The sequence below is a fragment of the Anolis sagrei genome, chromosome 1, assembly GCF_037176765.1.
Source record: "Anolis sagrei isolate rAnoSag1 chromosome 1, rAnoSag1.mat, whole genome shotgun sequence".
NCBI lineage: Eukaryota > Metazoa > Chordata > Lepidosauria > Squamata > Dactyloidae > Anolis > Anolis sagrei.
Genome location: NC_090021.1, coordinates 323861296 through 323990796, shown reverse-complemented (window position 1 = coordinate 323990796; position 129501 = coordinate 323861296). Strand labels below are relative to the sequence as shown.

At 40.1% G+C, this 129501-nt stretch overlaps 4 protein-coding genes and 1 non-coding gene across 10 annotated transcripts; 2 read left to right on the top strand and 3 right to left on the bottom strand.

Moving 5' to 3' along the window:
- Positions 1 to 23403: 23403 nt before the first annotated feature.
- Positions 23404 to 90003, bottom strand: TECPR2 (tectonin beta-propeller repeat containing 2). Of its 2 annotated transcripts, none has more exons than XM_060755154.2 (20): positions 89901 to 90003; positions 81001 to 81248; positions 80529 to 80657; positions 80059 to 80190; positions 76868 to 77025; positions 75731 to 76043; positions 73576 to 73708; positions 71114 to 71587; positions 65640 to 66604; positions 62684 to 62867; positions 59820 to 59993; positions 59235 to 59415; positions 57532 to 57673; positions 55008 to 55248; positions 50693 to 50782; positions 48357 to 48590; positions 40498 to 40646; positions 29112 to 29253; positions 26995 to 27144; positions 23404 to 25610 (listed from the first exon to the last, which is right to left on the bottom strand). In XM_060755154.2, the coding sequence occupies exons 2-20, from the start codon at positions 81232 to 81234 to the stop codon at positions 25453 to 25455; spliced, it is 4383 nt and encodes a 1460-aa protein (XP_060611137.2). In that variant the 5' UTR covers positions 81235 to 81248; positions 89901 to 90003; the 3' UTR covers positions 23404 to 25452. The 2 variants fall into 2 exon arrangements, with proteins under 2 accessions (XP_060611137.2, XP_060611141.2); XM_060755158.2 differs by lacking the exon at positions 89901 to 90003 and adding an exon at positions 85228 to 85294.
- Positions 90004 to 95769, top strand: CINP (cyclin dependent kinase 2 interacting protein). The gene is made up of 5 exons (XM_060755159.2): positions 90004 to 90070; positions 93964 to 94123; positions 94325 to 94451; positions 94874 to 94997; positions 95406 to 95769. Exons 1-5 carry the CDS (start codon positions 90064 to 90066, stop codon positions 95606 to 95608), a joined length of 621 nt encoding a protein of 206 aa, XP_060611142.2. The 5' UTR covers positions 90004 to 90063; the 3' UTR covers positions 95609 to 95769.
- A 531-nt stretch (positions 95770 to 96300) lies between these two features.
- On the bottom strand, positions 96301 to 105462 carry ZNF839 (zinc finger protein 839). Of its 2 annotated transcripts, none has more exons than XM_067462999.1 (7): positions 105164 to 105462; positions 102453 to 103310; positions 99425 to 99517; positions 98632 to 98775; positions 97813 to 97947; positions 97242 to 97353; positions 96301 to 97146 (listed from the first exon to the last, which is right to left on the bottom strand). In XM_067462999.1, the coding sequence occupies exons 1-7, from the start codon at positions 105374 to 105376 to the stop codon at positions 96854 to 96856; spliced, it is 1848 nt and encodes a 615-aa protein (XP_067319100.1). In that variant the 5' UTR covers positions 105377 to 105462; the 3' UTR covers positions 96301 to 96853. The 2 variants fall into 2 exon arrangements, with proteins under 2 accessions (XP_067319100.1, XP_067319099.1); XM_067462998.1 differs by having other exon boundaries at positions 102453 to 103313; positions 105164 to 105461.
- A 922-nt stretch (positions 105463 to 106384) lies between these two features.
- Positions 106385 to 106458, bottom strand: TRNAI-AAU (transfer RNA isoleucine (anticodon AAU)). The gene has a single exon. It is a non-coding gene; the product is annotated as a tRNA-Ile (tRNA).
- A 2784-nt stretch (positions 106459 to 109242) lies between these two features.
- On the top strand, positions 109243 to 126490 carry MOK (MOK protein kinase). 4 transcript variants are annotated; one of them, XM_060755161.2, is made up of 12 exons: positions 109243 to 109342; positions 114945 to 115059; positions 115731 to 115820; positions 116655 to 116725; positions 117534 to 117612; positions 117974 to 118022; positions 119563 to 119738; positions 120701 to 120802; positions 122310 to 122483; positions 122750 to 122855; positions 125818 to 126018; positions 126100 to 126490. In XM_060755161.2, exons 1-12 carry the CDS (start codon positions 109294 to 109296, stop codon positions 126178 to 126180), a joined length of 1293 nt encoding a protein of 430 aa, XP_060611144.1. In that variant the 5' UTR covers positions 109243 to 109293; the 3' UTR covers positions 126181 to 126490. The 4 variants fall into 4 exon arrangements, with proteins under 4 accessions (XP_060611144.1, XP_060611143.1, XP_060611146.1 ...); XM_060755160.2 differs by having other exon boundaries at positions 119560 to 119738; XM_060755162.2 differs by lacking the exon at positions 109243 to 109342 and adding an exon at positions 109375 to 109567 and having other exon boundaries at positions 119560 to 119738.
- The last annotated feature ends 3011 nt before the right edge of the window (positions 126491 to 129501 follow it).

Below are 129501 nucleotides of genomic sequence, written 5' to 3'. Positions count from 1 at the left end.
GGGTCACCAAAGACATCAGAAGACACATATTTATGATGGTGTTAGGAACCCCTTTGTCAGAGAAGGCTGAAGATCTCTCCGCCTGTCCTTCTCTTCCTTTTTTGGAAACAGATGGCGAATCCTCCCACCAAAAGCTCTTATCTGCTGTAATTGGCTGGACTTTCAGCCAAAGGGAGGGCTGTTTCTGAGACTACAAACCAGGAGGAGAGAGCGGGTGTGCTCAACTCATGGCAGCATGGTATGCACATATGGACAAGGGAGAGCATGTGAGGCTGGAGGGAGGCTCACACCGCTTTGAGTCGCCTGAGGGCTGAGAAAAGCGGTATATAAATAAAGTAAATAAATAAATAAATAAATGCCAGTGAGTCCCTTCAAGGCATTGGGGGGGGGGGGGTCTGTGTGGGAAGTTTGGCCCAATTCTATCGCTGATGGGTTCAGAATGCTCTTCGATTGTAAGTGAATTATAAATCCCAGCAACTACAACTCCCAAATGTCAAGGTCTATTTTCCCCAAACTCCACCAGTGTTGAAATTTGGGCATATTGACTAATTGTGCCAAGTTTGTCCCGATCCATCATTGTTTGAGTCCACAGTGCTCTACCTGGATGTAGGTGAACTACAACTCCCAAACCCAAAGTCAATGCCCACCAAACCCTTCCAGTATGTTCTGTTAGTCATGGGAGTTCTGTGTGCCAAGTTTGGTTCAATTCCATCATTGGTGGAGTTCAGAATGCTCTTTGATTGTAGGTGAACTATAAATCCCAGCAGCAACCCCCCACAACAAAATCAATTCCCTCCCCCCTCCCCCACTCCACCAGTATTCAAATCTGGGCATATTGGGTATTTGTGCAAAATTTGGTCCAGTGAATGACAATACATCCTGCATATCAGATATTTACATTACGATTCATAACAGGAACAAAATTGCAGTTATGAAGTAGCAACTAAAATACTTTTATGGTTGGGGGTCACCACAACATGAGGAACTATATTACAGAGTCGCAGCATTAGGAAGGTTGAGAAACACTGGTGCATATGAAACATAAATGAATTTCGTGTTTAGACTTGTGTCCTATCACCAAGATATCTCATTAGCTATATGCAATCAAATACAGGTATTCCGATCTGTAATAAACATGTACGATAGATGTGCGGTCCTGCAATGCCTGGAATTCATGTTTCCAGCCAATGACAATCAAACATGACCTTTTCAATGTGGCAGCTCTCAAACTGAAGTATTACTGATATGCTGCAGATCACAACACTGGGAAATTATATCTGCTATGCTCTCACAGTTTTGGGGCCCCCTGGAGAACAAGCGGTTATGACAGGGCCCCAAGGATTCCCTCCAGCTACCTGTTTTTGACCTTTCCTGTGGAGTTGTGGAAAACATTTCTAACACTCCAATCTAAGCATCTCAACTGTCCTTTCATTGGGGCACTGCCAAGCTGAAATTGTAGGTTTCTTCAGAGGTTGCATAATTAGATGATGGCACTTCATCATCACAGTTATGTTTGATGTTGCAATTTTAATACTATACAGTGCAGTTGGTTTTAAAGGTGACTTGGCCCACATAGTGCCTTTGGGAGGACCAATTCAGTCTCAGGATGGAGGAGATTATTTATATACTGCTTTTTTCCTCCTGAGGGAACTCAAAGCAGTTTCCAACATTATAAAAGCAAAATTCAATGCCGTACATACATGTGGAAACCAAAACATAATAGCTAGACAATAACATATAACTATACATTAACCTAACCAAATTAAAACATAAACATAAAATAACATTTAGACATAAAGCATAAAAATTAAACATCGATAATACAATAACATATTAAAACCCACCTTAAGCGACACAATTTAAAAACAGTTATTAACATCACATTATCCAAAATTACATCTGTAGTTGTTCCATTGGTGCGTTTACTATTCCTTATTCTCTTATTGCACTAAGTATTTTACTATTCAAAAGCTTGGTCACATAACCATGTTTTTACTTTCTTCCTGGATGTCAGGAGGGAGGAGGGTGCTCACATTTCACTAGGAAGGGAGTTCCATAGCCGAGGGGCCACCACTGAGAAGGCCCAAGCAGAGATTCTAACGCTGGTCTCGAATCATAGTCCAATGCTCAAACCATTACATTATGGTGATTCCTAGGTACTATTGGGGGAACAGGGCTCTTATATCTGCTTGATGCCAACTCAACTTCACAGTTAGTGGCAAATGCTGAAATGTCACTTCTCATCACAACTGTCACCATAACTGCCCCCAAGGAAGAACATAACATGCAGCCAACTGTTTTATTCCATATTATCAAGTTTGGACAAGGCAGAACCTTTGTTGATGTTTATTCATTCAGTCACTTCCGACTCTTTGTGACCTCATGGAACAGCCCATGGCAGAGCTCCCTGTTGGCTGTCACCACTCCCAGCTCCTTCAGAGTCAAACCAGTCACTTCAAGGATACCATCCACCCATCTTGCCCTTGGTCGGCCCCTCTTCCTTTTTCCTTCCATTTCCCCCACCATCATTGTCTTATCTAAGCTTTCCTTTCTTCTCATGATGTGGCCAAAGTATTTCATCTTTACCTCTAATATCCTTCCCTCCAATGAGCAATCGGGCTTTATTTCCTGAAGTATGGACTGGTTGGATCTTCTTGCGGTCCAAGGCACTCTCAGGACTTTCCTCCAGCACCAGAGTTCAATTGGTCATTGCTCTCCTCCCAAGAAGTAAACGTTTTCTGATTTCCTGGCTGCAGTCTGCGTCTGTAGTCATCTTTGCACCTTGAAATACACCCTTTGGTTGTATCAATATAAATACTTTTGTGGATGAAGTGTCTTTGCCTTGACTCCAAAAGTGGAACAACTCTATGCCTGGTGCTGGTCTTCATATTCAGTTTGGACTAGAATACCTAAAACTGCAATAAGCATAGCTAAACTAGAATATTGCAGAAAAAGTAGTTTTTCCAAGTTGTGATCTTTTCTGCCAAGAGCAAGTGTTTTACAAAGATTAAGAGCCTCCATTGCCATTGAAGAGTAAACAGCGTGCACACAGACACGTCATTGCTTTGCATTATAAGAAGCCTAGTTTGCAACATCCACGCCTCCAATTTTATCCCCAGCATCGATGAAGACTGCAACTAATCTCTGAGCAAACAAGAATGTTTGGGATGGTAGAAATGCATGATGTCACAATCTTTTCTAACTAGAATGGCTCAGCATCTCAACCCGGTGAACTTGGACTCTGTTACAACATCATGTCAAGAGCTCTAAAGCAGAAGCTCATTTGTAAAGCAGAATACTTGGGGAGTTACATACGGAGAAGGACAGTCCTTAAAATAGGATGTAAATAAAACCACAGTCTAAAGAAAGCTAAGGGGACTTGAGGCCAACTGAAATTAAACACTCTGATCTAGATAAACATGTAAATGTTAGGTAAGCTCTAGTAGTAACTAGACGTTCTATGTTGTTGTGTAACTTCAAGTCATTTTTTACTTATGGTAACCCCAACATAGGGTTTTCTTGGCAAGGTTTAATCAGAAGGGGTTGCCATTGCCTTCCTCTGGGGTTAAGAGAGAATGGTTTGCCCAAGGTCACTCAGGGCCTTTCCACACAGCCATATAACCCAGAATATTAAGGCAGAATAACCCACAATATCTGCTTTGAATTGGGTTATCTGTGTCCACACTGCCATATATCCCAGTTCAAAGTGGATATTGTATTTTACTCAGCTGTGTGGAAGGGGCCTCTGTTGGTTTCATGGCTGAGTAGGGATTCAAACCCTGGATATGATCTACAGATGGTTCCTCATCTGCTTGCACTCATCTTCCACTGTTATCCTCAACCAGTCATGGTTTTTGTAAATTGTTATGGCATTGAACTGAGCTGTGCTTTGCAACTTGGAGAACTGTTGCATTGTGCCTCAATACTAAATACCCTAGAATCAAGCTGTGGGTTGTGTGTGTTTGCGGTGGGGAATCTGAATTTGGTACAGTTTTACATATGGCCACACTTCTCCCTTGGCCATGCCTTGTGCTTTTAGCCCCACCAACTACTGATTCTTCCCAAATGGGAATAAAAGAAGAAATTAGATTACCAGACTGAAAGAAAGAGATAACAGTCTCCTCATTTCTTTGTTTATCTCAGAGGCAGGTTGTTTCCCAGGTAGCCCTGTTGGTTATTCTTACTCCCATATCTGTTCAAATTTCCTGGCTTCCCAAGGACAAGATAATTCTCTCACGTATGTCAACAAATCCTGGTGTGCCCCCAGTACCTGTAATAAAAACTTTAAAATGGGAGCTGGCATGTTCCTGGCTGGAAGATAAACCAAAACATTAGCTAATGTTAGCACAGGCCCCTTCTACATTGTCATATGATTGAGTTTCTGAATCCAGATTATTATATGGCAGTGTAGATTCATATATTGTCGAAGGCTTTCATGGCCGGAATCACTGGGTTGTTGTAGGTTTTTTCGGGCTATATGGCCATGTTCTAGAGGCATTCTCTTCTGAGTTTCGCCTGCATCTATGGCAAGCATCCTCAGAGGTAGTGAGGTCTATTGGAACTCGGAAAGTGGGTTTATATATCTGTGGAATGACCAGGGTGGGGCAAAGAACTCTTGTCTGTTGGCGCTAGGTGTGAACGTTTCAACTGACCACCTTGATTAGCATTTGATGGCCTGGCTGTGCCTGGGGCAATCTTTTGTTGAGAGGTGATTAGATACTGGTAGCCAGATTTTGTTCATTTTCATGGTTTCCTCCTTTTCAACAGAAAGGACGAAACCATGAAAATTAACAAAATCTGGCTACCAGTATTTAAAAAATTCTAAAATTACAACAGCAAAACAACAGAGGGGAAACAATCAGGCACATCTAATCACCTCTCAACAAAAGATTGCCCCAGGCACTGCCAGGCCATCAAATGCTAATCAAGGTGGTCAGTTGAAACGTTCACACCTAGCTCCAACAGACAAGAGTTCTTTGCCCCACCCTGGTCATTCCACAGATATATAAACCCACTTTCCGAAAAAATGCCTCTAGAACATGGCTATATAGCCCGAAAAAACCTACAACAACATAGATTCATATAATCCAGTTCTAAGGAGATAATCTGGATTCGGAAACTCAATCATATGGCAATGTAGATCCAGCCCCATCTAGCTCCTAGAAATTTATGAGTTTGCCTTGTGCTCTCCAAATTTTCACTGAAAAATCCAAAACAAATATAGTCAAGCAACATCTGAGTGTGGTCAAACAATTAATGAGGAAGAGAACACAGGCCAAGAGAGGCTGCAGCAGTTCGCTTTTTATGAATCCAGCCTCCTCTTCTCTCGCATTTCCACCAAATTATTGTAATGCAAACAACTTTTGCACTCCCAAAGGCAAGTCGCTTGTGAGCTTTCCAGCTTTAGGAACTTCTATAATCAAGTCAGGGTTGTTTATTTTCTTACATTATCAATAGATTTTTTTAAATGCCCTTCCTTCTTTCATCCTTTCATCCATCCATTCCCCCTCCCTCCCTTCTTTCATCCTTTGCTTGCTTGCTTGCTTGCTTGCTTGCTTGCTTGCTTGCTTGCTTGCTTGCTTGCTTGCTTGCTTGCTTGCTTCCTTCCTTCCTTCCTTCCTTCCTTCCTTTCTTTCTTTCTTTCTTTCTTCAAGGGCCCCTTCTACATAGCTGTATAAAATCCAAATTATCTGTTTTGAACAGGGTTATCTGTCAGTGTAGACCTAGATAATCCAGTTCAAAGCAGAAAATGTGGATTATGTGTCTTGATATTCTGGATTATATGACAGTGTAGAGGGGCCCAAGAGCATCCAGAGTAGTTACACTTATTTTACAGCACTAGTCCATCCTGTTAGGATATATACCAAATATATATTACAATATCTTAGAGGCATTTGGTGACTGTATTATTTGAAGGTTATTTGGAAAGAATGTTTGCCTTGTGCAGAATTCTTTTTATTAAGGCCAAAGCAAGCTGCTGACTTCATCATAAGGAAACACCAGAGAATACTTCATGGAGCAGATGTTTGAGAGAGAAAATACTCATTCCAGGTCAAGATTGCAAAAATCCCTTCCAAGACAAGAAACAAACTCATTGAACAGAGCGATGCTGCAGAGCTGTTGGCCTTCCAAATTTCCTGGATGTTGAGTTCCCAGAAGTTCAAGCCTATGTGGCCAAGGTTGAGGGATTATGGGAAATTGCAATCCAACCACATCTAAAGAGCTGAAGAGGAAATAAAGAAGCCCTGAAATAAAAAGGACAAGTACACGAGATCGTTCTTGTTACAAAGATTCCTGTTTGGTTTCAAGTCAATTGGGATTTATGGTGACCATAACACAAACCTAGAGCAGGGTTTGTTTGGCAAGATTTGTGCAGAAAGGATTGCTATTGCCTTCCACTGAGAGAGTGTGACTTAACTAAAGTTACTCCAGGAGTTTTGTATGACTCATCAGGGATTTGAACCCTGGCTACACAAAACCTTAGGGTGCGTCTACACTAGGCATGGGCAAACTGCAGGTGGTTTGGACTTCAACTCCCACAATTCCTAACAGCCTGCCGGCTGTTAGGAATGGTGGGAGCTGAAGTCCAAAACAGCTGGTCTACACTGTAGAATTATTGCAATTTGCCAAACTTGGACAGCGGATCCATACTTCACACTTCTTCCACTTTAACAACCATGACCCCATCCTAGTTTTGTGAGAGGCCCAAAATACTCTAAATTTCCTTGAACTACATCATTAGAGCTCTGTGGTAATGAATGAACAAAACTTGGATGGTTCCAGGAAGATTGAAGTTGTATGAAAATAGTATATTATTGGGTATTGTGGACAGAGCCTTACTTTGGAAGTGGCCCGAAGCGGAGTTGAATTAACACAACTGAACTAACAGTATGCCATTTTCTAATTTCCCTTTCCAATTCCTATTTAAATAACCTAGGTTCACCATTCGTTGTATGAAAGACTAGATTGTCCAATGCCTGGAACAAGAAGCCTACTGTTCAGGCATTTGGTGTAACTTCACAAGCAACAACATTGTTTCCTAACTCTTGACACTCTGCCCATAAAGGACTTTGCAAAGTGGTGGGTGCTTTAACCATCGTTCTCATGGGAGACTTTCTGCAGGGATTGCTGACTAAAATAAATGCCAATTAGTACCCATTACGAAGGTGCTGTCAAGCTCAATAAAGCCATCTGGGGTTCCTGTGTCAATCAAACTAATACATAGCAAAAGCTGGGTTCCACGGGGAGGAAAAACAGCAGAAACAAAGGAGAAGGAAAAGATTCCACCCTATAAAAGGACTAAGTTCAGATGCAGTTTTCTATTAATTTGGCCTGGGACATGGCAAACATATACAGAGAATTACTATGGCCATGTGCAGAATGGCTTTCTTTCCTTGCGACCACACATGGAGAATTAGGGCAGATATTATAATTACTTGTACTGCACTTTTTTCCTCAGGACTGAGTCTCAAAACAGCTCACAACTTTATAAACCAGGGGTCCTCAAACAAAGGCCCAAGGGCCTGATGTGGCCCTCCAAGGTTATTTATCCGACCCCCGCTCAGGGTCAACCTAAGTCTGAAACTACTTAGAAGCACACAACAACAACAATCCTATCTCATCAGCCAAAAGCAGGCCCACACTTCCCATTAAAATATTATTAAGTTTATATTTGTTAAAATTGTTCTTCATTTAAATTTTTGTATTGTTTTTAAATGTTATTTGCACTACAAATAAGATATGTGCAGTGTGCATAGGAATTCATTCATGTTTTTTTCAAATTATAATCCGGCCCTCCAACAGTTTGAGAGACTTTGACCTGGCCCTCTGTTTAAAAAGTCTGAGGACCCCTGTTATAAACTATGCAATTAAACACATACAAAAAAAAGAAATATTAAAATAGAATGAGACTTAACTGTTAGCACATAATTTAAATAAATAAAAATAGGTATTTATAGGAAACAGTGGCACTTGACATCAAAAACAATTCACCCAGAAATAGTAAAGGTAAAGGTTTTCCCCTGACATTAAATTCAAGCCTGAGAAGCCCCCCCCCCCCCATAATGGGTCAATAGGACATGGATCTTTCGACACCCCAGGGTGAAAACAGATATCCCCCCCCCCCCCCATTTCAGCAAGCTTCCCATCATTTTAGGCATTTAAGTTGTTTCGGCCAAACTTACCTGTCCGAATATATCTCTCCTCCCTCCCTAGGGATATTAGATTGGCCACCTCCCTTCTGACTTTCCAAAAAACGTAAAAACCTTTCTCTTTGAACAAGCTTTTGGAAATGCAGTGTAATAGATAAACATGGAACTATGAAAGCGTGAACATGGAATGGCTAGATGATGCTATTGGAAATGAGTTTAACAGGAAGACACTGGTGATGATTATATGTTTTTGATGTTTTTTTGTATGGATTTTTATAATGTTGTGTTGAATGTTTTAAATTGTATTTTATGACTGTTGTGGCATCAAATTGCTGCCAATCTGTAAGCTGCCTTGAGTCGCTTTCGGGCTGAGGAAAGTGAGATAGAAATACTGTAAATGGAAGAGGAGAGTAGTTTTCAGGGAATTTCAGGGAATAGGGTTTTCTTTTTGTTTGCTGGGGAATTCATAAAAAAAGTGATGCTGAAAAGCAGAGGAAGAACCAAGATCGGCTCCTGCTTGCTTTCGTGTCGGGCAGCTTTTTGTACCGGGAGAGGCCTTACCATTACGATCTCCTGAAGTACTGAAGGTACCAAAGAAAGAGAAGAAATGAATTCTGCACACAAGTCTAGTTGCTAGTATGGCCAATGTTCAGACCTTTAGATCAGACCTCGTAATCCACACTGGTTTGGGATTGGTTTATCTATTCTATGCCCTGGGATGTTCATTGATTCCCAGCCTTGGCTGTATTTATTTGTTTACACAGGAAGCAATAATTAGCATTGATTAGCTTAAAGAAAGATAGCTGCTTCCTGAAAGAAGCTACCTTGAATTCTTAGCTAGACAAAGGTTGAGTTGAGCAGAATGGCCTGCCCGGACTTTGTCTTCAACAGAATTAACTCTCCTAAAAACAGGATGTGACGTCTTTGCACTTCAGAGAGTATTAACAGTGTAGCAGACCTGTGTCCCAGCAAGAAAATTCCTGTTCAACCAGCCTTTAGGTTTATGGCAGGGATTGGCAGCTAGGCAGAGCCAAATTTCCTCTTGAGACATTCCTATGAGCTGCATGTTCCTAGCAGTAGTACGAAATACCTATGTAATGGCAAACCCATCAACATGCCGGAGTTGGCAGATCAGGCTTGATTGATCCTCTGATGTTCTGCTTTTTCAGCTACTTTAAAAATGTCCCAGGACATATCTACAGTGAACCTTAAACTGGGCTTGGTCTGGACAGCTGGACGCTGAATCAAGACACCCTAGATGATTCCCCCCCCCCCCCCAATTTAATGGCACCTACCTTTCCCCTTTTGTTTGCCCTGACATCAGCCCTAGAGGAGAGGAAAGAAGAGGAAACCCCTTCCTCTCCTATCTTTCCCTGTCACTCTGGCTGTTACTTACTTAGGCGATCCCTTGTAGTCCGAGGATGATGGTCCTCCAAGTGTAGTATCCTGGGGTGGGTCCATAGGTGACTGTGGAACCCTATTCTTGATCTGCATCTTATTCCACAGTGAGGGCATTGGTTTCCAGGTGGAAGGTGGTCCCAGTCGGGGTTGGCTTGACGTGCCTTCCTCTTGGCACGTTTCTCTCTTTCACCCTCCATTCATGCCTCTTCAAATTCTGCAGCACTGCTGGTCACAGCTGACCACCAACTGGAGCGCTCAAGGGCTGACCACAGCTGACCGCCAACTGGAGCGCATAGACACCAGTTCTCAGTGTCTATGCCAGAGATTTGAAGGTTGGCTTTGAGCCCATATTTAAATTTCTTTTCCTGCCCACCAACATTTTCCATTCTTGAGTTCGGAATAGAGCAACTGCTTTGGGAGACGGTGGTCGGGCATCCGGACAACATAGCCAGTCCAGCGGAGTTGATGGTGGAAGACCATCGCTTCAATGCTGGTGGTCTTTGCTTCTTCCAGCACGCTGACATTTGTCCACTTGTCTACGTGTTATCAGAGCAAGCAATTGTGGAAAGCTTGGTGGCTCAGACTTCATGCTTTTCCCCTAGCTTCCAATAATGTGGGGCAAGGCCAAATTAAGGTGGCTTTTCTTGGAGATGAGATTTGTGCAGAGTGTAGCTGCCATGGGGCTGATCCAAATCTACGCTGACCTAAGTGGTCAGTGTAGATGGGACCCTAGTTTCTTTCTCTTCCTCCTCCTCTTATTTTTCTCTCTCTTTGTCCTCAGTTTATGTCAATCCATGCAAAATGTGTTCAAAGTTCAAAAGCAGTTTCTATTTCAGTTAACTTCTCAGGATGGAGAGGAGAGGAAAGGTGAAATGTTGCCCTTCCCAGAAGAATCAGGAAAAACTAAATTGCTGCAGTTTCTGCAGCTTGTGTGCTCCTCCTCATTAATAACATTTTAAAAGTATTCTACTTACAGTATTTATATTCAGCCCTTCTAACTCTGAAGAGGACTCAGGGCAGATCACAGAACATACATGTGCGGCAAACATTACATGCTGTTTTTATGCACAATAAATAAATAAATAAAGGTATATATTGGCTTTTCCCATCTTCGGCATCTTGGTGTCTTTGTGCTTGGTTCTGGCAATTTGGGGGTGGGGGTGGGTTGCTGTCGATCCATCCCCCTGCCAAAGAGCTTTGTTTGTAATCTTCCTGCTTTGATTGTTTATGGGTGCCTTAGAATACCTCTCTGCTTTAAAGTGATACCTATTTATCTACTCACATTTGTTTTCGAACCACTAGGTAGGCAGAAACTGGGCTAAAGAAAGGCCAGCAACACATCCTGACCCGGGGTTCGAACTGGCAACTTTTTGACTGATAAGATTTACTGCAGCTGGTGGTTTAACCTGCTGTGCTAAAGCCTGGCCTATCTTGATAACTCTGATGTTGCTTGGCCACAAGCTGGGACAGTTGGAGGGTATGCCACTGATGTAATAAGCCATCTCTGTGTTTGTTTGTAGATTTGTGGCCTTCTATTTCTGGGTAGCCCCCGGTGGTGTAGTGGGTTGAGAAGGGCAGGGTAGAAATAGTGTAAATAAATAAATAAATGCGCTGAGCTGCTGAACTTGCTGACCGAAAGGTTTCATGTTTGAATCCGGGGAGCTATCTGATCTTGAATTTAGTATCCAAAGAGCAAAATTATATTTTAAAGCAGAACACTTGGACACACACAGAGAGATAAAGGTTAGTAGGGAGAGAAGGAAATAGGGATGAAGTGTTGACTATTCGGCTGCAGGATCTGAAGATGCAGGCAAAAGATCAGGAGAAAATGCTGCTTGAACACAGCCACATAGCCCAGAAACCACACAACACTCCAGTTATTCCAGCTGTGAAAGCTTTTGACAATACACATAAATAGAGATCACTGACATCATTTTGTTTCACCGCATTTGGTTAAACCGCTGAGCTGCTGAACTTGCTGAACAAAAAGTTGACGGTTAGAATCCAACGAGTGGGGTAAGCTCCCACTGTTAGCCCCAGCTTCTGCCAATCTAGCAGTTCGAAAACATATAAATGTGAGTAGATCAATAGGTACCTCTCCGGTGAGAAGGTAACGGTGCTTCATGCAGTCATGCCGGCCACATGACTTTGGAGGTGTGATGGGACTGATATACAATGGAACCAAGGCTCACTGAGACACTGGCTAGAAAGCACCAATGAACATCTGTAGAGCTCAGTGCACATTAGGACACTCTTATCAGTGCCACAGTACACATCTGCACAATTTGCTAATAGGATTTCTTAGCCCATCTCCTATGTAGTTAAGTATACACAAATTTGCACAATATAGACCATGACAGAGAATTCTGGCCCAATGTATTTTTGCTTTGGAATAATTGGTTTCATTGGAAATGTGAGTAGATCAATAAGTACCACTTCTGTGGGAAGGTAACAGCAATCCATGCAGTCATGCTGACCGCATGACTTTGGAGGCGTCTACAGAAAATGCTGGCTCTTTGTCTTAGAAATGGAGATGAGGACCAACCCCTAGAGTCAGACACAACTAGACTCAATGTCAAGGGGAAACCTTTACTTATAACTGGAAACCTATGGACATATTGAAAACCATGGCATTAGACCTAGATGTGTACTTTGCAGGCTGCACTCTTTCTCTGTGCAGTGTAAATATTTCCAAAATAGAAGAAATCATTACCCAACTATGCCCACTCTTGGGCAGTAGATCTCTTTAAGATTCTTCACAAACTGAAATTCAGCCAAAAAGGGTTCCTTAGCAATCTCCGCCCCCAACAGCACACAGTTATGGCACTTTTGATACCATTGCTCTGCCAATATAATTTGATAAAGCACTAGACCTCCTTGGCAGACAATTCTAAATAAGGAACCTCCAACAAACCACAAATCCCAGGACTTCATAGGATGGGATCTTTGTAGTTAAAGGAGATAGCTGTATTGTGTGAAAGAGGCTGTAGACCTCTTTGTGGTTAAAGGAAAAAAAATGGAAAGAGACAACCTTTGAGGATGCCTGCCATAGATGTGGATGAATCATAGAATCATAGAATCAAAGAGTTGGAAGAGACCTCATGGGCCATCCAGTCCATCCCCCTGCCAAGAAGCAGAAATATTGCATTCAAATCACCCTGACAGATGGCCACCCAGCCTCTGTTTAAAAGCTTCCAAAGAAGGAGCCTCCACCACACTCTGGGGCAGAGAGTTCCACTGCTGAACGGCTCTCACAGTCAGGAAGTTTCTCCTCATGTTTAGATGGAATCTCCTTTCTTGTAGTTTGAAGCCATTGTTCCGCGTGCTAGTCTCCAGGGAAGCAGAAAACAAGCTTGCTCCCTCCTCCCTGTGACTTCTTCTCACATATTTATACATGGCCATCTTATCTCTTCTCAGCCTTCTCTTCTTCAGGCTAAACATGCCCAGCTCCTTAAGCCGCTACTCATAGGACTTGTTCTCCAGACCCTTGATCATTTTAGTCGCCCTCCTCTGGACACATTCCAGCTTGTCAATATCTCTCTTGAATTGTGGTGCCCAGAATTGGACACAATATTCCAGGTGTGGTCTAACCAAAGCAGAATAGAGGGCTAGCATTACTTCCCTAGATCTAGACACTATGCTCCTATTGATGCAGGCCAAAATCCCATTGGCTTTTTTTTGCCGCCACATCACATTGTTGGATCATGTTTAACTTGTTGTCCACGAGGACTCCAAGATCTTTTTCACACGTACTGCTCTCGAGCCAGGCGTCCCCCATTCTGTATCCGAAATGTCAGGAGAGAATGCTTCTGGAACATAGTCATACAGCTCAGAAAACTCATAGCAACCTAGTGATTCCGGCCATGAAAGCCTTCAACAACACAGAGTACAGATAAGTGAATATTACTGATGCAAGACAGACCCTGCTGTGCTGTTCGGTTAACCATATTTGGATTTGGCAACTTGACTCCCATCTTTATAAAATCAGCGTTCTCCATGTGGCTGAAAGACTTCGTCCCTTCTTTGAGAGTCCTCTCAGAGAGCAGACGGAAGATAAGCCTCGGAGTCATCACCCTTCCGCTTCAGTTACTCTCTGGCAGCCCTTCATCTGACAACTTGCAGCTCCTTGGAGAGAGAGAGAGAAAGGGAAAACAAGCTTCAAGGAGGTCTCAAGCTGGAGGAGGTCTCGCGTTTTTCCCTTTCTTTCTCTCTGTGAAAATGCTGTACATGATTTAGTCTGTATCTGGGTAACTGTTTCCAACACATCAGTGCCAAAGTGGAAGGCAGGGAAGGAGTGTTTTTGACTCCGGAATAAAAAAAACATGGATTATGTTGAGTCAAGATTTCTCACAGCTGTTGTACTAACTCTGACTAACTGGCAGTAGCAATTTGTTTGTTTGTTTGTTTGTTTACACAACCAAGACAAAGTTTGCTTCTCCCTTAGAATACTGGGCAAGGCAAGATCCCAAGCCAGCATGGTACAGTGGTTTGAACATTGGACGATGGGTCTGGAGACCAGAGTTTGAATCCCCGCTTGTCCATGAAACCTGCTGGTTGACCTTGAGCATGTCACACACTCTCAGCCTCAGAGAAAGGCAATGGCAAACCTCTTCTGGACAAATCTTGCCAATAAAACCCAGTGATAGGATTGCCTTGGAGTAGTTATAGATTGGAAATTACTTGAAGGCATATAACAACAACAATATCGAACATTTAGGTTCATTACCGATGGTTATCTAACATTTACATTTAGGTAAGTTAAGGTATTCTCCTGACATTAAGTCCAGTCGTGTCCAACTCTGAGGGTAGGTGCTCATCTCCATTTCTAAGCCAAAGAGCCGGCATTGTCCACAGACACCTCAAAGGTCATGTGGCTGGCATGACCGCATGGAGCGCTATTACCTTCCTGTCAGATCTACTCACATTTGCATGTTTTCGAACACCTAGGTTAGCAGAAGCTGAGGCTAACAGCAGAAGCTCAAGCCGATCCATGGATTCAAACCTGTGACTTTTCGGTCAACAAGTTCAGCAGCTCAGCGGTTTAACCCACTGTGCCACTGGGGGCTCCAACATTTACATGGCGCATTTTATTTAAAGAAATTCGCAGATTCTCACGTCTCTCTCCATCCTCATGACTTTTTCATTTGCTACTTGTGTTGTGTGTGAGATAGAAGGTTAGAGAGAGTCTTAGGATGTAAGGAACCAGATATTTGGGAGGAAATACATTATAGCACAATACAGGAGTGATCCAGGGAATCTGCCAGTCACTTACTTTGTGAACAAACAAGCTGGAGCACAGTAATCGCTGCTTTGACATGATCAAGGGTCTGTAGAACAAGCCCTATGAGGAGCAGCTTAAAGAGCTGGGCATGTTTAGCCTGTAGAAGGGAAGGCAGAGAGGAGACATGTTAACCATATATAAATATGTGAGTGGAAGTCATAGGGAGGAGGGAGCAAGCTTGTTTTCTGCTGCCCTGGAGACTAGGACACAGAGCAATGGCTTTAAATTGTGGAAAGGAGACTCCACCTGAACATTAGGAAGAACTTCCTAACTGTGAGCGCTGTTCAGCTGTGGAACTCTCTGCCCCAGAGTGTGGTGGAGGCTCCTTCTTTTAAACAGAGTCTGGGTGGCCATCTATCGAGGGTGCTTTGAATGTGATTTTCCTGCTTCTTGGCAGGGGGTTGGACTAGATGGCCCACAAGGTTTCTTCAACTCTATGATTCTATGATTCTATGAATCAGGCAGTGGATGGCAAAAAATTGGATTTTGGAACATTTTGGATTTTCATACAAGGGATGCTCAACCTGTAAATAGTGTTTTTGGATCCAATGAAAAGCGAGAAGATAACTTTAAAAGATGAGATGTTACTAGTGGTACATAAAGTTTGCCAAATAGTTAACTATTGGATGGCAAAGTAGCCATCCAATAGTCAACTGTCAACAAATCAGGTCAGTTGAAGGGTATGGAATTAAAGTGGGATCAGAATTATATTGAAATGTCCTGCGTGAACTTGATTCTGTTAGTGCAGAAAGCAATATCCGCTTCATCACATTACATCCTTTTCACACTGCGTTCTGGAGCAGGATCGGATTTAGGGTCAAGTGGCTCAAGTAACTATGAGAAAGTTTCTGCCACGTGCAGTCTCCCCATCAGGTGAAAAATAATATACAAACTCCTAAGTCTTGTTATTAGTTCTAACTAGAGTAAACTTACGGAATCAACAGGATTTTCATAAGTATTGATTGGTCAATTTCGGCATGCCCTTTACTTGTCTCTCTCTTCCTGCCATGATCTTATCTCTTGGTGTTTTGTGAAGCCAGGAAATTAGACCCTAACTTAGACCTGGCCTTTGTATAGTTGAAACAAGGGAGAGGCTAACGATGATGGACAGGTGACTTACCCTATGACTGCAACCAAAGGAAGCCAGCTATCTGCAGAATTCCTGGAACCTTTGACTGCAAGCAAACATTTAATACAAAGCAAGTACCAGAACAGGGAGCTCACGCCGCTTTCCGGATTCGAACCTGCGACCTTTCAGTCAGCGAGTTCAGCAGTTCAGCGCTTTAACCCACTGGGGGTCCAGTCGTCTTTATAAATTACTTTTATGATCTTGACCACATAATTATGTTGTCTAGCGACATGTGTCTCAGTTTTCATTAGTGAAATGTTAGGGAGTGTGATTTAGTTGGGATTGAACAATAAGATCCAGGCCAAATTGTTCCTCTTTGCTTGTTGTGCTGGCAACAGATTTCCTCATGAACATGTTAACTTAAAAACAAAAACATTCCAGGCCAATGCCATCAGTGCACATTCAATGAATGACGAGCGAGTGAATGTGTCAGTCCCTTGTATGCAAACTGATTATTTTCTATGATTAAAATCGCTTAGGCATGCAAATTGGGAATTGCACTTGTATAGCATGCCACATTGTCATCCAAGGAGGAAAAAATAAAACAAGACTCATAGTGCAGCTTAAACATTTGTATTTGTTACAGCGCATGCTCTTCTACAGCCCACACCAATGGCTATGTTTTAATGATTTTGTTGTTTTCCCTATTAAGGGCAAATTTAGCGACTTCTCTGGAATGGAAACAAAAATAAAGGAAGCATCAAATAAGTGAACATGTTAAAGAAGAGGTAGTGAAGATATTAGTTGCCAGAGGAGCTATTTGTTTGCTCTTCTGAAGTCATTTCCTCTCTCTTCTAAGTAAGCATCTCTGTTGTGTGGACTCCAGACCGAGCCTAGCACTGAGAATTTAGCAAACACCATATTCTAAAACAGGATTGGGAATCCTCCAACTTCCCTTGGACTGCAACTCCTACTTTGTTGGACTGACCACATTGTCCAAATGCCCAACTGCCTGCTGGGCTGTGGAGTTTCAACATCTGGAGGGTTGCATGATTTCCACCTTGGCACTATACTTTGCTTCAACCAACATGGTTCTTTTAAAGTGAAAACTGAACTTTTCTTGCAGAATGCAGGGACCTGAGAGCTTTCCTGGCAAGCAATAGGATACTAACATCATTTAATCAGATAGAGCAGCAGTTCTCAACCTTCCTAATTCTGCAACCCCATAATACAGTTCCTCATGTTGTGATGACACCCAACCATACAAATATTTTCATTGCGATTTCATAACTGAATTTTTGCTACTGTTATGAATCGTAATGTAAAAATCTCGTATGCAGGATGTATTTTCATTCACTGGTACAAATTTGGCACAAATACTCGATATGCCCAAATGTGAATACTGGTGGAGTTGGGGGGAGGGTTAATTTTTTTTCATTTGGGAGTTGTAGTTGCTGGGATTTATAGTTTACCTACAATCAAAGAGCATTCAGAACTCCACAAATGATGGAATTGAACCAAACTTGGCACACAGAACTCCCATGACCGACAGAAAATACTGGAAGGCTTTGGTGGGCATTGACCTTGAGTTTTGGAGTTGTAGTTCACCTACATCCAGAGAGCATTGTGGAATCACACATTGATGGATCACCACCAAACTTGGCATGAATCCTTAATATGCCCAAATGTGACATTACCGAGTTGTAGTTGCTGGGATGTATGGTTCACCTACAATCAAAAGCATTCTGAACCCCACCAATGATAGAATTGGGCCAAACTTCCCACACAGAACCCCCATGGCCAACAGAAAATACTGTATTTCCTGAAGGTCTTTGGTGACCCCTCTGACACTCCCTTGTGAGTCCCCCAGGTTGAGAAATTGCGAGACAGACAGAAAGACAAACAAACAAATGTGGTCATGCATTCCCATTGGAATTTCATTTCAGGATTATTTCTGGCTCTGAGGTTTCTGGGCCCAAACTTGAGCTGTAGGAACAGCTCCTTAAGATTTCATCCCTTGGCATTTCTCCCATCACACTTGTCCAAGGCCTGGCTGTTGTTTGGTCTCTTGCTTAGTTGTGTCAAGTCCTACAGCTCTTTTTTTCCTCCAAGGGCAGGAAGGGAGTGCACAAACCCAAAATAACCACTAACCACTTCATGTCCTATTTGCATCTATTTCAGGGAAGCTTTAGGGGCTTGGTGGGGAATGAATGACACATCAATCATTCCCTAATAAATCTCAGTTAACAAATCTCTATTCAGTTCTCATTTATATATGTAAGGACTCTCTGCCTTAGAGAATCCAGCTGGGTGTGCAAAAAAGGAAAAAGCTGCATTTTAAAATTCCAGCTGCAAACCATTGAGCTGGAAACAATGACCTTCAATTTCATCCAACGTTTGGCAAAAAGCAATTTTTCCAAAGACTGGAGAAGCTGATATGAAAAAGCAGCTGTTATGTCTTCAGGCATTAGCTCTAGCTAATATGAAGGAGTTCTTTTCTCGGGCAGAAGTCTACCGGTATATCATATAGCCATCCAAAGTAATCTCAGAAATCACAAATCAGTAATATATGAGACAAAGGAGAAGAAATCTGGTTTTGAGCTTCACCAAGATGAGCAGCCAGGGAGAATTACTGATAAGACAGGATGCTATAAATCTAATATTAGTACACACACAAAATGAAAGGCCTAATCCCAAGTGCCATTTGGACTTAACACAAGCAGAACCTTGCATAACATGACCATGAATGAAGGAATAACTAAACTAATCTATTTTTGCCATTAAACGAGATTGCTAGCATAGTATTTGGTGATCTTTCTGTGTATACATAGGAAGAACCTTCACAGAAGCATATGAAAGACTTGGTCTTTCACTGAACATTGGGAAAACCAAATGCTCTACCAGCAGGCACCAATCAATCCCACTGCAATGCCAGCAATAAAGCGTGGTTATGGAGACAGGCATTTGATGAGTGAGCCGATACCCTGAGATATGGATGGAGGATGATGAACATCAAATTTAGTGGGACGACTGACCATTGTATTTATTGAATGTAATTGCTGTTTTGCTGTTTTAATGTTATATTGCAATATGAAGTATGATGTTTTATTGACTGTATGTGATATTATGGTTGGAAACCGGTCTGAGTCCCTCAAGAGAGGTGAGAAGGTCGGTATATAAAACTTTTAAATAAATAAATAATAAATAATGGTGCAATGCTAGAAAATGTTGACCATTTCCGCTACCTTGGCAGCCACAATGTCAACTCTCTACTAAAGTTGTCATTGACACCAAAATACCATATCGTCTGAGTCCTGTGAGTACAACATTGTTTTTGAATGAAGCAGAGAGCATTTGAGGATCGAGACATTCGTAGCAATACCAAGATGCTTGTTTATAAAGCTATTGTCCTCCCAAACTTGTTCTACACCTGCCAAATGTGGACTATCTGCAAACATCACTCTTAACTTCTGGAAGGATCCCATCAGTGTTGCCTTCAAAAAAAAACAAAAAAAAACAACCCTGCAAATCTCCTGGAAAGACAGGCAAACAAATGTCAGTGTTCTGAAAGAAGCAAAGACCACCAACACTGAAGTGATTATGATTTGCTATCAACTTTGTTGGACTGACCACATTGTCCAAATGCCTGATCACTGTCTCCCAAAGCAGTTACTTTATTCTCAACTTAAGAACAGAAAACAGAATGTTGATGGACAACAAAAGAGATTTAAAGATTGGCTTAAAGATAACCCTAAAATGTAGTGTAAACATCAAGAACTGGGAAGCCCTGGCACCTGAACGTTCGAATTGGAGATTTATTTATTTATTTATTTCCCATACTTGCATCCCACCCTTTTCACCCCGAAGGGGATTCAGGTTGGCTTCACATCCAGCAACAATTCGATGCCCAGCAAACAGAACTGCAATCCAGCTTTTGTACTTTTGTACAATCATACTTGGCCACAAATGATAGCCTATGATATGATATGGTAAACATTATAGACCTTCCAACTGGCAGATTTTGTCAGGAACAGTTCTGATGAATCCTCTGTCTTGCTTGTTCTGCTACTTTTAAAATGTCCTATTGTTTCTCAACTTTCCCCTTTCCCCCTTTCCCACTGTTTCTTCAGTTGTTGAACACTTGTACTTAAATTTAAATCAATTGAGACAACGGGGGAAAGTGGAAGAAGGAAAAAGAAATGGGAACTTTGAAAAACAGCTGAAAAATTGGAATGACAGAGGGTTAATTGGGATAATCCCTGCCCAGTTTGAAGGTATAGTTCTCTGTTTTGGCCATCATAGCAGTGCAAAAATGTAGTTGTTCTGTTTTGTTCTTTTATTTCTTATGCTTATCTCCTACCATGGTCAATGCTCAAGATAGTTCATCAGCAGCATTAAAAACAGATTAAAATCAAATTACAGACAGATAAGACAGCAAAACCATTAAAACCATCTAATTAATCAAGCAATTAACATCCCCACAGTAATCAGTAAAGCAACAGAAAAGGTCACTTTGAAGAGAGGTGTCTTGCCACCATTGCTAAAGGAAGCAAAATTAACCCAGAGCTTTCCAAACTGTGCCATGACACATAAATGTGTCATCTGCAGTGTGTAGGTGTGTCATATGAATGTAACAAGAAACCTCTGAGTCCTTTAAAAATATAAATGAAAGATTTTCATGAGATAGGTTGTGTCCCCATAGGTAAAGGTAAAGGTTTTCCCCTGACATGTAGTCCAGACGTGTCCAACTCTGGGGTGTGGTGCTCATCTCCATTTCTAAGCCGAAGAGCTGGCGTTGACCGTAGACACCTCCAAGGTCATGTGGCCAGCATGACTGCATGGAGCGCCGTGTCCCCATACATTTCACTATTACAATTTATGTATGTATCTCTATCTTTTATAAGGGGTTGGTTTAACCTCCAGTTTAACAGTAAAACTGAATTAATGTGTTGTGAAATTATTTATTTATTTATTTGATACCCCAAAGGGGAGTCAGAGTGGCTTTATAGAACACACACAGGGCAAACATTCAATGCCGATTATAAAGTTAACAAGGGCAGACAACACAAACAGAGGTAAAGGCAGTTTTTCTCATCTTATTTCCAGCATCTTGGAGGCTGTACTCAACTCCAACCACAGGGTGTGCTGTCGCTTCCATGTTGAGGAGTTTTCCTCCAATTGATGTCCTTAAGGGCATCTTTATTACCTCCCTACTAAAAGTGGTACCTATTTTATCTATTCGCATTTCTGCTTTCGACCTGCTAGGTGGGCAGGTTAGCTGGGCTAACAGTGGGTGCTCACTCCGATCCGGCCTCGAACTGTTGAACTTTTGATCGGCAAGATTTCCCTGCATACCCATCAAGAAGACCTGTGCAGGCCACAGGACCCTTGAGAAGACCTTTTCTGAAGATCTTAAATTTCCAGGAAGTTCCATACCAATGCCAGCAGACCCTTGGATAGCCAGGTCTCCAGCCATTTGTGGCTTTAAAAATTAACCAATGTCTTGCATTGAGTCTGGCAAGCAATTGGTAACCATTGCAAGTCTTTTAGTATTGTGAGTAGCATGATAGCACTCCCATACACCTAGCAGTTTAATGACTCCATTATTAATCATCTGACATTCTTCAAGGCTAACCTGTAGAACAAACTACAGGTTCTCAAATCAAGACTAAGGAAATTGTTGCCACTCATATGACTTAGAATCATAGAGATCACAAGGGCCATCCTGTCCTACCCGCTGCCATGTATGTGTATACAATCAAAGCACTCCCAACTAATGGCCATACAGCCTTTGTCTAAAAACCTTCCAGGAATGAGGATCCCCCACACTCCGAGTGGGGGTATTCCACTATTGGAACATTACCTTGAGGAAGTCTTCCTAATCTTTAGGTGGAATCTTTTCTTTTCCTGTAGTTTGAAGCCGTTGCTCCATATCTTAGTCTCTAGAGCAGCAGAAAAAAAGCTTGCTTCCTCCTCAATGTGACATCCTTTCAAATATTTAAGCATGACTGTCATGTCCCCTCTGTCTTTTTTTTTTCTCCAAGCTAAACATACCCAGCTTCCTAAACCGTTCCTTGTAGTCCTTGGTTTCCAAACCATTGAACACTGATCAAGTAGAATACCTTTTCTGGAGGTATTCTATTTGTTAATATCCTTCTTGATTCATGTGCTCAGAACAGGACTCAGTATCCAAGATGACGTCTGACCAAACACAAAATGGAAGGGAAAATAGTATTTTAAGGATCCCAGGAATTCATGTTTGTGTAGCCAAGCATCCTCTTTTGTATCCAAGATATAGGAAACAGTGAAAGCTAATCTAGCATTAGATTTCAGTTGAAATCTTGGGACAGCCTATTCTTCTTTTATACTGGAAATCACGACAAGAAATAAACAATAGAACGTAATGGATATGAAAATAATGGGGAATAATGTGGTCCTCTTTACCTGCTTCCTCAATTCATATTTTTTTCCACTGCCATGTCTGCAGTAGTGCTGCAATATAGTTAATTCTGCAGTTTTTCTCAACCTGGGGGTCGGACCCCTGGGGGTCGCAAGGGGGTGTCAGAGAGGTTGCCAAAGACTATCAGAAAACACAGTATTTTCTGTATTGTTGAAGGCTTCCATGGCTGGAATCACTGGGTTGTTGTAGGTTCTAGAACATGGCCATATAGCCCTACAACAACACAGTATTTTCTGTTGGTCATGGGGGTTTTGTGTGGGAATTTTGGTCCAATTCTATCGTTGGTGGGATTCAGAATGCTCTTTGACTGTAGGTGAACTATAAATACCAGCAACTACAACTCCGTAATGTCAAGTGTATTTTCCCCCAACCTCCACCAGTGTTCACATTTGGGCATACCGAGTATTTGTGCCAAGTTTGGTCCACATCCATCATTGTTTGAGTCCACAGTGCTCTCTGAATATAGGTGAGCTACAACTCCAAAACTGAAGGTCAATGCCCACCAAACCTTTCCAGTATTTTCTTTTGGTCATGGGAGTTCTGTGTGCCAAATTTGGTTCAATTCCATCATTCGTGGAGTTCAGAATGCTCTCTCATTGTAGATGAAATATAAATCACAGCGTATACAAATGACAAAATCAATCCCGCCCCAAGCCCACCAGTATTCAAACGTGGGTGTATCGGGTATTTGTGCCAAATTTGGTCCAGTGAATGAAAATACATCCTGCGTATCAGATATTTACATTACAAGTCATAACAGTAGCAAAATTACAGTTATGAAGTTGCTATGAAAATAATTTTATGGTTGGGGGTCACCACAACATGAGAAACTGTATTAAGGGGTTGCACCATTAGGAAGATTGAGAACCACTGTGCTAGTACACGTTTTTGTACTTCAGTATTATAATATAGGTTAGAAACCTCTGTTTGAGCAGATGATTCACTGAGGCTGAAAATCTTCTCTTAAACTCCAAGTAAAATCTCTCATGCTGTTGCCCTCAACACCCATCTAGTATTGCTATATTAAAAACAAACATAAGAGTTATTTTCGTAAGAAAAAGGCTAGTTTATTGCACTTATCGGAAAGCACAAGGGAAAGGAAACACAAGGGTACAGAAATGAAACTAAGGATGGTAAACATTTCAGGTTGTTAGGTAGGACAATAAGGAAAAAAACACACCCCTCATTGGCTTAGAAGGGTTGTTAACACCAATTCATATTCAGGAACAAAGCAAGGTGCACTAATATTATTTGGAATACAAATGGCTAGCAAGCTAAGCCATTACCACAAACCCTTTAGAAAGTGTTAAGTATATATAAAACTGTATCTTTAATTCCCCACCCACCCACCAAATATTGTAATGTGAATATCTGGCCAGTAAGAGTGGAAAATCAAGCTGCTTCCCATTGCTCTGAAGTTCTTGACTTCGACGTAGGTGTGTTTTGGGTTCCTTTTTACAACTCTGAAGTCCCACTTGCCAAGGAGCTGCTCAAAGTAGTCCACTGAGTGAATTAGGTAAACTTCAGTAGCTGCGTAGTTAGTGACGATCCAGTGACAGACTAAAAAAAGAAACTCTTGAGGCCGGCTCCATATATAGACGAAGAAGAGGTGAAGCAAAACAGATCAGCTCTCAGAGGGAAACAAACATGACCTCCTAGTCGCCCTAAATTGAAAGAGCAAAGCAACAACCGAGGGAGCAAAGCAACAACCGAGGACTAAAATTATGCAAGGACTTTTGCAAAGCAGGTGTGAATGGTGACTCTTCAGTGTCAGAGAGGAACCATGTTTCCTGGTTTATATTGGTTCACTCCACAAATCCATCAGAGATCGTCTTAAGGGGAAAGCATGTTGCTTTATCTCAGTCTCAAATTCATATATTTCTCCTCATTGCTATCACAATTGGGCTCATCCGCAGATTCATTAGCAGCTGTTTAAAACATTCCCTATTAAACATTAACAAAAATTTTAAGTCTAAGTCACTGGAATAACATTTATTTTTACAGCTTTCTCAAAGAAAAGTAGCCTTCACGAAACATATGCTGCAGTGATTAGTAAATTATAAAGTTCTGCACCCCCACTGTAAACATCTCATATAGAAGACATTGCCAAAATGTAGCTAATGTAGCTAAAGAATTGACCATTAAGGAGAAAAATCCTGACGACTATCACAAACTCGCGTACGGGATACATTTCTTTGTTATCATAACATCTTTGTTGTCATTTTAAATTATGGTACAAAAAGGAAAATCGGAATCTACTCTGGTTACAGGCACAGTTTAATCCATCTCAGAGTGGTGCTAAAGCCCACCCAGAGAGCCACGTTGATTTTACAAGTCTAGCTTTACAATGTTTCTTTTAGCCTTGGAACAAAAGCCATTAATAGGCTGGTAGATGCATAAAGGGACCTAATATTTGGAGACGGGTGAATCCAAACTCATCTGTGGTGTGTGACATAAGTGGGTTTTTAACCCAATTCACCCAAAACAAAAGTTTAGTGGTGTTCTGGAACTTTGTGAAAATTTGTGAAAATTCCACAAAAAAATATTTTCAGTTGCACTACGCATAATTAATTTGACTTTCTACCAGGAAATGTTATCATACATTGTTCCTTTCTGTAACAGCAAATTGAAACAGGATCTGCATCCACATCATAACCATGCTCTTCTGCTCAAGTGTCTTCAAGTATTATCAAAAACTTGGGGGGGAAAACACTGCACTTAGCTGGAAGTCAATGTAACAGGCAGCCTTTCCACTGTAGTCACAGATACAGTACTTATTTGCATGCTAGAGCAAATAAATCTTGCTGCTAATATCGTTAAATTGCTAAGCTATATTTCCAAACTGAAGTAAAGACAAGTTCACAATTTCTGCCCATCTCATCTGAGAGATAAAGAAAAAGCTGAAGCAAGAAGACACCTTACTACACAATTCAGGGGGCTTATTAGACAAGTCAGGTCTTTTAAAAAATATATATTCCAAAGTGCGAATACTGCCAAATGTCTGGGGCTTTACAAGTCTGACATTTGGCATAAAACAGGATTCCCAACCGTGTTTTCTCACTATTTTATGGTTTTTATAGCCTTGAGGACCTCATATGACTTCCCATTCATCTTCAAAATCATCAGAGTGAAACGACATAGAAGCGCTGCCATGTTTCTGTAAAGGGCGAGAATGGTGGAAGGTCTTGGTGAGGCGCTGAAGGAGGTTCCCTGAAGGACCAATTGCCCAGAGTTCATCTTGGGGTGTAACTGTGGAATAAAAAGTTACCACACCCAGTTAGTATGACAGCAGAGCACTAAGACAAAGAGCAGAATAAGACAAGGCTGGGAAATCTGTAGTCATCTAGATCACAGCTTCTTAAACTTTTCCCACTTGTGACCCCTTTCCATCCAACAAAATTTTACTTGACCCTTTTAATTGCTCTAAACAGGCAGGATTACTTTGAATATATATGTGTTATTGTGATAATTTTATGCTTACGTTGTTTTGTTAATTTTATGTTTATGTTGTTTGTATGCCTTGGTGATGTTACTTGGAAACTGCTTTGAGTCCTCTCGGGGAGATAGAGCAGTATATAAATAAAGTTATTTATTTATTTATTTATTTATTATATATTACCCTTGGAATATAGGTATATACTGCAAAATAGGTATAAAAATCAAACATTCACAGTACTGATAATAAATCAGCATTGACAAGGCTTGCTAAACAGGTTGATTTTCCTTTTTGTGAAGTAAAGCTGAAGCATTTTCTGCAGAGTCCACTGCAAATACTGTATGTTGTTGCTAACAGAGTTGTCTAAATGGGTAGCAGCCAGAAACCTTTCATTGTTACCAACACTGAGCTAAGGGGGCCCCATCTGGGACTGGGACCCACCGTTTACCAAACAGTGGTCTAGATTTTGTTGGGAGTTCAATTCCCATCTAAACCAGCCAGCCTGGTCAATAGTAATTCATAATGGGAATAGGTAAAGGTAAAGGTTTCCCCTGACGTTAAGTCTAGTCATGTCTGACTCTGGGGTGTGGTGCTCATCTCTATTTCTAAGCTGAAGAGCCAGCGTTGTCCATAGACACCTCCAAGGTCATGTGGCCAGCATGACTGCATAGAGCACCGTTACCTTCCTGGAGAAGCGGTACCTATTGATCTACTCACATTTGCATGTTTTTGAACTGCTATGTTGGCAGAAGCTGGGACTAACAGCAGGAGCTCACTCTGCTGCCCCGTTTCGAACTGCCAACAAGTTCAGCAAGTTCAGCAACTCAGTGGTTTAACCCGTTGCGCCACCAGGAGGTGAGAATACAAGCTTATTAACATTTGGGGGGCCACAGAGTCACCACCCCAATCCACTGAGTGAAACACATCCCCTTATACTCCTGTGGCAATAATACTTGGTTTTTTGAGGAACCGGAGAATGAAACCATGCACTCATTTAATATCCTAAGAACCTTTAGAAGAGAAATCTGCAAAGTTTAACATCTGGACACCATGTTTATCTTTCAATCTGAAATCTTGTGAACATAAAAGCCAGGTGGGTTGAAATAGGCAGCATATGTCAATCATTCAAATTATGAGTTAACAAAAATCTGTTACAACCTTTGTAAGGCTACGTAGTGCTTCAAAGAACACACTTACCTGTCAAACAAGTGACATTCCCTGGAATCTTCTTCCAATAGTCTCCCGCCGGGTTCTTATCTGTAATGCCGTACCGCCGTGCAATGTCACCATTTGGGCAGCGTGCCCAAACGGTCCGTATACTTATGGCCAGCTCACAGGCCTGAAGCCCTAAAGCCAGAAACACGAGAAGAACATGGAACATTTTAACCCCGTTGGAGAGTACCACACTTTGTTTACTCTTGCCATAAATATAAGTTTCATATGACATAAGCTTTCGTGTACTTTATCATAAATTGGGTTGCAGACCATGAAAATTCATGTCAAACCAAACTTGTTGCTTTTTTAGGTTCTACATAGAATCACAGAGTTGGAAAAGACCTCCTGGGCCATCCAGTTCAACCACCGGGCAAGAAGCAGGAAAATCGAATTCGAAGCACAAAATTCTTTGCTGTTAATAATCTGTACATATTTTCACCTACTTTTACAAAGAAAAAAGAAACACTGTCCCTAAAGAACAGAATATCTGAATAAATGTTTATATTAACTCACCATCATTGGCCGTGCGGCCAACAAAAGTTTTAATATAACCAGAATGTGGATAATTTTTGACTCATCCTCGTATTACATAAGTCACACTTATGTAAGAATTTTTGAGTGAAAGGTTAGGCCAGTGGTTCCAAACCTTTGGGCCTCCAGGTGTTTTGGATTTCAGCTCCCACAATTCCTAGCAACTGGTAAGATGGCTGGGATCTCTGGGAGTTGAAGTCCAAAACACCTGGAGGACCAAAGGTTGGGAACCACTGGGTTAGACTGTAAATCAGCCTTCCCCAATATGGATCTGTGCTGGACTCCAACAATCCCCATCATCCACTGGGCAAAATTAAGTTTGCAGACCACACAGCCAGAGGACTCCAAGATGGGGAAATTTTGTTCTTTCTCAACATAGTAACTATTAATAATCTCTTCTGGAAGCTATTCACAGAAAGGTAAAACGTTCAGTATTATATTGAACTGAAATGGGAGCATAACTCTGAAGTCAGGAAAAACACACATTTAGGTTGTGAGATCATGGACAGGAAGAGTCCCAATAAATATCCTAATAGCAATCTTTCAATAGCTAGCTATGGCTGGTATTCTGGGCCTGATTGTTCTTGACATGTCCACAATGACTAGTAAAACCTGCCACTGATAGATGTTGCTAGATTTCAGCATTTAATCATTACTTGTGTTGGCTACGGCTGATGGGAGTTGAAAACCAGTAACAATCAGAGGAGCACAAGTATGCCGTGTCATTGGATTTACTCTGACTTGGTCTAGGTTTTAATTTGGCATGTTTAATTTATTGTTTAATGAATTTGTAAAAATGTGTTTTAATGATTTTCACAGTTTTAACTGTAATCTTTGTTTGTTTATATGCTGATAGCATCACAAGATGCTTGTGTGAGGCCGCACTGAGTCCCCCTTTGGGGGGAGAAGGGCGGGGTAGGTTTATCAGCTATGGATCTAGGGGGCCCCGGTGGTGCAATGGGTGAAACCCTTGTGCCAGCAGGACTGAAGACCGACAAATTGGAGCTTTGAATCCAGGGAGTGGGGGATGAGCTCCCTTTGTCAGCTCCAGCTCCCCATGTAGGGACATGAGAGAAGCCTCACACAAGGATGGTAAAACATCAAAACATCCAGGTGTCCCCTGGGCAATGTCCTTGCAGATAGTCAATTCTCTCACACCAGAAGTGACTTGCAGTTTCTCAAGTTGCTTCTGACACAAAAATAAGCTATGGATATGCCTAATTGCTTTTCACAGTCATCTCATCTAGTGGCTGTCCTCACCATACCTTATGGAGGTGAATTCCACAAATTATCGCCCTTTGAGAAGATTATCCCTGCATGAGGGGTAGTGTGCAGAAAAGAAAGCTATTTTCAAAAGTATGGGGTAAGGCAGTATAGTACAACATTGACAGAAATTAAGCTAATCATAGTAAAATCAGATTGAGGCCGCAGACTGTTGACATTCCAACAGCATCAGAATATGGACACCAACAATATAAATGAAAGGGCAAAATTATATATGTTTTTTTGGAAAATTGAAAGTTAGTGTTTCATGTGTTTATTAATTCTTATTTTAAAATAGTATCTACCTGGAATCTGTTCCCAGTCTGTGCCTACAGGCATCTCTTCAGTAATCCCAATGCGGACATGGATGTTCCATTTGCTGTCTATCGCCCACAGGCTCTGATCGTTAGAACTTGAGTATACACTGATCAGATTGACTCCAACTGGCTGGAAAAGTCAAAACATTATATTTAATGTTAGAAACGTAAGAGCAGTCATGCTGGACCAGATCAAAAGCTTATCTTGTCCAACATTTCGTTCACATAGCAGTCAACCAGATGCCTATCGGAAGTCTGCCAGGGAGATCTGAATGGAACGATGCTCTCCCTCTGGTGTTATCAAACACCCTTTGATAAAGAAGGCCTGTTATGAATCACTGCCGACAGAAAAGGGAGCGGAGAGTGATAAACAAGACCATTAGAGTGAAGAGAACGCTCTGAATGTCAAGAGGACTTTGTAAATCTTTTGGGAATCTAACGTTCTATCTGTTCAGCACTGAAATGGCAGAGAAACACCTCTTAAGGATTTGGGTTCAACAACATCTCCTCCAATATTTTTATAGATCCTGTACTTTCATTTTAAATCTGTACATGGTATCCTTGAGATATGCACATGCAAATCTGTTTAAAATAATTATGATATGAAAATAAAATGTTCAGAAACGTCAGAAAATGTCTTCCTTCTTTGGAAGTTTTAAAGCAGAGATTGGATAGCCATGTAGCCCATGTTCTGGTTACATCCCGAATAGATTACTACAATGCACTCTACATGGGATTGCCTCTGAAGGCTGCTTGGAAACTCCAGCTAGTCCCTCTTCGGAGGTGAGAAGGACGGGACAGAAATGGTCCAAATAAATAAATAAATAAATGTGTCAGAGATGCTGTGATTTGTGTACTATTTATTTATTTATATCCCACTTTTCGCCCATGGGTGGGACTCAAAGCGACAAACTAATGGTTAAAACAACAGAAATTACATGATACAAAAGCATAACATCATCACCCCAAATAAACCAATAAACAAAAACAGATTACATAAACCATATACAAACAAGCATAATAAATAACAACATTTACCATCAAAAGTCCCTGGGCCTGAGGCCACTGACGTTGTCCTTGAAATATTATACTAAGCATCCTCGAAGCTCAGCAACTTTGGCCATGTAAACATTGCTCTTCCGAGATAGTCTTCAAATAATGTGTCTTAGCAATACTAATAGCTGCCTAGTCATTGTTTATTATGGCTTGTCGGGAAAGACCAGCTTCATAGAAAGGTTTTAATTTGAGAGTGAAAGACCAGTAAAGACGGGGTCGAATGCACCACTTGGGAAGGGAGTTCGAGAGCTGTGGGGCCACCACTGAGAAAGGCCTCTTTCTCATTCTCACCCACTATACTTGCGATGATAGTGGGACCAAGAGGAGGACATCTCCTGATGATCTCAGGGCTCATGTGAGTTCGTAAGAGGAGATGTGCTCCCTTAAGTAGGCTGGGCCCAAACCATATTCCTGCATGGCAGGCTTAGGGCTAAATTGGACTTATGGTCTCTTCCAACTCTATGATTCTATAATTCAACTGGTGTTAGACATGCCACATTGGTGGCAGTTAAAGTGGTGGTCAGAAGACCCTTCCTCTAGGACCCTTTCACACTACGTAGATATTGCACTATGATCACACTGTAACTACCATGAGTCTAACCTATGCATTCCTGGAACCCATCATATAACGATTTTAGAACTTCCAACTCAAGAGCTCTACAAATCCCATGATACCACAGAAGCCAGGCATAAAGTAGAATTGTCATGCAAGATCTGTGAAACGTGAAAGAGGTACAAGTGATCCCAGGACAGCTTTTTCTGGGCCATTTCTTGCCTCCAATATGTATCAAACTAGATCTTGTAAGGATCTTCAGCCAGCATACCTGTAAACTTTACCAGCTAAGGATGATGGAATTTATAGCTCAATATATCTCTGTGGCTCAAGGGTAAGATTAGGAATTACTCGTTTAAAATATTCCCTTTTAATGTGTCATGTAATTCACCAACCTGTGCCACAAGTTTAACTGATTAGGTCAACACCAAATTATATTTGAATTTTACAGTCTCTGTCCCTCTTTCTATCAAAGCCAGGTTGTAAACACAGGCATCCAACCCACCTGAATCGTGCCTTTCCCCAAACCAGTGGGACACTGGGAGGATCATCAGATCACTGTCTAAACTGCACAGGCAATTTCTGATATTCTCTCCCCCTGACATGTTATGCTTAGGAGATGATATTTCTATCTGAAGCATTTTTGGGGCTTCAGGATATGTTGACTGGGGGCTCAACAGGCTTTCCTGCATCTATGCTATGGTCTGGATAGTGGGAGCAAATGAAATAGGCAAGAAATACATTTCCTGCTGAAAAGCAAATGTTTCAAAATGAAGTTCCTGCTGGACAATAAGAGGCATAATTTTCCATCAGAAAGACAGCTATGGTAAAATCTGCCTGTGCCACTCCCTTGAAAGACAAATTATAGACAGAGAAGTGCAGGTCCTTTTTCTACAACTCTGCAGGAACAAACCGTTCTGTCCTGTTCACTCACTTCTTCTGCAGATGCGTAATGCCTTATCATACCCAAAGCAGACTTTGTGAGCTGGACTGATAGACAGAGCACAGCTATCTCTCTGTACATAGTTACTTCACATCACATACTGTCACATCACGAGTCACTCCGTGCTTGATGTGAATTTCAAAGCTCCCAATAAGCAAAACCACCAAGAAGGGATTGTCTCTTCAAAACATAGAGAACAAAACAGAGCTGAACTAGAGCCCCAGTGCCATTTCAGGCACTCTTCTCAATCTCTAAGCATCAAAATGGCCCACATTGTTTCTACAAACAATTGCTTATTACTTATGTATTCCAAAATGGGAGCGAGAGGCGAGTATTGAGAGGCTTGGGCAGGTACAAACTCTGTCAAAGTTTGCTCCCAAGTAGGGCTCCACAAACTCCTATTCCACCACTCTATCTTGCCTGCAAATCATTTGGGAAAACAAACTGTACTTCTAACTATAGTTCATACATAAATATAATTCAAAGCGCTGGTTTTAGCCTATAAAGCCCTAAACGGTTCTGGCCCAGCTTACCTGTCCGAACGTATCTCTCCTTATGAACCATCTAGAACTCTAAGATCTTATGGGAAGGCCCTGCTCTCGGTCCCGCCTTCTTCGCAGATTCGGCTGGCGGGAACGAGAGACAGGGCCATCTCAGCGGTGGCCCCTTGGCTGTGGAACGCCCTCCCTAGGGACATCAGATTGGCTCCTATCCTCTTAACATTTCACAAAAAAGTTAAAACCTGTCTTTTTGAGCAAGCTTTCCCAAATGCAGTGTAGCTCACAAATTCTTATCTTTGGAACGACTAGACAATGCGATTCGACAATGATTTTAGTAATGAGACGCTGAGGGTCTATATTTTATCATTTTTATCATGTTATTTAATGTTATTTATGCTAAATGTTTTAATTATTTTTATGTTATTGCGGGCATCGAATCGTGCCATTTGTAAATGGCCTTGAGTCTCCCCCAGGCTGAGAATGGCAGTATATAAATATAGTAAATAAATTATACACACACACACACACACACATATATACAAGGCTGGATTTATGAGACCTAAGAGTAAACAACAGGATTTCTAAGTCCTTGGGGTTTATTTCAGACCTCTAGCCAGTCAAGCACAACTCTTTGCCAAAGGCACAAAGTAACAAAGTGAGCTTTAACTCACTTAAAACTACAATAACATAGTTAATTGGCATAAAACTGTGTTATTCTGTATGCTGGTGGGGATATTCTGGGAGATGTAGTTCATACAGACATACACACACATATTAAATGTTAACTGGGGCTTGTTACAGGGTACATATTGTTCCCTTGTTGTAACAGATTCACTCTCTGCCAGCATATTTCTGGGCATAATTCAACATGCTTGTTATGACTTACAAAGTCCTGAGCAGGCTATCAGACTGACTTTATTATCCTATGCAGAACTGCCGGAGCCCTGGGATGTCCTTCTTTCAGTTCCACAACTTTCACAGGTTTTTAAAAAATTGTGTCAGAAGTGAATTGCAAATATACTGCAAGCCACTTCTAGTGTGAGAGAATTGGTAGTCTGCAAGGACGTTGCCCAGGGGACGCCTGGATGTATTACCATACTGTAGGAGGCGTCTCTCATATCCATGCATGGGAAGTTGGGGCTCTCTTCCCAAGTCTTGAATAGACCCCTCTTTGATGTCCTCCTGCCATCCGGAAAGGAGGATTTGTTATGCAATAGGCTTTTGGAATTGAAGCTTTTTTAAGGGAAGAGTGCTGCATTGTTTTAAATTGTGCTGTTTTAAAACTGGTTTTAATCCCTTTATACCTTAAATTATTTAATATTGTTAATAGTTGAATACTATTTATATTGGTTTTGTCTTAATTTTAACTCTCCTGCAAACGTTTTTATTTTAAGCCCCTCACCCATAAATTTGGGGCAAAGACAGGGTGTAACAACAACAACAACAACAACAACGAAGCAACAAAGCAGAGGTAATTATGACTCAGAGTGTTGCCAGCCATTCACTTTTAGCCATACAGCCAGAGATAAAGAATGCTGGAAACTGCACCCCAACAGGTTCTGCCGGCCACACACTGTCCATTCTGATTAGAGAAACTAATTAAACAATTTTTTATTATGGCAAGGTGCTTCATATGCACTTAGAGAACTGGCAGGAATATCTTTCCCTAGACCTCAGCTCCTAGTTATAAAGGCACTGTGGATCCTTGCAAAGGTATTGCAGTCAAAATTAGTTATTTATTCATTCACTACATTTAAACTGCTTTTCTCCCCCTGAGGGAACTCAAAGTGGTTTCCAACATTATAAAGGCAAAATCCAAGGTCGTACATACATGTGAAAACCAAAACGAAATAGCTAGACAATAACATATAACTATATATTAAAAACCTAACCAAATTAAAACATAAAACATAACATTTAGACATAAAGCATCAAAATTAAACATCGATAATACAATAACATTTATATTAAAAACAACCCATAAACAACACATTTAAAAACAGTTATTAAAATCATGCCATCCAAAATCAAATCCGTAGTTGTTCCATTGGTCCATTCACCATTCCTTTTTCTCTTATTGCACTAAGAACTTTGCACTAAGAAAGCTTGGTCACATAACCACATTTTTACTTTCTTCCTGAATTTCACTAGGGAGGGAGTTCCATAGCTGAGGGGCCACCACTGAGAAGGCCCTGTCTCTCATCGCCACCAGTCACGCTTGTGAAGGTGGTGGAATCGAGAGCAGGGCCTCCCCAGAAGATCTTAATCTCTGAGGAAATGTTTCATTGCTTCCACCTTTGCACTGTTAACTCCTGTCCTTCTCTTCCTCAGTACTTTCAAATATTTCAAATAAGCTTCTTAGTTCGTACACTTCTAGCCTATCTCATGTTTTGCTTGCTTTCCACTGATCGACTGCTTTCCGACTCCTTTGGATTGGCCCACAACCTCTCCTTGACTTTAAAAATAGTTTTATACTTATTCATTTTATGTCATTTTAATTACTTGTTTTAATAAAAGTAATATTAAATTCTATTTTAATATTTATATTGTGTAGGTTTTTAAACTATATAGTTTTTTAAGGTTGTGAGCTGTTTTGGGTATCTGAGAGAATTGGGGGGCGGGACAACAACAACAACCACAACTGCTACTACTACTACTACTACTAATAATAATAATAATAATAATATAACAACAACAAAATAAAATCCCAGAAGATTTTACTAGAAACTCATCTCAGTCCATATCCCATCTGGACACAAAGCTTGAAAGCAGAAAGAAAAATGCTCCCTCTACTTCTCATCTGCACCTGACATTCAGTGGTTTGTGGGTTTGATAAACATTGCTTCTATAAATTTGTCTAAATTGTTATCTTATTTCTTTTTATTCTTAAGGAAACAGAATCATTGTAACAGAGTAAATTCTGAAGTGAGCTAATGACAGAAATATCAATTCCTGAAAGCATCCTAAAAGGAAAATGCATTTCAAGAGGGATGGAGTTGAACTTCAATATAACTGGACACATTTTGCAAATGTATGGAGCAGGATGGCTTTAAGAAGAAAGCCCAGAGATATTTACAACATCTGACATCATCATGTCAACAACTTGGAGACAGGTTTATCCTCACAGCTGTGTTGTGAAAACAGGATTGCGAGAAAAACCAGCGAGGGAAAAGGAGTCAAATATGGATGGCATAAGCAATGCAAAAAAGGTTGTTTGTGATTCCATTGCAGCTACAAAATGCACAGCAGCCAAGCAAGGGCTATAACAAATCATTGAAAATGGTGGATGTAAACGAGGACCCAGTACATCCTGCAATCTCATTTTACAGGCTTCATTCCCAAAATACAACAGGGCACCCCGAGGAAAATTTTATTGGGCAACTTTGAACATGTGCTTAGACAGACACGTGCATGTCCTCTTAAAACCTCTGAACACACTTACAGACTACCTTGTGCTTATCTGTGATATTTCAGCTAAGAAAATACTGCAAGCTGTGAAATGTAGCTAAAGAACAACTTCATGGCGGATGTCCCCAAATGTGGAATAGGCACTCCCTCCATGAGAGATTTATTTATGGACAAATCGTCCGGCTTGTACCTAATTTAGCCATTTGTGCAAGGAACTGGACACTTCAGATTCATTTCTGTGCATTTCTGATTATGCTATTATTTTTAAGGTTCCAGTCCTACCTCTCAACCTCTCTCCAAGAGCACATCCCCACACCACCTCCTTCTTAATTTTTAAAACAATCTTATGAACCAGGAAATGGTAAAACACTGGATCAGTAATCTTAATGGAAATCTGAATTGGACTACACCTCTCCTCAGCACTCTTGCTCCATTTGGGAACATGAAGGCATTTATCAATAATTACCTGTCAACTTATGGCAACCCCATGAAGTTCATAGCATTTTTTAAAGGCAAGGAATATTTGCCAGCAATCAATGGCACAGACTCATATCCATATTCCAATTCAATAGTAGAGGTAAAGATTAGTTCCTCTGAAAAGCCGTTCAAAATCCAAGCAAGGCAAATTTATTTTAGGCTGCAATTTATTATTATTGCACTCCGCCACCATCTCCCCAAAGGGGACTCAGGGCGGCTAACATGAGACCAAGCCCAAAATTATAGTACAGCAAAATAAAATACAAGAAGTAAAAATACCAGCCCCCCCCCCCCCTCCTGACTTTTTGGAAGAGAGTAAAAACCTGGCTCTTCGAGCAAGCATTCGGAACCCCGGAATACATAGTCAAGCTTGAGATGGAGAATGACCCAGGAATGGCCAAGACGATGAAACGGATGAGGATTGAAATGAGAGGATATAGCTCTTTTAAAATTGTTATTGCACTGTCTTTTTTGTCTAATTGCACTTAATTGTTTTTGCTTTTTGAATGTATGTATTGATGGCATCGAATTGTGCCAATATGTAGACCGCCCTGAGTCGCCTGCAGGCTGATATGGGCGAGATATAAATAATGCAAATAAATAAATAATACCATCAAAATAAATACATCAAATAACAAAATAAAATAGTTTCAAAATATTGTCGAAGGCTTTCATGGCCGGAATCTCTGGGTTGTTGTAGGTTTTTTTGGGCTATATGGCCATGTTCTAGAGGCATTCCCTCCTGACGTTTCACCTGCGTCTATGGCAAGCATCCTCAGAGGTAGTGAGGTCTGTTGGAACTAGGAAAAAGGGTTTATATATCTGTGGAATGACCAGGGTGGTACAAAGGACTTTTGTCTGCTGGCTTCTCTGTGTAGTCTGACATGGTGGTTGTTAGAGAGGTCCAGCATTTCTGTGGTCTCAAATAATATTCTGTGTCCAGGTTGATTCATCAGGTGCTCTGCTATGGCTGACTTCTCTGCTTGAGTCAGTCTGCAGTGCTTTCATGTTCCTTGATTTGTGTTTGGGTGCTGTGTTTGGTGGTCCCTAAGTAGACTTGTGTATGGTGGTCCCTATGAAGACTTGTCCACAGCTGCATGGTATATGGTGGACTCCTGCAGAGGTGAGAGGATCCCTCTCGTCCTTTGCTGAACATAGCATTTGTTGGATTTTCTTAGTGGGTCTGTAGATAGTTTGTAAGTTGAGTTTCCTCATCAGCTTCCCTATGTGGTCAGTGGTTCCCTTGATGTATAGTAAGAACACTTTCCTCTGGGTGTTCTTCATTTTCTATCTTACTTCATTTTGCAGTCAGATAGAAAGAGGCGACCAGCATTCTCCCTTTACTCTTCTGTTCTCCCTCTGCTCACCTAGCCTACTGGTGCCAGCTGTCTGTCATGAGATAAGCAGAGCTCAGTAAATGATGAGTAAAAAAACCAAGTTATTGCAACTGGGCTCTGAATATACACTGGTATCTTGTTACAGAGAGAGTGCAAAGGACTCCATGGGAGAAAGAGGAGGGGGGCCATCAGTACCACTCTTGGTGGTACAGGGGAGACCTGCCAAGAAAGCAAAGCTATTGAAATCCTGGCAGTAAGTTAAAACTCAGGCACTAGGATAGCATTCATTTTTTTTCTTACTACTTTAGTGTTCTTTGAACACTGACATTTGTATCATGTTGGCTTATGCATTATTCAGATTTTATTCTGTCTCCAGGGTTGTGGCTAGACTGGGTTTCTCTCTATAGTCCTTCTATCCTTTCATCCCAGGCAGCTATTTAATAACCGACTGCTATTAAGAAAAAGACTTTTAATTAGTGAAGTTTATAATTTTTAGACATGAATACATTTTTAAATTACTTTGTAATTTAAGACTGTTTTCATATTACAATTTGTTTAACTCTAAATATAATTTGTGGCCATATCAGGAGTTTTGTTCAAAGTGGCTTTTAAGTCCCAGTTCTTGGACAGAGAAAGGATATAAAGTAAGTAAACAAGTCAATATATTCCATGGCTTTAGGATAATTATGTGAATTTCCTCTATTACTTTAGTGTTTGAAGTAATGACATTTATATAAGATTGCCTCAGGTCCAGTCACAGTTTTATTTTATGCATTAAAAAAAAAGAATAGAGAAAATACTTGAAAAGTTTATAGAGGCAAACTAGTCAAGGATAAACTTCCGGAGATTTCACTACCGCAAATACCACATTGCGATCTGTGTTGCATTTGCACTACTGCTTTGTTTTAAAAACACATGCTGGAACAAAAATGTTTGTACTCAAACTGCCACATATTGCCCTGAACAAAGATACAAACACGAACATTCATCCCAATATCTCATTCTTCAAGGAAGCCATCATATGCTGTAGTCTTTTTACACATCCTTTTAGACCAGTGTTTCTCAACCTGGAGGACAGGACCCCTGGGGGGGCGGTCATGAGGGGGTGTCAGAGAGATTGCCAAAGACCATCAGAAAACACAGTATTTTCTGTTGGTCATGGTGGTTCTTTGTGGGAAGTTCGGCCCAATTCTATCATTGGTGGGGTTCAGAATGCTCTTTGATTGTAGGCGAACTATAAATCTCAGCAACTACAACTCCCTAATGTCAAGGTCTGTTTCCCCCAAACTCCACCAGTGTTCACATTTGGGCAGATTGAGTATTTGTGCCAACTTTGGTCCAGATCCATCATTGTTTGTGTCCACAGTGCTCTCTGGATGTAGGTGAACTACCACTCCCAAACTCAAGGTCAATGCCACCAGGTCTTCCCAGTATTTTCTGTTGGTCACGGGAGTTCTGTGTGCCAAGTTCGGTTCAATTCCATCGTTAGTGGAGTTCAAAATGCTCTTTGATTGTAGGTGAACTTTAAACCCCAGCAACTACAACTCCTAAATGACATAATCAACCCCCCCCCCCAACCCCACCAGTATTCAAATTTGGGTGTATTGGGTATTTGTGCCAAATTTGGTCCAGTGAATGAAAATACATCCTGCATATCACATATTTGAATTACAATTCTTAACAGTAGCAAAATGATAGTCATGAAGTAGCAACGAAAATAATATTATGGTTGGGGGTCATCACAACATGAGGAACTGTATTAAGAGGTCACGGCATCAGGAAGGTGGAGAGATACTGTTTTAGACAATCTTAGATTAATCACTTTCTTAAGTACCATATTTAGTGAAGCTCCAAGATTAAATAGCAACAAAAATGAACACACTGACAGTAAGCTGAATGGTTGAGTTACATCACCACATTTGTTTAGCAAGTAAATAAAGCAGGGCTGGCCCAAGACATTTTGCTGCTTAAGATGATGGACAACATTCCAAATACAAAAGCCAACTTCAGTAACTTAGTAAGTAAAACAGATAAACATGGGCTGCCTGTGATCACTGGCACGTTCTGACTAATGACAGGGATAGTTCTGCAAAAAGGACGTGAGGAAAACTTTCCAAATAAGTTTAGAGCAACCTTCAATGACTTGGTGTCTTGTAGATGGTTATTATTTATTATTATTTACCATTTGTATACTGCCTTTCTCAGCCCGAAGGCAACTCAAGGCGGTTCACAGTCGGCAACAATTCGATGCCTCAACAATTATAAAACAATCACAACAATAATACTATTTAAACATTTGACATAATATATAAAAACCGTATAAAGCCATAAAAAAATTGTCATGAGCATCTCCTTGCCAAAATCATTATCCAAGTCGTTCAATGATTTCATATAATTATGCTGCATTCGCGAAAGCTTGCTCAAAATGCCAGGTTTTAACGTTTTTTCGGAATGACAGAAAGGAGGGGAATGATCTTACATCCCTAGGCAGGGCGTTCCACAGCTAAGAGGCCACCACTGAGAAGGCCCTATCTCTTGTCCCCGCCAAGTGCATCTGTGTTTGGACAGTGAACTCTAATTCCCTCAGCTACCAAAGCTATGTTGACTAATGAGGAACACAAAAGGGAGGTTTAGTTTAGGGTAAATGCAACTCTCTTGTTCAAGACGTCTGGGTAATTGTGAGACTCTACTATAGTAGCATTCACAATTTTTGTTATGATGTGAGAGGGAGATTAAGGAATAGGAGAATGGCTAGAATACAGGAACCCTGTATCCTAGCCATAAAAATTGTAAACAGTTTTTAATGCTATCTTTTAGATGGCTAAGGTTCGTATTGTATTGTTTTGTTATTGTATTGTTTTGTTATCTGTATGAAGAAATTAATAAAAATAAAAAAGGAATGGGAGAATAGCCAGAAACAATTTCAATTCCATAAATTGTGATTACTTTCCCCTCTTCTAATTTAGCGAATGAATTTAGCAGAGTTGTATAGACTTTGCTAAACATTTACATGTCCATGTCATTGTGAAATCAATAATCTACGTTCATTCCAGAGGAAAGGAGAGAAAGTGATAGAACGAAAGAAAGATGACTGTTTTACCTGGATGGGTGGCTCAATCATTATCCATGCAGGTAACATCAAGCTTGGGTTCAGAGGCTGAGTTCCAACCCGGAAGTAGATACCACCAGAACTATCACAGGCCCAGATGTGCTGATTCCCACATGCTAAACTCCTAAGTTTCACAGCGCCTAATTAAGAGGAAAAATGGTTTTCAGGAAGATAGGTATGTTATTCTGTCCTAGTTTTTTAAAAAAAGAGGATAAATGAATCTCATGACAATTTTAACATTAAGCAACTTATTTCAGCATCAGCTTTTTTACATATGGTCAAAAAAAGTAAACTTCAACTCTGATTCAACTGCCAGTGTTTTCATGGAGAGTTCAAAGAGTTCGTTATGACTTATTAAAAACCAAATTAGTGAACTTGGACAAATTACACTTTTTCAGCATGAGAAAAAGAAAATGGTGAACACATCTTGCCAAGAATACCATTGGTAAGGTAAAGGTTTCCCCTGACATTAAGTCTAGTCGTGTCCGACTCTCGGGGGTGGTGCTCATCTCCATTTCTAAGTCAAAGAGCCAGTGTTGTCCATAGACACCTCCAAGGTCACATGGCCAGCATGACTGCATGGAGCGTCGTTACCTTCCCACAGAAGTGGTACCTATTGATCTACTCATATTTGCATGTTTTCAAACTGCTAGGTTGGTAGAAGCTGGGGCTAACAGCTGGAGCTCAACCCACTCCAAGGATTTGAACCACCAACCTTTCAGTCAGCAAGTTCAGCAGCTCAGTGGTTTAAACCACTGTGCCACCAGGAGGCCCACCCTTGGGTATGTCATCATAAAAAAGACAACAACAATCTAAAATTTCTATAGGATATTTCCATATAGAATGAAAAAAAAAGGCCTGAACTGCAAGCTCAACACCCTGCTTACAGTGGAGGCATCATTGGCTTCTTATTTCACCCGAGTCACTAGTGAGGAACAGGGTCATGTGAATTAAAGTATTTGTCACATGAGAAAATCCAGTAACCAACAGAAAATGTGAGTAACTTTGGACCATGGATGCATTTGTAATGTAGAACTAGCATTAAAACCAAACAAATGAAGGAAAGCTTAAAACTCTTTGGTTTCATTCACTTAGCAAGTCCTTTGAAGTATCCTAGAATAGCAGGGCCAATATATTTTAGAATGAATTGTTAAAATAATATTTTTCCAAGAGGAATGGAGGAAGGCACACTCTATGCAATGCAATTGGACAGCAATTCTGTGTATAAATTAGAGATGAAGTTTTCACATGACCTCGAGTGAACTTTTCTGGGGAACCAGTCATGCTTACAGACTAAGTCTATAAATACATTTGCAGTGCTTAACATTCCAAATGTTACTAGCAAACAGTGGTTCTGGGATGGGCCTACGGGATAAATATTTCAAGGTTAGCCAAGCTTTCTTTTCTAGCACACAGTGCAAGACACAAGTCCTTTCCAAAAGAGCAGGGGTATCAATAGAACTTTTTTTTTTCAATTTTATTAAACAGCAGCATCAAAACTTTGCTTGCTTTCCTTAGGACTGAGGTGGCATCTACACTATCACATAATAAATAACAATATGTGCATTCAGGAATATTGTATATACAAAATACTTTCTTTTCTCTCTTTTTTCTTTTTGTTTCTCTCTTTTTCTTTTCGTTTCTTCTCTTTTCTTGGCTTTTTGATTATTTGGAAAAGACGCAATAAAAATATTTTATAAAATCATAATAATAATACTTTATTTATTTACCACCATCTCCCAAAGGGACTTGGAGGGACTTGGAGCAAATCACAAGCATTCAAAGGTGCTAACACACAAAATAAATAGGTGCATAAACAATAACAATAACAACCAACAGATCATAAAACCCCACTGATTAAAATCAATAAAGTGCAACAATAGCTGCAAGTATAAAACGACTGTGATCAATATTAGTCTCAAAGTGAAGGTGAAACAATCTCTAGGTCCTCAAATATGTTCGTTATGGATTTTTAAGCATAACTGCACAATATACCCAGTGAAGATCCACATAATGCAGTTCAATGCAGTTCAAACTGTGTTATATGGCAGTGTTGATCCAGCCTGAAATAGAAGGTGTGAAGCTGTGGAATAACTTTCATCTCATTAGTCAAACAGTACATATTCCTAGAAATTTCAACCATGTTATTTACATTGAAGAAGGTGCAAAGAGTGCCTAGAGGTTATCAATCGAGATACAAAATCCAAATCTAGAGTTTCCATACTCTATGCTAGCAGTCTTTGGGGAGGGGGGTGCATTGCATACAGGCACAATGGCCAATTACGTAGTTCACAGACATTCACACTGACAAAATACCAAACGTAAAAGATAAATCACCAGAGCCAAAGTTAATCTCACTCATAAACAGAATGTTCTGAACTATGACAAAGATACGTCGTCACCAGATATAGTGTTCCCCTGAAGAAAGGAAAGCCTAATATCTTATTTGCATTAAGATTGGTACACTACAGATTTGCAAAAGCTGTAAGCATAATGTCTTACAATCCATCCCTCTTATTCTAGCTGATTCTTTAGCAACTTCAGAAGAAAATGGAGAACAGCTTTAGCTTAGTGTTTTCAGGTATTAGAAAAGTGGAATCCTACATTAGAACAGAGTGTATTTATTTCTTGCTACTGAGAAACCCAGAAAATGTGTTGTTGAAGGCTTTCATGGCTGGAATCATTGGGTTGCTGTGAGTTTTCTGGGTAGTCGTTAAGAGTGATCCAGCATTTCTGTGTTCGCAAATAATATGCTGTGTCCAGGATGGTTCATCAAGTGCTGTGCTATAGCTGACTTCTCAGGTTGAATTAGTCTGCAGTGCATTTCATGTTCCTTATGCAGTCCCTTTGTAGACTTGTCCACAGCTGCATGGTATACTCTTAACACCTACCATGTCAGACTACACAGAGAACCCATTGAAATCCACAGCATGAGGACAATTTCAATAGAAAGGAGGAAACCATGAAAACGAACAAAATCTGGTTACCAATATTAAAAAAAACCTATAAAATCAGGACAGTAAATAAAGATCAGCACTCAAAAAAGAGGAGATTTCCAGACAATCAGGGCCAGCTAACACCTCCCAACAAAGGATTCCCCGGCCAGGCTTTGAAGCTTCAAGGCCATTCAATGGTAATCAAAGTGGTCAATTGTCACATTTACACTTCCCTCAAACAGACAAGAGTTCTTTCTCCCACCCAGGACATTCCACAGGTATACAACCTCACTAGTTTCCAACTGACCTCACAACCTCTGAGGATGCCTGCCATAGATGTGGGTGAAATGTCAAGAGAGAATGCTTCTGGAACATGGCCACACAGTCCAGAAAACTCAGAGCAACCCAAACACAAAAATGCCTTTTGTTCCAGAATGCCTGGGAGAGTCAAATTATAGTTGGACAGTTCTAGCTCTTGGACAGCCCATAGTCATCTTTCTTTGGCTTTCATAAACTGACTTAGCTTCTCTTGAACACTCCAAATAACTCATACAGGAACTTGAAGAAACTTTCATATTACAGATTATTGTTTTCAAATAGAGAACTGGCTCCATTCAAAATACTGGTTTTGACCAATAAAGCCCTATCAAGGGTATCTGAAAGTCTGCCCAAGCGTTGAAATCTATAGGAGAGGACTTTGCAGCAGTGTTTAATGTAGGAAGGAAACAAGAGCATCTAAGTGGCTGTTCATAGTTTATAGGCATTTCTTCCAAAGGATATCAGCCTAGCTCCCTCCTTGTCCTTTCGCCAACAAAGACCTTTCAGTTCTGGCAAGTCTTCCAGCAGCTGCTTGCCTGTTAGGGTCACAGGTTTTTAAAATGGATGGATTTGTTAATATGTTACTGTTTAATTGGAAGTTATTATTCCAGCTTTAAGGTACTAATGAAAAGACTTGTGGAACTTGGGAACTCACTTGAGGCAGATATCTTCATGCTCAGTAATTCTGCACATTTTGTCTTATGAGAGTTGGATCCAATAAGCTGTTAATTTGAGTTTGGAGATCATGGCAAAGTTGTTTCCCAAAAAGGGCTTGAGATCACTAGAAGAGCAAAAGTTCTCACCTGCTACAGTGCTCCATACATCACTCCTGATGAAATGCAGACTTTGATAGAAAAAAAAAGATAACCCTCACTTTGTCTAAGCATGGGACAAAGGCAAAGCTTTTCCATTCAAAAGAAAAAGCAGGAGTGCCAAGTCCTAGGCTTAACAAGAGGGTATTAAAAGAAAGGTAAGGAAACCTTTATGTGGTAACATAGAGACTGCAAAGAACAAAGCAGGACAAGACCAGCACAAGTCTCCTTAAATCCTCAAATTAAAGACATGATACTAATGCATTATCAGGGATGGGCAACTTTAGCAGGTCTAGGGAACAATTCTGACTCAAGACACATTGTAGGCTGTTTCTGAAGTTGGGTGCCTTTCAATTGTTTCTGACCTATGGTGACTATAAGGCAAACCTATCACAGGGTTTTCTTGGCAAGATTTATTTGGAAGAGGTTCGCCATTGCTTCATCTGAGGCTGAGAGTGTGACTTGCCCAAGGTCACCCAAGGAGCTTCATGTTCAAGTAGAGATTCGAACCCCAGCCTATAAAATTGTAAGCCAATGCTAAAACCACTCCATGATGCCAGTTCCCTTGCTGTGGGCCATATATCTGTCAATATATACCAGTGGTTCCCAACCTATGGTCCATGGACCACCAGTGACCTGCAAGAACAAAAATATGGTCCATGGCTTCACCATTACTACACCATTGCCTCAAAACCACGTGACAATGAGAGCAACTGGTCTTGCAAAACCCTCTTATAGTGCCAAGGCAATGGAGATGTCAGGAGGGGAGAGGCTGACTATCCATGGAAGATTATTACTACTACTGTCAGAGTTTTATATCAATTGAGTCATTTCTTAAGTGAAAAAGTGAGTAAGTATTTGTAAGGACCATGTCCAAGCATTGCATAGAGAGCAACTGTTAAGCCACCCGTGATAGATTAGATGCTACGAATTGGGACTAAGCATTGTGTGTTGTAGAGAAGAAAATGAGTAATGAAAATGCAGAGAATGCTAGAGTAATGAAGAGATGAGTGCAAGAGCAAGAGGAAGAGATTGCTGAAGAGGCTGAAGAAAGGTTTGCTGGAGGATTGAGGATTGAAACTATTTTTGCGACTATTGTATATAAACATTTCTTTATTGGAAGACAGTTTGTTTTCTGATGGTTGTTCTCCTTGGGCAATGGGGCACAGCTTCTGCAAAGGGGGTTTGGATGCTTGGAATCAACCCCAACTTGAAAGCAGTGACACGATAGCTGCGACAACTACCACATCAGCTCTAAATGATTAAATATGGATGAGCAGATGGTGACTACTGGATGACATATGTTCTGTATCAGAAACTAGAGCTGATGTGGTCCATCCAATGCAGTTTTCTGAATCAACGCGCCAAATAACCAAACTGAATCTAAAGTTGATCAAAAACTGATTCACAACCCTTTTAGTATTAATGTTGGAGGGTGTCCTTGGTCAAAAAAAGGTTGGGAACCACTGATAGATTAGAACTCTCCTACCTTATTTCCCTTATAGTTTCTTGACTTCTGTATTTTACCCCTGTTACATAAGGCCTGCCGGGCTCAAAATAGCCAGAGGGGAGAAAAACAGCCATCAGCATAATTCTGCTCCTCCTCTGGGTTTGACATTTAGCAGTGTTAGTTAAAATAAAATCTTATTACCCCTCCACAGCACAAAGCTTGTTGGATCACAGGGGCTGCAGTGCTTAGTGCCTCAGCTGTTGGTTTTGATCTAAATAAGCGCAGGGGCCTTTAGAACACGGAATCACATATCACCTGCTCTGAGTTGCATAAGTGGGCAGCAAACCTACTATCTAGAGACGCCCTCCTGAGGCAACATTTCTAGTTTCTTCTCTCCCTCGTGTGCGTATCCATCCCTCACATCAAAACTGATGCTCATTGTTCATTCACAGATAACAAACTTTCAGCTTGCTAACACATTGTCACAGCTCGTTTGGCTTTCTTTTTGAAGGGCCAAAATATAATGGCACAAAGTTAATCAAGTCAAATGCTCAACTTCAGGGCTCAGTGCGCAAAGAATAGGCTGTGTAGAGCTGAAGTCTAACTAATATAATATTACTTCAACAGAAGCTATCTGATCTTGAATTTATTATCCAAAGGGCAAAATTATATTTTAAAGCAGAACACACACACACATACACAAAGATAAAGATTAACAGAGAGAAGAGGAAATAGAGATGAAGTGTTGACATTTCGGCTGCATCTGTGGCTGGCAACTTCAGAGAATCTGAAGATGCTAGCCACAGATGTGGGCAAAATGTCAGGAGAAAATGCTGCTAAAACACAGCACATAGCCCAGAAACCACACAACACTCCAGTTATTCTGGCTGTGAAAGCCTTCGATAATACACAGAAATAGACATGATTGACATCATTTCGTTTTTATTTTTACAAGCTATATCTAACAGTCGGAGCCCTGCATATGGAGCAGTGGGTTAAACTGCTGAACTTGCTGAATGAAAGGTTGACGGTTCGAATCCGGGGAGCAGGGTGAGCTCCTGCTGTTAGCCCATTTCTGCCAACCTAGCAGTTCGAAAACATGCAAATGTGAGTAGATCAATAAATACCGCTTCTGCTGGAAGGGAACAGCGCTCTATGCAGTCATGCTGGCCACATGACCTTGGAGGTGTCTATAGACAACACCAGCTCTTCGGCTTAGAAATGGAGATGAGCACCACCTCCAGAGCTGGACACGACTAGACTTAATGTCAAAAGGAAACCTTTACCTTTACTATCTAACAGTCATCTACAGAAAATAGTGGGCATGGCATACTGCTACTGGTTCCTCCTATTTGTTATCTCTTGTTTAATCACCACTTACCTGCATGAAAAGTCACCAGGAAGTGGCAGATCCTATCAACCTGTAATTATCATTACAGTACTGCTTGCTATTTGCACTGTAGCGCAAGGTTAAGTAACATCACCCTAAAGTGATGCCCCTCTGGGGGCTGTATCCTTCCCTCCATGTTCTCCAGTTCTCCTGTTGGATGTCCAACAGCCTTTCACTGCTAGAACATTATCTACAAGAGAGGAGATTCCATCTGAACATTAGGAAGAACTTCCTGACTGTGAGAGCCGTTCAGCAGTGGAACTCTCTGCCCCAGAGTGTGGTGGAGGCTCCTTCTTTGGAAGCTTTTAAGCAGAGGCTGGATGGCCATCTGTCAGGGGTGATTTGAATGCAATATTCCTGCTTCTTGGCAGGGGGTTGGACTGGATGGCCCATGAGGTCGCTTCCAACTCTTTGATTCTATGATTCTAATAATAACAATAATAAGAACAACAACAACAACAACTTTATTCCTATACCCTGCCACCATTGGGCAGCTTACAGATGGCACAAAGTGCATAAAAACAAACATAAAAGTAAACGAAATATAAAATACAAAAAAAAACACATAAAGAAACATCAATTCAGACTCAATCAAGCTGCGATCCTCTAACCGTGGTGGTAGGCACCATGGCCAGGCTGTAAATATTGGAATAAAATAAGTGCCAGCTACTGTAATGGAGAGTTATTGCAGTTATTGCAAATTGTGATCACTTTCTTTCATTGAGAAAGACTGGTCACATAGAACTGATCGCCTCCAATTCTCTGTGAGCAACATGATCAAAAAATGTAATACTGATTTAAATTTCTCCTCTAATGCTTTAGCACTGGACTCCAAACACTAGAATAAGAAATGTGTTCTAACTTCAACCAGTTATACTGTATAAGGTGCACGTGTCAACACTTAAGTTGGCAACTTTTATAAGATGGTGCTAGAAAATACTTACCTAACTGAGAAAGGTCCAGTTTGGTCCAGTGCATCCCACTTGGACAATTTGGTGAAAGTGTCCTTATGAAGACTTGTCCCAGACTATCTAAGCTCCATATGGCATCCTGACAGGCAGAATAGTATATGATTTCACTATCAGTGGGAAGCTGAACAGTTGAAGGATGGAATTGAGGGTTTTGATCGCTGACGCAGAAGAGATCCTTGTTACTCTGGCACAGCCACAGAAAACTTCCTGCAGGAAACATAAAACATTCATTGCAAAATCTCTTCTTCTCCAGAATGCTCCTTCTTTCACAAAAATAATGCATTATCCCTGCATTTTTTTCAAATTCCATTAAAAAAAAAAACCTAGTGTTTAATATACAGTAATTAATAATTACTAATATTGTGATACTCCAGGCCAGGAAACATCTCTGTACTTAACCACCTCACGCAAGTCCAGGTTAAATCAGCAAAGCAATTTGTAGATGATTATATAAAAAGCAAACAGCAAAAATAATAAAAACTTCAAAGTCCAAACGTATCAATAATCCATAAGGTTTCAGGTGTAAGAATAATCAAGAGCATCCAGAACAGGAACACAAGAAAACCCGAGAAACATAAAATCCAATATAGAAATACAGGGATAATCTCTGGTACTTAAAATCAAGAACATGAACTGCTGGGCAAAACTACCGGCCTCTATAATTTATCCAAAAAATCGTGAATCTCACATGAGATTCAGATATGGGTCTCTTTTCTAATAAGCACTATGACCTTCATATTCTTTCTTGATCAGTCTGAAGTCTACTAAAACTAGGTCTCCTATCAACAAACTTATTACCATTATCTTGCAGCTCATTACTTTCGGCACTTGGAGTTTCTGCCTCTGAACTCCTTTCCCTAGAGATCAGCTCCACTGCATCCTCTGGAATGTGGCCTTGACTAACTGGAGACACAGACTGCTCAGATTCAGGACTTAAAATCTCAGGCCCAGAATCCCCATTAAAAGTAATACCAGATACCACCATGGGTTGAACTACAACAATTTCTATAGTGCATCTCATATACACTGTCTTCTCAAACCTTAGAGGAAGCTTGTAAGTTAAATCAGTATTATCCTTAAATTCACAATAGGAAGCTGAGGTTAAAATACATCGCTTCTCATTTTCCATTGTAAATCGACCACATGGCTCTGGAAACCCACAAGCAAAACATAAGCAAAACACTTCTGTCTTGTTGCTGGGATAGCTGAAATGACCCCTGTTTCTTTTATCACATTTTGTCACAGTTAAGAATAGAAACTACTAATTGAGGCAGGGCCTGCTCGATTCTATATTTTATTTATTTATTTATTTACTACATTTATATGCCGCCCTTCTCACCCCCAAAGGGGACTCAGAGCAGCTTACAAGTTATAATTGTTTCTCATTTGTGTGCTATTTTTTAGGACTTCAATCTGGTCTTGATCTTATACAATAGAGACACAATTAGTCATTCATCAGGTGTTGCTATGGCTGGGCAGCCAGGCTGTTGAGGTTGGTGGGGACGAGGAGCAGGACCTTCTCAGTGGTGGCACCTCACCTGTGGAACTCACTCCCGGGGGGAAATTAGGGCATCAACATCCCTCCTCTCCTTCAGGAGGAAGGTAAAGACGTGGTTGTGGGACCAGGCCTTCGGGCAATCTGACAACTAGATATGGACAACCAGATGGATAGGACTGACAGGACTGACAATTGTGGAATTGGAATTTGAACTATGAGATTGCGAAACACTGACCGTCAATGAGGAGAAATGGTTTGTATTGGTTTTATTGCTTTTACTGATTTTATGGTTGTTTTTGCCTTGCAAGAACTGTTGTTTCTGTTCATTGATATTATTTCTAGAATTGCTGTTTTCTGTTAATTGATGTTATTTTGTCTTATTGTTGTTATGTGATGCGGGCATCAAATTGTGCCTTGCTTTTGTAAGCCGCCCTGAGTCCCCTTTGGGGTGAGAAGGGCGGGGTAGAAGCAACCGAAATAATAACTAATAATAATAAATTGAAGCACTCTCACCGCGAGGCTGTGGGGGCCATGGAGGTGCCCTGCCCAGGAGCTGTAAGGCAGCAGGGCTTTCTTTTCTGTCTGCTATACTGTTTTAATTTAGACTTGAATATATATATACACACACACACACATATATATATACATATATATATACATACACACACACACACGCATACACATACACACACACACATCAGCATTGTCAAATGAATAAATCAACATGTCTGCAAACAAGACATGCATCTTTTTTCACTTAGCAGAAATGCTCCATAAATTCAGAGAGCATTTGCCATAAAACACACTTTACCTTCTTTTGTTGGAGATGCAGAAGCCAACACAAAAGCCCATTTCGTGGCTGAAGCAGTACCACGTGGCACAACATTATTCCAGTAAGTACCTGGGGAATGAAACAAGAATCAAATCAATGTGCTCAATGCAGTCTACTTTATTTATTTCATTTCTATCTTTCTTCCTCCTTGCACAGGACCTAAAGCGGTTTATATTCAATTAAAACAAAGTGCAGGTAAAAAACAAAAACCTATTAGTACAAAAGTTAAAAAAACACTTGAACAAACACAGAGTTAGAATCATTTAAAGTATACTAATCATACAAAAGCATGATCCTATTGGATGTTTCTAAGATGGGGGATTCAAGTTACATTCTTCCATTTGGATCACATGATGAAAATGATTATGGAATGATGGAAAAGTTTCTATTCACAGTTATACTTATTTAAAAAAAAAACACCATATTATACAGAACCTAGTTTGAATAACACTTACGACCATATAACAGCCCTATATCCCTGAATATCAAGGCAGGAAATCCCACAATATCTGAGCGTGGACTCAGATAACCCAGTTCAAAGCAGATATTGTGGGATTTTCTGCCTTGATATTCTGGGATATAGGGCTGTTGTATGGTTGTAAGTGTTATTAAAACTAGATTCTGTATAATATGGTGTTTTTTTAAATAAGTATAACTGTGAATGGAAACTTTTCCATCATTCCATAATCATTTTCATCATGTGATCCAGATGGAAGAATGTAACTTGAATCCCCCATCTTAGAAACACCCAATAGGACCATGCTTTTGTATGTTTAGTATACTTTAAATGATTCTAACTCTGTGTTTGTTCAAGTGTTTTTTTTAACTTCAATTATATTTCCATTTTATGTGTGACAGTTTAAACCTGACAGACAAAACATAATTATGACTTGGAATAAAAGTGTGGCAACTTTATCTATATATCAGCACAACTGGAGTTCACAGCTCCGATTTAAACATGAAAGCATTTCTTATTGATGTCAGAACAGCAACTCAGTTCCCTGGAACTTGTCTCGCACAAGCTGTTGAAACAAATGGCTTTTGAGTACCAATAAGTACTCCAGCAACTCTGCTGGGAGCTGTATTTGTCGTGCACTGAAATAAATTGTTATTGAGTACAGCTTCCATTAAAAAATACCACTCAAGAACCATCATCACTTATTGTTAGTGTAGCCTGGGCAAAATAACATCATGGATAGCTGCATATCAGAGAGGAAATCTTCTCTAGCTATAGCAACCCAAGAAAGTGGGGAGAATGGGAGCAGCAACTTAGAAGCAGCCCATGCAATCCAGTCAGGGGGTTCTGCATTTCCAAGATGTTGGATATGGAATTATTTCTTTATTTCTTTGCATGGGTGCAAAATAAGACTCAAGTATGCATAGGAAGACCACCTGATCACAAAATAGCACATAGGAGACAGCATTTTGCTACATGACTGCAGCCAGGGTGTAAATGTTATGGGAGCTGTAGTTAGTTTTCTAGAAAGTACCAGGTGGGTACTGAATGAGAGGAGGGAGCATTTATGCACTTTGGCGTGTGGAGAGGGGAAGGATTAGGACATTTTAACCCATTGGTACGCTGGCTAACCCACTTGTATTTTATGGCTGCTACAATACATCTTAAATGAATACTGGTGTTGGCCATTTTAAAATCATTTTAATGTAATTGTATCATAATTGCTTTTAGGGTAGATGCTGTAATGTTTTACTCATGTTTTAGTTTATGATGTCTTATTGGATTGTTTTCTATAATTTTCAACTCAATGCTTAATTCTTTGTTATAAGTTTACTGTTGTTTCTGTGAATTATCGTGTATAATTTTAATGTGTTTGTATTCATTTGAGGCACTATTTATTTATTTATTTATTTACCTTGTTTGATACCTAGCCTTTCTTTACCCTGAAGGGGACTCAATGAGGCTTACATATGGCAATTATTCAATGCCTTGGAACATACACAACATTAAGCTTAAAATCAATTGAATTAAAAACATTAAAATATTTAAAAGCATTACATTCAGTGTTAAATCATGCCTTCCAAAAATCATAATCCAAGGCTGTTCCATAATCTGGGTTGTTATAGGGTTTTTTCGGGCTATATGGCCATATTCTAGAGGCATTCTCTCCTGACGTTGCCTCTAGAACATGGCCATATAGCCCGAAAAACCCTACAACAACCCAGTGATTCCGGCCATGAAGGCCTTCGACAATACATCGTTCCGTAATCATTGCACATATTCCAGTCTATTATTGCACCACACTATTCTTCAAATCCCAGATCTCAGAGCCTGGTTTTGACTTTTCTTCTAAAGCCTGGGAGGGGGCTGATCAAATGTCACTGGGGAGGGAGTTCCACAGCCAAGGGGCCACCAATGGAAAGGCCCTGTATCTCATTCCCACCAGACATACTTGCGAGGGTGGTTGGACTGAGAGCATAGCCTCCCTAGATGATCTTAATTTCTGAGGTGGTTCATACAGGAAGATACGTTTGGACAGGTAAGCTGGGCTGGAACGATTTAGGGCATTGAATGTTTGTCTTTTGCTTTGTGTCTGTAAACTGCCCTGAGTCCCTTCGAGGAGAGAGAGTGGTCTAGAAAAAATAATTATAATAAATTATTATTATTATTATTATTATTATTATTATTATAGTATGGAGAAGAGGAAGATCATTAATACTAAGAAGGAAAAGACCATATTTTGCCAATGGCAATGGAAAACTTCTTTTGAGATATTAGGCAGAAAAAGGAGCATATGCATCTTCAGACTTGTAGTATTGAACTCAGAAATAATGATGAAAAAACTTATTCTGATCTTATAAGAATTTCAAAAAGTTGTTTTCTCACTGGCCATCCGAAGGGGCATTTAAACACTTCAATTGCCCACATGAGACCACAGATTCAAGGGAAGAAAATAGGGCATTAACTTTAACACAAGATTTCTATATCTGAAAAATGATGTTGCAAATAACAAGATTATTTCCTTGCAGTTCACAGTTGTCCAAAGTCCTTTCATTGTCTGAGGCAGAGCAGCAAATGATGTCTTCCATTGACCTAGGTCAAGATGTATCCTACAACCAATTTCTTTTGAGATGAAAGGCAGAAAAATCTAACAAGCATTCATTTCACAGCCAAGAGTAAAAATAAAATACTCCTAAAGTATATAATGTACACAATTTGCTGTACTTCCATGACATCAAAGAGGTTATTGCTTTATTCTGTCTAAATCTAAAGATAGTCCTGATGCTAAATACTCTAATAGATTTCAATAAAAGACTGCCACTGAATAGCCTTCTGTCTTGAGACATTTTGAATCATGTTATGCTACAGTATGCAGGACATTTTTATCAAAGGGTAAGTCTTTAACAGCTGCAATCCAACATCCCATAAGTATAGCGTAAATATCTGCAAGAGAAGATTAGTTATGGCAAGACAAGGCCACTCCCATGGAACCACATTGTGCAATGCATTGTGCACAAACACATGAATGCCCAAATCCACTTCTATTGCTGTCAGAAAAACACTCCCATTCTCTATACTATTATTTGTCCTGTGTGCATAATGTGAATAATTGCCCTGCATGCACAGTGTGACTTTTGCAGTGCCAATTGTGTTTAAGTTTAAGTACAGGCCAAGGTCTTTAGGCACTGCACCCGGTGTGCCGACCACCTTGACTGGCTTGTACCAGAGTCTTTGCAGTTTGATCTTTAAATCCTCATATCTTGACTGGCTTGTACCAGAGTCTTTGCAGTTCGATCTTTAAATCCTCATATCGTGTCAGCTTTTCCGGTTGTTTCTCTTCAATCCTGCCGTCACCTGGGATTGCAACATCAACAATCCATACTTTGTTTTTTAACACCATCATGGGGTCAGAGGAGTATTGTGCTCCAAAACTCTGTCTGAATTCGGAAGTCCCAGAGTAGCTTGACGTGTTCATTTTCTGTAACTTTTTCAGGCTTGTGATCCCACTAGTTCTTTGTCGCAGGCAGATGGTATTTATGGCACAAGTTCCAATGAATCATCTGAGCAACAGTGTTATGCCTCTGCTTGTAGTCTGTCTGCACGATCTTCTTGCAGCAGCTGAGGATGTGATCTTCATCTGCTTCCTTGCAGTCTACATTTGGGATCTGTCGTTGACTTTTCAATTCTGGCTTTGGTGGCACTGGTTCTAATGACTTGTTCTTGGGCTGCCAGAATTAGTGTTGTTGTTGTTGTTGTTGTTGTTGTTGTTATTATTACAGTTAAATGTGCAAAAGCCATTCAATCTTGACATTGCAAGGAAAAGAAATATGGTCCTACCTATGAGACTTCCCTTTGCTACATGGAACTCATTCTTCCCAGATGAGATCCAGACACCGCTGCTGTTGACTGCAAGGAGGCTTGGCTGGCACTGCAGTGGCTGAGACCAGAAAGCCATCCGGAGCTTGTCTGCTACTTTCTCGACAGGGGCCTGGGCTGCTGTGGCTACTGTTTGCGTTGCCTGGAGTATAGTCTGGAAAAGGCTGCTCTGGTCAAACACAACATAATCTGTGATGCTTACCTAAGGGAGAAATATGTAAGAACCAGTTCAGATGAAAAGAATATTAATATTTTCCTTGCTGAATCAGACTAATAGTCTATCCATTCCAAACTAGTACCCCCAATATATGTTGCAATACAGCTCCCAGAATTCCCTAGTCAGTTATAGTCAGCAGCAAGCAGTATCAATGACCATGTTAGCTAGTGGATTCTGGGAGTTGTAGTTCTACAGATTTAGGGAAAACTGGACTACCCCAGCATTCCCATTCGAACAACAGTGAATCTTATGCCACTGAAGTCCTGTGGAGACATAGAAAGACAACAGGATTAACTCTCCAATGAAAATCAGCAGGACTTTTTTGGACAGGAGTTGAAGGTTGTCACAGATGTTGTTTTGAAGAGAAAGAATTTTCAAAACTATATTTTGAATAATTTTAATGTCATCAAAGCATTTCAGCCTTGTTTTCTTCACTCTCAGAAACTCACACAGTACTTCCCTCAATCATGTTTCCAGCTGAAAAAGAATCTTAAAATTATTCCACAGAGGGAAACATCAGAATGATTGGTAACGATATTACATGGATTGTTGCCCAAGGACCAAAAACAAAGTGTACAGTACCGAGTAATGATTATAGACATTTTAAAGCCATATTTCTGTAAAATCCTTTCAAGGATCCTTGCAAAAAAAAAACAACAACCCACAGGTAAGCCAGAATTAATGAACAAATGAAGTGCTTAAAACTGCCTGAGTATCAAAGGCTAGATGAAAATACAGGTATTGGAAAAGACGACACCTCTCCAATCTGATAATAAAACACAAATTGACTGATAGTTACTGTCTATACCAGGGCATAAGCAAACTTCAGTCCTCCAGGTTTTTTGGACTTCAACTTCTACAATTCCTTACAGCTGGTAAGATGGCTGGAATTTCTAAGAGTATTAGTCCAAAATACCTCGGGAGCCAAAGTTTGCTTGTGCCTGGTATGTCATGTATAAGTCAACTTTATGTGTAAGTTGCGGGCAGATTTGGCGTCAAAATTGTGGATTTTGATATGACCTGTGAATAAGTTGAAGGCCATTTCATGGAGACAGAAATGGCAATAATAATAACAATTAATAATAACAATAACAATAATAACAACTTTATTTATATCCCGTCACCATCTCCCAAAAGGGACTCGGGGCGGCTTACAAGCATCAATGTCACCTCAAGAGGCCAGTAGCCCTGGCTGCCACTGCCATTTTCCTGCCCAAGAAAACCAGAAACAGTACAACGGCAGAAAGAGTAAAGTAGGCCAGTGTTTCCTTTTAGGTTCTCCCTGAATATACTAAGTTCTTGCCTTTCACCATTCTACTCAGCAAAGGGTATGGTACTCTTTTTTCAATGTGCCTTCAATGATTGAATGTAGGACACTCCCTGACCAAAATGACCTCAGAAGCACTTTATTTTATGGTTCATGCAATTAAAGCCTTCCTCATTCCCGGTTTCCCCTTCATGACAATTTTACATTGCCTATCTCTCATTGTTTTTAATAAATTTAAATTTTTATTTTTGAATTGGCCCTGCCCAGTGAAATTCCTTGTGTTTTGATGTTTTGATTTTATATTGCTGTGTTGTCTATTATATTGGTTTTTGCATTTTATGTTTTTGTGTAATACTGTGTTTATTTTATTGATGGGCTTGGCCTCATGTAAGCTGCTCTGAGTCCCCCTTGGGGAGATGGGAGCGGGGTATGAATAAAGTTTTATTATTATATTATTATTGATAAGGTTTATGGAGCAGTACTCACACTGATTCATTAATAGGTTAACCCAGGTCTTTTTGGGAAGGACGACGACTATAATTTCTAGATTTATACATGAGTCTATAGAGTAACAGTATTCTCCATCATTCTTCAAGACAGTAAGCTACATACTATGATACAGGATGAATGCCTTAACATAGTTCCCCCTCTCCCCCAATACACTTTTGCTAAGGGCCCTTCCACACAGCCCTATATCCCAGAATATCAAGGCAGAATAACCCACAATATCTGCTTTGAGCTGGAATATCCGAGTCCACAGTGCCATGTATCCCAGTTCAAAGCAGATAATGTGGGATTTTATTCAGCTGTGTGGAAGGGGCCTGAGGTAGCTTCCGATTGGAGGCAGCTCTCTAAGTTTCAGGTAGATGCCTTTCCCAAAGACACTTCCTGAGATCCTCTGGTGAAAAATACACCCATGAGATTGTGCATGCAAAACACATGCTTCATTAAAAAGCTAAGGATCCTCTGCATTGACTGAAGGTAGAACAAGTTATGCCTACTTGCCACCAGTGGTTATCATCCCCTTGTGGTTTCTTGGAAGCAACACCTGTCCTGAACCACAGGTTTCCATGGATGTCTAAAATCCATATGGTCTGCTGATCTCCAAGAGTCACACACATGGGCTCTAGAGCTTGCATTTCACTGTGGGGCAAAAAGAACAAATTCATATCAGCTTAACATGCAAACATGTCTTCTTTAAAAATTAGTGCATGAAGTAGTTAATTTTCCTTATCTACTTATATAAAGACAATAAATTGAAAGCAAAACTATTAAGTATAATTTCATGTTTTGGTCACTGGACATGCCTCAGTTATTGAGTCTACTGAAAGGGAACAAAAACAATTAAGTTATGATAAATCATACGTATGGGACAGGTGTGAATAACTATTGCTCAATTATGCCACTGCCTGTCTCAGAAGTTACCAAGAAAATACTATGGGATCACCAGGCTTAAAAAGCATGTCAAACGTTCTAAAACAAATAAAATATCAATGCCAATCCAGCCAGTTTTAATAATGACCTGTTTATTTATTTATTTATCTGCCACATTTATATTCTGCTATTCTCAACCCCAAAAGACTGCTCTGAGGGGACTCAGAGCAGCCTTACAAAGGCAACAATTTATATATTAATACATCAGTAAATAAACAAAAACGTGAAAGCCAAACCATTAATAGCATTAAAACAACAATTAAAATCACATGATCCAAATCTTATTCCAGGGCTGGTCCGAGTCATCATTATATTAATTTGTGGTCTCATATTGCACTACTCCCGTTACTGGCCAAAAGCCTGATCCAAGAGTCATGTTTTCTGTTTTTTTCCTGAGGGTCAGAAGGGATGGGGCAGATCTAATTTCACTGGGGAGGGAGTTCCACAGGCGAGGGGCCACCAGTCGTGCTTGCGAGGGGGTGGGACCGAGAGCAGGGCCTCCCTGATGATCTTAACCTCTGAGGTGGATCATAGAAGGAGATAAATTCAGACACGTAAGCTGGGCCAGAACCATGTAGGGCTTTATAGTCAGCACTTTGAATTGTGCTCAGAAGCAGACTGGCATAACAGGGGAGTTATGTATCAATCTGTGTTCTGAGTATTTTAATATGTATTTTATAGAAGTATGTTTTAATATAAAATTATTATTAATTTGATAAAGAATTACCAGTACAATCAACCATGCAATCTTTATCACTATTCTTGACAATGAAAATGAATGCAAACATACTCAATTTGTATAGTTCACTTATGAATCAGAGTTTGCTTTGGGCAGGAGGGGGGACAGAATCTGTATTTGCCTGGATGTGGGTGAGACCATATTTAATTCACTTATTTATTTCAGAACACAGCACACGCACAGCCCCGATTATGATCATATAAATTAAAGAAACATTTAAAAGCTGCTCATTGTAATGTGGTCACAGAAATACCCAGCTGCATTAAGCTCATCTCAGGATTGTGCAACACTAAATGTCAACTGGCATAACTTCCAGTGTTGCTCCACTGACACAGTGGTATTTTCTCCTTTTGTGTGCAATTTCAAAACTGATGAAACTTACTGTGGTGATTTGGAAAGCGACCTTCTCACATGATACACTATGCTCTCTATAAACAAGTGCAAGTTCAAACTAAGATGATGAAAAACCCAACCATTGCAAAACCATGAGGAACTATTACAGAACATCCCTATTGATTAAACACTGCTTACCTGATAATATCACATTTCCATTGCTCTCCTTCAGGGCAGAAGCCGCTCACACCTTCACGGAACAGAAGTGCTCGTTGCTCGGTCAGTGCCCAGACGACATTATTCCTGGCTGCCACTTGCGATAGTGGATATGGACAATCCACCTTTACTGCTCTGGCACAGGGACGATCCACACTCAGGCCTTCAAGGAAAATACAGAGCAGTATTATTTGCATCACTTTGTCCGTTTTTCTTATTACTGAAATGCTTTCTTTCAAGGTTCATTTCAAAACATACAGTATATACTCATGTATAAAGCTAGAATTATCATACGGAAGTATTTTACTATCCATAAGAAATTACATAAGAGCGAATGTCAGAGGAAGCAGATTAGTATTCAACTTCCATGTAACTGAAAGTGCATCCCACAACGTGGGAGAAAGATGGAGGGGGGGGGGTGTCAACATTTCCATTGAAGTAACTCTGCTTTTCTTGTGCCTTCTCACAGATAAATCCTCAGGAAAGTACTGATAAACTCCAGGACAGTGTACAAAAAGGAAATCAACACACATACCACTCTAGAAGATGTTCAACTCATTTCAATACCTGTCTGTAGATACAGATCACCATTTGTTCTAATAATCCAGGCAGTGTCATCGCTCAAAGATACAAATGCGGTTTGAGGTAAAGCTTCATACCAGTGACGTTTGCCTTTTATTGTTACTTTTCCACAGGCAAAAGCTTTGCTGGTTTTTTGTTCAATCTTCCAGAGAAGAGCCCCTAAGGAAGGAACCTTACGTTAATATGATGAGTCACATTTATTTCAAGATAAATAATCAGTCTACCTTTTCACATGCTTCACTTTTGCTCAGGGTCCTTCCAGACAGGCCCTAAATTCCAGGATCTGATCCCAGTTTTTCTGCTTTAACATGGATTATATGAGTCCACACTGCCAGATAATCTGGGATAAACAGAAAGCCTGGGATCAGATCCTGGGAGATAAGGCCTGTCTGGAAGGGCCCTCATTCTCTGTAGTTAGTACTAAAGTTTGACAACCTTCCCACATTTCTGTCTTCGCAGAGGAAGGATGGGCATGTTGTTCAAAAGAATAGTAACAAGGCTGGTTCAGGAGAACAAAAAGGAGACGGGAATTAAAAAAATACAAACTCAAAAAAAAATCTTCAAGGATACTTCCAAAACTCCCACTTTCCAGCAAAGCTGGGTAATAAAGCACTTCCAAGGGACATACCTACCTTGTTGCTCAAAACTCCTGCTCACACAACTATTGACTGCAACAAACATATTAAATAAGCACAAGAAAGATTCTACAAAATGTGTGTGCCTCCTTCCTACAAATCCCCCTTCCATTCATGTAATAAACTGGTTCTCAACCTGTGGGTCCCCAGGTGTTTTGGCCTACAATTCCCAGAAATCCCAGCCAGTTGAAGGCCAAAACATCTAGGAACCCACAGGTTGAGAACCACTTTATTACGTGAATGGAAGGGGGATTTGGAGGATTTAAATCCAGAGGTCATTGATTTTAATAATTTTAAATAGTTTTTATATGAATTTGATTATGTGATTTAACCTGTTTTAAACAATGTATTTATGTGTGTTTGGCATCTAATTATTGCCAGTCTGTACGCCGTCCTGAGTCGCCTTCGGACTGAAAAGGGCACAATAAAAGTGTGGTAAATAAATAAACAAACCCACAGGTTGAGAACCACTGATTTAGTGCTTTTTACAGTATAAACCTGTCTGAATGTGAGGACTTTCTTCAATTACAAAGCTTTGAAAACTATTCTGGGAGTTTTGGGCTGGACAGTGCTGTACAAATACTTCGGCTGAATTAGTCACCCACTGCAACACCATATTCTGTTGTTATTATTATACTCGAGTGTGAAATGTGAACCACCCAAGACTGTATGGCAAAATATATTTGCAAAGTGACTGATAGCGACTTGTTTTTGCATGTTTAAAATTGTGAATACTGCTAATATTCCAAGTTTATACTAATTCATATAAGGAATATTTGTAGAAATTAGATGCAGTTTAAGTGAAAGATATGAAGTCACATTTATACTGTCATAAAAAGAGAAAGTAAACATCTTCCTATGCCAAATGTGTCAGAGACATTCAAATACAACTTAACTGCCCCATCTGCAGCCTGAAGCATTCCGGTCTAGGAAATTTGTTTCTACAAAAAGACAACCTGAAACTTCAATACAATACGACCCCCGTATCTGCAGAACCAGTACCCAGTGTTTCATTTACTCACGTTTTACAAAATATGTCCTCCTTAAGCATTTTCTCAGTCCTCTTGTAAAGTGTTTCTCGAACTGTGCTCCTCCGGGTGTTTTGGACTTCAAATCCTAGAAATCTCAATCAGTTTACTAGCTGTTGTGGGAGCTGAAGTCCAAAACATCTGGAAGAGCACAGTTTTAGAAACTATGCTCTAGGCAATTCTGTTGTATGTTTTTGTCAGAGTTGGACAATAGAGAATGCTGTCTGGCTTAGCAATGCCTAGAAAAATATCTTCTCTAAGCATTTCCTTGATCCTCCAATGCGACTCTATGTTACACTTCAGCCAGAAGTAATTCATTCAACAGAATTCACTATTACCAGTATTTTCACATACCCTTACCAAATCCTGGAACAGATCCCCTATGCATACAGGCAGGCATGTAGCCAGAGGGGGGGGGGCTTCAGGGGCTTCAGCCCCCCCCCCCTGAAATTCTCATGGTGGTTCGTGAAAAGGCCTTACTGGTGCATTATTTAAACTGTTATGTTTATTCATATCATGATCTGATCACCATACTCAAACCCCCCTGAAAAAAACTCAGCCCCCCTCCCCCGAATCGAAATCCTGGCTACGGGCCTGAATACAAGGGTTGTACTGTATATTCAACCTACCTTATCATTTTTAATTTTCTACTCATGCAGTAAATGCTGCTATATTTTGTGTCTACAGTACTTCGTTGTAAACACCAAACATCCATATTAGAGAATACTATATTGTATTATCGAAGGCTTTCATGGCCGGACTCACTGGGTTGTTGTCGGTTTTTTTGGTCTATATGGCCATGTTCTAGAGGCATTCTCTCCTGAAGTTTCTCCTGCATCTATGGCAAGCATCCTCAGAGGTAGTGAGGTGACTGAGGATGCTTGCCATAGATGCAGGCGAAAAGTCAGGAGAGAATGCCTCTAGAACATGGCCATATAGTTAAAAAAAAAAAACCCTACAACAACCCAGAATTCTATATTCATTTGGGCTTCCATGTTTTGTAAAGTGCTCATATCACAGCAAAAGGGCAGGGAATGATACAGGGTTATGTATTATTTGCTCTAACAATGGCCTCTGTATACTGTATATCAATAATAAAGACAGAATTTAACCCAAGCAAAGAAAAGCATTTGAGTTTTTTCACAAGTTTCCTAACAAACTACAAAAATTGCTATCCTAAACCAACCTGAAGGCGAGACTGCCACCTGCTGGACATTGTCTTCAAATCTCTGCCAGCGCAATCCAGCGCTAGGTAAAGCACTGCAGTAGAGGCCACCTTTGTAATCCAGGCACCAAATGTATTTATCAGAGACGACCAGGCTCAAGATCCCATAGCCAGGGCCTGCGTAGCCCATCCAGCTTTCTGCAAACTAAAGACTGGAGAGTTAGAACTGAGTGAGGTATCTTCATGGGTACAAATATGGCAAGTCACAGAACATTTTTTATTGTAGTGTTAAGTGCTCAATGTCCAGGAGACAATTTACTTATGGATCCACATCACCTCTCCGAAATAAAACTGGAAGGGATTAGAAATCTATTTATGATTTGCACTTCTCCCTTTGGAGATGAATCAAGATGCATGCAGCTGCAGTTGGTAATACTACCATTATACCTCTGATTAATAGCTGCCATCTGTATCCATGCCCTGCTCACCCCACTAGCTCAATAGATATCTTGAGCAATGATTAATCGATTTGCCCCAAAGAAATGGGAAATCAATGTTTCCATTTGATGTTGGATGTTTTGTCTTATGCCTGTTATAACAGGCTGTGCTTTTTATTTAATTTTAGTTTGTTAAGTTATAATTCGTATTTATATGTTGGGTTGTATAAATGTTGTTAGAATGGATATATTGTTTTTGTATTCAGGCATTGAATGTTTGCCTTTTATGTTTGGAATCTGCCCTGAGTCCCTTTGGGGAGATAGAGTGGAATATAAATAAAGTTTTATTATTATTATTTGAAACACAACAAGATGAGTCCACAACACTCTGCTGGCTGTTGAATTGGATCACACATTGGACACTTCCCAAGTGTCTAGGACTGTGTGATGTATCAGTGAATAATGCATGCAGATCCCAGTAAGGTGGCCTTCTGCAGCTGGCAGATGGTAATTTTGTCAGCACCGATTGTGTTTAAGTGCAGGCCAAGGTTTTTAGGCACTGCACCCAGTGAGCCGATCACCACTGGGACCACCTTTACTGGTTTGTGCCAGAGTCTTTGCAGTTCTATTTTTAAATCCTCATATCGTGGCAGCTTTTCCAGTTGTTTCTCTGCAATCCTGCTTTCACCTGGGATTGCGACATCAACGATCCATACTTTGTTTTTATTATTATTATTATTATTATTATTATTATTATTATTAAATCTTGCCAACCAAAAGATTGACAGTTTGAAGCAGAGTCAGGGTGAGCTCCTGACCTTTAGCCCAGCTCCCCGCCAACCTAATAATAATAATAATAATAATAATAATAATAATAACTTTATTTATATACTGCTCTATCTCCCCTAGGGGACTCAGAGCAGTTTCCACATATGCAATGACACAAAAGAAATATACAGAGTAGTCCAAACAAAAACACAAAATTATTAACACAAAACAAATACAGTTAAAACCAAGTTCAAACACTATTCTATGATCTGGAATGAGTTGCTAAGGGACGGGGTAGTCAAGTGGGCCTAAACTGTCTAAGATGTCTGGGCCCAGGATAGTGCAGAACAATATAGGGCTGGGGAGATGGAGGGGAAGCAAAAAGTCGATCCTAGCAGTGACCATAGTGGGGCCTGGGACTATATTTTCAGGACCTATTAACTGACTATGAGAGGGACTGGACAGAACGAATACTCCGAGAATGACAGGGGGTAGGATCGAAAATGGCATTAAGCACGGAGGTATTTTAGGCACGGCGCTTCAGAGGAAACTTTATGAACAAAGAAAGCTCTTGGGCAAGGAGATGGAGAGACAGCAACCCCCTGTGGTCAGAACCAAGCACAGCCTCCAAAAGATGCCTACTGATGAGAAAAAGTCTAAATATATCTCTATCTGTTGCCTTTGTTTAATTGGCATTGAATATGTGTTCTGTGATACTCCTTGAGTGTTTGTGTGTGTGTGTGTGTGTGTAAGCTTTGGATAGCATTGGAAAGGGTTAAAATCTCTGTGGTGTTGGTTTTGCTGTCTGTGCCCCTGTTCAGAAGATTTCACTTCACTTTCTGTCCCTGTGATAATTGGGTTTTGAAAAATGTAACTTGTTATGGAGGCAAGGATTGGTGATAAAGCTTCCGTTGAGACACATTTTCCCCATGGTATCTCTTACAGGAGTGAATTTCCCTTCCTGCTGTCTTACCCCCATTTTTACTATGAGTCGTTTGTAAGTTGGATGTTTGTAACTCAACGCTACCTGTACAAAAAAAATCCCTAAAATGTGTTTTAGCGAAAAGGTTTAATTACAATGGATCCAACTAGGGAAAGGGCAACCACTCAACACCCTAACCTGAATCCTATTCATGCACAGAGGCTGACTTGCCACCTACTTCTTCTCAAGCCCCACTGCACTCTCCTCTAAAAGTTACTTCTGGAGTTTACAGAGGATATGTGGAAACAGTATGGGTGTGTCATAGGTATGGGCTTGTGAAGGAGAAATAGCAGAATTTGCTTTCTGAAACATAAAGGGGCTACTATATATACTCATGTATAGGTTGACTCCATGTATAAGTTGAAGGCAGATTTTGAGGTCAAAATTAGGGATTTTGATTTGACCAATGGTTAAGCTGAGGGTCACTCCATGAAGAGGGGGAAGCCCTAATGCTTCCGCACAGGCCAGCTGCCCCTGGTTGCCACCACCAATTCCCAACCCAGGCTTTTATACAGGGCAGAGGTGGTGATAAGGCAAAGAGACTTAAGGGGATTGGTGCTTTTGTTGGATTCTCCCAGGACAGATTAGCGCTCTTGCCTTTTGCCACTCAACACAGAGAAGGGGACAGTTCCCTTTTTTGATAAGAAGTAAATACTAACATGTGGACAAACTGACCCAGTTTTTGGCGTTGAATTGATTAAAATTTCTTGACTTAATCATGGTTATATAGGGTAATCTTAGTGTAAGTACATGTTGGAGACCCTCTGACAGATGTTGCAACTGTAAATACCTGGTCTGATTTTAAAAGCACTCCTTCTTCCATGTGTGTTCGGATCTTGTCCTGCAGAGGAAGACAGGCCCCGATTTCTGCCACACTCGCCTCTGAAGAGGAGTAAGACAAGCCATGCCCATAGATGTCCTCTTCATCACTCGATGCAGATTTCTCAGCTCTAACATCACAAGTGTCACCGATCCATTTGCGGGCAGTGTGAGTGTTGGGCATTGCTTGAAATCCCCCCCAAAAAGCACTCTCTTGAGGATGTACTTCTTTTTCAGAAAGGACAGGGGGGATGGTGTCCCCCAGAGGCTGCTGTTGCTTCTGCTCTGGGTTGTTTTGTATTGCTGCAGCCCAACCAAGTAGCCCATTCTCGGCATTAGAGGCTGCATGCACATTTGCAGGCAACCCTTTCTCAGAGCTTGTGTTTTCCACAGACTCTAAATCTCCTGAGGAATCTAATTTATCTGAAGTGCTCTCCATGATACATGGGAAAAGAGTATGTGCTTCATTTTGACATGGCAGCTCTACAATGGCTTTGGTTTGTTCAGATTGAGGGAGTGTCCAATTACATTCAATGTCATCACAGCCTAGTTTTTCTTCAGGCAGAAGCAAGGGAGGATCAGAGGTTGAGAAGTCCATAGTAGACAATGTGCCTACTGCACTTTCATTGTTAGAAAGTTTCAGCATTTCAACCGCACCATTGTCCTCAGGTGTAAGAGCAGCCACCGACTCTGGAGACTGAAGAACACTGAATGTTTCAGAGCCATTTTCCTCCCGCAACACGTTTTGAGATTCTGAACTAAATATACTTTCCTGGTCCACAGAATTCACACTTAAGCGATCTGTGATGCTGCCCATGAGGCTAGAGTTAATGGAGAATGAATCTGCATTTAGAAATGAAGAGCTATCACTGAAGCCTTGATCCTCATAGCATGGTGTGCTTTCCAGAGAGCTGGGATGTCTCCTGGCTCCATTTCCTACATTTGTACATAGTTGGGAAATAGTAAGGGAAGGGTGAGAGAAGATGGGGACAGAAAACAATGCAGTTTATTAGTTGAAGGAATACAGTTCTAGGGCCAAGTGAAAGCAAGGAATAATTTCATTTTTTGATTTTGTACAGTCTATAAAAGTATTTAGAGTGGATAACATCATCAAAAACAAAATGAATAATAAAGCCATTGTGATCACTATAGAATAATAAACCATTAAATCATTGACATACATAATTAATAAACATTAAATAAACATTAAAATAATTTAAAGGGTCAGTTTGAAGAGAGAAATCGTCAGGTCTTTCCTGAAATCACTGAGAATGGAAATGGGTCACAGTCCTAAATATGCAATCTGGAAGCATACAGTAAAATGCCCTTTGTTGGATATCTGTCTAATAGGACTCTGCAGGCACTTAATAATAATAATAACAACAATTTATATTCTCCTTTATCTCTCCGGAGGGACTCAGCGGATTACAAGGAACATGTGAGGCAAACATTCAATGCCTTTTAGCACAACAGTGAACAATGACATGCAACACAGACAAAGATAAAGTTCTTTCCCTTTTTCCATCTCTGGCGTCTGGAGGCCAAATCCAGCCATGGGGAGGTGCTCAAATCCAGCCATGGGGAGGTGCTCTTGTTTCATTCTGTATGGGGAACCCTTTTACCTTCCCGCTGAGGTGGTACCTATTGATCTACTCGTATTGCATGCTTTCGAACTTGCTAGGTTGGCAGAAGCAAGAGCTGACAGTTGGGAGCTTGCCTTGACTAGCAACTTCAAACTGCTAATATTTTGGTCAGCAGCTTTCCTACAGCTAGCAGTTTAACTTGCTGTGCTACTGTGGCTCCACTTGGGAGGAGAGAGTGTCACAGGCCACAAAAAGACACACAGGCCATGGACCACATTTCGCTAATCCCTGATATACGAGATGTTGAACATGGCTGACAAAACAGAACCCTGTGGATTATCTTATAACAAAGGATATAGTCGTCCAACAGTCATCCCACAATACAGCTTTGTTGGGACAGCTGGGAGAGAGAATCAGAATCACTCCATTGCAATGTCCTCAACAACCAGTCCAGGAAGGCTGTTCAACTAGTATGTTTTACAATACTGAAATCTACTAAGATGTACAGGAGAACTGATAGGATCCCATGTGCTCAGTCCAGTCGCCAGCATAGGTCATTCACCAAGTTAAACAAATCAGACCCACTTCCACACTCCATTCAAACATTGGATTTCAACAGGTCAAGATAATAAATCGTTCAGAAGTGCCTGCAGTTACAGCACCCCCACTATTTAAATCAACAAAAGCATGATACATGGCTCATAATTTATAAATATTGTTTGGCTGAACGTAGACTTCTTTAATAAAGGTCACGGCTGACCTCTTTTAAGTAGAACAACCCCTTTCTATAAAGAAACATTAATTTCCCTCACCCACCGGCATTACGTCCACTTTAGCAGATTGAATTAGTCAGGAGTGATAAGGATCAAGTAAACAGATGGTAACTGTCTCTGTTTCATACAGTCTTGTTCATATCCACAGGACCAACAAGCTAAAACAGATCTCACATCACAGGAACAAGCAGGCAGCCTAGTTAGATTAATCCAAGCTGCCCCAATATAAGAGCCCATGCCATCTTGCCAATTCTGTGTGCAAGCTATGCAACAAATACATTATTTGGAGACTGAAGCGTTCCCCTAGCCTCTGTCTTCCATATCCACAATATGGAGACAGCAACTTTGGTCTTTCTTAAAAGATTATGCTAAAGTTTCAAGATAATTTATGTGACGGACTTTGTATGCTCTAAAACAGTCCTACTCAAAGTGATGATCTGTTGCCCAATGCTAATTTGCATTGAGTTTCCAAGAAAGAAATGGTTGTAGTCAATGAAAACAAATATGGAATGTGTTCTCAAAGGTACTCAATCCAAAAAATAATGAAAAAATAGTTGGCTAAGAGTAGAATATTACATATAGATCATAACAATAAAAAAGTATCAAATTACTTCGGTACAGGGCTTGGAAAATTGCATGCATATTCTCTGCACTTTTTTTCAATTCTTGTAAAATTTGTTCAGATGGATTTGGTACCTTTTGAAAATAAACTCTATAAATAGGGTGCCAGCCCTATGGTACTTCACACCAAACAGCTGAAGAACTTCTCTACAGTACTATAGAAATGCTTCTGTCATCACCTTTTCAAAGGGTTTGATTCTGTGTTGCAGGTCACAGTCTTTCATCTTTTGGCTCAGAAGGCATTTTTCTGCTGTAAATAGTACATAGACTCAGCACATAGAAGATGGTTTTGAAAGGCAGCAGATTACAGAAACTGTCTTCATAGATCTATCAGCAGCATATGATACTGTAAATCATTGCCTTCTCCTGAGAAAAACTTATAATATCACTAAGGACTACTACCTCACCTGTTTCATAGGAAATCTGCTACAAAACAGGAGCTTTTTTGTTGAATTCCAGGGCAAGAGAAGCAGATGACGAAAACAGAAGAATGGCCTACCTCAGGGAGCATGCTTGCTCCATCAATGTTTAACATTTACACAAATGACCAGCCATTGCCTGAAGGGACAGAGAGTTTCATCTATGCTGACAATCATGGCATCATTGCTCAAGCAGGGAGCTTTGAAATGGTTGAACAGAAGCTCTCCGAAGCTTTAGGTGCTCTTACTGCCTATTACAGGGAAAACCAGCTGATTCCTAATCCATCTATAATGTAAATGTGTGTTTTTCATCTTAAGAACAGACAAGCATCTCGAGCTCTGAGGATTACCTGGGAAGGAATCCCACTGGAGCATTGAAGCACACCAAAATACTTGGGAGTCACTTTGGACTGTGCTCTGACTTATAAGAAGCACTGCTTGAATATCAAGGAAAAAGTGGATGCTAGGAACAATATTGTATGAAAGCTGATTGGCACAACCTAGGGAACACAACCAGACCTAGTGAAGACATCTGCCCTTGCGCTTTGCGACTCTTCTGCTGAAAAGGCATGCACAGTGTGGAATATATTTCACCATGTTAAAACAATGGATGTGGCTCTGAATGAGACATGTCGCATTATCACAGGATGTCTACGCTCCACACCACTGGAGAAATTATACTGCTTAGCCGGTATTGCACCACCTGACATCCGCCGGGAAGTAACTTTCTGTAATGAAAGGACCAAAGCAGTGACATCTCCAGTCCATTCTCTTAGAATATCAGCCTGCACACTGATGCCTTAAATCAAGAAATAGTTTCTAAGATACTCGCAGGAACACCTCAGCAAGTGAAAGTCCAAAAGTGGCTGGCTAAAACCCGGAACCTCAAGCCACGGCTGATACTGAATGAGAGACTCCACCCTGGGCACACAGAAGGCTGGGCAACTTGGAAGTCGCTGAACAGGCTGCACTCTGGCACCACAAGATGCAGAGCCAACCTTAGGAAACAGGGTCACAAAGTGGAGTCCACGACATGCGAGTGTGGAGAAGAGCAAACCACAGACCACCTACTACAATGCAGCCTGAGCCCTGCCACAGCGACACCAGAGGCACTCCAAGTGGCCATCTTCTGGTCAAAGAACATTTAGCATAATGCCAAGTTTTGGAACTTTGTGTTTTTTAAATACATTTTAACTGTACCCTCAACTCACTTCTGACATGATAGATAAATAAATAGTGTAAATAGGTATCAGATTCACTGAGTAAGTCACAAGTGTCACAGTGGCCCCATGTACCAAAGGTCACAGGTAGCTATTTAAGGCTGTAGTTCAGCATGGATCAGCATAGCACAGAAGTTCAACGCACAGATCCACATTAGGATTAGCCCACAGACTTTCCAGACAGCCTCTGAAGCTCTCCAGCACAGCCGTTCCACATCTCACAGAGAGGAGAGGCAGTATCAAAGAAGCTCTTGGCTATCTCCGCGTAGCCAGGCATAAAATAATTACAGCAGTGTTGAGATCTGCTAAGGGTCCTCTGATCCTGTCTACTTTCTGCATGAAATAGCTGTGGGGAAGACCTTTAAAGACTGTTCAGAAAGGGCTGGATGCTTTGGGGCCTGAAGTGGGAGGGAGAGATTATCAAAAAAGATAAGGTGTAAGGAAAACATAACTGTGTGTACATCTCTAATAGGTAATCCAAAAGATGATAATCCACAAGATCCAATCAGTTAAAGCTTTCACTTACCAATTAAGTTAGATTTGTTTGCTATTGTTTTAATCCAGCTCTACTGATGTAAATAGGATTAACATTGCTTGAATGCAAGTAAACACCAAGACCCAAGGAATGAAAGTAGATATCTGTGCAAACAAACAAACTCTCCAAACAAAACCAAAGTCCTTCAGCCTTATTCTTCATATTACATGTATAAGTTATATCATTTCTAAAACACAAACATTAACAAGAAACATATAAAATCAGAATTTTTGTGAGGCTCTAGATGAAAACGTTCCATGTAAAAGAATAACATCTTATTAACTCATTGCTTACCTGGCCTTCTCTTCTTCTTTTTCACTTTGATTGCTTTTACAATCAGTTCCTGGTTGAAGTCTTCAGAACTAATCAAGCTGAAGCGCTGGGAAGAAAGTTGCCCTTCTCGCTGTACTTCTGAGGTTTGATCCCCTCCAGTCAAGAAACTGGAACTGCTATCCACAGAATTCACAGAGCTGCTCCTACTTCTTGATTCACTTGCTACTGAATAGCCTCTTCTTCTTGGGTTGGTGTTCAAATCCCCTAGTTCATCAAAGCTCTGTGAGCGCAGTTTCTCTATGACTAGTACTCCATCTGGGTCAGCTTTACCTACGGAGCCATTTTTGTCACCAGGTGTTTGGGGTGAAGAGGAGATACTCAGTATTTGGTTTGTTTCTGGAGAAGGCTTGGATGGCATCGATTCAATGATCAAGTGTGGACTCTGTAACTTGGGGCTCAAATCGGATGATGGGCTCATCACTTTTGACCTGAGATCTGAAAAGCAAAGTTTGAAATGCTAAAATTGAGGAAGGAATCAACTACTCACAATGTCAGACATGGAAATACTATTTATTTATTTATTTATTTATTTATTTATCGCATTTCTACCCCACCCTTCTCAACCCCCGAGGGGGGACTCAGGGCAGGTTACAAAAGGCACAATTCGATGCCAGCATAAACATAACAATGGATAAAACATGTAAACAGCAATTATAACAATTAAGAGAGAATGTGATTATTAAATTATCAATGGGGAAGTAGGATAGGCTGAGAAAGGGGGGGAAAACCCTCTTATAGTAAACTGGAGCATTAAATTGTTCAATGAAATGAAATCAGCATTAGTTGGAAGACCAACCTGTCCCCTCCCAAAATACATACATTTTACATAACTAATAATGAAGCTGTGGCATTTGCTATGACCATGTGGAATAATGGCTGCTCACCTAGAGGCACATGTATGCAACAATGGGGCTTCATCTACTATTTCCACTGTTCATCATCATCACAAGTATCTTGGGATTTCCAACTTGGCCATGGTGGCCCACGCTCTGGTTACATCCCGAATGCGTAGGGTTGCCTCTGAAGACTGCTCAGAAGCCTCAGCTAGACCAACGCTCGGAGGACAGGTTGCTCTCGGAAGCGGGGTACAGGGAGCGTACAACTTCCCTGTTATGCCAGCTCCACTGGCTGCCTATTAGCTACCAGTCAAAATTAGAAGTCCTGGTTTTAACCTATAAAGCCCTAAACGGTTCTGGCCCAGTTTACCTGTCTGAAGTATCTCCCTCTACAAACCACCAAGGACCTTAAGATCATCCGGTGAGGCCCTGCTCTCGGTCCCACTGCCATTGCAGTTGTGTTTGGTGGGGACGAGAGACAGAGCCTTCTCTGTGGTGGCCCCTCGGCTATGGATCTCGCTCCCTTATGGGATTAGATCTGCCCCATCCTTCCTGATCTTCCGGAAAAAAACTCAAATCCTGACTATGGGATCAAGCGTTTGCAGAATAGACTGATTTACTGGTGAAGATAAGGTTTTAGTGGACCGCAATGGACTGACTTGGATGACGATTCGAACCAGCAAACTGTTTTAATGTATATTTATAACTGTTTTTTAATGTATACTAATTGTATGTTGTGTTCTTATGACATTGTGTCGGCATCAAATAATTGTCGGTTGGAAGATGTCCTGAGTCCCTGTTCGGAGGTTGAGAAGGATGGGGTATAAATGTTCTAAATAAAATAAATAAATAAGGCATTGCCACCCATGCAAAGGAGCTCTCAGAAATACACTATACTGCATAGAGTCCTCCCAATTTCAAGAAATTGTTTTGAGGAAATGCAGCAGGGTGAGTGGTAGTAAATAGCACCTGGGAAGGTTACCTGTTTGGTTTTAAAACTCTCAAGAGTCACTTCCCTAGTGTCCCCATGGTGACTGGGAGGGGAAATATTTGAGAAACAGAGTGTAAAATGTAACTTTTCTGAGCTCCGTTTACTAGTTGTCCCAAGATAACAAGAGAATAATTTTGTGTGTGTGAAATCCAAGTCACAAATTATTCAAGTCATTATTTGAAGAACAGATAATTTGGGACAGCAGAGTTCTGAATTTTAAACTTAACTAGTAGCCATAATGGCTCCTGGTAATTGAAGTAAAAAAAAAATAACTTTTCCAAGTTCTGCTAGGAAAATTTGCTCCATTTCATCTATAAAACTTCAGGATCACGTCACTACCTATACCTAAAAATTCACTGAGAATTACAACTTGTCTGCCAAGAGACTGACATAACACAAAACATTGTATATTCTTTTGTCGGCCTCATCAAATTCAACACACGCAAGAAGCAGCAGTCAATGGGGGACCTGTTTGCTAAATAGTAAATGTGAGAAAGTCAAGGGCAATTTGCATCCATTCCAAGAATAGAAGTTCACTCACCACACACTGAGTACTTCACAAACGGTGCACACTCAGCATGCTAATATATACAAACCTGTAGACATAAGCCCCTCAGGTCTGCTTGAGATTCTAATGATATCTCTGTCTCCCTTTAAAAGAAAAATCTCATTTTCAGTGCAGGACACAGACACAATATCGCCAGACCCTTCCAAACTGCCAATCATCGTCTATGGAAACAAAAAAAGTTGAAGGTAAGTTGCGAATGTGCCAAGAAGTAATTTAGAATGCAAATAACATGTCAGACTTCTTATTGTATTTTTGTCAAGCAATGTAGCAAAATGACATGGCTGAACTGCTGAAGAATTAATGTACAATTTATGTAAATCTTGCCTAAGAGCATGAAATGTGTTATAAAATGTTTTAGAATCTAGCTCTCTTGCGATAATAATTCACTCTTCTTGGCATGAGAAATGCAATTTCAGACAACATTCTCAGACACTTTCAAGTTCCAAAGTAGCATACATTAACAAGTCTATTAAGGAGAAGAAAAAGAGGAAGAATATCACTGCATTTTGGAACATGGTGACAAGTGAGACATGCATGTAATATCCTATTTGAGAAAAGTAAACCTTTCATGCATGGTATCATGCCTTGGGCATGAAACTAGGACACTGAGAAACTAATGTTCATCTTAGTACATTTTTCACAGCTAACTGATATAGTCCTGGTACTTCATATCACCACAAGGTCAGCCAAAAAGTACAGCATAAAACTCCTGTTCAGAAACAGCTATTAAACTAAGAACAGGGAGCCTTTCAGTCTGTGATGTGAACTGAATTTCAGATGAGTCCTTACCAGGGCTGTGAAGTCAGAGACAGGAGTAATTTTGGCTGGAGTTGGTCAAAAAGACTTATTATAAAAATATATGGAGAGTATCATGTTATACTTACATTTTACTCCAAATGAATTAAATATATTTGATGTTCTATCAATCTAAGTACCCAATGACTCACGTAGTAGTGATGAAATGCTTTGTACTACCATTTGGCTACAGTAGGTTTATTATTAGTATTTATATTTGCCATTTATGAAAGTATCAGTTAATAATAATGATATCAACACTTTATTTATATTCCGCCCTTCTCCCCGAGAGGACTCAGAGGGGAAGGTTTGCCAGAACCAGGCAAACATTCAATGCCTTGTTATAATGAAATACAATGAGACACAAATACACAGACAAAGGCAAAGGCTTCTCCTTTCATTTCCGGCTCTGGAGGAGATGCTCATCTCCAGCTCTGGGAGAGGTGCTTTTCTTCATTTCCAAGCCTAGAAACCTGTGTTGTCCACAGGCACCTCCTGGTTGTGTGGCCAGCATGATTGCATGGGGCATCTTTTCGCCTTTTCCTGCCAAAGCGGTACCTATTGATCTACTCACATTTGCATGTTTTCAAACTGCTAGGTTGGCAGAAGCTAGGGCTAACAATGGGAGCTCACCCTGTCCCGCAGATTCAAACTGCCAACCTTCAGGTCAGCAGTTCAGCAGCACAAGGGTTTAACCCACTGCACTGCCTGCAGGCCCCAGATAATAGAAATAGAGGGGAGTTGAGAGTTAAATATTTGGGATGCTGACTACACTGTCTTGGTTCTCATGGTCTGCATTCCCTTGTAGGCACAGGAAAGAGAGGTACCAAATACACCACTTTATTTGACCTTTAAACTCTAGTCCCAATGACTAAGCTGCAGGAGAGGCATTTAAAGCTTTTAGAATTAGGGAGAAAATCTTGGAAACTATCTAAAAACGGTGTTAACAAAAAAGGAGGAATAGCTACTGGAGGAAGTCTGAAGTGCCAAACTGGCAATCAAATTTCAACCACATTACTAGCAGCATATGCTAACACCAAGCTGCAAAAGTAGAATGTTGCAATGCCAAAATCTTGTCACAGCACAGATCGATCTAAATGCATTCTTCAGAACAGAGCTACTCAGTGGCAAAGCATGGACCAGCGCCAGTGCATGAGCCAGTGACTGCCAGACTGTGATGAATTTCCAGCAAACTATAAAAATATCATAATAACATGGCAGAAATTTGGCACCAGTCTCTGTCACACTGAGAAATTAATAGCTGGCCTGCTAAGGTAGCTGAAAAAGCATTGTTTTGGACACAATTATGTAATAATTACAGAAAGACATTCAACTGGGATGGTCTTCAAGTGCAAAGGATCAAATGTTCCTCTGTTGGCATTACTCACCTGGTTTACTGTGTCCAATAAATAGATGCTATATTCATTCCAGCTCAACACCCACCCTTCCTGGAAAAAGCAGGAAATGAGTCCAAGTTGCCTCTCTGGGAAATTATAGCTATTCTTGTTCAAGGGTTCCACTCGAGGATATAATTCAAAAGGCTTCATCCCAGCAGTAAATACATCTTTCAAAATGAATGTAGCCTGAACAGTCCCATGGACATCTGATTTCCAAAGACGAATCCCAGGTCTTCCAGCAAATAATGTTAGATCACTTCGTTTACACAAACCAGGTATAAAACATGCTCCAAATTTGCCAGTACTACAATTCAAAAGAAAAAGAATGGTCAAACAACGTAATTATACATATTTGTGGGTGAAAAACATATGATTCTAAAACCCCAGGTTGGAGTTGACTTTGACAATAATCAGAGCCAGCTAATCACCTCCCAACAAAGGAATTCCCACAGGCAGTAAGTAGCCAGACCTTGAAGCTGCAAGGCCATTAAATGCTAATCAAGGTGGCCAATTGCATCATTCACACCTGCCTCAAACAAACAAGAGTTATTTCTCCCACCCTGGACATTCTACAGATATATAAATCCCACTTGCCTAGTTTCCAAGAGACCTCACAACCTCTGGGGATGCCTGCCATAGATGCAGGTGAAATGTCAGGGGAGAATGCTTCTGGAATATGGCCATACAGCCTGGAAAACTCACAACAACCCAGTGATTCCAGCCATGAAAACCTTCGACAATACATTTGACAATAATGATCCAACTTTTTAAAAAAGACCTAAATCTAACTGCCAACCCCAAATAGAAAATACTCATTCAATTACGTTCATATTTAAATTAACTTCATTTAATCAAATGCCCCACTGTAGTTAGGCCTAGTCATGGTATCTATAATAATGGGGCGGTTTAAGAGATTAACACGCTAGTCCTCAAGAACTATATTGTATATTTTTAAGGGAATGAAGAACAGGAATAATACATGAAAAGTATCTATTATGCTTCTTTTACTAGTAGTTTTAGAGATGAGCAATTGCTTATAAAACATTTTAAGAAAAGCTGTAAGGATCTCAAGAAGCCATTCAAACCCATCTCCATTTACAGCTGCTTGGAACAATACTGAAGAGTTACTTTTTTCTGGGTTGGGCTCCAACTTGCTTGACAGACTTTTCTTCAGTATAAAAAAGTAGACTTCGTTGTAAAGTGGAGACCAGCAGTACTTTCTGACTATAATCCAGTTGTACAATTGAACATGGTTCTTCCAATACCAAAGTGGAGGTGCAAAGTCCCTGGAAAGACAGAACACAGGGAAGAGATGAGCACGATTTTTCAAGATAAGATCCTGTGTACATTAAAACTTGCTAGGTGTCCATGTTAGCTTGGTTAAAACTGGTTCAAACAGTAGCTGACTATCTGACAAAGGCACACCAGAATTCGGTTCCCATAGCCCACATCATATAAGACCAAAACATTATTCTTGCCAAGATTTCCTTAAGTTGGTGGAGTCTCCTTCTCTGGGGATTTTTAAGCAAAGACTGGATGGCCATTTGTTGGACGTGCTTTGATTGTGTGTTCCTGCATTGTAAGGGATTGGACTGAATGGCCCTTGTGGTCTCTTCCAACTCTATGATTCTATGGAAGACTAGCAGTATTCAAAATTATCATATATACTCGAGTATAAACTGAGCTTTCCGGCCCTTTTTTTGGACTGAAAAAGCTCCCTTTGTCTTAGACTCAAGTCAAAGTTATTTATTATTTTACTCTGTTATTATTACTATTATTATTAGTATTATTATTCCATTATTTTACTCTATTATTATTTTATTGCATTTATTATTTTACTCTATTTATTTATTTTTAAATATTTTTTAATTATTTTATCATGGTTCAATACATTTGTTATACAGTGTTTATTTTACAGCAGATACATATTATTCAATACAACCTACCATACTTTAACTTTTGGCATCTACTGTTATTTTTCTGCTTATGCATATTATCTATCCCTCACCACTGTGCTCCCCCCCCCCCCTTCCCAAGCCACAGCTTTTACATATCATCTGTCCAAAATTTCAATTCTTCTTGTGGAGGTAACTTTCCTTTTTTAAAAAAAATCCTTTTTCAATAAATTTTCTCCATACATCATCAAAATCACTTTGTTTACATATACCTCTTTTAATTTTTAATATGTCAGCTTATCATTTACTGCCAATTTCCATACTTCCTTGTACCGCTCCTCTATTTGTATATTATTTCTCTTTTCCAATTCCTTGCTATAAGCAGTCTTGCTATTGTTAATAAGTTTGTTATCACATCTTTATCCTCTTTTTTCAATTATCATTATATAATTATACTAAAGCTATACTAGGACTTCTTTCTATTTTAATATTCATTATATCTACTATTTCTCTAAATACTCCCCCCAAAAATTATTTATATATTTACATTGCCACCACATATGTATATATGTTCCTGGTTCTTGACATCCTCTCCAGCAATTTTTTGAGTAGTTTTTATTTATAGTTGCTATTCTTACTGGTCCTTAGGTACCATTTCCATATTAATTTTCTTTAACCCGTATTGATAAATTTTTAGATATCTTTGTCTCCATAATTGTTACCACTCTGTTTCATTTATTTTTATCCCTAAATCTTCTTCCCAGACTTCCTTGAGTATGTTATTTTTGGGGTTTTTTTTACTCTATTTATTATTATTCATGTATTATTTTATTCTAGAGCCCCCGGTGGCGCAGTGGGTTAAACCCCTGTGCTGGCAGAACTGAAGACCGATAGGTCGCAGGTTTGAATCCGGGGAGAGGCGGATGAGCTCCCTCTATCAACTCCAGCTCCTCATGCGGGGACATGAGAGAAGCCTCCCAGAAGGATGATAAAAAATATCAAATCATCTAGGCGTCCCTTGGGCAACGTCCTTGCAGACGGCCAATTCTCTCACACCAGAAGCGACTTGCAGTTTCTCAAGTTGCTCCTGACATGCCCAAATTTTATTCTAATATTATTATTATATTTTACTGTATTATTTTTATTACATTTATTATTTTACTCTATTTATTATTATTGAAAGGACACATAAGCACATTTACTGTACATTGAAAAGGGTTAGAATAATGGTTTAATCAGAGTTGGACAATCATATCTTAACTCACAGTTTTCTTTAAATATTCAAAAATATTTAACCTACTGATGCCTCAATTAATGTAATTTCATTGGTATCTATTTTTATTTTGAAATTTACCAGTAGCTGCTGCATTTCCCACCCTCGGCTTATACTCGAGTCAATAAGTTTTCCCAGTTTTTTGTGGTAAAATTAGATGTCTTGGCTTATATTCAGGTCGGCTTATACTCGAGTACATACGGTACACATTAATTCCAAATATGAGCAGAACTGTAGACCCAATTTCTAAGTACCACTGCTATCCATGAGTAAATTAAATAAATATATATATGCTGTGTGTATGCGAGAGTACCTAGATTCTTGAACAAGGGTGTGTAATATAAATTTCTGCATGTTGAAGTTTACATTAATGACACCATCCCACCCAACGAATTCGGTACCAATGCAGTAAGTCTTGTATACGACTGCTCCCTTAGTATGTACTTAGGGGGAGATTGCTCTTTCATTTCTGTTCCAAATCTTCTGTTCAAGAACTTTCCTGTTTAGACAAGCCTTTAGAGAAGGAAACTAAATGTTTATGGACGGGAACAAAGTGCAATATGATCTGACATGATGCCATAAGAATGTGAATGTATATCATTGTTGCTTTAAATTGTTATTTTATGATGTTTTGTACTTATTATCAATGTATTTGGATTGCTGTTTACATGATTTTAATATGTTGTAAGCTGCTTTGGGTCCCGTGAGGACCCAAAGTTCAGGGATTTTTGTCTGTCGATTTTTGCCTGTCGAACACTATTAGAACCTCAGGTCCTTCAACTGAACGTAATTGTAAGATAAAACATACAAAAGGAAATACATTTCCACATAACTGATATTTGAACTATGAAAGTCACTTTCTCAATAGGGGATGATGGCCTGTAATGTAGTCTTATACTTCATATGTTTATTAATGGCTGCTACCGTGGCCATGATGGCTAGATATTACAGATGTCATGACTTTGAATGCTAACTGCAGAGGAGGAAAAAACAGAAGAGGGTTAAACTTCTTGATGCCTTGCTAGTAAACTTTTCAGAAGCATTTACAAAGCCACCATGGAAAACAAAGTCACTTGGCCTTATATTTAAGACGATAAGAAGCCTAGGTCCCTAGTATCAAGAGTTTACATTTTGAACAACCAACAATTTACCTTATCTAGATCCAAAGCAGAATAGACTATTTTTCCTTTGTCATCTCCAGAGAATAATTTCATTCCATTAGGACTCCATGCCAAGGCTGTGATGCTACTTTTGTGGAAACCAGAAACATTAAACCTTCGAAGCTGAAAATGAATGCACCACGTGAACAAACAAAGGAGAAAGAGGAGAAAAGGGAAGACATACAGTGACTTGATTCATTGGGCCAGCTTAGATATTAGCACATCTTTCTATCAATCAAGCTCCTTCATTGTCACAGGCAACAGATATTTCACAGAAATGTATTACCAAACAAAGCTGTCCTGTCTAATTAAAACATTCAAGGAAGAAAAGCCCAACAATGAGTGCTTGAAAGGTATTTCATTAAATACAGTTTTCTTCTTGACTGCCATAATTAAAGAACTAGACAATTTAATGGAACTGTCTTGGACATCTTAGAAGTTTAATTAAGTTTGGCTCTTACTTGTTTGTTTCTCCCAGGCAGTGAAGAGACAAGCTGAAATATAGCAATTTTCCCTGACGCTGTCCCAACAGCAACCAGATCATCAAAGCAGCTCAAAAGCTTCACAACAGTAATTGACTCATTTTTCCCCTAATAAAGCAAAAGCAAAAGCATAGCAGAATTAGCATGATAATATTTGAGTATCATGTGGTTGTGCCTTCTGAGTGTTTTTCTCCCAAACACTGGCAAGAGTACCATTGAGCAGTGTTCCTCTTACGAAATTTGTAAAGCCAGGATATTACAATTTAAAATGGGATTAAGAGGACTAAGAAATCAACAGGGCCACCCTCTCTCATCTCTTTTCACAAAGTATACCCCATTAAGGTAACCAAGGCAGGTTATCCAACACAACATAGAAAACTCAAAAGGGGGGGGGGGGAGAAATATTTTGAAAAATAGAACCATGCTGTAATCAGGAAATGTTTGTCCTTACCTCAAAATTGTATTTTTTCATGTGGTTAAAGTGCCTGCAGTACAAATACAGCATTCCAATACTGCTGCCCACAGCAATGTAGTTTCCATTTGTATCAAGCGCAGTGAGGTACACCACAATGGAACGAAATCCCTTTTGAATTTTTGTAGGAATTGCATTGAGAAGGTAGTACAAGGGGCAGAACTCTTTGAAAGAGGAGGATGGTGTTTCCGAGGCCATTGTAAACATCTGCATGTGCTACCTCCAAGCTGGGGGGGAAAAGAAAAATATCATATTTTGTGGGGGAGAAAGACATTTTTCTGTTATGTGAATTATATTTCACTGAAAGGACACAAATGTTGATGTTCTCTCCTGCTCACCTTCCCGTAAAAATGATTTTTTTAAAAAAATATATATATGGTACCACATCCCTAATGTACACCTTGTTTAGTTGAGTGTAATTTTCACACAGCATTTTGCTCCACATAACATAAAAAGAAAAATATTAGTTTTTTTTCCATTTTGTAGGGCACCTTATGAGATTTTAAGGGACTTAACAACAACAAGAACAACAACAACGGCAATTTTTGTTTATTGGAAAAACATCTGGCTCTGCTTTTCCATTATTCTTAATGTTGATTTGTTCAGATTTTGTTTAATATTATATGAATATATCTTGTTATAAGAACCTCTCTTTCCCTCCTACAGCAGAGCTGCTAGAACAGTGGCCCTCAACCTGTGGGTCCCCAGGTATTTTGGCCTACAACCCCCAGAAATCCCAGCCAGTTTACCAACTGTTAGGATTTCTGGGAGCTGATGGCCAAAACATCTGGGGACCCACAGGCTGAGAACCACTGTGCAAGAAGATCAAAAGATTTTGCTCCCATTTTGAGCTAAACAAAATAACATTTTGTCTGAATCTGCACCTGGTGAAATTTAACTATTGTCATCAATGCATAAATCATGTAGCCCTCTAGATGTTGTTGGAGTACAGTTCCCAGCATTCCTAATCACTGGTTATACTTGCAAGAGCTACTGAAAGTTGCAGTCCAACAACATCTGGGGGGACATAATAATCCCACCTCAAACTATAATTTACAAAGCGGACATTTCAATAAACCAGTGGTTCCCAACCTTTGGGCCTCCAGGTGTTTTGGACTTCAGCACCCACAGTTCCTAACAGCTAGTAAGCTGGCTGGGATTTCTGGGGGTTGAAGTCCAAAACACCTGGAGGCCCAAAGGTGGGGAACCACTGCAAAAACCATAGTAATGATCAGATAAACTTTGCACACAACAATAAATTATGCTAAATGTTAATGCCTTTGATCTTTTTACATTCTCATGAGTAGATAACTGATGTCTATGTAACATTAAATCATAATTATGCATAGTATCTGAATCTAGTAGGAGCCCCTGCTGGCACAGTGGGTTAAAGCCCTGTGCTGGCAGGACTGAAGACTGACAGGTCGCAGGTTCGAAACCCGAGAGAGGCGGATGAGCTCCCTCTATCAGCTCCAGATCCTCATGCGGGGACAAGAGAGAAGCCTCCCACGAGGATGACAAAACATCAGAAATCATCTGGGCGTCCCCTGGGCAACGTCCTTGCAGACAGCCAATTCTCTCACAACAGGAGTGGTTGCTCCTGACACGACCAAAAAAAAAAATATCTGAATCTAGTTATTAAATTATAAAAACAGCACAAATTAATGTGCAAAACATGTGTCTTTTCAACTGAAGACTACCACACTTGAGGAATTTATAATCTTTGTCTTTCTTTCTTCTCTTCTTTTTCTATCTCTATTTGTCTTTTTTCTGATATAGGGTCTATATATCATTTTAAGTTGCATTTTACTGCTATTGTTTTGTTCTGTTATTAATCAAAAGTTTCAAATAAAGATTATATTAAAAAGGAATTTATAATTTTTGTCTGAAACCACTAATTCTATTGCCATAGAAATGTATATAAGGAGACAATTCTCCTTTTTAAAAGCCACAGAAGTAACTTTTGACCTTGGTAGCTAATCTAATGGCTACTTCACATGGAATGGTTTACCCACCTAAGGGATAGAAAACTAGGAATTGGATGCAGTTCTCACAAATCCTTCACGGCTGCCTACAGCTTGTGAGAGCAAAGAGACCAAAAATATCTGGAGTATCATGATTCCTGCCCACCCAACTCACATAAATATACAAGGCTCAACAAATTTTAGTTAAACCAGGACATCCCAATTGGATGGTCCCCGAAGAAGATCTGCCTCCAGGGGCGAACCAAGAATAGTCAACTTGGAAGTCCCTGAAAAGACTCAGAAGTGGAGTGGGAAGATCAAAAGACAGCATGGCAAAATGACACTACGTAGAAGAATCCTCTACCTTGTGTGACTGTGGAGCAGAACAAACAACTCTGCACCTGTATGCTTGTCCACAATGCCCTGCCTCATGTACAGAGGAAGAATTGTTTAAAGCTACAGACAATGCAGTCACTGTTGCCCGGTTTTGGTCAAAAATTATTAGCCGCTTATACTTATATTTTTATAAGTTTTATATTTTTGTATCCAATGCTTTTGGCATGAAATAACAAAAAAACCAAATCTCAATCAGTTTGGTAATGGCAAGCATTTCTCATTCATTCTTTCTGTGAATGATAGAGGAAGCAATAGGAAAGTCCATTTCCATGGATTCTCAAAAGACAGAACTGAATACAAGAGAGAAGATTTCTACAAGAGCTGAATAGGAGATGAAGGAAGACCAATGAAGTAGCTTTTGGGGAGGAAGAACAGGTTCTCATTTAACCTTATGGAGAAAACAAATAGCAGTAAGCCCCACTCCTGCTTCTTAATCAACAGTACTGGGAGGAGTGAAGTAAATGTACTATTTCAAGAGTATAAACTAAGAAATTGCAAATCCAGATATTGACTCCAGATCAAGATAGTCCTTGGCAAGTCCAGGCTGTGGCGCAGCTAGATAGTAGTCAGCTGTATAAAATCACTACTGACTGAAAGGTCATGAGTTCAAAGCCAGCTCAGGTCGGAGTGAGCTCCCGACTATTAATAGTGTAGCTTTCTGTTAACCTATGCAGCCCAAAAGACAGTTGCATCTGTCAAGTAGGAAATTTAGGTACCACTTTATGCGGGGAGGCTAATTTAACTAATTTATGACACCATAAAACCTTCCAGCAGCGTGTGTAGGACTGAGGAAGTAATCCATCAAGGTCTCGGTGTCACAAGTGGACGGTGAAAAGACGGCTCCCCCTGTGGCTGGAATCGAGGATACCCTCATGAAGCTGGAAAGCTGGAATGTTTAATTGCCTCTGTGTCTGTCTATATATGTTATATGTCTAAATGGCATTGAATGTTTGCCATGTATATGTGCATTGCAATCCACCCTGAATCCCCTGCAGGGTGAGAAGGGCGGATAAATAAATACTGTAAATATATAAATAAGTCATCATTCTTTTTACCTCATTCTTCCTATGGCACAATAGAGACAATCATATTTGCCAATGTTATCAATTTGGATGCACTTACACCAAATAATTAATGAAGTTAGGCACCACTTTAACTACATGATTCAATGCTAGGGAAATATGAGTGTTGTAGTTTTACAAGTCTTGAACCATCTCTGCTAAATAGCACTGGTGCCTAACTAAACTACAAATCCCAGGATTCCATAGCATTGGACCATAGCAGTTAAAAGTGGTGTCAACTGCATTGCTTCTACACTGTGTGTAGACACTCTGAAAGGATTACTTAAGATACTATATAAAATGTAATAAAAGATCAAGACGTGCTATATAAATACAAAATGTTATCGCTAGACAAGAGCAAACACGTTTGGGTCTTTGATGTCACTGCCAGCATTGTCAATCTGAACAGCATCATGTTCAGTCACGGATCTGACTATTAAACAGGTTGAACATCTATGTCCTAAACATGTGATCCTGATGAGAGGCCAACACCTGCACCAATCATTACACAAAATTGATGCCTACAAGTCATAGCAAGTATAATGGATTAAATCTAGCTGAGCTAGTGACTGCATTTTCAAAATACACTGGTGAGAGAGAATGAAAACGAAAGTTAAACTCCAAATAAGTATTGCCCTCAAGCCAACAGAAACGTTTAGTGATCTAGGAATGTATTCCTTCTACTCCTATTACCAAGGGACAGCCAGGAAGATCAACATTTCTATATACGAAAGGTTTCTTTCTGGTTTATAAAGCACAAATGTAACAGATGGACTAACATTTACCTGGTAAACATCTGGGATCACAATCGGGGAAGCATCACAACGAATGTCCTGCCTAATCTGTTTCAATGCCCTGTTCTCATGTGACAGACAACTTGCGTAACTAAGATTGCAACCACTAAAATTCATGATTAGAACACTTTTAAAGAGTTTTTACCCACTCACCCCCATTTAAGCAGCTTTGGCTTAAGCTGACGTAAAAAAAATATCAAACAGATTAGGTCAACCACTATGCATCTACTGCAATTAATTAATGGAGTTCCTTCATAACAACTGACAAGACAGCACAATTAAGTAATTTCAATGCAAGGATTACAAAATAATGTATGTGATGTACATTTACAATGTGAAAGTTTTAAATGAATATTAAGAATGATCATTATGTATATAGCTGGAATACTTATTTAAATGAGGACAGCGAGTTATGATTATTAAACTGTTAGGAAGCTTCCTTGTCCCTCTTCTTCAAAACAAACATATATAGAGTCACAATGACACTTACGAGCTAAATGTATGCGCTTTCTTCCCCAGAATGCATATTATTCATATGCCAGAGCGGAAGCACTCACTCAACTAGTCTTGTATCACAGCATTTTATGGCTATATGGAAATGGAGCCCCTGGTTTCGCAATGGGTTAAACCCTTGTGCCGGCAGGACTGAAGCCACACAGGTCGAAGGTTCAAATCCGGGGAGAGTGCGGATAAGCTTCCTCTGTTAGCTCCAGCTCCCCATTCAGGGACATGAGAGAACCCACCCACAAGGATGGTAAAAACATCAAATCATTTGGGAATCCCCTAGGCAATGTCCTTGCAGACAGCCAATTCTCTCACAGTTTCTCAAGTCGCTCCTGACACACAAAAAATGGCTATAAAGAAGCCAGAGGTTCATCCAATTTCCAACTTTAAAGCAGGATATATCTATCTGAAGGGGCTGTGGTGGTGCAGTGGGTTAAATCACTAAGCTGCAGAACTTGCTGTCTGGAAGGCGATTTGGATCTGTGGGACGGGGTGAGCTCTCGCTGTTAGCCCCAGCTTCTGCCAACCTAGCAGTTCAAAAACATGCAAATGTGACATCAATAGGTACCGCTACAGTGGGAAGGTAACGGCACTCCATGCAGTCATGCCGGCCACATGACCTAGAAGGCAACTATGAACAACGCCGGCTGTTCAGCTTAGGAATTGAGGTGAACATCACCACCTCAAAGTTAATGTTGACTTAATGTTGTGGGAAAACCTTTACCTTTTTATATCTGTCTAGCGGTACATTAGGAAATTGCAGATATTTCCTTCCCTAAAAGCAACAGGGGAGGACTTAAATGGAGAAGCACTCTCTAAAAGTCAACATTAACTATTGCCACTTTTACATGGTTATGCTCTTTAAAAAAAAAACAAAGGAGAGGCTCTCACTCTCAGATTCACCTGACTCAAAAAATGCATAAAATATTCATACCACATCAGGAGGTCTTCCAGAGTAGAACCGAATATGCATGTTGCAGAAGGAAGCACTAAACTACAGAAACCTATAAGGCAACTGATGTCTACAGCTAATAGGAGATGCCACCACAACTTCTGATTCCAAACTGGATTCCTATAGTCTCCATCAGCAATGCCTTTTATTTCTACTGAAGCAAAACATATATAGAGTACTCTTAAGTTGAGGAGGTGAGAGAACAAACCATAAATATCTCACATTCACACTTTCTACATATGGAAATCTGTGATTCTGACATTAAACGTGAATTCCCAACCAACTTGTACTGGTTGAGTATCCCTTATCCAGAAATTAAAATCAAAAATTGTCTACATGTGAGGCTGAGAAAGTGATCCTTGCTTTCTGATTGTTCAATGTACACACACATTTTACTTCATGCACAACATATGTAACAAAATCTAAAAATAAATCAGAAATCCAAGCACAAGGGATAAGTGATACTGAACCTTTATTTTCTGAGTGGTCCACAGAATGAAGAATTTACAAGCAATAATCAAAGAGGTAAGAAATAAACCCCAGGTTTAACTGAGGTTTGTTAGAAGCCCACCCCAAAATGTGTTCTCAATGTTGGTTGCCATGAAAAAAATAAGAAGCAATACATCAGAGCTTTCTTAAGTATGTACAGGGTTTTATTACTTTCTTTAAAAAACCCCTCTAGAAATCCCAAAGAGCTGTGGCTGTGGCTGCTGAACTGATTTGACTTTTCCTTTATTTGGGAAGCTGGAAATGGGGAGAAAAAGGAGAAACGACATGAAAGCTACCTTTCCCATGGTAATGCCACTATGTTGATGTCATCCAGTATGGTAATTCATAGTGTCACCCCTATGGAACCCTATCATACCGCACCGCAATATTGTAGCTTATTTATATATCGTGTCAGGAGCAACCAGACAATAGTAGCTAAACTACCAGAAATATTGTAGCTAAACTACCAGAAATATTAACAAAATCAGCAACTACAAAACACCAGCAACAATGAAAGCAACTGTGGTTGCTTCTGACATGTGAAGATGACGCCACCTGATTTGAAGGATGACTGTAATTGGGTAATAACAACAGCTCTAACTGGAGGACATTCACATTAGAAGCTTCAAAAGTAAACTACCATACTTTTAGCCATATGTTTATATTGATATAATATGTGTAAGCCGGGCTTACAATGTTTTTGGGTTATATCTCATTTTGTTGTTCTATGCCATCAAGTTGCTTCCAATTTATGGTGACACAATCAAAGCGGTTTCTGGGCAAGATTTGTTCAGAGGGTTGGCTTGCCTTCTTCTGATGCTGCATCTACATTAATTGCACAACAACTGTGTAATTACTGCCACTTTAAATGCCGTGGTTCAATGCTATGGAATTCTAGCAGTTGTCATTCTAATCCGTAAGGCCTTCTTTGCCAAAAAGTGCTGGTGCTTCACCACACCACAACTCCCAGGATTCCATAACTCTGAGACGCGACAGTTAAAATGGTATCAAACTGCATTGGTTCTACAGTGTAGATGCACCCTGAAAGAGTATGACTTGTCCAAGGTGGGCTTCCATGTCTAAGACTGTGTGATGTATCAGCGAATAATGCGTGAAGATCACAGTAGGGTGGCTTTTTGCAGCTGACAGATGGTAATTTGCTCAGCGCCAATTGTTTTTAAGTGCAGGCCAAGGTCTTTAGACACTGCACTCAGTGTGCTGATCACCACTGGGACCACTTTTATTAATGTGTCCCTTTGCAGTCTCTTCCAATTATCTCATTCTAGTCTATATAAATAAAAATGTAATGTTCGTTTGTGGGATTAACAGAACTCAAAAAACACTGGACGAATTGACACCAAATTTGGACACAAGACACATAACAACCCAATTGGGAGAAATAGACCTTGACATTTGGGAGTTGTAGTTACTGGGATTTATAGTTCACCTATAATCAAAGAGCATTCTGAACCCCACGAAAGACAGAATTGAGGCAAACTTCCCACACAGAACCCCTATAGCCAATAGAAAATACTTAAGGCCATCCAGTCCAACTCCTTTCACCAGGGCAAGAAAACGTAATCAAATACTGTTTACCCACAAGGATAAAGAAATTACATATATTAGAAACCAACACTTTCTCATTATAGAATCATAGAATCAAAGAGTTGGAAGAGACCTCATGGGCCATCCAGTCCAACCCCCTGCCAAGAAGCAGGAATATTGCATTCAAATCACCCCTGACAGATGACCATCCAGCCTCTGTTTAAAAGCTTCCAAAGAAGGAGCCTCCACCACACTCCGGGGCAGAGAGTTCCACTGCTGAACAGCTCTCAGTCAGGAAGTTCTTCCTCATGTTCAGATGGAATGTCCTTTCTTGTAGTTTGAAGCCATTGTTCCGCGTCCTAGTCTCCAGGGAAGGAGAAAACAAGCTTGCTCCCTCCTCCCGGTGGCTTCCTCTCACATATTTATACATGGCTATCATATCCACTCTCAGCCTTCTCTTCTTCAGGCTAAACATGCCCAGCTCCTTAAGCCGCTCCTCATAGGGCTTGTTCTCCAGACCCTTGATCATTTTAGTCGCCCTTTGCTGGAAAACTGTTTAGCCATGTCAGTGCTTCCCCTTCAGAAGGCTCCCATCCTTTTGAAAGTTCTGCCTCTGATAATAATCATAATATATTGTCGAAGACTTTCATGGCTGGAATCACTAGGTTCTTGTGGGTTTTTTTGGGCTATATGGCCATGTTCTAGAGGTGTTTTCTCCTGACGTTTTGCCTGCATCTATGACAAGCATCCTCAGAGGTGATGAGGTCTGTTGGAGTTAGGAAAATGGGTTTATATATCTGTGGAATGACTGGGGTGGGGCAAAGAGCTCTTCCCCAGTCATTCCACAGATATATATGAACCCATTTTCCTAACTCCAACAAACCTCACTACCTCTGAGGATGCTTGCCATAGATGCAGGCGAAACGTCAGGAGAAAATGCCTCTAGAACATGGCTATATAGCCCGGAAAAACCTACAACAACCCAATGATAATATACTTCAACTGCAAAGGCAGGAGGGAGTAGCAGAGCCTGCCCAAGTGGGAGCTGCCTTTACCTATCATCCCCAGCAACGCATTTCCATGGAGACCACAGGGGACTCCCCCAACCCAACCCAACCCACCTCCCCTTGCCCGCTCAACCGACGACTAGGCCGCAAGCGCTGCCCTCACTCACCCTCTCAGCTCAGTAGGGCTCGGCGGGGCCCCTCATGGCGGGAGGCTGAAGGGAGACCCAGCCAGGCCTTGGAGGCCCCCGGGAGAAGGAGGCGGAGGCTGGGGCGGAGCTTGAGGCGAGAGGCTGGGCCTCGCTCCCTCCTCCTCCTCCGGCAGCGGCGGGGATGGCCGGTAAGCGTGCCCGGGGATGAGAGACAAGGCCCAACGCTAGGCCGCAGCTGCACTGTGAGACTCACTGCATTAGTGTAGACTCACAATGCGCTGCATTATTAGTGTCAGCCAGGCCTGGTCCAACTTGGGCCCTCCAGGTGTTTTGGACTTCAACTCCCACAATTCCTAACAGCCGTAGGCTGTTAGGAATTGTGGGAGTTAAAGTCCAAAACACCTGGAGGGCCCAACTTGGACCAGGCCTAGTAATGCTATTCTTTGTATTGTCGAAAGCTTTCATCACTGGGTTGCTTTAAGTTTTCCAGGCTCTATGGAAGCCTGGAAGCATTCTCTCCTGACGTTTCGCCTGCATCTATGGCAGGCATCCTCAGAGGTTGTGAGGATGTTTGGGCTGAAAAATGCGGTATAGAAATAAAGCAAATAAAATAAATAAAATAAATAAATTGTGAGGTCTCTTGGAAACTAGGAAAAATGGGTTTATATATTTGTGAAATGTTCAAGGTGGAAGAAAGAACTCTTGTCCGTTTGAGGCAGGTGTGAATGTTGCAATTGGCCACCTTGATTAGCATTTAATAGCCTTGCAGTTTCAAGATCTGGCTGGTTGCTGCCTGGGGTGTATCCTGGCCAGGGGCGGCTCAACCCATTACGCAAAGTAAGCATTTGCAGTATAGTTGATTTTGCCCAGGGGCGCTCTTGAGGCACTCTTGGGGGAAAATAGACGTTGACATATGCGAGTTGTAGTTACTGGGATGTATAGTTCACCTGAGACATCTCCAGCTCATCCCCTGTTTGGGTATCAGCCAGCACGTCAACGACTTAATTCTAGAAATAGTTTTCTAAGATCTACAGAGACACTCGCCAGAACACCTCAGCAAGCAAGAGTCCAAAAGTGGCAGGCTCAAACCCAGAACCTCAGCCAATGGCTGATACCAAATGAGAAACTCCCCCCTGGGCACATAGAGGACTGGGCGACTTGGAAGGCGCTGAACAGACTGCGTTCTGGCACCACAAGATGCAGAGCCAACCTTCAGAAATGGGGCTACAAAGTGGAATCCTTGATATGCGAATGTGGAGAGGAGCAAACCACTGACCACCTGCTGCAATGCAACCTGAGCCCAGCCACATGCACAAGGGAGGACCTCCTTGCAGCAACACCAGAAGCACTCCAAGTGGCTAGATACTGGTCAAAGGACATTTAATCAACTACCAAATTCACAAATGTTGTATTTTGTCTGTTTGTTTGCTTTGTTCTGTTAGAAATGTAATATAATTGACTGGTTGCCCTGACACGACAAATAAATAAATAAAATAGTTCACCTACAATCAAAGAGCATTCTGAACTCCACCAATGATGGAACTGAATCACAGAACTCCCATGACGAACAGAAAATATATATCAGTGATTGGTTGGGGAGGGGGCAAAATACTGTTTGCTTACCTTTGAAAATTACCTAGGGCCGCCTCTAATCCTGGCTACCAGTATTAAAAAAAACCTCTAAATTTATTTATTTATTTAGAGCTTTTATAACCCGGTCTTCTCAACCTCCGAAGAGGGACTCAGGCCGGCTAACAACAGAAAATTCATACAGAAATAAGCTAAAACATAATAACATCATAATACATTAAAATACATTACAGTACAGATCAAATAATGACATGCAGCCAAATCGTCAAGGTAAAATCACAAATTCATCACCATCATTATCAAAATTACAACAGCAAAACAACAGAGGGAAAACAATCAGGGACATCTAATCACCATTCAACAAAAGATTGCCCCAGGCACTGCCAGGCCATCCAATGCTAATCAAAGTAGTCATTTGAAACAGTCACACCTAGCTCCAGCAAACAAGAGTTCTTTGTCCCACCCTGGTCATTCCACAGATATATAAACCCATTCTCCTAACTCCAACAGACCTCACTACCTCTGAGGATGCCTGCCATAGATGCAAGTGAAACGTCAGGAGATAATGCCTCTAGAACATGGCCATATAGCCCAAAAAAACCTACACAACCCAGTGATTCCGACCATTAAAGCCTTCGACAATACGGTGTATTCTTTATTGGGAGGTTATTAGCTGGCCCTGATTGTTTCTTGTCTGGAATTCCCATTTTTCAGTGTTCTTTATTTAATGTCCTGATTTTAGAGGTTTTTTTAAAAAAATACTGGTAGCAGATTTTGTTTATTTTCATGGTTTCCTCCTTTCTGTTGTAATTGTCTATGTGAGGGGACTCAGGACAGCATACAAGATAAAAATAATATACATAGTATCAATCACACTTACAATCTTAAAGTTAAAATCAAGGCAAACAGATCAAAAGGACAAATCTGTTGTAACTTGGTATCAAATAATTGCCTTGTTTATTTAATTTCTGAAAAACTTCTGCATGAGATACATTTTTGGTGCACTTGATGTCTGCAACCTTGACTTTTGCCCTGGGAAAAAAGTACAAAATAAACAAAGTACAAAAAAAGAGAAGAAAAGTCCTGGTAGAAGAGTTTACAAAATAAGCAAGCAAATGTTCTGTAGATCATGGCTTCTTTAAAACTGTGGGTCCCAATGAAAATCGCCGTAAGCTGAAAATGGGGGTCGCAATAAATTTAGTAATCTGGTGGCTGTTTTAGGAACTTACTCAAATCTGTTAGCAACAGTGTGCAGTGTTTACGGTGGATTCGGCAAAATATGCTTTGACTGTATTTTGTAAAAAGGAAAATCACCTAAATACAAGCCCTGCAAATGCCAATTTGTTATCAGTAAATGTTTGACTTTTTATTATTTCATATATCGATACACCCGGGTGGAACGAGGTTACGAGTGGAAAAGGTTTAAGAAGCCCTGGTGTAAATCAATAGAAGATCCAGCAGTAATATTTTCAAGTATCTTTTTACAGTCAGAACTTGTACCAAATATATCTGGGCCAAGCCACTTTTTAGCTCTCATTTAAAAAAAACCACAAAATGAACACCATTATTTAGTAAAATAGTTAAAATGTAGGTGAGTTGGAAAATCTCTGTAGCAAGGGATTTTGAGATTTGTCCTGCATAATTGCTGTTGTACTATTGATTCTCTTTAGTATGCATTGAGCGTGAACAACATATGGACATTCTTTGTCCTCTTTTGGGAAGTGAAGGTTGACAGCTTTTTCTTTTCTCTGCTCCCAGTAAATGGTACTGGTAGTGTACTCACATGGGAAAACAAATTGACAGTATGACACCATATTATTAGTGGCAGATTTTGTATGTTTATTGAATTGTAACATTACAGGGATTTTTATCTGCATATATGAATCTGCCCTGAAATTCCATCATACAAGCTAAGTTATACATTACACCAAAATGTTTCATGTTATAACTGTAAATAGTCAAACCACAGACTACAATGCAGTCTAAGCCCTGCCACATGTACAATGGAGGACCTTCTCACAGTGACACTACAGGCACTCCAAGTGAGCAGCTTGTGGTCAAAGGACATTTAGCATGTATTGTCGAAGGCTTTCATGGCTGGAATCACTAGGTTCTTGTGGGTTTTTTCGGCCTATAGGGCCATGTTCTAGAGGCATTTCTCCTGATGTTTCGCCTGCATCCTCAGAGGATGCTTGCCATAGATGCAGGCGAAACGTCAGGAGAAATGCCTCTAGAACATGGCCCTATAGCCCGAAAAAACCCACAAGAATCTAGACATTTAGCATAATGCTAAGTTTTTAACTTTGTTTGTGTTTTAAATTCATTTTAGCTGTACCCTCAATTTGCTTCTGACATGATACATTATCATTAGTTGTGCAGAAAAACTTAGAACTGTAATCAGTATAAGACAAAGTGTTTTTTAAAAATAAAAAACAATTTTAAAAAACATTAAAAAACAATGTTGACGTTTCAGTTTTGTGTTTTTAACTAGCTAAATGTTCAACTCCCAAGACACCTACCTTATCTGTCAGTGCAAGAAAAATTAAAGATAATGCAGCAGATTGGCATAATCTAATAATGAAGTGGGAGACACTGAATAACAATGGATTTACGACTGCTACAAAAATTGTGAACATCAAAATTGCTACAGAGTGAGTATATTGAGAAAACTTCTCTATGCAAAGCTATTTTTTCTATAATGAGATTGTAAACAAATCTAATGAGCTTCTAAATCTGCTTTTTTCATCCTTAATAGATATGTCCCTTTGATAGAGACATGGTATAAAGAGATCCTAGAGTATGGGGCAGGGAGCTACTACAGTATTTCTTACATACTGTATATTTTTCTCTAGATCTAAAGAAAACAAATTGGAAATAGATAATGAGAATATTTTCTCCGAACCTGGAAAACTATCATCTGACTACAACGTAGAATTGGAGGCCTGCTGTACAGAACTACTCGAGATCTTCAAAAATATGGTACTATCTTGTATCAAAACATTTCCTATGTTCTCTGTTGTGGATCAAGAGAGGTGATACAAATATGGAAAGTCTATGGAGAGTTTCAGTAACAACTTTATGTGCCCCAAATCCATTAACTGGAGAGCAGCAGGACATAATAAATAATTGCCTGTTTTAAAATGAATCTGTACTATACCTATCATTCACAAGTCTCAGAAGGAAGCTGTTATTAATGCCTGTTATCAAAATGTCCTTCCGTAGGCATTAATGGTAAGCATTTACTAACTGCTCATCCTGATTAGTGGTTTGTCTTCAGTCCACATTTCCACCTCTGAAGCCCAACTTACTGATTATGTAGATCAGATAGCCAGCACAGATGAAAATTATGATCATTTACTGACCACTTGTTTAAATGAAAATGTTAAATATTAAACTTTTAGGTAAAAATACATCAGAAAATGGAAAAACTGTGTTCAACAACCAAAGGGATCTGCAACTTAGAAACATATCATCATGGAGATCATGCAAAACCATTCTTCCATACGTGGCCCACTCCCTACTTCTGTAAGTTTTATTTTCTGTTTGATTGAGGATTTTTTATTTAAAAATAAATAAATTGTATCTCTTAACTCTGCCTTTCTAAAAGAGAGTGGTTCACTAGAATAGAGGGTCTTACTAAAAGTTCGTAATTCATGTAATTCTGGAATTACACAACAATAATTTCCAGGTCTTGTACAAATAAACCAGCACAAGCATCACAAACTTGCACTGGGATTCTGGTTATAGATTTAGACGGATACAGGAATTTAGGAGCTCATGTAATGATCTCATTCTGAAGAGTTGATTTAGCTTGGAAACCAAAGGCACACAATCTAGATAATACTGAATATGTACAGAAACAGGTTTCTAAAAACAGAACACAAGAGGACACCGTTGCAGAAGTAACTCCTTGATTTTTTCCCCCAATTCCAGATGAAGTTTCAGTTAAGCTGTTGGACATGTATTCAAATGAACTGAAACTGAAAGACACTATTGTGCAAGAGATTGCGCATACAGCTGACCAAGATCTCCTGATGGTTTACTTATCCTCATGGTTATACCAGCCTTACATCGAGAACACCAGCACTGTAATACTAGAAAGTATGTTATTAGAAACAGGACACAGACCTGCCTAACCCTTTCTACTAAAAATTGCAATAATGACTACTATGTTAATGTTGTTGACCGAGTGACATTGTATTTTTGCTTTTGTACTTCCAACTGTATTTGAAAAGTGGATTATTTTCTGTAGATTTGGGTGGGGTCGCAAAATAGAATAAAGACGGTTCTAAAACAATGTTTCTATCTTTTAAAATCTTTCTTTGATTCTGTTATAGTGTCTTCTCAAACTTTCATCTTTTTTCACTCTAAAGGTTTTAGTTACACATTATGAATAACCTACTATCAAAATATCTTTCTGCAGGAATCATCTATGAGTGAAATGCAAAATTTGTTATGGAATGTCTCCCCCCTGACAGTATAGTTCACTGAATCTGTGCTTGGAAATGCTTTCCTATCCCCTGGTATGGGATGGTGAGCCAAATACATTTCATTGTTTTAGAAATGTTTTATTTATTCCAAATTGTGATACTACTTGGAAGTGGAAATTCAAGTACTTACCAAGCACATAATCCAACCTTAACTGGGACTGAGGTGTATTTTTTAAAATAACACCTACTGAAGCAGTTCTAAATTTTAGTTTATCATTTATTTTGTCACTATCTTCTGTAAATTGTGCATGCTATTGAGTATTACCTTCCCATGCTATATACATTCATTTTTCAGGCAGGTTAATTGTAATAGTAAAGAAAGACTGATGAAACAGGACTGCAAACAATATTTAATAAGAAAAATATACATTTTAAGAAGTAGATTGCAGAATGTATTTACAAATGATTTTATATTTTAATTCCTACCAGGATCCTTGCTTTTATCATGACCTTGCAAGCATGATAATAAACATTTTCACATTTTCCAAAGCAATTGCTTGAATCTTAGTCCTAGCAGCATTCGCTTGTTTCAGACATCTGAAACCATAAACAGCATCAAGGCACAACTCCCACCCCCATCAGTCATTTAATGTTATCATTTCCTGTTACTGAGTTCTTCAATATTCATCCTCCAGTATTCTGTCCCACAGGTTTATTCAGTAACTTCACAGGCTTGCCAAGGTGTTTTTAAAAGCTTAAATAAAAAATTCTCTCTACCTGAGATTCAACTGATCTGCTTACATAGTGTTTAAGGCTGTTTACAGAATCAGACCATTTAGGATGTTCAGAATTTGTCAGGAGATGACCTTGGTTCCTTTCACCAGAAAACTTTTCAATCTGATAATTTTCTTCATGCTCTGACCAAGTAGGATTCCAACTATTTATCAGATGCTAAATATTTCCAGAACTCAGAGTCACTTCATTTCCTTTGCTCAAACTTGTTTGCATGAACTTTTCTTCTGAACTTACTGCACTGTTAGTTGGCAGTGTTTCACCCCATGAAGATAAGCAGCCTGAACAATCCAGTTCTGATTTTCCTGAAGGTTTCATGCTCTCAAGCCTCACTTCTGTGCTTTGATTATATACATGCAAACCATCTTGATTGTTTACAGTTTCTTCAAGTAATTCATGTTCCTCTTCCCATAATACATTCCCAGACTGAACAGTTGCTGCACAGTTCCCTTCTAGAATAAAAAAAATTCAGTAAGCAAACGCAATTTAGATGCATTGGTTAGTAACTGTTTTTGTTACTGAATATTGCTAATGAGAAGATTATTACCTATGGCACTGCCTTCTTTTATTCCACTATGGTTTGAATAATCAATATTTATGTTCTCCGGTAGATATTCCACTCTGCACTTTTTTGCTAATGGTAATATTTCATCTGAAGACTGTCAACAAAAGTTAGAAGTAAAAATTAAAATTTCAGTAATGTAGAAGTAGCTCTACTGCACAATTTGAGTAGTACTTAATGTCACATGTGAATCCAAGATTTATAACCCAAGTTAAATTCAAAATTACTACATGTATTACATATGGAATAAAGCAACAAAGAACATCCAGAATGAATAACAATGGTTTTTTTTAGTATGTCTAGTTTTATGCAGAGGTAACATAATTCACAGCACTATGTCACTAGGAGTTAGTGGGTAAAATATTTGATATAGCTACAGTGGATAGTTAGATTTTGGAAAGAAGAATTTCAACCCAGCCATGGCCATATAATGGTACTTGTTAAGACAAGACAAACCCATACTCCCAAAAGGTACCAAAATGTTTACTCTATGATTCTAGTGTACTGGCAAACTGGGACATTCTCATTAAGATGGTAGAATTCACAAGTCCACTACCTCAGTTGCACATTTCTGTTCCACAGTTTTGGTAAACACACAATCACTAGTCATCTCAATATATTCAGGAGAATTGTCTGCTTGAGTCTTCTTCAATAGAAGAAAGCTGTCTGTAATTCCTAGTGATTCAGCCACCTGTGAAAGCCATGAGAAAAAACAACAGGAATTCAACATATATATGTTTTATTGACTTTATATGAATTTATATTTTATATGCAAATGTTTTAAGTAGTTTTATGTTGCTGGGAGGCATCGAATTGTGCCGAATGTAAACTGCCCTGAATCGCCCATGGGCTGAGAAAGGCGATAGATAAATACGGTAAATAAATAAATAGTGCTGCAAGTGCCAAGGGAAATTTCCCAAGAAGAAATAAACCATTAATAATCAAAATATTAAGATTGATCAAGTGGATTCCTTGCCACCATATCTAGATGTTATATAGGAAAGACCTTGTGTATCTGTCCTAGACTAGAAAAGAACGTTAAGCTCTTTAAAGTATTTCAGAACCCTTATCTATAATTAATCATGAAATCGAGCAGTTCATGAATGTCAATAGTATCTTCTTCCCTCATCTGGATGTTAACCTTCCCAGAATGCTCTCTATATGTAATAAGACTTGGTGCATCTGTTTTTAAATTAGGTCGGTTTTATGGGAGAGGGAATACAAATTGTTGTGTTTTCTTTTTAAGAATAGCAATAAGGTATAATAAGTTTATCTTTACTTTCTTTTTAAAGAAATTATGCTGTCTGATTTCACCCATATAGAATTAGCTAATAGAGAACAGCTAACAACAAAAACACAACTGTCTAGCAATTACCTTCTCGTTTTTTACTTCCACTGGCTTGTTTAATTCAGGATTACCAAAATAGTCTTGGCACATTCTCTTTACCATAGAATGAAGCTCTTCAAATTCCCGGTATACATCTGGAAAGAGTGCTTTTTTCTGGTACTTTTGCTCTACCTAGTTAAAAAAAAAGCTATTTAAATAGCACAAATCACAAGTAATACATCCCATTCAAATTGTAATCATGGAAATAGGCACTAGGTGACCATACATATGGTATGTTAACTAACTATAGGAAGCACCCTTTGAGTCCCATCCAAGAAGTCTCATACTCCTTTTTTTACCCTCACAATTCATTTGACAAAACTAGCTACTTTATGTTATGTTCAGAATCTGATGCAGAGATGTTAATTCACTGGCTGTCTTTGATTTAAACTATCCGATATTTTGAAAGACCAGAAAGTAAGCAACTGAGTTTTAAGATTAATATAGACAATCGATACTATATTTCAAAACCCATAGACTTACTTAAAAAGCAAAATCCATAAGCCTACTCAAAAGCATACACCAACTATTGTAAACTTTGAAACAAGTCACTCGCATTGGCTAGATTACACTTGCTGTTTTAATAAGAATTGTTTTGTTTACATAAACTAAGATTAGAGCAAAGTGAGAAATATGATACATAACCTTTCTACTTCTTCCCTGCAATTCCTCATGGCCTTTGTTAACTGGGCCATTTTTAACTCATTTCTGTAATATTATATTAAAGAAGGAAATGCATGCAAAACCTTTCTGAGAACTGAAGTTCTCTTAAGAAGTTTACCTTCATCAGTAGAAATTCAAATACAGTAACAAGTTTTGTGAAGTGTGGAACAGCCTGCTCCATGAAATCATCATTAGGAAAATACTGCGTTAGCTAAAGGCAAAATAATATATTTAGATAAATTATTATAACCTCATTAATAACATTTCAGCTTTAAACAAAGATTAAAATGAAAAAGAATGCATCAAACTTTTGCCATTTGTTACAAATATATGTTTTGAATGCTACCTAGATAATTTTAAATACAAACATGCAAAGATTGCTTTTACAGCTATGTACTTACATCTAAATGATCCAAATTGTATGTCAGCCCCAGAGCAGGGGTCCCTTTATTAAATGTTTTAACATTTATACAAAAATAGTTAAACACAAGCTTGCTTGGCTTTACTCAAGTTTGCTCATGTCAACACCTTTTCAGACTATCACATTATTTTTATTTCATCCATTGTAGGAATTACTAAAATCTTTCAAATGCACTTGGCCACGGTGGTCCACGCTCTGGTTAAATCCCGTATAGATTACTGCAACGCTCTCTACGTGGGGTTGCCTATGAAGACTGCTCGGAAGCTACAAATGGTCCAACGATCGACAGCCAGGTTGTTAACAGGAGCGGCACTCAGGGAGCACACCACTCCTCTGTTGCGCCAGCTCCACTGGCTGCCAATCTGCTACCGGGCATAATTCAAAGTGCTGGCTTTAGCCTTTAAAGCCCTAAACGGTTCTGGCCTGACCTATCTGTCCAAACGCATCACCCCCTATGAACTAGTTAGGACATTAAGATAGTCCGGGGAGGCCCTGCTCTCGATCCCGCCAGCCTCACAGGCACGGCTGGTGGGGACGAGAGACAGGGCCTTCTCAGTGGTGGCCCCTCAGCTGTGGAACGCCCTTCCCCCAGACATTAGGTCGGCCCCCTCCCTGCTGACGTTCAGAAGAAGAGTGAAGACCTGGCTATTTGAACAGGCGTTTAATTAAGCAGTGCAATTAACTGATTGATCTTGGAACTTGGAATAATGGACGAGGAAATGGGATTATGACTTTACTGATGAGACGTGATGGGTTAGTTATATGGATGTATTGACGTTATATTGATGTATTGATGTGCTGTTATATTGATGTAGTTGCCTTAGTGACTGTTTTTAAATGCTAGTGTTGTGCACTTTCTATATTGACCTGGTTGTAAACTGCACTGAGTCGCCTACGGGCTGAGAGAGTGCGGTATACAAATAAAGTAAATAAATAAAAGTAAATAAATAAATAGTAAGGATTTTGTCCAATATAGAAGAAAACTTAAAAGCTTAAAACCTGGCTCTTTGAGCAAGCGTTTGGCTAATCAGCGCAATCGAACATAGGATGACGGTAAATTGAACATAGGAATGGCACAAGGATTATGAGACTGGATCTTGTTTTGTGATCGAGGCATTATGTATGATTGTTGTGTAATTGTTACTGTGTATGATGTGTTTTAATTGTTATTGTTGTGTTAATTTACATTGTGTAAACCGCATTGAGTCACCTAATTAGGTTGAGAAACGCGGTATAGAAATAAAGCAAATAAATAAATAAATAAATATAGCAGTGCCTCTCAAGACTACCCAAGTTGTAGAGCCTTTGCCTCTTAATATGCAAGAGACTAGTAGCATAATGGAACTCCCTCCCTAGGGATATTAGATCGGCCCCCTTCCTACTGGCATTCCAAAAAATAATAATACTTAAAACCTGGCTTTTTTAACAAGCCTTTGAAAACACAGTGTAATGAATGAATATGGAACCCAGGAAAGAATGAACATGGAACGAACCCAGGAAATAATAAACATGAAATAGATGCTAGGCTTTTAGATTTAAAAAAGGAAATTCAACCATGCAGCTTTTAAAATATGCATCACTATTTAGATCAGTGGTTCTCAACCTGTGGGTCCCAAGGTGTTTTGGTCCTCAACTCCCAGCCAGTTTACCAGCTGTTAGGATTTCTGGGGGTTGAAGGCCAAGACATCTGGCGACTCACAGGTTTATTTATTTACGACCTTTCTATGCTGCCTTTCTCACCCCGGAGGGGACTCAAGGTGACTTGAGAACCACTGATTTAGATAGTAGAACAGTGTTCTCAAATTGTGCTCTGCTGAGTACTTGGGGCTCAGCAGGTAATAGTGAGGGGCTCCACGGCGCCATGCTGCTTCCCACTTCCTCCTCTTTTCCCCTCCTGAGAATTGCAGGGAAATTAAAGTTTTGAACTGCTGAAAACAACAGCAGCACAAACAGCATACTCCCTAGATTTTTCCCCCTTGCCTCCTTTGCCATGCAGACCCTTGCCTCCCAGGCTCTTTTCCTTGCCACTTAGACCCTTTCCCATCACCTCCTGCGCTGTTCAGACTCTCTTTCTCACCAGCCAGACCCTTTCCCCTATTATAATAAAGGCTGGTGGCTATCTATTGGGGGTGCTTTGATTGTGCTTTTCCTGCATGACAGAAGGGTGTTGAACTGGATTGCCCCGGGGGACTTCCACTGAAATACTTCAAGTTTATATTGGTTAAAATTGTTCTTCATTTAAAATATTGTATTGTTCTTACTTTTCTTTTCTTTTTTTGTACTGTAAATTAGTTCACACAAACATCCTCCATCCATCTGCCACTGACCTGGCCCACGCCTGATATATGTGCATTATATATAATATATAAACATTTCTTGGGGCTCCATGGGAAATTTTTGCTGCAAAATTGGCTCAGTGGCTGAAAAAGTTTGAGAACCCCAGGATTAGAAGATTTGGAAAAAGTAAAATCCCCCCGCGCACTTCTCAAAATAACTTTTATTTTCTACCTATAAAATTAGGGTGAGGAATATTTTTCCTGATTATTTTCCTGATTATTAATCTGTTTTTTTCCTGATTATTTTTCCTTGACTTTCACACCTCTTGTTCTGACTGAGGTTTGAAGGAAGTGGATGTAGGGATACAGCATATATTTCATGGAAGACCACAAGTAGCTTATAAAGATTACACCCAGGACCCTGACATTACAGAGAATATATTTATTACCTGTCTCTCGCTCTCTTTGAGAAAATCTTTTTCCAATTCTGTGTCTATTCCACTTTTGTTTACAAACGTAGCATTACTTGATGGTGGTTCACTGCTTCTTTTTCCAGTGTTTTCTAGCAACATCTTCCTTTGAGGTCTATTTATAAGGGAAAATTGAGATGACTCTTGTTGTGCATGGTTTGGATTAAGTTTATAGTGCCGTGCCAATCCTCCTTGTCCTATGTAGGATTTCTCACAACTTTGACATTTAAACAATTTTGGCCTGAGGTCATACTTCAAGGAATCAAATAATGTACAAGTTTCTGTCCCCTTGTCACCTTCATCATCTTCTAGACTCAGCTCAGAATAGTCATCAGAATCAGACTGATGACAGTCAGCCAAATCTTCTGTTTTAATGAATTTATAATCCTTAGCTTTATATTTGGGAGGGCATGAAACTCTCCCTGAACGGGTCTTCACCTTCAAGGACTTTTTAATTTTGTGTTCTTTTTGCTTCTTCTTATGGTTTATAAGTGAGTTTGGAGAATCAGTGGGAGCTTTTTCAGCTGGTTTGTTTTTCTGTCCATGTGTAGTTAACTTACTTACAGAAATTTGTCCAAGGAGGTGTAAAGGGCTATGCAAAAGTAACTGAACTGTAGGTTTGGAAGAATTGTGTAAGAAAATTTGTTGTGAGTCAATTCCCATAGTAGGGTGTAGCTGAATAATTTGAGGATTTACACCAAGTCCTAAAATCTTGGAATTCTTCTCAACTGGCTGAGCTGTTGTTAAACTTTTGGGACGAGCCAATGCAGCACCTGGGACTGACTTGTCATCTTCTTTTTTCTTCTCAGGCTGTACTTGGACACAGACAGTTTCCACCTGCTTTAAAAAAGTTTTTAAAATATTTAGACACAAATCTACAAACAAACCTGCACAGACTTATTTGTCCAGTTCAAATATAAAAAATAATTCCTGCAAAAGCTCAAGCCTCACAAATGACTCTGAAAAGATGTGATTCACTTAAGCATGTCGATTGCTTAAAGCCTATGTATCAAATGATGTCTTAAAAGTGTAAAGAATAAAGTCTTCATTGCCTACTGTCTCAGGGCCCTTCCACACAGACATAACCTAGAATAACAAGGAAGATGATCCACAATATCTGCTTTCAACTGGGTTATCCGAGTCCACACTGCCATATAACCAGTTCAATGTGGATTTTATACAGCTGTGTGGAAGGGGCCTCAGAAATAGTTGGCAGTGGAGGCAAAATCACATAATCAGTTTGAAATGTACCTTAATCAAGTGTAGCCAAATGATTTTAACTGACCTATAAGTTTAATTCTATTTTTATATGTTGTAGATTTTAAATTGCATTCTTTTGTAATGTGGGATGCTTTGATAGATTGAACACCAAGAGATCTTTAAGTGCAGCATTCGTATTTCTACAAATAAATATGCGAGTAATAGACTGGATACATAAGATGAGCATACAGTTTGAAAAATTGTAGTTAGATTGTAGGGAGAAAGTGGCTTTAAGCCAAAGCCTCTAGTCTCTAGAATACTTAAAGGTTCGACAAAGTTTTTTATTAATGAAAACAAACAGGTACTTTAAGGCTTTCTTAACAGTCTATTGGCTCTTTGAATCTTGTCCACAGGGAACAGGCACTATCTTCATAACTGTAACTAATGGGGAAATCCTTAACTTCTAATCTGGGCAGTCTTTCTTTGCCTCTGTTGGCGTGGAGCCCCTACACCCGGTACCAGTTACTTTTTATCAACAGCAACTAACTATAGTCAATAAAACAGAAACAAAAAAAATGGTAAATTAACACAACAATTTGTATATACTCAAATAAAGTGTATTTTCATTCTTTTTTATAGAATTGTGTTGCTCTAAAAATATCATTTGTTTGTTGTTATGGTTGTAGTAACTAAGCAGAGCTTTGTAGACTTCCAGGGGAAAAGAATTCAGGCTTCCGTGATGGCTGACTGAAGTCCCTCAGCGAAGGAGCTGTAAGGCTGTATGATCCTCGGCCAAGTTGTGGGCTGTATATCTCCCCAGCCAAGCCGTAGAAGACGAAGCTTTCTACAGGAGCTCTTGGTATTATGTCCTGCATGAAAACTGCTCTGTGTGGACTGAACCCAAACTGGCTCCTATTCCCTCCAAAAACCCAAAAAGGGGCGGGACCAGGGAACCTAACTATAATTGACAGGTGGCTTGCCCTATGATTGCAGCCAAAAGGAGCCACCTATCTGCAGAGTCCCTGAAACTTAGGACTGCAACAAACATTCAATGCAAAGCAAACAAAATTGGAGCTCCTGGTACAGTTGTACCTGCACATAATATATATTGTGTGTGTGTGTATGTGTCTTGTAAGCCGCTCTGAGCCTCCTTCCGGGTGAGAAGGAGAGAGCCGTTCAGCAGTGGAACTCTCTGTCCCAGAGTGTGGTGGAGGCTCCTTCTTTGGAATCTTTTAAACAGAGGCTGGATGACCATCTGTCAGGGTTGATTTGAGTGCAATATTCCTGCTTCTTGGCAGGGGGTTGGACTGGATGGCCTATGAGGTCTCTTCCAACTCTTTGATTCTATGATTCTATGAAGACGCAACACTCTTTGGTAAACGACCTTGGAAAGCCATAAATGTCGTAAGTAAATAAATAAATAGTTACAATCACAATCATCACTGTCGCAATAATAACAAGCCCCAAGTAAGTGAGTAGGCCTATATTACCTTTGGCGGAAGGAGCCTAGTGAAGGCCTTAGCCGCCTTCCCAGATTTGTCCTGCAGTTGAACCGCCTTCCGCAGCTCCTGGGCCGCGCTGTAAAGGATGCTGGAGGCGGGCGGCAGGGATCCGGGAAAAGCAGCGGTCTGTGGGTCCAAAAGAGCCCTCGAGGAAGCCCGCTTTTCCTGAGAAACAACGCCGGTTCCCTTAGGGGCCGCCATCTTGGTAGTCCACTGAGGGAAATCTCATCCCTTTTGTAGCTCGCGCGATAACTGAGAATGCGACCAATAGTAAAGCTTCACTCGGCCTCACCTGACGTCATCGAAAAGCAGGAGCGTGGCTACGGCATCTGCCGAGAGACACGTTTCGATTAAAAAAACGCACCACCACTTTCTGCCCTATTTTACAGCATAGAAACCCAAGGGTTAAACTTCAGTAGGAGAATGAATCTACACTGCAGAATGAATGCAGTTTGACACTCCTTTAACTACCATGGCTGCATTCTGAGTCTCTTGAGGGCTGAGAAGGGCGGTATAGAAATAACAGTAAATAAATATCATGGGAGTTATAGCTTTCCAAGGTCCTTTACCAATGAATGTTGCGTCTTCATAGAATCATAGAATCAAAGAGTTGGAAGAGACCTCATAGGCCATCCAGTCCAACCCCCTGCCAAGAAGCAGGACTATTGCACTCAAATCACCCCTGACAGATAGCCATCCAGCCTCTGTTTAAAAGCTTCCAAAGAAGGAGCCTCCACCACACTCCGGGGCAGAGAGTTCCACTGCTGAACGGCTCTCACAGTCAAACTGACAGCTATGGCAGTTAAGGTGGCGCCAAACTGTGTTAGTTGTACATAATGTTAAACCAATGCTCTACTTCCATAGTCCATTTTCTTTCTCTATATGGAATGATTCATGTGCTTGGGACTAAGCCCCATTCAGTTCAATAGAAAAAGAAAAGCATGACCTTAACATATAAAATGAATATTTAGACTATTGCAAAGTAGGTAAAAATATAACTCATAAGATTACAGAGAGACACCTCTTTTTCTCAACAACACAAATAAGACTCCTTCCAATTTTATTGGAAAAGTACTTTAATTTTAATTGGAGCACGATAGTTTTCTTTATCAAATAAACAAAGGAGAGTTGCAAATATTAGACTAACTTTTTAAGGAGTCTTTGATACTCATTGGAATGTTGTTATCCTTTTCATAAAAAAAATCCTGCTGGCCCGTACGGGGATCGAACCCGCGACCTTGGCGTTATTAGCACCACGCTCTAACCAACTGAGCTAACCGGCCACTTGGCGCAGCAAAATCCTGCACTTTCTGTTGACTACTGACACACATAGCAAACGTTGCTCATTTCACTACATAACATAAATTAGTAAATCATTTTCGACTTCCTTAAACAACAACTTCCATTTTAGATTTTAAATTAAAACCAAGCAAATTAAATCTGCGCACTGTTCAATTTGATTTCTCTGTTTAGCATAATCATAGAATCATAAGAGTTGGAAGAGACCTCATGGGCCATCCAGTCCAACCCCCTGCCAAGAAGCAGGAATATTGCATTCAAATCACCCCTGACAGATGGCCATCCAGCCTCTGTTTAAAAGCTTCCAAAGAAGGAGCCTCCACCACACTCTGGGGCAGAGAGTTCCACTGTTGAACAGCTCTTACAGTAAGGAAGTTCTTCCTCATGTTCAGATGGAATCTCCTTTCTTGTAGCTTGAAGCCATTGTTCCACATCCTAGTCTCCAGGTCAGCAGAAAACAAGCTTGCTCCCTCCTCCCTGTGGCTTCCTCTCACATATTTATACATGGCTATCATGTCTCCTCTCAGCCTTCTCTTCTTCAGGCTAAACATGCCCAGCTCCTTAAGCCGCTCCTCATAGGGCTTGTTCTCCAGACCCTTGATCTTTTTAGTCACCCTCCTCTGGACACATTCCAGCTTGTCAATATTTCTCTTGAATTGTGGTGCGTTTTTATTGTGTTATTGTAATGAATTTTTACCTGTGTTAAATGTTTTTGATGTTTAAATTATTTTTGTACTGTTGTGGGCATCGAATTGTGCCATTTTGTAAACCACCATGAGTCACCCTCGGGTTGAGAATGGCGGTATAGAAGCATAGTAAATAAAAATAAATAAATAAATAAAATTATGTATTACTATATTGTACTATAGGTGCCCCTGGTGGCGCAGTGGGTTAAAACACTGAGCTCCTGAGCTTGGTGATCGAAAGGTCGCAGGTTCGATTCCGGGGAGCAGCGGGAGCTTCCACTGTCAGCCCTAGCTTCTGCCAACCTAGCAGTTCGAAAACATGCAAATGTGAGTAGATCAATAGGTACCGCTCCGGCGGGAAGGTAATGGCGTTTCATGCAGTCATGCCGGCCACATTACCTTGGAGGTGTCTATGGACAACGCTGGCTCTTCGGCTTAGAAATGGAGATGAGCACCACACCCCAGAGTCAGACATGACTGGACTTAATGTCAGGGGACTACCTTTACCTTATATTGTGTTGTTGTTGTTCATTCGTTCAGTCGTCTCCGACTTTGTGACCTCATGGACCAGCCCACGCCAGAGCTCCCTGTCGGCCGTCACCACCCCCAGCTCCTTCAAGCTCAATCCAGTCACTTCAAGGATGCCATCCATCCATCTTGCCCTTGGTCGGCCCCTCTTCCTTTTACCTTCCACTTTCCCCAGCATCATTGTCTTCTCTAGGCTTTGCTGTCTCCTCATGATGTGGCCAAAGTACTTCAACTTTGTCTCTAGTATCCTTCCCTCCAGTGAGCAGTTGGGCTTTATTTCCTGGAGGATGGACTGATTGGATCTTTTCGCAGTCCAAGGCACTCTCAGAACTTTCCTCCAGCACCACAGATCAAAAGCATCGATCTTCCTTCGCTCAGCCTTCCCTAAGGTCCAGCTCTCACATCCGTAGGTGACTACAGGGAATACCATGGCTTTGACTAGGCGGATCTTTGTTGCCAGTGTGATGCCTCTACTCTTTACTATTTTATCGAGACTGGACATTGCTCTCCTCCTTATATTGTACTATACCATTATACTGTAATATTACTAGTAATATTACATGTAATATAAAATGTAACTCTTATATTGTATTATTATTATTATTATATTGTATTAACATTAACATATGTGTAATACTGTTCAAAGCAGATGTGGGATTTTATTCATCTGTGTGGAAGAGGCCCCAGATAACCTACAGCAAAGTAGATATTGTGGGATTTTCTGCCTTGATATTCTGGGTTATATGTCTGTGTGGAAGGGCCTTGAGTCCACACTGCCATATATTTCAGAAAATGTGGGATTTTATTCAACTGTGTGGAAGAGGCCTCAGATAACCTACCTCAAAGCAGATATTGTGGGATTTTCTGCCTTGATATTCTGGGTTATATGTCTGTGTGGAATCATGAGGAGACAGGAAAGCCTAGAGAAGACAATTATGCTGGGGAAAGTGGAAGGCAAAAGGAAGAGGGGCCGACCAAGGGCAAGATGGATGGATGGCATCCTTGAAGTGACTGGACTGACCTTGAGGGAGCTGGGGGTGGTAACGGCCGACAGGGAGCTCTGGCGTAGGCTGGTCCATGAGGTCACGAAGAGTCGGAGACGACTGAACGAATGAACAACAACAACAATGTCTGTGTGGAAGGCCCTTGAGTCCACACCATATTCCAGAAAATGTGGGATTTTATTCAACTGTGTGGAAGGAGCCTAGTTTGCTAGTTTCCAACCTCTGAGGATGCCTGCCATAGATGCAGGCGAAACGTCAGGAGAGAGTGCTTCTGGAAGATGGCCAAACAGTCCAGTAAACACTCAGTTCTTGTGGGTTTTTTCGGGCTATATGGCCATGTTGTAGAGGCATTTCTCCTGAGAAATGCCTCTAGAACATGGCCATATAGCCCGAAAAAACCCACAAGAACTGAGTGATTCCGGCCATGAAAGCCTTCGACAATACAGTCCAGTAAACACCCAACGACTAAGAACAAAAGACTTCCTTCCTAGAGGACAACTGCGCATGCGTGCAAAGGAGAGCTGGAGAGGTAGGGGGGAAGGAGGGAGGCGGTACGCATGCGCACACCTGTCGCGTTCGGGTGGGAAGACCGTGTGCGAGCATGAAGACCTCTCTGGGCCTGCCGCAGTCGATCGTCGGCGAGGGCGGAGGTGAGTGACTGCGCTTGCGCCGACCTTTGACAGGCAGGGCAGGGCGTGGCGCGCGCCTGGCTGGCTGACGCTCTGCTGGGGTTGCCAGGGTGACGGGGAAGACAACATGGCGCGCTGACAGGGCGAAGCGGAGGAGGAGGAGGAAGGAGGGGAGGGGGAGAGACTGTGGCTGTGCTGCGACCGCGCCCCCTCCCCACCGGAAGGAGACCCGGCGGAGGATGAACAGTAAGGGGCAGGGGGCCCTCTGGGGGTCGCAGGCCTGGGCTGAGTCTCGTCCTTTGTTTTGGGGAAATGGATGAAACTGAATATAAGGCCCAAGACAGAGGGAGGAGGCGGGACATCTCCTCCCCTTGTCTGGCTTCATTCTGTGGGAAATGGTATGAAGGAAGGGACTTCTGATAATGTTGTAATCTATCTATATATATAAAAATGTTCTGTGCATAATGAGTACCTTAAAAACAAAAGAACCAATGAACGAAATCACACCAAATTTGGCAACAAAATGTCTCACAACACAAGGAGTGACCATCACTCCAAAACATTATGATTTTGTCATTTGGGAGTTGTAGTTGCTGGGATTTATAGTTCACCTACAATCAAAGAGCATTCTGAACCCTGCCAATGATGGAATTGAACCAAACTTGGCACACAGTTCTTCCATGACCAATAGAAAATACTAGAAGTGTTTGGTGGGCATTGACCTTAAGTTTGGGAGTTGTAGTTCACCTACATCCAGAGAGCACTGTGGACTCAAACAATGATGGATCTGGACCAAACTTGGCACAAGCACTCAATACGCCCAAATATGAACACAGATGGAGTTTGGGGGAAATAGACCTTGACATTTGGGAGTTGTAGACACTGGGATTCACAGTTCACCTACAATCAAAGAGCATTCTGAAACCCACAAACGAGAGAATTGGGCCAAACCTCCCACACAGAACCCCCATGTGGGCCACAGCAACGCGTGGCAGGGGACAGCTAGACTATATACATAAAAATGTAATGTTCGTTTCTAGGATTAACAGAACTCAAAAACCACTGGACGAATTGACACCAAATTTGGACACAAGACACCTAACAACCCAATGTATGTCCTTCACTAAAAAAAAAAAGGTTTTGTCATTTGGGAGTTGTAGTTGCAGGGATTTATAGTTCACCTACAATCAAAGAACATTCTGAACCCCACCAACGATGGAATTGGGCCAAACCTCCCACACAGAACCCCCATGTGGGCCACAGCAATGCGTGGCAGGGGACGGCTAATCTATATAAATAAAATTGTAATGTTCGTTTGTGGGATTAACAGAACTCAAAAACCACTGGAGGAATTGACACCAAATTTGGACACAAGACACCTAACAAGCCAATGTATGTCCTTTACCTTTACTCATAAAATTACTGAAAAACATAGCAGAAGGGACTTAAAAGGCCCCAAAAGCTAAATGACAATAACAAAAAAGGGGAAGAATGAGGGAGGGAGGGAAGGGGAGAAAAGAAAGAAAGAAAAGAGAGAGGGAAAGAAAGAAGGAAAGGGAGAAGGAATCATGGAAGGAAAGAGGTAGAGAAGGAAGAAAGGAGAGAAAGAGGGAGGGAAAGAAAAAGAGGGAAGGAAGGAAAGTTAGAGAAGGAGGGAAGGAGAGAAGGAAAGAAAGAAGGAAAGAGGGAGAGAAGGAAGGGGGGAAGATGTAGAGAAAGAGGGAGGGAAGGAAAGAGAGAAGGAAGAAAAGAGAGACAGCAGAAGAGAAAGAAAAAGGGGAAAGGAAGGAAAGAGATAGAGAAGGAAGGAAGAAGAGAAGAAAAAACGGGAAGGAAGGAAAGAGGGAGTGAAGGAAGGAGGGAAAGAAGGAGAGAAAGAGGGAAGGTTGGCCACAGCAAAGCATGACGGGTACAGCTAGTAGAATATATATCAGGCATGGGCAAACTTGGGTTCTCCAGATGTTTTGGACTTCAACACCCACAATTCCTAACAACTCGTAGTCCAAAACACCTGGAGGGCCAAAATTTGCCCATGCCTGGTATATAACCAGATATAATTATGCTAGGCAATGGTTTCAGTTGTTAGACTGAATAATGATTCCATCAGCGCTGCCTCTGGAAAATCCTGCAAATCTCTTGGGTAGACAAGCGGACAAATGTCAGCGTGCTGGAAGAAGCAAATACCACCAGCATTGAAGCGATGGTCCTCCGCCATCAACTCCACTGGACTGGCCATGTTGGCTGGATGCCCGACCACCGTCTCCCAAAGCAGTTGCTCTATTCCAAACTCAAGAACGGAAAAAGGAATGATAGTTGTCAGGAAAAGAGATTTAAAAATAGGCTCAAAGCCAACCTTAAAAACTCTGGCATAGACACTGAGAACTGGGAAGCCCTGGCCCTTGAGCGTTCCCGCTGGAGGTCAGCTGTGACCAGCAGTGCTGTAGAATTTGAAGAGGCACATATGGAGGGCGAAAGAAACATGCCAAGAGGAAGGCGCGCCAAGCCAATCCCGACCAGGACCACCTTCCACCTGGAAATAAATGCCCTGACTGCAGGAGAAGATGTAGATCAAGAATAGGGCTCCACAGTCAACTACGGACCCACTGCTAGTACACTGTTCCTGAAAGACTATCCTACTCGGACAACGAGGGATTGCCTAAGTCTGTTAGGAAAACAGAGATTTTGCCAGTGCATAAAAAACAGCAGTGTTTCAGAAGTGTTTTTCAGTGCATTCTTTGCCATAAAACAACTTGTTTTATATCATGCACTCAAGAGACAAAAATGAAGTAGACTTTGATAAAAATAACGTACTTGGTTTACTCCCAACCTTCATGTGTTCAGCATACAGAGGTACAAAACTTATAAGTCCGGTTTCAGATATGTCTGAGTTAACTCTCTGTGCCAGGTCATCTCGTAGAGCAAAACAACAGGGAAGACTGTGAACATATATACAGGAAACAGTAAGCAACAAGATAATAGATAATCATTATTAGAGAAGGCTTGAAGAAGGTTGTCATTTCCAATAGTTTTTGCCTTTCACCATTCTACTCAGCAAAGCGATTGGTTCCCTCTTCGATAAGGGTTATGTTACATAAACAAGCAAGCAAAAAGTCAATTTTAAAATATCTTTAAAAAACGCAACCTATATTCACCATTAAGGAGACCCCGGTTGCGCAGTGGGTTAAAGCACTGAGCTGCTGAACTTGTTAACCGAAAGGTCGCAGGTTTGAATCAGTTGTCAGCCCCAGTTTCTGCCAGCCTAGCAGTTCGAAAACATGGGAATGTGAGTAGATCAATAGGTACCGCTCCGGCGGGAAGGTAACAGTGCTCTATGCAGTTGTGCCGCCACATGATCTTGGAGGTGTCTACGGACAATGCCAGCTCTTCAGCTTAGAAATGGAGATGAGCACCAATCCCCAGAGCCGAACACGACTGGACTTAATATCAGGGGAAAACCTTTACCTATGGTACAGTAGTCATATGTTTTACTAGGCACTCTAGATCCTCCAGTGTGATTCTAATGTTAGCTTCCTTCAATCATGCCAGAAGACAGAGATTTCTAGACAGAATTCCTCTGTAGGAATCTCTAGATCAGTAGTTCTCAACCTGTGGTTCCCCAGATGTTTTGGCCTTCAACTCCCAGAAACCCTAACAGCTGGTAAACTGGCTGGGATTTCTGGCAGTTGTAGGCCAAAACACCTGGGGACCCACAGGTTGAGAACCACTGCTCTAGATCCTCCGATGCAATTCTGTGTCCAGCTTCTGGTGAGAGTTGAACATGAAACATACTGGATTTAGAAATTTCTATAGGGTTATTCTCTTAGATAAAAAATAAGAAATGCATTTATTGTCTTTAATTTTCATAGGGGTCCAGTGCCCTTATCCCCAGCAAATATGAAGGCTGACTAGTGTGAAACTGCCTGATATCTGGAATATTAAGTGTAAACCCAGATGTTCAAGCTGGGTTTAGAAAAGGTAGAGGAACGAGAGACCAAATTGCCAATATCCGCTGGATAATGGAGAAAGGCAGGGAGTTTCAGAAAAACATCTACTTCTGCTTCATTGACTATTCTAAAGCCTTTGACTGTGTGGATCATAACAAATTGTGGCAAGTTCTTAGTGGGATGGGCATACCAAGCCACCTTGTCTCTCTCCTGAGGAATCTGTACAAGGACCAAGTAGCAACAGTCAGAACTGACCACGGAACAACAGACTGGTTCAAGATTGGGAAAGGCGTACGGCAAGGCTGCATCCTCTCACCCAACCTTTTTAACTTGTATGCAGAACACATCATGCGATGTGCGGGGCTTGATGAATGCAAAGCTGGGGTGAAAATTGCTGGAAGAAACATTAACAACCTCAGATATGCAGATGACACCACTCTGATGGCCGAAAGCGAGGAGGAGCTGAGGAGCCTTCTAATCAAGGTGAAAGAAGAAAGCGCAAAAGCCGGGTTGCAGCTAAACGTCAAAAAAACCAAGATTATGGCAACAAGAATGATTGACAACTGGAAAATAGAGGGAGAAAATGTGGAGGCCGTGACAGACTTTGTATTTCTAGGTGCAAAGATTACTGCAGATGCAGACTGTGGCCAGGAAATCAGAAGACGCTTACTTCTTGGGAGGAGAGCAATGTCCAGTCTCGATAAAATAGTGAAGAGTAGAGACATCAGACTGGCAACAAAGATCCGCCTAGTCAAAGCCATGGTATTCCCTGTAGTCACCTACGGATGTGAGAACTGGACTTTAGGGAAGGCTGAGCGAAGGAAGATCGATGCTTTTGAGCTGTGGTGCTGGAGGAAAGTGCTGAGAGTGCCTTGGACTGCGAGAAGATCCAACCAGTCCATCCTCCAGGAAATAAAGCCCGACTGCTCACTGGAGGGAAAGATACTAGAGACAAAGTTGAAGTACTTTGGCCACATCATGAGGAGACAGGAAAGCCTAGAGAAGACAATTATGCTGGGGAAAGTGGAAGGCAAAAGGAAGAGGGGCCGACCAAGGGCAAGATGGATGGATGGCATCCTTGAAGTGACTGGACTGACCTTGAAGGAGCTGGGGGTGGTGACGGCCGACAGGGAGCTCTGGCGTGGGCTGGTCCATGAGGTCACGAAGAGTCGGAGACGACTGAACGAATGAACAACAACAACAAGTGTATTCTACATTAAGATGGACAGGAAAATTGAGCATCCACCTATAGTCTGGATTTTTGGTATAAAGAGAGTATTTCTAACTGATTTATTGAAAAATGATTATCCTCCCCCCCCCCCCCCCTTGATTTAATAAGAATCTGAGATGTCATTAATCTCTGAAAAGCCTCCAGCAGTTATTTCAGTGGGCCCAAATGTCAGATAAAATTAAAGTTTTCATTTAATACTGCATAATAAAAGCTCCACTTCCACAATCCTTAAGAAATCTTAACTTTTCAGAGGTACAGTAATAAGTAGTATAGATTGGCGGTATTTGTCATGCTTCTAGGCAGGAAAGAAGTGTGTGATTTGAATTAATAAACCATAATTTTAAATTTATTTTAGGAAGCAAAATGTAATTAAAATTATCCTAAGGAAATTAAGCATGCCATCTATACTAAAATTTTGTTTTCTTTTTTTAAAAACTGACTTTTGTAGAATACAAAACAATTGGTAAGATTGGAGAGGGAACCTTTTCTGATGTTCTGAAGGTCCAAAGTCTGAAAGGTGGACAGTATTATGCATGTAAACAAATGAAACAACACTTTGAAAGGTAGGTATAGCTGCATTTTGTATGTTATTTTTTTTAAAAAATTGATCATATTTAAATATTTCTTTGATCTTCATAAACATTTGATTTAACATGGGATTCTGAATATTACAAGTGAAATAGTAATATGCTGTGGATGTCTTGGAAGAAGAAGAGGCATGTTGCAATCATGACTTTTCTTCACACTGAGCTTGTCTGACATGACTATATACATACAAGCTTGCCCTTCTTGATCATGAAGGGAGTAGCAGAAACCAGAAACCATCTGTTGCATACATTTGTTAGTGCATTAACATATTCCTTTGAAACTCTGTTTCACATGTCACCACTATCAGAAGTAAGAGAGATGATGGCTACAAATAACGCCCTCCCTGTGAATGGACCCCAGCCTCCATGCCATTGAGAACTACTATTAAAACATTTTTAAAATCATAAAAATCCTCCAGTACAGTAGGAGAAGGTTTTAGAGAAGTAAGACCATTAGAAGGTCCTAGTGTACTCATACAACCATGGGCATGCATCTCAGATGACTTCGGGAATTATATATAGCCTGTGTGTGCTGTGTATTGAATAAAAAAGGAGATCATGGTGAATTTGGGTGGGTGTAAGAATGTCTAACGAGAGAATTATAACCTTGCTGTAGCCTGATCTTCTCATTTTAACTCCTTTTTTAGTATTGACCATGTGAACAATCTGAGGGAAATACAAGCCTTAAGGCGACTGAATCCACACCCAAATATCCTTGTATTGTATGAAGTGATTTTGTAAGTCCACATGAGTTCTTTCCTTTTGCAATCCTGAGTATTCTTCTCTTGAATTTAATGGCTATTTAACTTTCCCAACAAGTCTTAATCTGAATAAAACTAATTTGAAGCAAAATTCTCTCTATTTTTCTCTGGAATGATGAAATTCAATCTGTGCTTTACCTCTGACCATTATTAGAGACATTAGAGAAATGTGTCCCAATTATTTTACTTTGGATATTTAAATTTCTCACTTGCTATCAAGTTGTCTTATAAGTATATTCTGATGTTGTCTACTAGATTTATTAAGTGCTTTATTATGTTATGTTTCTCAGGCATTGAATGTTTGCCAATCTTTTGTTGTACACCGCCCTGAATCCCTTTTCAGAGATAGGTCAGCGTAGAAATAAAGTTGTTGCTGTTTTTGATAGGGTATGGAAAATGTGGAAATGCTGAGACCGTATTTCTTTAATATGATATCCTTCATTTTTATTAATTAACATGTTCTACAGAGGCCATGTGTACATATATTAAAAAATAAATCAGTTTTATTCCACCCACACCAGAATAAAACTGTGGAACTGAAATGGAAACACCAATAGTATAAGAAAAAAGCAGTTAGATGTCCAGGAATGAAAGTGTTGCATTTGTAATTATGGAGGGACATCTTATGCCATGTTCCCAAAGATGAGCCGTTTATACTATAATACCAAATCTAGTATCTATAATACTATAATATTATATCTGTTTTTCTGTGTGAGAGATCACTTCCAACCTCCCCGCCCCCAGATTATTAAAGCCTTTACTTTTCTTTCTTTCATAACATTATATTAAATCAGACTTTTTTTTCTTTAGTGACAAGAAATCTGGTGCTCTTGCATTAATATGTGAACTTATGGACAAGAACATTTATGAACTGATCAAAGGTATGTAGATTATGCTTTCTCCAGAAGGATCCTTTAGTCACATTCCATGTATTCAATAATGCAGAAGTGTAGTTGAATGTTGAATACATCCCAAAATAATAAATAGAATATAGTGAAGATCACATGGTGCTTGCAGCTGCGGAAAAACCTTGCATGGACAGGCACAATATCTCTTATTGGAAATTGACTGTTTACTTTGTAATATATTAAGGAAAGCAGATAAGGGATTAGAATACAGAGATGTTACTTCTATGTGGAAAATGGTATTTTTCTGAACAATAGCTCCCACAATATTTTTTATTGGCCAACTCAATATGTCATGCAAACTTTCAAAGTTTTACTGACTTCCTTGTCAGGCAAAGATGCTTTTAAAAATATTACAGGACAGAATTCCATAAAGTGTGTTATGCCACAGAAAGCAATCTTCTCATGTTCCCACCAAATAAACCTCCTTTTTCAATGATATTTTAGGAACAGAGGATCCAACGCTGACCTTAACTTTCAGGAAGTTTTATATGGGAGACTTGGTTTTCAAGTAGCATACAGCTTATTACGTAAGAAAAAAACCCACTTTCAAACAAAAAGGCAGTGTATAGATCTCTATCCAGTTTAATATGGGGTGAAAACATATACCAGAAAGCATACTGACTGCTGCACTTTCCACCAATGCTAGAAAACACAAATGGTACCTCAATTCATATGTAGAAAATCTCATAACAGCATTCAAAAATTAGCCAATGACAAGCTATCTTGAAGTGACCTTTTATATTAAACTCCCATATTTTCATTTGATTATTCTAAATTCTAGAGAGAAAAAAGCCATTGCCTGAAAGGAGAATAATGAGTTATATGTACCAGTTATTCAAGTCTCTTGATCACATGCACAGGTAGGACAGTCCTGTTTTTCCTTCTGTGTTTTTCTCTCACTCTTTCCCCAAATGTATTGTTAATTGCGCTAGTATTTGGAGAGTCCCATTAGTCAATCTAAGATGCTGTGTGAACATATGGAGGAAGCTTGGGGTAGAAGAGGGATGGATGTTTTCCTTCTAGGTAGTTTCTCACAGCACATCAGTTGCCTTTTTTGGGAAATCCTCCAGCCCTCAGGGATGGCTTTACAAGGGAAACGTGAAAAACTATTTTGGAATGATAATGGTAGTAAAAAAAAAGGGGGGGGGGGAAGAACTGTAAATCATTCCTGTCTTGGATTATACTTAGTTCATCCTCCTCTCCAATCCTCTTTTGGTATAGGAATGGAATATTTCACAGAGATGTGAAACCAGAGAATATATTAATAAAGGTAAGAATTCTCTATCAAGTTGTGCTGACTGAATTTCACACGGTTTTCTTATGCAAGGAATGCTCAGAGTTGGTTTTGCCATTTCTTTCATCTGAAATGCAGCCTGTAGCATTTTAATTTCATTATACTATCTCTGCAAATATAATAGGAACCCAAGGGAGCATATAGGGAAAATATAGAATAAGAATAATGTTATAAGACTTTCAAAGTGATGGTACTCACCTTTAAGGCCTTGCATGGTCTGGGGCTGATGTACCTGAGGGACCGCCTCACCCCCTACCAACCCCAGAGATCCCTTCATTCTGAGAACCAAGATCTATTGGAAATTCCCAGTGTCAAGACCTTGCATCTAACAGCAACCAGACGCAGAGCCTTTACAGCAGTGGCACCATCACTCTGGAATACTCTGCCACCTGAAGTCCGTGCCTTGCGGTACTTGTCAGCTTTCTGTAGGGCATGTAAGACATACTTGTTTCGACAGGCCTTTGGTTTTTGATATTGCTGTTTTTAAATTGTTTTAAATTGTTTTTAAATTGTGTTAGATTTTAGCCATTCTTGTAAGCCGCTCCGAGCCCCAGGGGAGTGGCGGCATATAAGTTCGAACAACAAACAAACAAACAAACAAATAAATAAATGTTTGAAATTATTTTGCAGATTGAATTGGGTTAAAGAGGAAGAAAAGTGTAAAATAATGGGCATTTTTGGAATAAAGCAGTTAGACCTCATAGTAAAAGTTAAAACATTTACATTTTAGTTGATTCCAGAATTCACCCAGTACCACATTGGCTCCAATTGGTCCTCCAAAGGGAAGGAATTCCACCATCAGGTTTCCACACTTGAGAAAGTTGTAAAACTCATTTTTGTTTTAGTTCCAGGATTAAAAAAATACATTTTGCTTCTAATCTCATAATTTTGTGATCAACAAGATTCAGATGTCCCTGCTTTTTGATTTAGGATGCTCAAATATTTTCAGTTTCAGTTGGCAAAGAAAAGTAAGATACCTTCTATCAACCAGGCCAATCTGTTTTAATTTATTCCAAAGTGGCAAACCTGTTTTTTTTCTTGCAGCTCTCTGAAGTGGTAGTCTTCAAATCTATATTCACGTCTTCCAAATATTGCAGATACTAGCTTGAGTTCAGTTGTTAGTCCAAAATTGAATTAATTGCACTTAAGTGCTGACCTAATCAAATTTCCTTTGATTTAGGGGTCTGCTTTAGTTGTGATTAAGATTTGAATAGATGCTATTGCACGTACAGTTAATTCAGAAGTAATGCATGTCCCAAGCATCAACACAATGAGAGAGGGAAGGAAGGCTTCCATCTGATCTCTAGTTTATTTATTAATTATGTATGTATGTATTTAAAATACGTCTTTATCAGACCCCAGCCCAGGAGGGCTTCCGAGGCAACAAATAAGAAAACAATTACAGCAATACAAAGATCATTTTAAAAACATTAAAATACTGTTATTTAAAAGTAATTTTTAAATTTTATCTGAATGTCCTTTCATTTGAGATGTAAAACTTACATTATTGCAGCAGGACCGTCTCAAATTAGGGGATTTTGGATCCTGTAGGAGTATACATTCCAAACAGCCATATACAGAATACATCTCTACTCGCTGGTACAGGGCGCCTGAATGTCTTCTGACAGATGGCTACTACAGCTACAAAATGGACATCTGGAGCGCTGGCTGTGTGTTTTATGAAATTGCAAGGTACATTATTTATCTGTAAAGAATAGATAGTCTGACCTTTTCAATGACAGAGACATCCACACTGAGATCAGGCTTGTGCAGATGTTAGAATTATTCAAACATGATAAACACTGAGGAGAACCTGCACTCAAGCGCTACAGCACATGCTTAGTGTGGAAAAGACTCCAGATTCAGTGTCTGGCACCACTAATAGCGCAGCCTTAAGGGCACATAATCAAGAACTTTTGCCAGTTAACAAACTTTACTGGGCTGTATAAATGTATGGATTGACGCTGACTGAGCATTGTATGTTATAATAATAAAACTTTATTTGTATTCTGCTCTAGCTCCCTGAAGGGTGTCTATAGTTAGTAGTCCTCTTTGTCTTCTCATATTTGATGCCAAAACAAGATGACAACCGTGTTGTCAAAGGCCTTCATAGCCAGAATCACTGGATTGCTGTGAGTGTTCCGGGCTGTGTGACCATGTTCCAGAAGCATTCTCTCCTGATGTTTTGCCCACATCTATGGCAGGCATCCTCACAGGTTGTGAGATCTGTTGGAAATTAGGCAAGTGGCTTGCAGCTGCAAAGCCATTCAATGCTAATCAAGGTGGCTAATTGCAACATTCACATTTGTCTCAAGCAGGCAAGAGTTCTTTCTCTCACACTGGACATTCCACAGATATATAAACCTCACGCCTAGTTTCCAACAGACCTCACAATCTCTGAGGATGCCTGCCATAGATGTGGGTGAAACATCAGGGGAGAATACCTCTGGAACATGGCTATACAGCCTGGAAAACACAAAGCAACCCAAAATGACAACCACCGTAACATTATAGTTAAAATGTTGTGGTAACTCAATAATACAGTACTAGTTAAGATTGAAAATGAACAGTTATCTTCACAACAAAAGCTTAGATTTGTCTACTGGTGTGTAATTTTCACTACTTACCAGTTCAATTCCTGATTTTGTTTCTAGTTTCCACCCTCTTTTCCCTGGATCTAACGAACTGGACCAAATATCAAAAATCCATGAAATTATAGGTACTCCCCCCATGAAGGTCCTTAATAAATTTAAGCAGTAAGTATAACGTAGCTTCTCAATTTTAACAGTGCATTCCTTCTGTCATTAAGTTTCTGTTTTATATTATCTACCAGCTTATAGATGCATTAGGCTTTGAAATTTAGTGCAGCCTGTGCCCTACTTCATCAGAGTTCATTACATAGTCATACGAGAGATTGAGATCATTTTATGAATATATTAGATTATTTGGCATCTACTTTTCTATTTAAAGATAAGCTTTGAGCTTGCTTCATTGCAGAAGTGTGCTGTAACTAGCAGAGTAATTTCTGCTCAAAGCTCTTCAGACAAGATGGCATCTGTAACTCCTTTCTAGTTTTCAGCAGGTATATATCCTGTTTCTACTCCAATGATTACATTCTCTACCTATATACCTTAAATCAGGGCTTCTTAAACCCTTTGTAATCACAACCCTTTCTGCCAGAGGCGTCTTGCATGACCCCAGGCATATAGGTATAAAGATCAAACAGAAGTTGACAATATCTGGAGATCAGTTTTGGTTACTAAGTTTTAAAATGTTCCTGCCATGGCTCAGTATAGGTAAAAGATTCACTTGTATGAATCACAGAAACCACCACCATTATCCCTCGGGTTGCTAACCACAGTTAAAACAAATGTGGCCAAAAGCCCACAGTAAACAAAAAGTTTAAAATGTAGTTAGAACTATTAAAAAAGTAAAACCAGCTGAAACCATAAATCAGTTTTATTCATTTTGCATCAAGAGCATTGCATAAATAAGTATAAAACTGATAAAAATAGAAGGATCACAAGTGGATAAATATTTTTGACCAAAAATGGACAACAGCGACTGCATTGTCTATAGCTTTAAACAATTATTCCTCTGTACATGAGGCAGGACATTGCAGACAAGCATACAAATGCGGAGTTTGTTCTGCTCCACAGTTACACAAGGTGGAGAATTCTTCTAGGTAGTGCCAGTTTGTCAGGTTGTCTTTTGACCTGCCCACTCCACTTTCAAGACCATACATCAATAAAAGAACCCAACAAATAGGAAATGTAGCTCATTATGCAAGGCCTGTTTTCCTAAACAGCCATGTCCTCAAAGGCCTGCCAAAACAAAAAGGTCTTCACTTGCTTGTGGAAAAAGCAAGGAACCCTGCCTAGATTTCCTCAGTGGAGTGACGATTACGTTAATACTGTAAATTCTAAAGGTGAGCTATTTTATTTCTGCCAAGCCTGCATCATCTCACCATGTTATCAGTAATTGATGAAGAATTAAATCCAGACTTATTTACTTCTTTCTTACATGTGTATTTACCTTTAATAAGAATACATTTTGAAGGAAATGATTGTACAGTGGCTTTTCTGATGTAAAAAAACAGTACCTTAATTGAGATTGGCTGGAATGGGGAATGCTTGGGGTAACCTTGAAAGAGTGGAGTGGTTGAATGAAGAACAAATGTGTCTGCAGCTATAAAGGTTTGATGTGTAACATCTAGTGTTTCTCTTCCTCACCCAATAAAATTCTTTTGCTGGCTTAATGCAGGTCAAGAGTGATGAGCTTTGACTTTCCAATAAGAAAAGGGAAAGGAATCTCTCCATTTATGCCTAGTCTATCCAATAAGAGCCTTTCACTTATATATGCAATGATACAATATGATCCCGATGAGAGAATTTGTGCCCACGAAGCATTACAGCATCCTTACTTCAGAGAACTGAGGTAAGCAGAGAGTCCCAGTTGTTTGACAGGAACTGAACAATTAACCTGGATTTGGAAATTATTCCAACCTTTCAGTAGGAGTGTGACTACTATTTATAGCATCTAAACAAAAACATAACTCACAAGTTCTAGGTAGTTAACAGCTATATTTTAATTAATTAGCATAACTAGGAAACTGACCATGTTATGATGATTTGACTCTCCAGCTGATATGAATGGATTTCAATTTTTGTATCTGGTGTTTTGTCTGGCTTTGCACTGAACAGGTGGGCAGAGAAACAGGCCATGCGCAGAAAAATGAGATTAGTAGAAAATCCATTAGAAAGAGAGTCTCTCAGCTTGCGGCGTATTGCAAAGGAGGATCAAAGGCAGGTAATCTTTAAATCAAAGACAAATAAATCTATTTAACTAGTGCTGTTTTGACTTGCAACAGAATAGTCCTGTGTCAGATTTGATTAACGGAACCAGAGAGGTGGAACATGTTTTAAGATTCTTGCATCAGAAGCTTCCATGATTGGTGAGAATTTTTGCTATATACTAACATCGCCTGTCTATGTGCAACACATAGGCTCAACAAAGCTTTGCAAAAATACACTATCATAATTATAGGCTGGAATAACTCAATAGTGTAGTGTGGTAGCACAACATTCAGTTTTTGAAGTAACCATGTAACAGCATGCAATGAAACCACACTTGAATACGTTACTTACACATTTTCTGAAGATTATTATCTGAACAAATTTGAACTTATACCCAGGCTAATATAACCAATATTCATTAATCACAGAATTATTCCAGAAGCACCAACTAAGCGCCCATTTACTAGTTCCTAAAACATTTTATGGAGGTGGCAGATTTTATGACCATATTCTCCTGAGGTTGTTATACAGTAGAAGGGGGAAATCAAGCATAGTGTGACATAATATCTAGACTTTAAGAAAGCTGACTTCAGTAAAAACTAAGAGAAAACGAGTTGCAATTACGTAGTCAAGAACACTAAAAGAGAAGAGAATTCATGATGGGGACATGCTTCTTAAAAGTGAAAAAAGCAAAGGAACAATTTCAAACAGTTCCAGTTAGGAAGAAAAATGGGAGGTGTCTAGCGAAACCAGGATGGACAACAAAAGAAGTTTAAATTGAGCTAAAATTTAAAAGGGATCCACACAAGAAAAGGGAAAAATTGTTGAAGAGGAATTTTAACAAATGGTATGTGTAGGAAGAAAGTCAGAAAAGCAATGTACAGAACAATCTCAGACTTGCTAGAGAGATTAAAAACAATGAAAAGCAAAAGAAAACCTAAGGAGATGGTAGAGCCACTGTGTGGAAATGGCAAAATGCTAACAGGACAGAGAAAAGGCAGAATTACTCAACACTTTTCCTTGGTGTTTTACCAAAAGGAAAAAAGTGCTTAACAAACCAGAAATGGAGCAGATGATGCAGATGGGGAAATGCAGCACAGAATTCATAAAAAGCTAATACAGGAATACCTGGCAACTCTAAATGAATTCAAGTCTCCAGGGCCTGTATTAAAAGAACTGGAAGAACTAACCTCAAAATCTTTGAGAATTCCTAGAGAGCAGGAGATGTCTCATCTTCAAAAAGGAGGGAAAAGAAGCCCCAAACAATTACCATCCAGTCATCCTGATATCAATTCAAGAAAGGATTTGCATCATTAAACATATAGTATGTAAGAACTATAATCCCTAAACATCAACATGATAGCGTTACAAGCATGGTAGAAGAAAGGAAAGCTGTGGATATAGCATACTTTTATTTCAGTATGGCCTTTGGCTAGGTTCCATGATATTATGGTAAACAAGACAGTAAGATGTGGGCTACACAATGCTACAGTTAGGTGGATTTGTAATTCAGAAACTAAACACCAGTGTCTTCTCTTCATCCTGGAGAGAACTGACCAGTGGGGTGCTCCAGGGGTCTGTCCTAGGCCTTGTGATATTCAACATCTTTATCAATGATTTGGACAATGCTTATAAAATTTGCAGATGACACCAAATTGAGAGAGATAGTTAATACCTCACAGGACAAGATCAAAATCCAAAATTGCCTTAGTAGATTGGAAAGCTGCCCAAACCAACAAAATGAATTTCAACAGAAGGATAAGGTACTACATTTAGGCAGAAGAAATGAAATGCACACTTATAGGACCGGTGGCACCTGCATTGACAACAATAAATTGAATGGGATCTAGTAGAAGACCACAAACTGAACAGGAGTCAAGTGTGATGCAGCAAGTAAAAAACCAATCCAATTTTAGCCTATAACATTAAGCATATAGTTTCTACATCAAGGAAAGTGATAGTACCATTGTATTCTGCTTTGGTCAAATCTAACCTGGAACACTGTGACCAATTCTGAGCACCGCAATCCAAGGACATTGAAAAGCTGGATCTTGTCCAGAGGAGGACCACAAAAATGGTTTAAAAAAATTGGAAACCATGCTATATGAAAACCAGATTCGCTTGGAAAAGAGAAAATTTCAAAGGCTATCATACTGAACATGAAGCTAACTTGTCTGCTGCTCTAAAGATTAAGACACAAAGCAATGGATTTGAACTTAAAACATTGGGAAGTGTGTCCTGATGGTAGAAACTGTTTGACAGTGAAATATGCTGCCACGGAGTGTGGAGTTTCCTCCTTTGGAGATTTTTAAACAAAGGTTGGAAGGCCATCTGTCAAGAGTGCTTCGATTGTTTATTCCTGCAGGAATACTGGAGTTGGATTGGATATTCCTTGTCTCTTCCAACCCTATGATTCAAATTGAGTCTATTTCAGGCTTTGCTGGAATGTTTGTTCCTCTTCTAGAATTATGGCAATGAAGCATACTGAATTGTTTCCCTGTTACCCACTTTTGGCATGGATATGTTTTTCTTCATTAGGCTTTTACTAATCTATTTGAAAATAGTTTTTCTAAAATATGTTAAACAACAAGTGATTTAAAAGAAAAATTGCTACTCCAGGAAATATTCTGTCCAACAGAAACAAGTTTTGGGTCTGTTTAAGGGATGTAAAAACAGGCTTGGGAACCACATGCCAAGCCAATGCTTCACCCGACCACTTCTTCAAAAATAATGGCATGACTAGATGTATTTGTTCCTGCTTTGATTCTAAATACATGTCAAGACTACTATGCATGTTTTAGTTTCATTATGACATGACACATGCATGTATCCATCAGCTGGAAGTATTTGCACATATGCAGACTAGCATGGGGCAGCAGCAGGGGGGACCAAATGTGAGTGGTATCAGACGTTTGGCATACCAAAGTGCTAATTCTGTAAAAAAAAATGAACCTGTGCTTTTATATTTCAAAAAGAACTTTAGGCAAACCCAGGAGTATCCATTGGGACTTCATGGACTTCCCTATGCAGTAGAGTTGCCAAAAGTGACAGTCCCTGCAGTCAACAACTTGACTTCTTACTCTAACCCTACATTTCAGTCAATTTTTACCCTCCCAGCAACCAACAGACAAGTCCAGTTGTTGCAGCCTATAACATATTTTGGGACACACCACAAGGTAATTTTGCCTTGTTAGATTACATATAATTTTACAGAGGCAAATTACAGGCCATTGTAACTTCTATTGTCTCTTCAACAGTCTGAAAAACAGAAAGAATTTAAATCTCCTGTGAAACAGTACCATTTGCCTGCCCTGGAACGAAGAGGTGGAGGATACTGATGGACCAAGAATCCCTTGTGCTCTCCATATTCTTTAAAAGGTACACCAATGGCAAGTGCCTTATATCCTCACATGCTGCATCAAGACATTACATTCCTTTGGGACTTGTGGTTTTTTTTTAAGGCGCCAACTGTAAAAGCACCATTTTTGTAGCTCAGAATGCACCTTGATTCTTTTTAATCTCCCAATATACAAAACTTTTGTTTTCTTTTAAGTGAATCATATATTTAATTGTACTGTGTTGTTAGAATGATTTTGTTACAATTTTTATATTAAATGCTACATTGTCTTTATTTATGACATGTTAAAATGGTATTTGTATTTTTTTAAAACATTACTGTAGAGGTGTTAGTGTACTCCGCCTTCTCTGATAAGTCGTTTGGTTGTTTTGACATTTGAGCCTGCTTATTGTCGTCTGGTATGTGTCATACTATCAACTTTGAATGTAATCATGCAGATAAGACTTTTTGAAGTTATGTATGTAAAGAAGCAGATTGTTTCTGCATGGATTTCTAATGGCACAGTTGAATCATTGTTGCTGACATTTTCCTATAGTATGGAAGTTTGAACACCAAAAGCAAGTTTTGTACTTCAGACATTTCAGATGACATTATGCATTTGTGCTAGAACTTACTAATATATGAAAGTAGTCTTGGGGCAGAAATAGTTTCCTGTAAAGACATTATTTTTTAATCCAAAGACATGGCCATGTTAGTCTGGAATATCAGAATGCAAAGGGATTTTTGATACTCACTTGAGAAAGAAGTTGGTAGCATAAACTTGAGTAGACTTGTGTATGCAGACTTCATCTATGAAAGGTTATGTTACCAACTTCATTCTCTAAATTAGCCTCCAAGGCAGTGGTTCTCAGCCTATGGGTCCCCAGGTGTTTTGGCCTACAACTCCCAGAAATTCCAGCCAGTTTACCAGCTGTTAGGCTTTCTGGGAGTTGAGGGCCAAAACATCTGAGGACCTACAGGTTGAGAACCACTGCTCTACAAAAGACCCCTTTCATTTTTAAAAGTTGATCTTCCAGAGTTACTAACAAAAAAGCCTTTAGATTCATTTTTAGATGTCTGGTTTTTGAAAAGAAACCATCAATATTGGATAGGTTGTGCTCTTTGGAAAAGATATCCTTTTCCAAAGTGAATTCTTTGTGAAAAAAGATCAATAGCGTGATTTAAAAAAAATTAATGATACAAGGTAGTTCATCAGAGTAGAGAATCTTATCAGATAATGCTGCATTGACTAGTTCTTATATTCAGCAACAGAAACCTTAGAAGAAAAGCCTGTCAAGGAATCATGACTGTACGATTTTTCCAGAGTCCAAAAAATGAGCAGTCAGACAGATGATATAATAGCTAAAATCTTACCTTGTAGCTTGGAGGCTTCAGGGGCATATTTTGCAGAAAAGCTGTAGGCAAATTAAAGAGGCATCTGCTCATGCAAATCTCACAGTACAGAAATAATGTGTTTTCTGTGCATGAAGAAACAATTATCTCAGAGTGACATTTGGATAAAGCTGCAAGATGCTATTGTGAGTCGAATTCAGATTTGTCCTTTGGCAAATAGAAGCTCTTATATATTTATGTGAAGGACCGAGAGCCAGTGGAGAATCCTGTTGTTGGAAAGGGTTTTGTTTTTTTATTCCCGTCCTCCTCCCTCCACAACTGTTATGACCATCCAGAGCAGATTGAGGGAGGCACTTCATGGTGGAGGTGATGAAAAATGCTTCTCCACCCTCCTTCCTCCAGCACCATGGCCTGTTCACACAGAGCAATATGAATCATGGGCATAAAATGTCAGATGCTTCCTATTCTTGCAACGATCAAGAGCTAAAAATATAAGTAGTTTCAGCCAAAGCATTTACAAACACCAGTATTTTTAAAGTTTATTCCTTTAATCCAGAATGTCAAGACACATAACACTGGGCATGCTGCTGTTAAAACAATGAACATAAATATTTTGCGTTCGGGGATATTTTTGCTTTAAAAAATCAATTGCTATCGGTAAACTATAATGCAATTGAAATACTCGGGAATCCTGAATATTTTGAAGCAGAAATAGGAATTATTTACGATCCATGTGGCCCTTTGAGGGGACTCAGTAGTGTAGAGCAGGCCAACAGACCACATGTGGCCCTCATAAGGCCTTGGTGCGGCTTGCCAAGCCCACCCCCTTTTCCTTCCTATCCATCTTGGAGGTCTGAGGGGAAAAGGAGGGAGGGAGGAAGGAACAAAGAAAGAAAGAAAAAAGAAAAAGAAGCAGGAGAAATAGAAGGAATGGGGAGGGGGGGGGAAGGAAGGCAGGAAACTGAGGGAAGAAAATCAGCAGTGTATTTATTGGTTTGAACCTTGGATTGTGGCTTTGAACCAACTGGGTATCTTTAGGCAAGTCACATTATCTCAGCCTGAGAGGAAGACAAAGGCAAGTCATCTTTGAATAAATATGGACAAGAAAACTCTGTTAAAGTTGCCTTCGAGTTGCCCAAAGTCTGAAATGACTTGAAGGTACACAACAATCTTAATCATAACCTTACTTGGAAAGTGAGGTGCCAAACTATTTGGAACCTCAGGGGCTTAGCCTACTTAATGTTGGCCCTTTTACACTGACAACTTGTGCAGGTCTGGTCTATAGGATCCCCCTGAATCCTTTGAGCTTTTCAGCTCAGAGATTTTTTGATAACACCCCCTCCCCCCAAAAATATATATAAAATACAGCAGACTCTGTTAACCAAAACCCATGGGGACTGGTAGATGTCAATAAATGTAGTTTCTGGTTGACTTATTATTAAAAATAGTCCTAACAAATATGATAACTCATACTATACCACAAAATCTGCTTTGACATGATATTAATATTAAAACACAGCAATTTAAAGTACAGTATATTAAGACATAACCCCAAATTTTCAAAATTCTGAAGCTGCTCATTACATTGTTAACATCTGGAGGGATTTCAGATTGAGAACTTTGGGAGAACTTGGGATCCAGAACAAATGTGTAAGTTGGACTACATTTGTTCCTGGTATTTCCTGTGCAGATAATTTCAAGTCATGGGTTGATGGGAAAGGACCTTTTTATCTGCTTAATATCCTGGACAGTGCTTGCAAGAGCAGATAACAATGTGGTTTAGAGTGAGGTAGATAATAAGCTTAGGGTCTTGAGTCCTTATAGCAACCAAGATCTAGTTTTATGAGACAGAGGTGGGCTACCTGCGACAGGGCTTCAAATTCATTTATTTGAACAGCTCCCCCCCCCCCCCCCGTCCCGTCCCCGCCACCTGTCATGCTGAGTTATCAAAGACATTCATTATTTTTAC

Coding starts and splice junctions, on each gene's coding strand:
- MOK (XM_060755160.2), top strand. CDS start 109,294: ATGAAGACCTCTCTGGGCCTGCCGCAGTCGATCGTCGGCGAGGGCGGA. Junction 115,821..116,654: donor GTATTGTATGAAGTGATTTT/GTAAGTCCACAT, acceptor TTTTTTCTTTAG/TGACAAGAAATCTGGTGCTC. Junction 119,739..120,700: donor GTGTTTTATGAAATTGCAAG/GTACATTATTTA, acceptor TTTTGTTTCTAG/TTTCCACCCTCTTTTCCCTG.
- ZNF839 (XM_067462998.1), bottom strand. CDS start 105,376: ATGGCGGCCCCTAAGGGAACCGGCGTTGTTTCTCAGGAAAAGCGGGCT. Junction 98,776..99,424: donor TTGAATTTCTACTGATGAAG/GTAAACTTCTTA, acceptor TTTTTTAACTAG/GTAGAGCAAAAGTACCAGAA. Junction 97,948..98,631: donor TGGAAGTAAAAAACGAGAAG/GTAATTGCTAGA, acceptor TGGCTTTCACAG/GTGGCTGAATCACTAGGAAT.
- CINP (XM_060755159.2), top strand. Junction 94,124..94,324: donor AACATCAAAATTGCTACAGA/GTGAGTATATTG, acceptor ATTTTTCTCTAG/ATCTAAAGAAAACAAATTGG. Junction 94,452..94,873: donor TCGAGATCTTCAAAAATATG/GTACTATCTTGT, acceptor TTAAACTTTTAG/GTAAAAATACATCAGAAAAT.
- TECPR2 (XM_060755154.2), bottom strand. CDS start 81,234: ATGCAGATGTTTACAATGGCCTCGGAAACACCATCCTCCTCTTTCAAA. Junction 29,254..40,497: donor TGATTGAGCCACCCATCCAG/GTAAAACAGTCA, acceptor TGACTTTTCCAG/CCAGTTGGAGTCAATCTGAT. Junction 27,145..29,111: donor AGACTGGGAACAGATTCCAG/GTAGATACTATT, acceptor TTCTGGCTTTAG/GGCTTCAGGCCTGTGAGCTG.